The 134,041-nt window shown below is 43.9% G+C and overlaps 37 protein-coding genes across 37 annotated transcripts; 18 read left to right on the top strand and 19 right to left on the bottom strand.

Moving 5' to 3' along the window:
- Positions 1-17,472: 17,472 nt before the first annotated feature.
- Positions 17,473-18,686, bottom strand: K444DRAFT_651075 (uncharacterized protein; the record flags this gene model as incomplete). Its single annotated transcript, XM_024885679.1, has 3 exons — positions 17,473-18,046; positions 18,103-18,207; positions 18,272-18,686. The coding sequence occupies 3 exons, from the start codon at positions 18,684-18,686 to the stop codon at positions 17,682-17,684; spliced, it is 885 nt and encodes a 294-aa protein (XP_024740657.1). The 3' UTR covers positions 17,473-17,681.
- A 237-nt stretch (positions 18,687-18,923) lies between these two features.
- Positions 18,924-19,798, top strand: K444DRAFT_522141 (uncharacterized protein; the record flags this gene model as incomplete). Its single annotated transcript, XM_024874181.1, has 3 exons — positions 18,924-19,203; positions 19,255-19,526; positions 19,577-19,798. 3 exons carry the CDS (start codon positions 18,924-18,926, stop codon positions 19,796-19,798), a joined length of 774 nt encoding a protein of 257 aa, XP_024740658.1.
- Positions 19,799-19,819: 21 nt separating this feature from the next.
- K444DRAFT_522239 (uncharacterized protein) lies at positions 19,820-20,566 on the bottom strand (the record flags this gene model as incomplete). Its single annotated transcript, XM_024874195.1, has 1 exon — positions 19,820-20,566. The coding sequence occupies one exon, from the start codon at positions 20,564-20,566 to the stop codon at positions 19,820-19,822; it is 747 nt and encodes a 248-aa protein (XP_024740659.1).
- A 664-nt stretch (positions 20,567-21,230) lies between these two features.
- K444DRAFT_522210 (uncharacterized protein) lies at positions 21,231-21,721 on the top strand (the record flags this gene model as incomplete). Its single annotated transcript, XM_024874191.1, has 2 exons — positions 21,231-21,282; positions 21,333-21,721. 2 exons carry the CDS (start codon positions 21,231-21,233, stop codon positions 21,719-21,721), a joined length of 441 nt encoding a protein of 146 aa, XP_024740660.1.
- A 900-nt stretch (positions 21,722-22,621) lies between these two features.
- On the top strand, positions 22,622-23,732 carry K444DRAFT_626451 (uncharacterized protein; the record flags this gene model as incomplete). Its single annotated transcript, XM_024882649.1, has 4 exons — positions 22,622-22,730; positions 22,913-23,038; positions 23,089-23,316; positions 23,362-23,732. The coding sequence occupies 4 exons, from the start codon at positions 22,622-22,624 to the stop codon at positions 23,730-23,732; spliced, it is 834 nt and encodes a 277-aa protein (XP_024740661.1).
- Positions 23,733-23,970: 238 nt separating this feature from the next.
- On the bottom strand, positions 23,971-24,743 carry K444DRAFT_522185 (uncharacterized protein; the record flags this gene model as incomplete). The annotated part of the gene is made up of 2 exons (XM_024874188.1): positions 23,971-24,192; positions 24,243-24,743. 2 exons carry the CDS (start codon positions 24,741-24,743, stop codon positions 23,971-23,973), a joined length of 723 nt encoding a protein of 240 aa, XP_024740662.1.
- Positions 24,744-25,102: 359 nt separating this feature from the next.
- Positions 25,103-26,038, bottom strand: K444DRAFT_522224 (uncharacterized protein; the record flags this gene model as incomplete). Its single annotated transcript, XM_024874192.1, has 2 exons — positions 25,103-25,812; positions 25,861-26,038. The coding sequence occupies 2 exons, from the start codon at positions 26,036-26,038 to the stop codon at positions 25,103-25,105; spliced, it is 888 nt and encodes a 295-aa protein (XP_024740663.1).
- A 630-nt stretch (positions 26,039-26,668) lies between these two features.
- On the top strand, positions 26,669-27,157 carry K444DRAFT_506178 (uncharacterized protein; the record flags this gene model as incomplete). Its single annotated transcript, XM_024873393.1, has 1 exon — positions 26,669-27,157. A coding segment is annotated over one exon (489 nt), but the record flags the coding sequence as incomplete, so codon positions are not given.
- K444DRAFT_584078 (uncharacterized protein) lies at positions 27,053-28,801 on the bottom strand. The gene is made up of 2 exons (XM_024877848.1): positions 28,252-28,801; positions 27,053-28,198 (listed from the first exon to the last, which is right to left on the bottom strand). Exons 1-2 carry the CDS (start codon positions 28,334-28,336, stop codon positions 27,210-27,212), a joined length of 1,074 nt encoding a protein of 357 aa, XP_024740665.1. The 5' UTR covers positions 28,337-28,801; the 3' UTR covers positions 27,053-27,209.
- Positions 28,802-29,867: 1,066 nt separating this feature from the next.
- Positions 29,868-31,901, top strand: K444DRAFT_522289 (dihydroxyacetone kinase; the record flags this gene model as incomplete). The annotated part of the gene is made up of 6 exons (XM_024874198.1): positions 29,868-30,351; positions 30,402-30,595; positions 30,642-30,843; positions 30,895-31,173; positions 31,223-31,357; positions 31,411-31,901. The coding sequence occupies 6 exons, from the start codon at positions 29,868-29,870 to the stop codon at positions 31,899-31,901; spliced, it is 1,785 nt and encodes a 594-aa protein (XP_024740666.1).
- A 342-nt stretch (positions 31,902-32,243) lies between these two features.
- Positions 32,244-32,680, bottom strand: K444DRAFT_584091 (uncharacterized protein; the record flags this gene model as incomplete). The annotated part of the gene is made up of 2 exons (XM_024877849.1): positions 32,379-32,680; positions 32,244-32,324 (listed from the first exon to the last, which is right to left on the bottom strand). Exons 1-2 carry the CDS (start codon positions 32,643-32,645, stop codon positions 32,244-32,246), a joined length of 348 nt encoding a protein of 115 aa, XP_024740667.1. The 5' UTR covers positions 32,646-32,680.
- Positions 32,681-32,852: 172 nt separating this feature from the next.
- K444DRAFT_522142 (protein kinase-like protein rad3) lies at positions 32,853-40,764 on the top strand (the record flags this gene model as incomplete). Its single annotated transcript, XM_024874182.1, has 12 exons — positions 32,853-33,465; positions 33,518-34,179; positions 34,227-34,483; positions 34,533-34,940; positions 34,992-35,144; positions 35,197-35,293; positions 35,340-35,816; positions 35,864-36,103; positions 36,152-37,399; positions 37,450-37,933; positions 37,983-38,460; positions 38,508-40,764. 12 exons carry the CDS (start codon positions 32,853-32,855, stop codon positions 40,762-40,764), a joined length of 7,374 nt encoding a protein of 2,457 aa, XP_024740668.1.
- Positions 40,765-44,086: 3,322 nt separating this feature from the next.
- K444DRAFT_609568 (NUDIX family hydrolase-like protein) lies at positions 44,087-45,558 on the top strand. The gene is made up of 2 exons (XM_024879598.1): positions 44,087-44,517; positions 44,613-45,558. The coding sequence occupies exons 1-2, from the start codon at positions 44,425-44,427 to the stop codon at positions 45,333-45,335; spliced, it is 816 nt and encodes a 271-aa protein (XP_024740669.1). The 5' UTR covers positions 44,087-44,424; the 3' UTR covers positions 45,336-45,558.
- K444DRAFT_609569 (ADP-ribose pyrophosphatase) lies at positions 45,335-46,412 on the bottom strand. Its single transcript, XM_024879599.1, has 5 exons — positions 46,249-46,412; positions 46,128-46,162; positions 45,933-46,054; positions 45,699-45,875; positions 45,335-45,637 (listed from the first exon to the last, which is right to left on the bottom strand). Exons 1-5 carry the CDS (start codon positions 46,288-46,290, stop codon positions 45,399-45,401), a joined length of 615 nt encoding a protein of 204 aa, XP_024740670.1. The 5' UTR covers positions 46,291-46,412; the 3' UTR covers positions 45,335-45,398.
- A 2,647-nt stretch (positions 46,413-49,059) lies between these two features.
- On the bottom strand, positions 49,060-49,575 carry K444DRAFT_626460 (uncharacterized protein; the record flags this gene model as incomplete). The annotated part of the gene is made up of 1 exon (XM_024882650.1): positions 49,060-49,575. One exon carries the CDS (start codon positions 49,573-49,575, stop codon positions 49,060-49,062), a length of 516 nt encoding a protein of 171 aa, XP_024740671.1.
- A 1,583-nt stretch (positions 49,576-51,158) lies between these two features.
- On the bottom strand, positions 51,159-55,594 carry K444DRAFT_317811 (uncharacterized protein). Its single transcript, XM_024871861.1, has 4 exons — positions 54,234-55,594; positions 54,110-54,181; positions 53,845-54,063; positions 51,159-53,796 (listed from the first exon to the last, which is right to left on the bottom strand). The coding sequence occupies exons 1-4, from the start codon at positions 55,225-55,227 to the stop codon at positions 51,329-51,331; spliced, it is 3,753 nt and encodes a 1,250-aa protein (XP_024740672.1). The 5' UTR covers positions 55,228-55,594; the 3' UTR covers positions 51,159-51,328.
- Positions 55,595-60,501: 4,907 nt separating this feature from the next.
- Positions 60,502-61,366, bottom strand: K444DRAFT_317933 (uncharacterized protein). The gene has a single exon (XM_024871862.1). It carries the CDS (start codon positions 61,066-61,068, stop codon positions 60,598-60,600), a length of 471 nt encoding a protein of 156 aa, XP_024740673.1. The 5' UTR covers positions 61,069-61,366; the 3' UTR covers positions 60,502-60,597.
- A 3,949-nt stretch (positions 61,367-65,315) lies between these two features.
- K444DRAFT_714944 (uncharacterized protein) lies at positions 65,316-66,902 on the top strand (the record flags this gene model as incomplete). The annotated part of the gene is made up of 3 exons (XM_024888339.1): positions 65,316-65,788; positions 65,917-66,220; positions 66,397-66,902. Exons 1-3 carry the CDS (start codon positions 65,576-65,578, stop codon positions 66,900-66,902), a joined length of 1,023 nt encoding a protein of 340 aa, XP_024740674.1. The 5' UTR covers positions 65,316-65,575.
- Positions 66,903-66,982: 80 nt separating this feature from the next.
- K444DRAFT_660883 (uncharacterized protein) lies at positions 66,983-69,038 on the top strand. Its single transcript, XM_024886513.1, has 5 exons — positions 66,983-67,253; positions 67,311-67,367; positions 67,530-67,646; positions 67,697-67,921; positions 68,108-69,038. Exons 1-5 carry the CDS (start codon positions 67,175-67,177, stop codon positions 68,863-68,865), a joined length of 1,236 nt encoding a protein of 411 aa, XP_024740675.1. The 5' UTR covers positions 66,983-67,174; the 3' UTR covers positions 68,866-69,038.
- Positions 68,866-69,674, bottom strand: K444DRAFT_318082 (uncharacterized protein). Its single transcript, XM_024871863.1, has 2 exons — positions 69,501-69,674; positions 68,866-69,413 (listed from the first exon to the last, which is right to left on the bottom strand). The coding sequence occupies exon 2, from the start codon at positions 69,371-69,373 to the stop codon at positions 69,002-69,004; it is 372 nt and encodes a 123-aa protein (XP_024740676.1). The 5' UTR covers positions 69,374-69,413; positions 69,501-69,674; the 3' UTR covers positions 68,866-69,001.
- A 3,328-nt stretch (positions 69,675-73,002) lies between these two features.
- Positions 73,003-73,793, top strand: K444DRAFT_626465 (uncharacterized protein; the record flags this gene model as incomplete). The annotated part of the gene is made up of 2 exons (XM_024882651.1): positions 73,003-73,315; positions 73,378-73,793. 2 exons carry the CDS (start codon positions 73,003-73,005, stop codon positions 73,791-73,793), a joined length of 729 nt encoding a protein of 242 aa, XP_024740677.1.
- A 1,657-nt stretch (positions 73,794-75,450) lies between these two features.
- K444DRAFT_584118 (ankyrin) lies at positions 75,451-79,730 on the bottom strand. Its single transcript, XM_024877850.1, has 5 exons — positions 79,562-79,730; positions 79,242-79,513; positions 78,965-79,185; positions 78,359-78,910; positions 75,451-78,265 (listed from the first exon to the last, which is right to left on the bottom strand). The coding sequence occupies exons 2-5, from the start codon at positions 79,379-79,381 to the stop codon at positions 75,507-75,509; spliced, it is 3,672 nt and encodes a 1,223-aa protein (XP_024740678.1). The 5' UTR covers positions 79,382-79,513; positions 79,562-79,730; the 3' UTR covers positions 75,451-75,506.
- A 2,041-nt stretch (positions 79,731-81,771) lies between these two features.
- K444DRAFT_584121 (uncharacterized protein) lies at positions 81,772-82,932 on the top strand (the record flags this gene model as incomplete). Its single annotated transcript, XM_024877851.1, has 2 exons — positions 81,772-82,415; positions 82,473-82,932. The coding sequence occupies 2 exons, from the start codon at positions 81,772-81,774 to the stop codon at positions 82,930-82,932; spliced, it is 1,104 nt and encodes a 367-aa protein (XP_024740679.1).
- Positions 82,933-82,988: 56 nt separating this feature from the next.
- On the bottom strand, positions 82,989-85,569 carry K444DRAFT_522269 (general substrate transporter; the record flags this gene model as incomplete). Its single annotated transcript, XM_024874196.1, has 6 exons — positions 82,989-83,261; positions 83,325-83,390; positions 83,439-83,562; positions 84,328-84,562; positions 84,627-85,102; positions 85,181-85,569. 6 exons carry the CDS (start codon positions 85,567-85,569, stop codon positions 82,989-82,991), a joined length of 1,563 nt encoding a protein of 520 aa, XP_024740680.1.
- Positions 85,570-85,851: 282 nt separating this feature from the next.
- On the bottom strand, positions 85,852-88,153 carry K444DRAFT_555995 (uncharacterized protein). The gene is made up of 3 exons (XM_024876724.1): positions 88,079-88,153; positions 87,736-88,036; positions 85,852-87,688 (listed from the first exon to the last, which is right to left on the bottom strand). The coding sequence occupies exons 1-3, from the start codon at positions 88,115-88,117 to the stop codon at positions 86,028-86,030; spliced, it is 2,001 nt and encodes a 666-aa protein (XP_024740681.1). The 5' UTR covers positions 88,118-88,153; the 3' UTR covers positions 85,852-86,027.
- Positions 88,154-88,610: 457 nt separating this feature from the next.
- K444DRAFT_626470 (uncharacterized protein) lies at positions 88,611-90,896 on the top strand (the record flags this gene model as incomplete). The annotated part of the gene is made up of 2 exons (XM_024882652.1): positions 88,611-89,040; positions 89,089-90,896. 2 exons carry the CDS (start codon positions 88,611-88,613, stop codon positions 90,894-90,896), a joined length of 2,238 nt encoding a protein of 745 aa, XP_024740682.1.
- Positions 90,897-92,749: 1,853 nt separating this feature from the next.
- Positions 92,750-94,914, bottom strand: K444DRAFT_556001 (uncharacterized protein). The gene is made up of 3 exons (XM_024876725.1): positions 94,360-94,914; positions 93,866-94,297; positions 92,750-93,814 (listed from the first exon to the last, which is right to left on the bottom strand). The coding sequence occupies exons 1-3, from the start codon at positions 94,468-94,470 to the stop codon at positions 92,984-92,986; spliced, it is 1,374 nt and encodes a 457-aa protein (XP_024740683.1). The 5' UTR covers positions 94,471-94,914; the 3' UTR covers positions 92,750-92,983.
- A 277-nt stretch (positions 94,915-95,191) lies between these two features.
- Positions 95,192-95,776, top strand: K444DRAFT_522184 (uncharacterized protein; the record flags this gene model as incomplete). The annotated part of the gene is made up of 1 exon (XM_024874187.1): positions 95,192-95,776. A coding segment is annotated over one exon (585 nt), but the record flags the coding sequence as incomplete, so codon positions are not given.
- Positions 95,777-99,414: 3,638 nt separating this feature from the next.
- K444DRAFT_626474 (uncharacterized protein) lies at positions 99,415-101,394 on the top strand (the record flags this gene model as incomplete). Its single annotated transcript, XM_024882653.1, has 2 exons — positions 99,415-99,876; positions 99,979-101,394. 2 exons carry the CDS (start codon positions 99,415-99,417, stop codon positions 101,392-101,394), a joined length of 1,878 nt encoding a protein of 625 aa, XP_024740685.1.
- A 1,048-nt stretch (positions 101,395-102,442) lies between these two features.
- K444DRAFT_522137 (uncharacterized protein) lies at positions 102,443-103,495 on the top strand (the record flags this gene model as incomplete). Its single annotated transcript, XM_024874180.1, has 3 exons — positions 102,443-102,484; positions 102,650-102,777; positions 102,832-103,495. The coding sequence occupies 3 exons, from the start codon at positions 102,443-102,445 to the stop codon at positions 103,493-103,495; spliced, it is 834 nt and encodes a 277-aa protein (XP_024740686.1).
- A 3,169-nt stretch (positions 103,496-106,664) lies between these two features.
- Positions 106,665-108,441, bottom strand: K444DRAFT_660894 (uncharacterized protein). The gene is made up of 2 exons (XM_024886514.1): positions 107,979-108,441; positions 106,665-107,931 (listed from the first exon to the last, which is right to left on the bottom strand). Exons 1-2 carry the CDS (start codon positions 108,413-108,415, stop codon positions 106,761-106,763), a joined length of 1,608 nt encoding a protein of 535 aa, XP_024740687.1. The 5' UTR covers positions 108,416-108,441; the 3' UTR covers positions 106,665-106,760.
- A 106-nt stretch (positions 108,442-108,547) lies between these two features.
- K444DRAFT_609597 (uncharacterized protein) lies at positions 108,548-109,815 on the bottom strand. The gene is made up of 4 exons (XM_024879600.1): positions 109,688-109,815; positions 109,506-109,583; positions 109,230-109,445; positions 108,548-109,161 (listed from the first exon to the last, which is right to left on the bottom strand). The coding sequence occupies exons 1-4, from the start codon at positions 109,721-109,723 to the stop codon at positions 108,889-108,891; spliced, it is 603 nt and encodes a 200-aa protein (XP_024740688.1). The 5' UTR covers positions 109,724-109,815; the 3' UTR covers positions 108,548-108,888.
- Positions 109,816-109,968: 153 nt separating this feature from the next.
- On the top strand, positions 109,969-110,650 carry K444DRAFT_609599 (DUF427-domain-containing protein). Its single transcript, XM_024879601.1, has 2 exons — positions 109,969-110,202; positions 110,260-110,650. Exons 1-2 carry the CDS (start codon positions 110,052-110,054, stop codon positions 110,583-110,585), a joined length of 477 nt encoding a protein of 158 aa, XP_024740689.1. The 5' UTR covers positions 109,969-110,051; the 3' UTR covers positions 110,586-110,650.
- Positions 110,651-110,821: 171 nt separating this feature from the next.
- K444DRAFT_660896 (uncharacterized protein) lies at positions 110,822-113,348 on the bottom strand. The gene is made up of 3 exons (XM_024886515.1): positions 112,990-113,348; positions 112,736-112,939; positions 110,822-112,688 (listed from the first exon to the last, which is right to left on the bottom strand). Exons 1-3 carry the CDS (start codon positions 113,047-113,049, stop codon positions 111,150-111,152), a joined length of 1,803 nt encoding a protein of 600 aa, XP_024740690.1. The 5' UTR covers positions 113,050-113,348; the 3' UTR covers positions 110,822-111,149.
- Positions 113,349-115,697: 2,349 nt separating this feature from the next.
- K444DRAFT_319218 (uncharacterized protein) lies at positions 115,698-116,979 on the top strand. The gene is made up of 2 exons (XM_024871865.1): positions 115,698-115,808; positions 116,002-116,979. The coding sequence occupies exon 2, from the start codon at positions 116,178-116,180 to the stop codon at positions 116,871-116,873; it is 696 nt and encodes a 231-aa protein (XP_024740691.1). The 5' UTR covers positions 115,698-115,808; positions 116,002-116,177; the 3' UTR covers positions 116,874-116,979.
- A 106-nt stretch (positions 116,980-117,085) lies between these two features.
- Positions 117,086-117,769, bottom strand: K444DRAFT_522145 (class I glutamine amidotransferase-like protein; the record flags this gene model as incomplete). Its single annotated transcript, XM_024874183.1, has 1 exon — positions 117,086-117,769. The coding sequence occupies one exon, from the start codon at positions 117,767-117,769 to the stop codon at positions 117,086-117,088; it is 684 nt and encodes a 227-aa protein (XP_024740692.1).
- A 1,047-nt stretch (positions 117,770-118,816) lies between these two features.
- On the top strand, positions 118,817-120,276 carry K444DRAFT_609604 (uncharacterized protein). Its single transcript, XM_024879602.1, has one exon. It carries the CDS (start codon positions 118,942-118,944, stop codon positions 119,836-119,838), a length of 897 nt encoding a protein of 298 aa, XP_024740693.1. The 5' UTR covers positions 118,817-118,941; the 3' UTR covers positions 119,839-120,276.
- Positions 120,277-134,041: the final 13,765 nt, after the last annotated feature.

A 134,041-nucleotide genomic window follows, 5' to 3' on the forward strand; every position in this document is an offset into this window, starting at 1 on the left:
AACTATAATATCTAATTAAGAACTCTAGTTTATATTAGATTTCTAAAGCAAGCTCTATAAATATATTAGTATAAAATTCAAGTTATTAATTATTAATTATTTCTAAACTAATAGCTAAATAAAGATTATTAACTAGTATTTTAACTAATAGCTATATTCTTATATAAATTACTATTAGAATAATTAGAATAAATAAATAGTAATAATTAATTACTAGTAAATAGTTCTAGTTTATAAAACTATAGGCTAATTTCTATTTCTTATAGAAAAAGGCTATTAATTACGAATATTATTTAATTAGGAAACCTAAATATAATTAAATATTTCAAAAAAACCCCCAAATAAATAAGAAATAAAAGCCCTAATAATATAGCTTTATAAATTATAATAAAAGATATAAGAGAATATAATATAAATATAAGAATATTATATTATTTAAACTAATAAATACTATTAACTAATAGATTTTAAAATAGAAAAATAATATAAATTATTATTAAATATTAGAAAAATAATTATTTAAGCTATAAGCTAGCCTATTAAATAAAAAGACTATATATAAAATTCTAGAATAAATAGAGTATTTCTTTAGGCTCAAATTACTATAATTAATAAGAATATATCTAGTATTTTATATAAAAAAGCTATATAAAGATTTAGGTAATTTTTTCTCGAATAAATAAATCCGAAATCTCTATTATTAGAATTATAAAACAGGAAAATAAAAAATAAAATTCAAGAAATACTAGTAGTAAAACTATTTTATAAGAAGCTAAAATACTAAATCTAGTAAAAAGAATAAAATTTAAATCCGAAATAATATCTTATATTTTTATTAAATAATAGTATTTTAGCTTTTTAGAGTTTTTATAATAAGAATCCAGAATAGCTAGAATTATTTCAGAATCTTTTTTATTAATTAAATTATATTAAGAATAATATATTACTAGAATTATATAATATAAATAGAAATTCTTTAAATTATATATAAAAGACCTCTAGCTTTTAATATATAACCTATAACTTAAGAATTTAATAGGAATTTTCAAAGCTCGAAAATAAGCTTATTTTAAGAAAAGAAATAATATTATAGTTATTATAATATATAATACTAATAAGAGTTAGACTAGAACTAATAAAATATTTAATATCTAAATATAGTATTTATAATTACCTAATAGTTATATATAACCCTGAGCTTAAGCTAATATATAAGCCTATATATAGTTTATAATTATTTAGATTCGAAGCTTCTTTAAAATTCTTTTTTCTTTTTAGCTTTAAATTATTAAAATAAAAATAGTCTAATTATATTTTCTAAACCCTAAATCTTATATTTATAATACTTAATTTAATAGGGCTTAATATTCTAAATTTCCTAAAATATAACTATATTATATATAATTATTAAATAATTATAAATATTTAAATATTTAGATATTATATTAAATAAAATATAGAATTATAATATTTTTTTTTTAAAAAAAAAGCTTATTTTTAAATAAATAAATATTATAAAATTATTATTTAAATTATTATGGTTCTCTATTTTATTATTTTAAGCTTATATCTATTTAACTAGTTTCTTTAGTAAATCTAATTATTATTAATTAGCCAAATAATAGTTTTATAGCTTATAGAAAAAGTACTTTAAATTAAAAGCCAAATATTAATTAAAATCTTTATTATATCTAATCTAACTAATCTTATATAAAAGCTTATTTTACTTTATTTTTAATATTAGAATATTTTATATTTTATATTTATAGTTTATTATAACTTAAATTAATAAATAATAGTAATTTTTTTTTTAGCTAGATAGTAAATTATTAATAGCCTTATATAAATAGTTAGAAGAAAATATATTATAAATCTCAATATTTTCAAATAATTTAATTTTATAGAAATTACTAATTTAATATAAGATTAAATAAAGCCCGGCTATTTAGTAATCTAGCTTATAGCTAAAATATTATATCTTCTATTTCTTTATTAATATATATATTTTATTTCTTATTTTAAAGTCTATAAAATAATATTTAATATTAGTATATTTCTTTATTTTCTTATTTTTCTATATAATATTCTCTATTTATTTAGTAATTTATTAAGCCTTTATTATATTTAATTTATTTTAAAATATAGTTATTAGAATTAATTAGTTAAAGGAAATTTATAAAAGCTTATTATTAAGGAATTTATATAAAAATATATTAATAAAGCTATATAAGAAAATAAATTAAATATAATTAATTATTAATTAATATATTAGTTTATAATTTTTATTTATTATTAGTTTATAAATAATTATTAATATAATTATTTCTTTAGAAATTATATATATAATTATAAAATATAAAATATAAAATATAAGTAATAAAATATAGTTATATAATTTTATATCTTATAAATAACTCGACTAGTAAACTAGATTCTATTAGGCTTAATAGATTTAGGAATTATATATTAATATTATAATATTATATTTTCCATTTTTAAAAAATAATAACTTTACTAATCTTATATAAATAATATTTCTATATTTATATAATAATATTATATATTACTAGTAAACTAATACTAATTAGTAAATATATAAATTAAAAGAATCTAATAGCTTATTATTAAGATTTATTTATATATATAAATTAGAAAAGATTTTTAATTAGTTTTAAAAATATTTAATAGCCTAAAATAAATCTAGTCTATTTTATATTAAAGAAGAAAACTATTTATTAATTTTATAAAAGTATTTAATAGCTTATAAAAAGATATCTAGATTTTACTAATTAATAAATAGTTAGCTATTTAATTATCTATTTAATTAACTTTTATTATTTTTTAAAACTAATTTCTTTTAATTCTAAAACTACTTTTTTAGAAACTATTTTTTCTATTTATATAATACCTATATTTATAAAATCTTTTTTCTAGAATATATATCTTATATATATCTTTAAAGCTTTTTAATTACTACTTCGATTTTATTATTAAATCGAGTTCTTTAAGCTTTAGATTCTTCTGGAATTATAATATTTCACTTTCTAAATTTCTTATTATAAACGAAATATTTAAAAATGAAATATTTACTTTAATATCTTTAATATCTCTAAATATTTAAATATCTAATATCTAAATATCTAATATCTAAATATCTAATATCTAAATATCTAATATCTAAATATCTAATATCTAAATATCTAATATCTAAATATCTAATATCTAAATATCTAATATCTAAATATCTAATATCTAAATATCTAATATCTAAATATCTAATATCTAAATATCTTTACTATTAAATTCTTTCTATAAATCTACTATAAACTATCTTATTTTTAAATCTCTTTTACTATAAACTATATATATATATTAGAAAAAATCTGAATTCGGTTTAATATAAATACTAATAAAGGAAAGAAACTAATTAAGAAATAAGAAAATAATATTAATCTAGTAATTATAATAAAGGCTAATCTTTAGAAATATTTAATTACTAAAATATATTAATATATCTTATATAAGAATAATAATAATAATCTATAAAACCTATTCTAAAATAATTTTAAAAACTTTAATACTATAATATATAATTTAATTAATTATATATTTATATAAAATCTTTAAATCTAATTTTAATATAATAGTATTTATATTAAATAGAATTATAAAAACTTTACTATTATATTATTCTTTATTAATTTTATTTAAAAGAAAACAAAAAATATATAAAATAAAACTAATATTATTAATAATAGTTTAATTAAAATAAATCTTTTTTAGAAACCTATTATATTAGTTTATTTTATTTTAAATAAAACTAAATATAAAGAAATTAAAACTATTTATTACTTTTATTTTTATTATTACTAGTATTACTATTAAATCTAAACTTCTATTAATTAATATTTATTATTATTACTAGAAAGCTTATTAGAGAAATAATAAAAATATATTTCAAAATATAGAAATATAATAGAACTAATAGTAGTTTTAATTATAAATTTATTATTTTCCTTAATATTTATTAATATATAAAGCTTTTAAAAAAATACTAATAAAAGCTTTTTCTATTATATTAAAGGAACTAATATAAAACTACTTTTATAATAACTAGCTCTTAAGCTATATATATAAAAAGGCTTATATAAATATTTATAGCTTTTTTAAAAGCCTTAATTTCTATTATTAAAATTTAGATAAATAGAATACTATTACTTTAGTAATTATAATAATAAAAGATTCTAAAAAAACAATATTCGAATTTGTTTAAATACTAATTAATAATCTATATAAATTATAATATAGCCTTATTACTTTTTATTAAAGCTTACTAATATATTAATATATAATTTCGGACTTTTCTAATAAACTCGACTAGCTTATTAATAAACTCTAATTATTTATTACTACTTATAAAAAGAAGTAATAAATTATTACTAAAATAACTTATTTTACTAATTAATAATATTATTCTTAAAACTCTTTAAGTTATTATTTATTCGAAAATTATTAATATAAATCTAGTTATAATTTCGGAACCTATAATAATTATTTTAAGTTTTATAATTATAATAATTATATCCTAAAGTTATATTTTATATATAAGAGACTCGAATACTATTTATAAAAGTATATATTAAAAGAATAAAAGGCTAAAAAGGCTTAATTTAAGAACAGAAATATTTATTAGTTTAGATCCCGAAATATTTGTAATTTTAATAAATATTTTAATAGTATTTATATATAATATATTATTGAATTTAAAGAAAATAATAATAATAAGAATAGTAAAAACGAATTAGTAAATAATACTTTTAAAGCCTTATTAGTAAAAATAAATAAAGAAAAGAAATATTATTCTAATTTCTATTTTATTTCTATTAAGAGTTTTCTAGCTACTTTTATAGCTTCTATTTCTATTATTTCTATAATTAATATTCTTATAAATAACCTTATTTCTCTTTCTTTTATATATTAGATAATAAATAAAAACTATATTTTAGAATTTATTAAATAAATAAAAGATATCTAAATATTTATAATTAATAGTATATTAAGATATAATACTTATTACTTTTATAGAATTATAATTAATACTAGAGCCTTCAGATTTTTAATTACTAGTTATAACTAATTTCAAGCTTTATAATAAACTAATAATAATAATAAACTTAATAAAACTATTAAAGATTAAGTTAATATCTAGTTTAGTATTAAATCTATATCTTTTATTAGATTTATAATAGTAAAAATACTAATTAGGCAAGTATAATTCTATATTATATTTATAAAGACTTTATTTCTATTTAGTTTAGCTAATATAAATAAGCTAGGAATTTATTTTAATAATCTTATTAATTATTTCATTATTTTTACTAGATGCTTTATATTTATAATATAATATTTTAGATATTTTTTCCTGTTTTAAAATACTATTCTATAAAGCTTTATTTCCGAATTCTTTATTTATAATTCCTGCTTTTTTATAAAGATTAAATTATAATATTTATATTACTATTTTAATTATTTATTTATTAATAAGCTCCGAAATATACTAGAATAAGCAGGCTATAATATTAATATAAAACTCTTTAAATACTTTATAAAATACTATAAATAATACTAGAAATTCGAATAATTACCGGAATAATTTAAGTTTAATCTAAGAAATAATATTAGCTTTAATTACTTTATTATTATTAATATTTTCTATATTTCTAATAAGCTTATATTTTATATTATTAATAAAGGTACTCGATATTAAGCCGGCTAATAGCTTTAAAATATTAGTATATTATATATTTGAAATATCCTAAAATAGTATTAAATTAATACCTATTTAGGCTCTTTTAATTAGATTATAATAGATATTAGAAAGTAGTTTACTAATAAGAAGTTTATTTAATTTATAAATATTATAAAAACCAAAATTAAAATTATTTCTATAAAAGCTTATAATTTTATTAGAATTATAGAATATTATTATAGCCTAATTTAATATATTTACTTTATTATTATAGCTGAAATTAATAGAATTAATAATGATATTATATTTTAAATAGCTTTTAAGACTATTAATAATTCCGCTAAACCTAATAATATTATTTTAATTCTTTTAATTTATAGTATTTTACTTTAAATAATTAAATATAATATTTTATTATTAATTATATTATAGTAATTAATAGTATTTAAAAAAATAATAGTAGAAATTCAAAAGCTTTAAACTAAATACCAGATTATAAATGTCCTAAAATACCTGAAATAGTTCTAGTATTACTAATATCTATAAACTTTTCTTAAATTCGAATATTTTTATATAATATAAAAGAAATACTAGTTAATCTAGTAATTAAAATAGGCTATATAAGCTAGTAGCTATTAATAGAAAGAATTATATACTAGCTTTATTATATAGTAATATTACTTTCTATTTAACTTTTATAAAGTTCTTTTATATAAAGGATATTAAAGTTATTACTAATAGTTTCGAACCTAAAACTATTTTTGAATTTTATAATAAAGCTAAAAGTAATACAAATATAATTTCTTTTACTATTTCTATTATTTTATTAAAGTATAATAAAGGATATTCTTATAAGAATCCGGATATTATAGTATTTCTATAAGATAATAACCTATATAAGAATTTTCGTTAAATTAAAATTACTAGCCTTTTAGAAAAAAATATATTTGAAATTATTTCTAGATTTCAGATATTAAAAAAGATATATATTTTTAATTTCCGGTTTATTAGTAAGATCAAAAATAAGAATATAAAAAGAGAGTTTAAGAAATTAAAACTAGTTATTTAAGCTTATAATAATAGTAAGAAATATATAATATTAATATAATTACTTACTATTTAATATATTAGCCAGAGAATTATTCTTAGTATTACTATTATAATAATAAATACTATAGAATTATATTTATATAATATCTTATAAGCTTATATTTAATTAATAATTTTTATATTAATTTATTTTATAAACTTACTAAAAAGCTAAATCTAAAAAATAATTCTATTTTAAAGGTTATAAAACTATTATATAGTATATTAGAAACTAGAAACTATTAGTTTAAAACTTATTATTTCTATTATATTAATAAGCTTTTTATAGAATAATTAACTTATAATTCTTATTTTCTTTATAGTAAGTAATTCTTCGAAATTATTAGCTTTTAAACTAATAATACTTTATTTATTAGAACTAATAATTTTATAAAAGCAAAGTAATTAAAGCTTTAAAAGATTAAGTTTTTAACTAAAAAGTATAAATACTTTATTTCTAATTATAATCTTAAGTTTAATAGAAGTATTATTTATATAAATATTACTAGAATTACTTTTATATAAACATACTAATATAAAAACCTTTAAACTATTTCTATAAAAAATACTACTATTATAAATAATAAAGGTATTATTTATTAAAATCTTTTTATTAAAGACTAATATATTACCTAATATACTAGAGAAGTATATATTATATTAATCTATTAACTAGAAGCTTTATATAATTTATTAATTATTATTTAAGTTATTAAATCTTTAGAAACTAATATAAAAGTACTTAATAAATATATTTAATAATAAATTAAGAATATTATTAGAAAACTAAGATTTATAAAGCTAGTAAAGAAGATCTTATATTTAATTATTTTTATAAATGCTTTATTTATAAATAATAGAAATCTTTTTTTCTAAATCGAATATATTCTAGTTCTAGTAAATAGAACTAGATATACTAATATTATTTATTAGTTCTTTACTAAATATAAGAAAGTTACTAGAAATATTCTAGCTTTAGAACTTTATAATATAGCTTATAGCTTTAATATAGGCGCTTTAGTTAAATCTATAATTAATAAAATACTAGAAATAGAACTATTATTAGTAATTTATATAAATTCGAAGTTATTATATAAATGCCTTATTATATTAGAAACTATTTAAAAGAAGTATCTAATAATTAATATAATATATTTCTACTAAATATATAAATAATAAGAGATTATAGAAGTTAAATAAATTAAAAAGAATTCGAATTTTACTAATTCTATAACGAAATTAAAACTAATAAATACTTTTAAATATTTAATTAATATAAATACTATATAATTAGATATAGAGAAATAAATTAAATATAAATAAAGCAAGAAATAGATATATAGAATAAAAGAATATTATAAAAGGAAAAGTTATATATAAAAGGCTATAGTCTTTAATATATAACTAAAACCTTAAAAGTAATATAAATATATAAAATATTTGAGAAATCTAGTATTAGACTAAATTAGGGAATTTATATATAATTAGAGAAAAGTACTATTTTTCGCGTTTTTTAAAAAGGTTCTAATATTAATATAGTTATTCTTTTAGAAGTTATATATATAATTATAAAATACGAGATATAAGATATAAATAATAAGATATAAAATACGAAATATAATTATATAACTTTATATTTTATAAATAATTTAACTAGTAAACTAGATCTTATTAGACTTAGTAGATTTAGGAATTATATATTAATACTATAATATTATACTTTCTATTTCTGAAAAATAATAACTTTATTAACGTTATATAAATAGTATTTCTATATTTATATAATAGTACTATATATTACTAGTAAACTAATAGTAATATATTATTAATAACTTTAGTTTTATATTTAGAATTTTATTAAATTTCTTTTAAAATACTAATATAAATTACAGATTATAATTAGAAATAATAGAAACTAAAGAGCTATAATAATAATAAATAATTTAGAGATATATTTTTATTATATTTTCTATTATAATTATCTTATAATAAAATATAGAAATAGCTTATTTACTTAATTAATTAATTATAATATATATAATATTATAGCCAAATTTCGAACTAAATATTAATTTGAAATCTATTATAATATATTATTATAAATAATTCGAAACTAGTAAAAAATAAAATAAATTAAAGGTTTTATTTTTTAATATATTTATTTATTTATATAATTAGTAATTATAAATATATTAAATAATATTATATTATATATTCTTTTAGTAATACTATAGCTATAGTAGCTTATATATTTTATTTTTACTAGAATATATTATAGAGATTTAGTTATAAGCTTTATAAATTAAATTTATATATAACTATTTACTAGATATTATAAATTATTTATAATATAATAGTAATTTATTCTCTATTATAAAGTCGGTATTATTTTATTTGGCCTGCTTATAAAAGGCTTACAAAAAAGAACTTTATAATTATTTTATAAAATTTAATTAATTAATTTATTTATTTTATTAAAATTATTATTATTTTAGAGAAAAGAAAGGAAATTAACTTTAATATTAAGGTTCTGAAATATCTTTAAATTAACTTAGTTTTAAAAAAGAAAAGCTTTAATATAATATTTCTTTTTTACTTTCGGGATTTCCTTTAGTAATAAATCGGGCTTTAATAATATAATTAATGCCTTTAGAATTCCTAGAAACTATTATAAATTCGAATCTTTTAAAGCTATTCTTATTTTTAATATAGAAAATCTATTAATAGCTTAAAGCTTTATATAATACTTTTTATTTCTTTTTAGATTTAATTTCCTTATTTATCTCTATTACTTCCTTAGCCTTTATTTAAATCTAGCCTTTCTAAAATCGGTATCCGTAATATAAAATTAATAAAAAATCCTTCTAAAAAGACTTCATATAAACTAGCTTATAATTCAAGTAAATCTAATAGTTTAGAGTAACTATATAGGTCTTTAGTTCGGGCTATAAAGATTTATTAAATAATAATAATAATATTTTAATAATAGGCTCTGTTTAGGGATTAGCTCCGCTAGTACTAGTATTAGGAGAAGGCTCTTTTAGAGCCCTACTAGTACTCGTAAGCTTGATTTTAGGCTATTTGGAAGCTATTAGAGTAAAGGAAGCCTTAGCTATAGGTTTTCTGTATTATTTTTTATTTACTAAAGGCAGTGGGTTCTCGATTTTTTTGCTCTTTAAACGTGCCATGATAGGAACTTGCGAATAAAGTCGAAATTGCCTAATGGGAATAGTGCTAAAGGTGGTGGTGCAATTGTTGGGTGAGTTTTGTCAATTATCATTAATTTTTGGTGGGGTGTGCACCAAAAGTGCATGATGCGGCTAAAATTCTCGGAAACAGGGAGTTTTTGCATATTACTATAGTATTTCCCTCCTTTTATTCCCTCTCCTTCTCTCTCTCCTTCTTCTCTTTAGCTTAGTATTCTCAATACATGGGATTCTCTCGGATCTTTGAGCCTTGACCATTGCCTTGATCCCGCCGTCACAAATAAGAGCTAAAAGTTTAATTTGAGTCTAGTAAATCCATAACTTAAATAAGGGAGGGGCCTTGGAATGTAATTAAGGCACTTGTATAGGAGGGGGGATAATATTAGGGTCATATGATTATGCGCTAGTAGCGTGGGATAGGGGCTTAAGTAGTATTAAAGGAGGAGTCGCTCGCTATATATATCTCTCTCTCCCTTCTCTCTTTAGTTTTAGTTACTGCATAATACAGTTGGAACCCTCATACCTTCTGCCCTTGTTCCTCACTACCTTGACTCCATAACAGCAGGTGAATGTCCCAGATCCCTCTACTGTACTATGCGCCATACTTATGGCATACAGACTTGTTTTCGAGAGTGACATCAAGGATGATCTAATTTGGATGATGCAGAACCTCAGTAAGGCCAAGATCGCGAGTAAATTCAACTCCAGCTAACACCGTTATAGTCAAGCACCAAGCGTGCATTCCCGACCTCAGCCGCTTCATTCTGCTTCAAGGCCCCCCAGGAACAGGGAAGACATCGCTGTCCCAAGGACTGGCTCAGAAGATTTCAATACGTCTCAGCTCCACCTACGAGCGCACGCATCTAGTCCAGATAAACACCGCAGCCCTTCTTTTCAAGTATTACAGTGAAAGCACGAAGCAGGTAGACGAGATATTCAACAACGTCGCGTCAGTGTGCGAAGATGACCCAAAATGATTCACTTGCGTCCTGATTGACGAAGTTGAGAGTATCGCTGCTCTCGAGAATTCTCCATCTTGCACGGGGAATCTCAAGACTCCCTTCGAGCTATCAATACACTACTTACCGGACTGGAGCGGATGCAGAAATACCCAAACGTCATCTTCCTCTGCACCTCAAACCTCTTTGACGCCCTCGATTCTGCCTTTCTCGACAGATGCGGTCTCAAATGTGCTATCGATCCACCATCCGAGAAATCGCAGTGCGAGATCCTTAGACAAATGTATCCAGAAGATAGATGATCGACAACAAGATCATCAAGTCCAACGACACCCTGCTTTCATACGGCGATGCCATTCTCGACTCCTACAATAACCCGCGGGTGCGGCAAACAGCCTGATGTTGCTGGTGAAGCAGATCCGGACATTGAATTCAGGATGTCAGTCAGGTACAGTAGCGAGATTGTGGGAAGAACATTGATTCAGCTCCCGATGCAAGCGGTAATGCGATACAATCGATCAGAGAAATGCAGCTTGAATATGGCGTTCAAGCACATCGAGCGGCTTTTGGGAGAGTCAACTGCCAAGATTAAGAAGAAAAAGAGCAGGCTCGGCAAAAATTCCTTAATTTCCGGTATCGATGCCAGAATCATAAGGTATCGATACTATCGATTCCGGAATCGATTCTTAGTAAGTATTTGCCCTATTTCTAAGGCGCCAGCTAATTTTGATACCTTCGTCCGAACTATACCAAATAACTACGTGAATCACAGCTTCATATGACGCAATATAGCTTAATCTGAGTCATTTATGCTCCCATTTTAGTCATTAATAATTTCAGATACCTTTAAAATAAGCTCTCAGCTCCTAATTCTCTTTCTAACTTATATATACTTTCTATATATCCTCTATTTCACGTATATACACACATATATATATATATATATACTAGTCAAGCTCAATAAAATGGCAGCTTAATAGCAAGCTCAGCAAGATCTGGTAATCTGAACTCGCCTAGATAGCTATAATAATATTTATTACTTCCTTTATATAGAAGGTAATAAACTAGAGCCATCTATTATTACTAGTAGTCCTTAATAGCAAAATACCTTTAATATTACTAATCCTGCTCTCTCAGATATTATAATTAAGAGTCCTTATACTCCTGGTACCTTTAATATCCCACTACTTCCTGAGGTTCTTAATATAATCTTGACTTAATAAATATAAGTTACTTCTTTATACTTTATATAATCTATACTAAATAATATAGTAGATAAGTTAATATTTATATTTCTTATACTATTTACTAAAATAGTTAAGGTATTTTTAAGAAATACTTAAGGATTTCTGAAGAAGAATAGTATAAAGTATATAATAATTATCGCAAAATAGCAAGGAACAGTGATTTGCATAAGTGGTTGTCTGATTAAAAGAAGCTCTAAAGGGAGCCTCTGGATCTAGCTAAATAAAAGGGGCGCTGAGTAAGCGAAGCTAAGCTCCCTAGTACCCCGTACATACGACACACCCCCCAGAGGCTTCTAATTCTATATACAAAGGAAATAGCTAGTAAAGTACTCCCACGGAGCCCCCTAGCCAAAAGGAGTGTATATGTGGTCTATCTCCCCTAATTGAGAGCTAAGAAACCGTCATTCCCTAACGCCTCACATTAAGCTTAATAGAACCAAAAGGGGTAGGAAGCAGAGCGTCCCCAGACGTCTCCGGCAGTGCACTCAGTCCCAAAAAGCCTAGCCTCCAGCCCCGACGGCTCCGCAAGCCCAAAGCCAGGAAAACCACATCGTACGCACCATTAACACTCAAAGTCCCCTGGTAACTTCCCTCCATTCTTCATCCAACCCTTCTTCTCACAAGCTGCCCACGTAGCTTCTCGTATCCCTTTGCCAAGCGTTCTCGTACGGCCTTCAATTCCTCGTCCGTAGGCTGTGGATCAGTTTCCTGGTACAAGGAACCACCCATCCCAGATATTCTAATACCGAGAGCTTTGCATTGACCAATTCGATTGCTCTGACAGCGTACTCCTGAGCCTGAACGAGTAATTCTTCCTTGATATCGTAAAACGAGCTGGACGTGGAGCTCTTGGTCGTGCTCCCTTCTCTGCTTCTGGCCTCCCATCGCATCCCATATCGCCAATGGAGTGTTTTCGCTCAATATTCGATTGCTCAATCATTTGATCGATCGTGAGAGGTGGGGGGGGGCCTCTGCGGAGAGCAGGTGAGAAGCTTCTGGAGCATCGCACCATACGTTTCGAAAGGTGGAGTTGATTTTAAGCTCTGCGTACCACGCAGGGAAGCTTCTGCGATCAGTAAGGCGTATATCGGAGACTGGTGGAGCTGCCATTCTGAAGAGAGGAATAAAGGATGAGAAAACCAGGTGAAACGTGTCCTTCTGGCGGTCACGACCGTGGGAGAACAAACCGCAATTACTAGAACGCTTACTAATTGCTAATAGAGGTGTGCAGCTAGTGCGCCGGGCTCATAACTATCGCAAAATAGCAAAGGAACAGTGATTTGCATAAGTGGTTGTCTGATTAAAAGAAGCTCTAAAGGGAGCCTCTGGATCTAGCTAAATAAAAGGGGCCGCTGAGTAAGCGAAGCTAAGCTCCCTAGTACCCGTACATACGACAATAATTATATTTATTATAATTATGCGACTTAATATAATACTCGAGATATTAATAATAATAGAGGAGAGGGCAATAGTAGAGAATAGCCTAAACTTCCTTAAATTATATAAAGTAGCCGGGTTTTAAAGCCTGGATATTACCCTAGCTAAAGTATTTCTTCTATTATAAATAAATAAATAAAACTACTCTTATTATATTATATAATTACCTGGCTTTTATATAATACCTAATAGATTATATTAAGCTTTTAATATTTGCCCTTTTTTGATTTTTCTCTATCTAGTCTTAAGAAAAGTATTTAGAATTCCGCTTCTTTTCTAATACTTTAAGTACTTTTATATCTCAATTATCTTTATCTCTAACTATATTCTATCCCAGCTTATTATATAATACTTCCCTAAAAATACTCTTTCTAGCTTATTACTTATTAGTAGAATTAAGAGAATATTAATAGCTATAAAAAAGAGCCTTAGCTAGTATTACTTCTATATATTCTGGTACTATTATATAAGAGTTTCCTTTTTACTAGAATTATATAATTCTAGTAAGTTATAGTTTTCAAACTTGTTTTAATTTATAGACCGAGTTTGTAATAGCTAATATAAGGGCATGATTTACTAAGGATAGGATATTGGAAACAGGTATAAAATAAAGCTAAGCCGGAATTGCTTGGGCGGAATAATACTAAAGGTTAAGGTATCTTTTTTATTTTATTTTATAGCTTAGTATTTTCTAATATATAAGATTCTTTAAACTTTGAGCCCTCGACTATTATATTAATTCCGCTATTACAGAGCTCTTACTATAAGAAATAAAGTAATATAATTATATATATCTAGTTTTAGTTTCTTATAAAACAAGCTATTATATGAAAAAGCTAATAGAATAGGTATAATAATAGCCCTTTCCCTATATCTCTTCTAAAGCTTTTTAACCTTAGTATTACGAAACCGGGCTCTGGGCTTGGAAAGCAGGTAGAGTGGCTCTTAATCCGAGGATTCTAAACTAAGGAGGGAAGCTCTGAGTACAGGAGCTTTGGTGTTCTAAATACTAGCTACAGCCGCATACATCATCGCGTCACGTGACGCTAAATTTACTAGTAAAGCGGTGAAGCGTAATACTTAGCTAGAACTGGCTTTAACTATTTCTTTAGCTAGTATATCTTAATATATCTTATATAATTATAAGGATTTAAGATTAATATAATAGTATAAACTAGAAATATATTAGTTCTTATATAATAATTATCTAAAATATTATATATTACCTTAATCCGGTAAAGAAAGTCTCTTTTTTCTATATCTTTCCTTTTTTAATATTTAGCCTATTAGAATTAATATAGTTATATAAAAGAAAAAAAGAACTTATATTCTTTTCTTAAAAGTATTTAATTAAGATATCTATTATAAAGAGAGTAGAATTAAGGGTAGTTAAGTTCTTAGTAATAAGAGTAGCTTATATAAAGGATTTAAGAAACTCCTTAATTATATAAAGCTTTTTCTAATCTTTGAAAATTAAGATATCCTTTTTAAACTCCTTCTTATAGTTTTAAAAATATCTTTCTACTATAGGCCTTAAATCAAGTAATATATGAAATATCTAATATTAGTTATTTTATCTTATATAATTATTTATTAGAATTAGTTTTTTTGCAAATATATAAAACTTCTTTATTTTTCTAGCTAATCTATAAATATAAACTATAATATTATATATTTGGCTAAAGGAATCTATTAGCCTAAACTGAGCCCTTATTACCTCTATTATATTAAAGACTTTAGTTTGCTTCTGCTTATTATATAAATTAAGGCTTTTTAAGCTAATTTAATTCATAAATAAAAAGGCTTATATAACTAGATTAATAATATAGCCCAAATAGTAAATATGCTAATAATTTGCCTTTTAATTCAAGCTAAGCTTATTCTTAAACTTCTTTTAAACTAGTTAATAAAGAATATTATTTATAGAGGCATTATTACTTATAATAGCTCCAAGCTTATAAGTAATACTATAATCTTAAAGAACTAGCCAAAAGATTACTATTTGAGCCTCTAAGCTATAGCCAGAAACCTTCTTTAAAGCAAAAAGGGCCTTTTATTACTTTCTATTATATATAGTAAAATGGCTATAGATTATAAGTAAAAGTAATTAATTTAGAGAGGTCCAGATATTAAGAGAGATATAAATAAGTGAGAGTATAGCCTGGAGAACTCGTTATATGATATCCTGGTACCGCTCCCAAGCTTCTTTGACTAAGTTAGTAATTCCTGAATAAGAAGTCGTAATTTTGCCCTTAATAGCTCGATTAAGCACTTGGTAAAAGGTATAGAACTCTGGCCATTTAACAAGAGTATAGGACAGATTCCGTATGATAATAAGAGTAATTAAGGCTTCTGTAATAATTGAGGTATTCAGATGGGCTTCCAGGATCTCGGTATTAAGCTCTTCTTGCTCGCTTGATCTAGTAACTTGGTAATAATATTGCTTTAATTACGAATTGACTACTACTTGGTTCTTGCTCAAAGTACGCTTAATAGTAATTTTATAGGTGACTTTTATATGCTTCTTTATATTCTCTAAAAGAGAAGTGCTATATGGTAATCTCGTTGAATTGGTATAGTAAGTATAGTAAAGATTGGCTTGGTTCTCCTTCTCAGTGGGTTTACGATAGTGCTTCCAAATAGCGGCTCTCCATTTTCGGCTCTGGGAAGTTATAGTTGATTCTAGCTCTACTAAAGCAGCAGAAGCTATAAAGGAAAAGTCTAGCTCATGCGAAGAAGACATTTTGAGAGTGTGATCCAAATGGAATTCTGATGTGAGGTGAGAGAAGTGAAGAGAGTAAAAATTGAAGGGTGCGGGGTAGAAAGCGGTGAAGGAATGTAAGATTATCACCGCAAAAAAAACGCTGCCGCACCTTCGCCCCAGATACGGCTAGTGCATATATCCCTCACCGCCCGAGTGAAGCGTGCGCCCGGTCACAAGGCCCCTTCAATTAATTAGTACGATAATAACAAGCATTTTTCTTATAAATTAAATTAATAGAGTTATAGTATAATATACTAATAGAAGCTTCTCGTTCTTCGTTTAAAGAAATACCTTATTGCAGGCGAGTTATCTCAAATTATAATAAAAACTACTACTTACCCCGCAACTGAAAACGCTGCCGCTGGCGGCAGCGTTTTTTTTGCTCTGTGAAGACCGAGATTTTAATATTCGCGAGGTAAAATAAACGCTGCCGCAAGCGGCAGCGTTTTTAAGAAAATTACCCCTCGTTCAGAAAATTTGAGCAGTAGGGAAGGGCTAACTAATAAGAATCCCGTATGCTTAATTAATTACTTATTAAGTAGCTTCCTTGCTTCCGTTACTAGTAATCTTTATATAGCCTTTCTAAATATATTCTTTTATCTAGTAAAGAATATGGCTATTCGCATATGGCACCTCCCAGTGAGGAATATATGGCCATTCCCAAATGGCCTATACCAGTGAGGAATATGGCCATTCTTCAAATAAGCTATGCCAGTGGGGAATATATAGCCATTCCCAAATGGCCTATGCCAGTGAGGAATATAGCTATTCGCGTGTGGCACATGCTGGTCACGTGCACCGGCAGAAAAAAACGCTGCGGCCTGGCAGCGTTTATTTTCGGAATGAATGCAATTCTGTGACTTCTGTCATGTGGACTTTCAAGCCTGGATTGTCGTTCCGTGTGCACGGACCATCATAACAGATTCTTTCAGAACAGGAAGGTCATTGTCATCTGCAAAACACTGCTCACAGTTCCTCGCAGCAAGAATGACAGTCGGTACGCCAGAACCTCCATCGATGCGAGGTACATTGGATACGGAATCTCGGTCTGATGAGGAACGAGACGGACGATGATGGGCATACGACGAAGAAGATGGGAACGTGTAATAATCTGCGGCGGAGCTCCCCAGCATCCGGGACAAGGAGGAGATTGCACACAGAGGGAGGCAATGAACTATCCTGATACTGCTAGCTTCTTGGGTCTTTGATCTTGATATTTCAAGACTCGAGCTATCCAGGTCCATTCTCTCCCGCTTTCGCATGCACATGCGAAGTCATCTCCGACGCAAAGTCCTCCTCCACACAATTCGACCTACAAACTTTGTGTTCCCTCTCCCACTCCGCCAGCTGATCGAATTTCTTGCACCGATGCGGAGCGTCGCGCGTCTTCCACGTTCCCATCTCCGAATGATCTTTCTGGAAGAGCACAGGCGTTACATCTGCTTGGCACTTGATCATGGTCAGAAGTGTCAAGTAGCAGTGGTTCACATGGAGTTCGAAGATGAACTCTGTTGAGTTCATGAAGGTCTGGTAGTCCCAGTACTCTCGATACTCGAAGAGCCAGAGGAAAGCAACGCAGTGCATCTGATGGGTCACTGATTCAAGTGTCAGTCTGGGAGACGATCTGGGACTGGGAGCACGAGTAACCTACTTTCCGGAAACGCAATAACTTGGTCATCATTTGGCGCCGGGAGACGCCACCAGTCGAACGCTTCCGCCGACTTGTTTATCATAGCCAGCTTGTCATATGGAAACCCTATATTGCCCTCTACGAAGCACTTCTCAGCACTGGTCAAACTCTGGAAAGCAGGGGAAAATACGGTCATATATCAGTTCCCAAACCGCCCGACGTTCATCAGTCGGCTCTCCAAAATACTTTGGTGGGATGATGTCCGAATCATATTGTCGCCATTCGAACTCCATTACTTCCTGCATTGGGCTATACGCCCACATCTTTCGCTCGCATGCTGCATCTGAGGGAGCGATTGTGTATCGATATGCATAAAAGATGACGGAGCAGAGCAGGATTCCAAGATTGGCGAAAAATGCGATTCTAGCTGGCGATTTCTCTTTGGTCTCTACAATGTCTCTCCTCTCATACTGTTCGTCAGAGTCCAGTGGCTCGTCGAGGAGAGCTGCTTCTTCCTTCTCGTCTCCAGAGGTCGAGTTTCCCGAAGTTTCGGAGATGTCCAATGAGCAGCGGTCATTGTTGGAGAGTTTTTCGTACTTTGACATGATCACATACTGGACAAGTGCATCGATGCATTTTCAAACTGCTGCTATACAGAAGTTGGTCCAGAGTGAGCTTGTAAAGAGCCTTGGCGTTATGACCGTCATCACACATTGGGGGACGTCAGCACTGCTAGCCAATCAGCAAGCGAGAATACTGGCATCTCAACCATCCGAACATCAGAGACGGCGACCCTTTCAGTGGAAATTACGATAGCTTCGCGCTTTTCACTATTAACTGTCATGGCAGGGCGATATCCACACTCCTTGAAGTCACATCTACCATGGATTGGCTCCTCCGTAGCAACTCTGCTCGTCTCAGCGCTGATACTGGTTCTCGCGATCAGCCTCGAACCTATCGATGCTCGATGTGTACGCCAGAGCTTTTCGTGGTCTCCAGCGCTGGATGCCATCAAGTACCGCTACGAAACCTTCGCCAACATCGATTTCTTCACCGAATCGCCATATTTCGGTCTCGTACCTACCCAGGAGATTGAGGATGCTTGGGGCGGAATACTTCCAAGTGCGTATATCAAATCATGCTATTTCTGAATATATATTGACAGGCTTGAAGAGCATCCCATCTCCATTCCAACGTCCAAGCTAGAAGCGTTGGGCCAGTCTCTCGATTCTGACGACCCGGATTGGATTCGTGATCCCCACAACCCAGACGCGGTGCTCGCGATTCCAGAGTATGCTGCCCAACTAGGCTGCCTCAACTTTCTCCGGCAATGGTCCTACAGTCCCCAGAGGGATTTTAGATATCTCGCAAGCCATTTGGGCAGCAAAGATCTCATCTGGAGAAGAACGCACCAGTGTCTTGAGAGATTGCGTCAAGCTGTGATGGTGAGAACATCCCCCTTCAAGTGATGCGCCTGTCTGACAAGATTTCTCAGTGCTGGGCGGATACAGGTGTTCTGATCAAATACTTCCCCGAAAATCCAGAACCAGGCCAAGGGCTCATGTTTGATCTGGGAACATATCACTATTGCCGAGATTTCGACAGAATCCAGGACTGGACGGAGGAACATGCAGTCGAGCACGTCACAATGGACAATCTCTGGTGGAGTGGAGATGAAGACACTAACTGCAAGGTCTACGGTTTGTGTTTTGATTAGATATCCTCAAACCCCAGCTTCTCATTTCCCCATCCCTTCCTTATCCCACTTCTCCAAACTCTCTTTCATACTCTCAAAATACCCCCTCTCATCTCCTTGATACATCTCATACGTGCCACCCCTCATACCCTCAATCACCTCACTCATCTCACACATCAAACGCTCCGCATCCTTCCTCCTCCCAGCTCCCTGCTTCCAAACAGCCTGCACCATGATCCTCCACGCCCCAAAAGCCTGCGGACAGTCCTTCCCAAGTTTGCTTTCCAACCATCCCTTCACATCGAGTTCCATTTTCTCAGCCTCCTCATAGCTTCCTTTAGCCAGTAACATACCAGCCAGCGTATGGAAATGGCTTAAATTCCCCCTATCCCTACGTCGTTCACACAGCATCCTCATCGTTTTCTCTGCCTCCGGTCTTCCTAATTCCCGCTGGATATCAAACCTTCCCAGCCACAACCGATCCCACATCACATAATCCTCATCATAAAACGTCTTTGGTGCTGCGGCAGCATCTTTGGCCATGAGGCGATCGATGAGCAGTTCTTCTAGGATCCGGAGTTTCTTTTCCTTGGGTAAGGAACTCTCGGGATCAATGGGGAGGGAAGAGATCTCGGAGTCGGTGTAATTGCAGAGAAAATTCCGCGCTACGGTGAAGGGGAGATCGTTCCAGAAGGGCGTGTCCGGGACGGCGTATTCCCAGGGGAATTTGGCGCGCCCGTCGGAGGAGGGCTTGCCGTTGGAGTATTTCACGTCTTTCGAGGTGGCCATCGTATCTTCGAGATGTTGTTTGGTTTACATCACGAGCGAGTTGGTCTGATTTGGACGCGGAAGTGCGTATCCCTGAACCCGATTGCGGAGTACTGTAATGGTTTCGGTTCGGTCCGCAGACTTGCTGGATATGACACGATGCCACTTTGCTGACAGGTGTGATGACGCTCTGATGACAGGACAGCCAGCTTCGGCTAGGCTCGCTTAGGGGAGCACCCCCATTTTCGGTTCAGCCACACCCGTTTGAGCTCCTTGAGGAGCCACTCTCGAAAGCGTCTCGTTTGTGATATGAGCAACAATGGCACCAAAATGGCCGTTCAAACGGTGGGAGAGCTGGACATATTATTCTGTGTCCCAAGACTCGTTCAGGACAAATGCGGAAGAAAGCCCAATCCCGGATAAAGCAGATAAACTGCTGTACTTGCCAGAAGCTCCTAGCAAGAGATTTTTCATCTTTTACCAGGTTGGATTTTGGGTTCTCTTGTTTGTCTGTCTACTCGAAAGCCTGCCTCTTTTGTTGCATTCGCACCTTTTCGAGGACAGCGACTCTCTGATCAAGTCGCCAGTCCCATCCGGTGCGTATCTCGAATCTCGAAGCGAAGGGACGAAATACTAAGAAACCATAGTTCCATGGACCATCAAAACCTTTGAACATGACCCGTCAATGGTCGCACTCGAAACAGTCGAGGATGTGGAGAGAGCGTGGAGCAAATACGGTACATCAACCCTTAGTCCTCGTTATTACTCGTGGCTAAGCATCAAACAGAAACCACAGCATTCATTTACCTCGAGAACCCAGAGGACTACTCCCTTTACCCCAACCGCGATGTGATTCTAGGCGCGCAAAACATCTACATGATTAGTGCGCACCATCAACTGCACTGTCTGAAGAAGCTGCACATAGCTATGACGTTACTGGCACACCCACCGGATCATTCGACGACAGAGGAACTACTCGGTGGCGTGAAGCATGCGGAGCATTGCTTCAACTACCTCAGGCAGGGGATTCTGTGTGCTGCGGATTCGGCGTTGGAGGGACCGACGCCGGAGAATGATCTGTTGGGGTATGATGTCCAGCATCAGTGTCGGAAATGGGATGGCAAGGGAGGTTTGGATGAGTGGAGGAGGAAGCATGATGCGAATAATATGAGATGAAATAACAGAATAGACACTTGCAGTGTTGTATTTGTTTTCCAATCCTTACAAGCGTCTTGTCCCGCAAGTTCAGCGTTATGGTCTTCTCCCCTCCCAGAATTTCAACTGTCCACTTCTTCAAAGTCCGGGGAATCCTGTTCGCAAACTGCTTCAAATTTCTCGGTGTGAACAATGGGGTAAGGTGAAATCATGAGAATTCGGCACACGGGGATTTTTGCATTTCACCGAGTGGAAACAAGTAACGGAGGGCACAATTCACTTTGTTTATATTGGCTCTTCGAGAATTCTAGCAACATTGCCCGACATAAATAACCCTCCTATCTTCAATTCTGGTCTGCCATCAATCCTTCTAGCCCTCCAAAGTGACGTTCAACACATCTAAGGACCGACGACCAAGCCCCAAGAGAGGTACAACTGGCGAGAGATCTCCTTGAAGCTGTTGCTAGCTTTGGCGATGGGATTGGGGTTTGCCTCTGGCTTGGCTTTGAAGAAGTTAGTCACAAAGACCATATTTTTCACAAGGAGGTAACTCGCCAACAGGAGCAGCAATAGCGGCGGTAGCCGCAAGAATAGTGAGGATGGCGGCGAACTTCATAATGACGGTGATGCTTGGTGGGGCTGGGCTTGTTTGGGTTGGAAGTAGATGTTGGTTGGATGCAGATGTGTGCGATCTTCTAAGGAGTGATCCATAATAAAGGTATTGGAACTGAGTAGGGTCTGGGGCAGATGTGTGATGACATTCGACCGAAGTCATCGTGAGGTAGGATGACTTGTCAACAGTCCCTCCCCCTCCTACCATCCTTGGCCTAGTGCCAGCCCGCTCGCCCCTTCGAGCTCTGCTTGAAGGAGAACTCGCTCGTGAGCCCCCAGTTTCTTGAGGACGTCTCGAAATTAAACAGCATGGCTTCACGACTCTCATCATCGGATGTCTCCCGCGATGGGTCAGAAGAATGGGAAGAGGAAGGCCTCATACAAGCTGGCAAGAGCTTGAAGTTGAGAAAAGCTCAAAGTGAGGGATGGTTTTATTCCCGTGCTCACATTGTTTCTCTATATGCCTTAATATCTTCGTTGCTGCTGGTCAGCACAAGTCTCACATTCAGGCTGCATCGGAAGCCATTCGCAGATCCGACGCTTGGAGTATACTGTGAGATTCCCTACATCACTGAAGATCCATCCCTAATATTTCTCAAGCACCGGCGAATGAAGCTGTGGAATACATCCGAGAGCAAAAGTTCGAATCAGCGCTATTCAGCTATACACCATACATGGGCTTTCCCACCAATGAGACAGACAAGCTATGGGAGAATCTGTATGATTGTAAGATACTTCCAATACGATCCGAGCTGGCGGTAGCTGACACTTTGTAGCACTTGCCGTCTCCAAGATCTCGAAATCAGAAGCAAAGCTGCTTCATCATCCCACGTTGCGAATTCCTGGAACCGAGGACTACCTGGTTCAATTAGACGTCTTCCACCAACTACACTGTCTCGATGATCTTCGAATGCTGTTGTATCCCGAGCGATTTCCAGGATTGGAGGAGCTGAAAGATGAGAGCGGGGTGATAAACAGAGACGGTCACGAGTTCCGGCATTGGGGTACGTTCACTTAAGAAGACAGGGACAAGAAATCATTCCTGACAGTATCTCCAGACCACTGCATCGACGCCCTCCGGCAAACAATAATGTGCCACTCCGACGTCTCGCCCGTGTCCTGGCACCTCAACATGCCCAAGCGCAATGTCATCATCCCACAGCTCTCAACGACACACACTTGTCGCAATTTCACCAAGATCCAAGAATGGGCGATGGAGAATTCGGCGGGTGACTGGAATTATATGGTGGATAGTAAGGAGGCCGCGGATGAGATTCTGAGGACCGCCGGCTTTGATCAGGCGCCTGATGAGGATATGGGGAGTCAGTATGATAAGTTTCCGGGGGATCCGTTTTTCAAGTATTGGAGGGATCATCCTGAGGAGGCTGCTGAGGCGAGGAAGAAGGCAGGTTTGGATTGAGATAGAGACTTTGGTAGGTTTAATGGAGTTCCAAGTTTTCTCCCTTCGGATTTTGATGCGGTCGCTTTGTTGACATTGGCCCAAGCCATCTGATTCATCGTGGAAAATTTGATTTGACAACAAAACTTCGGACCCGACCGTTATTTTTGAGATTTCGACTGACCTCTTCCAGTGTCTGGCTTCGAAAAAGCGTCAGAAAGTGGGGTGGAGATGAAACCTCTGTTGAGAACTGGTAACTTCATTCAATATCCGCCAAACTCCTCAAAGTATCCCCCCTCCTCACCGGCCGTCTAGCCACCAGCGGCTCCTCTTGACTCCTCAACAAAATAGCATGAAACCCCTCCACCTTCCTACAATAGTGCCCCACACCCACACCGTCAATCACCGTCACCTCCTCCCCCGTCCTCAACTTTCCAGTAAAAGACGGCTCAATCGTGTCATCAGCTGAACACATAATGCCCTTTCCATTGTCAGTTTCTTGCCCACCTCAAGGAACATATCTATATTCACCTGGGTAATATAATCCAAACAATGCTCCAAATGCTCCTCCGCCGACATCTCACCCTCCTCAAGCTGATGGGGCGGGGCTTGCAATCCCCTCCTACCCTTAACCCCATGCTGGTAGCCCTTCCCTCTCAGCACAGCTCTCAGCATCTCCACACAATGCAGCTGATGGAACATCGACACCCCATAGCTTACTGCTTCCTCCTCTCCCTCCTCACGCATGCGGAGGAAGCCATTGCTTCCATCTATGGCGATTACCTGTCGTGCTTGGGAGAGGAGTGATTGATAGTCGGGATCTGAGGGGTTGAGGGCGTCGTGGAAGAAAGTCTGGAAGGAGGTCCCGAGGGAGGGTGTGTCGGTTGGTTTGGGAGCGTAGGAGAAGAGACGTGAGAGGTTTCGAGTGGAATGGCCGAAGAGGATATATGAGAGGGAGATGAAGGTGATTAGGATGAATACTATGAGGAAAATCGAGCGCGTAAAGGTTGGTGACTTGTGGTAATTGGCCATCGTGTAGAGGTATGAGGATTACTGGACGGATATGGCAAGCTCTGGCCCAAAATGCTCCAAGGTGATTTTCTCAGCTTAGTTCAACAGTTTGCTCGACCCAGGCTAGGGATTGAACATGGAGTCGGACCTCACGTGTCACTATGTGGATGAATGCTTCCCTAGTGAGCAGTCAGAAAGTGTAGGATGACCTGTCGTGACACAAGCGAGCCGAGTGCTGACTTTGGTGAACTCCGACCAATCAGAATAATTCACTGCTTCAGACATGCAGACTCGAGATTGAGTTCTAGTTGACCATAGAAACTCGAAGCACAAGACGTTGACAGGAAATTTAAGCGGCATTGCAGGATCTTAATTGCCACCTAAGCAATCTCCCCATCCGGATCCGCATTCTCAAGCAGCTCCTCCAACTCCTCCTTTTCCTCCTCACTCTCAAACTCCCACCCATTGACCTCCTTAAACTTCCTACTCATCTTCATGTACGGATACCCCTCCGGCCTCTTCAACGCCACGAAACTCTCCTCATCTAACCCATTCTTCTCCTGCCACTCCATAACCGCGCTAAAATCCTTACACTGATGATTGATATTGAAATCCGGAAAAGGGTGCACGAGGGTGTCAGTCCAGATATGCGTATAAACATCCGTATTCGCATTGCACATGATATTCTGCAGCAGCAGATACACACAATGACTCAAATGCAACCTATGGAATTCAGTAGTATCGTTCCAGACATTGGGGTACGATTCTCCGTAGTAGTATTCGAAATGCGCCTCTCGCCGTAGAGCGTCCAGACAATGGATTTGGTGGAATACGTCGATGCGTCCGAAGTAGGACTCGTTGCCGTGGCCCCATGATGGCGGGATTTGGACGCTACGAGAAGGGTCTTTGCCGATTGCTTCTACTTGGGAGCGGGAGAGGGGGACAGGGCGCGTGTCGACGAGCGCCTGCCAGGCCATGTCGACGGCGTCGGAGGGGGGCTCGCGGTAGATTACGGGCGGGTTGCGTTGGAGGAGGGTGGCGTCCATGCGTTTTGGGGAGATGCGGATGTCGGTTTCGTCGAGTATGGGTGCTAGAAGTGTTTAGATTTGTAGTATATAAGAGTGTACAAAGAGCTTACAAGGTATTGACATCTGTTTGAGAAGGTGATTCCTCGACTGAGCGGTGATTTTGTCGGTGTATCGCAGAGAAGGGGGCCGTAAAGACATGATGAACATCGTACTCGATATTAACAAAAGCAGAATATTGAGAATCACAAAGCAGCCCATTGACGGCCACGGCCTTCTAGACTCCCTCATCCGTGGTAACATCGTCTCCACCTTCTCCTCGCTCGATGACGAGAAGTTTGATTCTGAGTTTGTGCCTGTGAGACGAGCATATTTCGCTTTTCTGGAATTGAACATTCTGAATCAGGTTCCTGGCGTCCACTGCGCTGTCTCGGCAGAATGTGGTAGCTTCCAGATCAACTTTGGGGTGGAGGGTAATCTTTGGCCTCTCCCCTTTCCGAAGCGAGGTCAGTGTTGTGGTGGGGCGTCATCGCTCGCCTTGGCGCTGTCAGCCAACAATCGACTCTCGTCGGCCTAGAGACTTGGTTGTTAGCTAAGCATCATGACGGAAATACCCACTTACTATTATCACCATTATCATTTCGTTGGCGTATCTATCGTGGGATCTGTCAGTCAAATGCAATGTTCTACTACGAAAAACTCACGAACGGCTATTCCTCAGATTCAGATCATGAGGACCCAATCCCCCACCATGACCTCCCCGCCCGAGGAGGTAGGCTCTCCCGCCTCTTCCGTTGTCGCTGCACCTTCATAACCTTCTTCCTCCTCGCCATCATCTCCGCCACCGCAGCACTGACTTTGCATTTCGACCTCTCATCCCACCACATCTCCTCCTACATCCCCAAACTCCACTACGGGCCCAATGAACCCTCAACCCTCACATGCGGCTCAACGCGTCCCGAAGCCCTCGCAAAAAACTGTACACTCGACATCATGGCCGACGCCTGGCTACCGCCAGCATGCTACAACTCCACCTCCGCCTCCCTCTCCCTCGACCCCTCCACAATTCTCTCCAACCTAACTGGCGCGGGGATATTTGATTGGTACCGCGACGAAAACCACACTCTCCCTCTCCCACTCGCTCAGATCTCAGCAATCGATGAGTTGAGAGCGTATACGTGGCAAGTCTACCACCTAGCACACTGTATGTACTCCTGGACCACCACTGTGCGGGCAATGAACAGGGTTAGGGAGGGGGAGAGAGATGTTTGGATAGATCAAAGACTATTGAGTGAGGAGCATGTGCATCATTGCGCAATGGTGCTGGCGGGGAATGGGGGCGAGGAGGGGGTGCTGAGGGGGACGCAAGTGGAAGTTAGGTTTACGCTGGGGACGTGCGTTAGGTTGGATGAGGTGGGGAAGGGGATTTGGAAGCATGAGAGATAGAGATTTGGATTGAATGTCAACATACAATTCCCTGATTGTGAATGCTCTCCCCAATGCCAACCCCGAAATCAGCACCTTCTCTCATTAAAAGGAGAATCATCTCCTCGTTCTCCATCTCTGCAGCTATGTGCACAGGTCCTACACCCTTGTAGTCTACTATATCTGTATCCGCTCCCGCTTTCGAAAGCTTGGCTGCAACGGCTATGTGGCCGTTCAGGACTGCGAGGTGCAAGGCTGTGCGGCCGTAGAAGTCTGGGGCGTCGATGTCGATTGCGGATTCGAGGAGGAGGGAGACAGCCTTGAAGGAGCCGCGTTCGGCGAGGATATGGAGGGGGGTTTTGCCTTTGTTGTTGGTAGGCGAAGATGGCGAAGGGGAAGTCAGGGATGGGGCGAAAGTTGGTGTTGGTGCTGGGGTGTTGTGATTGTGCGTTGCGAGTGGCGAGACAGGTTTTAGGACTTGTGGGTGATTTGAAGAAGGCGTGGTGGAGCTCCATCTTCGCGTGGGATGCTGCCGAGGTCGCTCGGGAGTTTCCGAAGCAGTCCGTGGCCGTGGGGTTGGCAAAAGTTGTTTTCGGGGAGGCTCGGTCACTCCAGAGGCATTGGAATGAGATTCCGAGTATTGTTGTATTGCAAAGTCCAGATCCAAAGATATATCCTCATTATATAGCCCGTTTTCGTCGAAGTAATTGTGACTTAAGTCCATAGTAGGGCTCGACGGTGACAGAGGCAATGACAGAAACTCATCTTGTTTGTCTGCCATTGATTTCGACAATGCCTCTTGATCCTTGTCTGATGGTTCTGTTCGAGACGTGAGATTCGCAGTGTGATGTTGCTGAGTAGCCGAGGCCATCGTTTCGGCACTACCGGAATGTCGGAAATCGAAATTGTGCAATCGGCATTGGCGGCATCGCTGGTGAGGCGTTTCTTCACTAGTTGAGTCCTCTCGTCGTTCTTGATCCTGCTGCGCTTCTCTTTGTTTCCTCTCCATCTCAGCGCATCGTTGACCTATTGTAAACATTAGCCAGTGTAAACTGCGAGTCTAGCTTGAAATCACTTACGACGCTTTCGCTGAGCATTACGATTCTGAATCCGTCTTCGCTCCAAGATACTCTCTGCTGATTGACGACGTTCCTGCTCTTCCATTGTTCTCAACACTATTTTGAATACATCGACGGTGAGCACTTGACTCTCCAGTACTTGATATATCTGAGCTCATTGTTCCCTCGGGCTCCCGCTTGACTGTCCATTTCTGGAAGGTAGCTAAAATCTTGAATCTGCACCACTGAGGCACAACTGTAAGCTGTGCCTCGCTCAAAGCACCAATCCTTATCGTAAGCAGCTGTATGGAATGAGCAAGAAGAAACAGGTAAGTGGCGTGTTGGTGGCGTGTTGGTTACCACGGGTAGGATTGCAGATCTCTGACTTGCAGGTTACACAAGAGGTTTGACCGACTGCAAGACTCGTAGCATGGTTCAATCAGGTTTCACGAGAATGAAGCTATACGTGAAGAGCGAGACAATGGGGACTTGAATACGCTCCTCGGAGGTTTGAAGCGCTTGGATAGAGGGAGCAGATAAGAAATGGAAGGTGAGAATTGGTCAGATTTGATCCTTCGATAACCGAAGTCCCTACTTGGGACAAAGAAAAGAAAACTTGTGTTCAACTGCCAAAGAAGACGGTCAAAATATTCGAGAGCTTCAGTCATGCAATGTCTAGGATCTAGTGACTAGTACCCCTGAATACTTACATTGGGACCTTGGGTAACGCCACTCTGAAACCTCGTTTATATCCCTTAAGTAGGAATATCAGGTGCTTTCTAGAATCGCTATTCGCTGAAGACCCTTGAGTTAGCCAGTGTTATCCTTGGACCCCTGTAAGTATTCAATGGGGATACTATCCCACCCCTTGAATAATTACGAGTGGGTCCTTTGGTAACGCCACACTAAAACTTCGTCAGTATCCCTGAATTAGGAAATATCAGGTGCTTTCGAGAGCCGCTATTCGCTATAGACCCTCGATTACGTGCCTTTAGTGGTGTGAATCGTGGCATGAGAGTGAGGCGAATGTTGGACCCACTATAAGTGTTTAGGGGGGGATAGTAAGCTTACATCAGCGTAGCATTGAGGGTCCATCGTTTTTAGATACTCATCTTCTGCACCCCTGTCGTATAACCGACATAGACAATAAATAACTTATCGTGACTCGCGGAATTGCACGAATTGCGGGGTTAAGGTTCAGGGACACGAGGAAATTGATATTGAGACGCAGGAGGATAAGTGGTCGAAGTTGCCACGATGCAGGTGTGCCCCACTTCGCACCCCGGCTGAACGGGGTCTTGGTTCGGGTTGCCGCGTTGGGCCTGCCGAACTCGCGACTGCGGGGGTCAAGTGGGGTTGAGGGGTAAATGATTCTTTAAGAAAAGATTTCATAAAACAATCTCATCCCAACGCGTCTTTGTTTTTCTCTCGTCCGAAGCTTCTTGATCACTTTGATTCCTTTCGTCCTGTCAAGAATTGATGAGACGTTGAAGCTACGAGCAAGTTTTGAGGAGCTCCGCTGCTCCGATCACGTTGCACACCAGTAATATATCTCATATGATATCACAGAACTTGAGAATATATATTTCTGAGTCTTTGATTCCTTTTCTTCTGGGTATCTGTTAGCTTGATCAATCATGTCAGCCAAACACTACTTCCCCGAAACCGCAGTCAATACTCTCGTCCCTCGGGCCCTCAAAGCCCTCTGTGCCACGAACCCCTCGCTCTCCCTCATCGAAGACCAACGGGTCGTCCTCAACAATGCCCACAACCATTCCCAAGTCTCTCTCATCTCCGGCGGTGGTTCAGGTCACGAGCCAGCCTGGTCTGGTTACGTTGGAGATGGCCTCCTTTCCGCTGTTGCATGTGGCGATATCTTTGCTAGTCCAAGCATGAAGCAGGTCCTTGCGGCCATCGCCGCTGTGCCCAGTGAGAAGGGCACGATTCTGTTAATCACGAATTACACAGGGGATAAGTTGCATTTTGGTCTTGCAGCTGAGAGAGCGTTGGCTGGCGGGTTTGCGGGCAAGTGTGTTGTGCTGCCGGCGACGGATGATGTGAGTATCGGGAGAAGCAGATGTGAGAAGGTAGGGCGAAGAGGGCTGGCAGGGAATGTCATCAGTGAGTTAGTTAACTTCAGTACTTGAAGAAGACACTGAGTAGTAGTCCAGCCATGAAGATCCTAGGTGCAGCAGCAGCGAGAGACTATAGTTTTGAGAGATGTGTGGAGATTGGGAAGGCTGTGAATAAGCAGTTGGTTTCCATTGGATCTGCATTGGATCACTGCCATGTTCCAGGGAGACAGAATCATGAGAATATTGGGGATGACGTGTGTGTAATTGGTGCTGGTATTCATAATGAGCCTGTGAGACCTCCCTTGCTGGTGAGCTAGATGATGCTGACTGCTTCAGGGCGCTCAAAAAATATCGCCGTTTCCATCAGTCGAAGATCTCATATCACAGCTTCTGACACTTATCTGTGATCAAAATGATCCCGAGAGAGCATTTGTTAAGTTCAATAAGAACGACGATACAGCTCTTTTGATAAACAATTACGGTGGTCTTTCAAATCTCGAGCTCGGGGCACTGACTCAAGAGACTTTAGCCCAACTAGGTCAGTGCTAGAGGCCATGATCTCGAAAACAAAGTCCTGACGTGCGCACAGAAACGAAATGGGACATCAGACCAACAAAGATATACTCTGACGTGTTTGAAACATCGCTGAACGGGCCAGGATTCTCTATCACATTATGCAATCTAACAACCGTAGCGAAAGAAAGCAAGACATCTGTCTCGGAACTGCTTGAACTGCTTGGGGCCGAAACGAAGGCACCAGCCTGGCCAAATGTACTATCAAACACCTCGACGAAAGTGGCTCAAAAAGAGACGCCAGTTGTGGATATAGAAAAGCAGACCGATATCTCAGCAAGTGAGGATATCAAAGGTGAGACTTGATTTTGTGGTGGGGGAATAAATGCTAAATTTGGTTCTAGTTGATCCGAAGCTTTTGGACGCAACAATACGATTAGCTTGTGAGCGGGCCATCGCAGCGGAGCCAGATCTGACAAAATGGGACATGGTGATGGGAGATGGAGACTGTGGTGAAGCTGTCAAGGGTGTCAGTGAAGGTACTATCTTTCTTCAGATCCAAAGCAATATTGATACTAAGCCCATGATTCAGCAATTCTCAAAATCCTAGATAACGGAACAGCAAAATCTGGATCTGTCTTCACAGTATTACATGCAATCATCAATGCAGTGGATGATATGGGAGGCACTCTCGGAGCCATCTTCGGAATCCTCCTCGCTGCCTTCGCCACCTCACTTCGGACCCACATATCGAAAGCCACTTCTGACACAGAACTCATGAACATCTCCGCTCCATCGCTCACGCAAGCAGTTGAGTCCTTGAAACAGCACACTGGTGCGAGAGTCGGTGACAGGACGGTGATGGATGTATTACTACCATTTACGGAAACGTTGGAGAAGGAGAGGGATTTAGGGAAGGCTGTGAAGAGTGCAGAGACGGCAGCGGAGGGGACGCGGGATCTGAAGCCGAAATTTGGGAGAGCGAGCTATGTTGGTGCTGGTGGAGACGAGCAGAGATTGCCTGATCCTGGGGCTTGGGCGTTGATGGAGATGGTGAAGGGCATTTGTGATGCCAGCAATTAACGATCGAGTTGAAATTTTCCTTTTCTTCCAAGCAGAGGACTATATAATAGCCTTGTGCCCTTTAACACAGGAGTGATACGCCATAACGTATCTTTCTGTCTAAGAATCCCGTCATCCGGCCGAATTGGAGTAGAGTTGAGTTTCTAGCCACAGCTTACTCGCGCGTGTCAACTTGGTGCTGCCCACGCTTCGCTGTAGTCTCCCAATGAAACAGCTGTGTGCTCCCTTGACCACCTTGATTCTTCGCCGACGTGACATGCGCGCTGGGACAGCCCGACATATCGTCATTCGATCTTCGTCCGCTCTCGTCGCGAATCGACCAACCGACCAACCAGTTCCTCATTATATCACACCATCATGTTCCCCCGGAAGTCTCTTAACTCGCTTCTGTTCCCAATCATCCAGATCCTTTGCCGCGAGTCTCTGTACCAATTCATCAGCCTGTTTCCAATTCCATCGGTAGACTCTGCCACTCACATAATACTCTTCCTTCATGTCAACTCTTCGTCCCGCCTTCCCAATACCCAATTCCTCCTCCTTACTCATCCTCCGCACTCTCCTGTCGTGCTTCTCATACCGTATCGCAGTTGCGGGTGTTAGGAAGAAGGATCCTGCTACCATTGTAACGATGAAGGGCAGGCCGAAGAGAAGGAACGGGTGGCGGGCGAGGGAGGAACGGTAGCGGGATGCGATTGTATTGGCTTCCGCTGCAGAGCGGAACTTCTTGTTGGGGAAGACTGCCATGCTGAGCTTGGATTTGCAGATATCGTGCACGTAGGATGGTTGTGGGCAGGGTTTGTTGGCGGAAGAGAGGTTTGATGAAGCCAAGCCCCACTTTAATTTTCGATCACGTGCTACCGCGTAAACTTTCTCGAACGCGTTCTTCCCTTCCACCCCACTTCATGTCTTGATCTCACGAAAACACAACCATCCTACCATGGCAAACACATAATGGCCCCCATATCTCGCAGTGCCTCCGCCAAAACCCGGCTCAATGGCCCTGAAAACGCGGCCACGGGGGCCTACGACGCTCCTCCGTCAACTATGGCCGCACAGCTCATCAGCAACTTGTCAACAACGAACGAACCTTCACGGCCGGCCGAGCGAGATGACCTCAAGCGGCTCATGGCCGAGGTGCTTGAGCATGACGCGAATGAAACCGATGATATCGACTTGAAGCTGAGCCATAAGCACAAGCTGATATATGTATTTGCACGTGCTGTGTTGGAGAGACTGAGCACTGATGACCCGTTCATGAATCAGGCCCACCTGGTCGGTCAGGCTTCGGATGCGCTGGAAATCTTCATAGTAGCCGTCAGGGAGCTTCCGGGCGTATTGGATTATGTGTTGCCAGCAGGAGTCACCTTGCAAAACCGGGGCCAAGAACCTCTCTGGACGTGGCTGTTTCCTCGAGTTCTGACACTGCTCGGTCGACGGCATTGTGAAAACCTGACAGAAAAGGTCAAAGACTTTTTTTATGTCTCGTTTCAGGCTGCTGGTAGATCTCCAAAGCATTGGAATCTCACTTCGTTCATCTTCACTTACCTGAAGGAAAGCGTCACAAGTATGTTCATGCTTAACCCACTGATATTTTCACCACGACTTACCATAATTAGCCACCTTGGATCGCTTGCAAAACCCCAACATCCTGTCTCACACCCAGGTGGTAGACATCATGCTTCCTTCTGATGACATGAGCCGCTTTGTGTCCTTTATTGCAGGTAGTGAAGGTCCCCCGAGCTCCGCAGTCGACTGCACCTATGTCATTCGAGATGTTACGGAAAGTCTCGATCATGCTAGGAATGTATTGTCAACGCTGGTTGATGTGTCTATGGCCGCCGTAGCTTCCTACGATGCAACGCCAGCCTTTCAGGATTACGTAGGCTGGCTCCTCGACTCATTCCTGGTGACACACGAGTTGCACAAGAAGTGGCGAGGAAACCCTTCATTGCACCCATCGTGTTCCGATTTCTGTTTGCTTCCCTTCTGTTCCGTTCATGCCCTCCTGACTGCTCTTCGAGAAACCCTTTCCACCTCTCTATTGCGAAAGGGATATTATTTGCTGTCAATGTTCTGTGCAGACTTGTTTGGTGACCCCATACAACTATCGAAAAGCTCGATTCAACTCAATCTTTGTAGCAGCATCATGAACCTGGCCGCCGGCTGTCACAAATATGATTCTGTGCGCAGAGCAGTATCTTTACATCTGATGCCCATCGTTCACTCAGCCTTCACCAATGAAAATACAGCCATTGGCGGGATGGGTAATGATCTGAAGGTGGAGAAAATCATGCCCTCAGAGAGACACTGCTAATAATATGACAGATTCCCTGCGTAGCACTGTGCGGGGCGTGCGAAGTAGACGTTCCCACTGGACTTGATCTGAATGGAGTCCGAGAATGCGAAAACCAGAACCTCGTTTTGGAATTTCAGTGTTTGGATCTCAGCATCGAACATCCACAAAAGGACCCGTCTGAAAATGGACCACCGAGCAAACGACAGAAGTTAGACGAAGGGCCACATCTTTTTGAACGGATTACAAGTAGTCTTTACACGTTATTTGGTGGGGTACAAACCGCTGAGTGAGTTTTCTGTGCAGCCTTTCAATCATTCCTGATAACAAATATGTAGGGCGAGCTTCGCTGCTTTGAACGAGGAAGATCAGTGTAAAGCTATTGAACTTCTTGGCCTCGTACCCTGCGGGGCGTCCGGTTACCTGAGGGCCACTTGTACAACGTACGCGATCACTAACCCAAAATGTCCGCTATGCGAGGACATACCAAATCCAGAGCAAGTTGAGCGAGGTGAATCTATGTGCCAAGAGATCAGCGTTGAAGCAATCCAGATCTTTGGCAACTTGATCAAGTCCCCAGCCTTCGGAACGGCCAAGCGACCTCGAGTTCTAGCAATGTTGATGCTCAAGAAGTTCGCTTTGCATTATGAGGACCCCGAGTTTCTTGACTTGGAGAAGTCTCCGCTGGGTCAATGGTGTTTAGGCTCTCTGAAAAGCTCGGTCCGAGAGCTACGCATTGCTGCTGGGTAATATCTTCCTGTGCCTTATTTTACCAATTCTGACGAAATACTTCACAGTCGCACTCTGCCTGGATTCTTACGTGGCTCGCCATTGGAACCCTTGACAAAGAAGAACAGAGTCACCACGTTCATGTTCTTACGTTCATTTTCTGAGGAAAAGAGCAACCATTTGCATGAAACCTGCATTCTTGCTTGGGGGCAGCTGGGACGGTAAGTTTGCCTCCATGGTACACATGCTGAAAAGGTACTAAATCGGTGGCAGGAGCGCTGATGACGACGAACTCAATTTTGTACTTTTGAGTCTGGTTACTTACTTGGGCCATAGAAATCCACTTGTTTCTGGGGCGTCTTTCAATGAAGTAAGTTGCTGACCGAAGGCCGAGATGTACATACTGACTTGGATAGATTCTCAGGCTTGCTAAAGCAAGAAACGTCACTGTTGAGCGTCTGTTCAGCCCCTGTTGGGGCACTGTTGCTATTGAAGTAGTTAAAGACCTTCTCGTTAAGCCTCAGACTGCTCAGCTGATGGCTGATTTGCTGGGAATGTCTGTTTCAGAGTTCCTCGTTCTAACCCAGTCCCATACACTGCCCTGGCTAGTCTTAAACCAGCAGGCTGTGGTAGTCAAGCGGATCGCTGAAGCTCGGAGAGCGCCCGAAACGTCAGTGATGTGCATGGACCCAATAAATTGGTGTCCTATCTTGGCTCTTCTGCTTGTTCAGCCAGTACCTGATATGGAACTTTATGTGTTGGCTACCTTAAGAAGAGCTGTAATAGGTTTCAAAGAATGTGATCTCTCATTGTTGATCCGCGTTGAACCTGCCTCCACAGCCCTCTGCTTGCTAAAGGCTGCAGGAGAGGCTGATGAGGGCAAGAAATCTCGAGTAAGTGATCTTGTTGCCAATGGAAGGGGTCGCCTAACATTTGACAGATTCGAGTTGCTTTGCAGTTCCTTGCTTCCCGTGCTCCTTCTACTGATGGCAATCAAAAGAAGGGCAATCCTGTCGGCGCATTCCTTGAAATGCATGTTCTAGGCCTTGTTACCCGTATATCCGAGGTTGTAAACGATTCTCGCGATGCGCACTCGGCGAAGCAGAAGGAACGTTTCGTGAATGCTATGGAGGAGCTAGTGAAGGTTGCTAAATCGCACACAAGGGTTGCTCGACCACAGGTATGTCTTCCCTGATTCTAGTATGGAGTCGCTACTTACTTACATTAGATGTGTGCCTGCTTGCAATCAGCTTTCGCTCAGAGGGAGCTTCAAACATCTGCCTTTTCGGCTTGGGCTACGATGCTTACCAGCCTGGAAGATGATGACGTGGAAACTATGCTAGAAAGCACGTTTTCTACGATTATACAGAGGTGGGACACTTTCGACGAAACAGCGCGGAAATGTGTTGTAGATACTCTACAGTATCTGATCGACAAGCGGGCTCGCCTCTTGCGCAACATGCTTGTCAATCTACCGTCCTTATCGCAGTTTCCCCAGCTGGCTAAGGTTGAAAAGCAGCTCAGCAACATGAGAACACCCACAGATATTGGGAACACCTTCCAAATTTTCAGTCGCAGAGTGGGCCACGAAAATTCAGGTGTTGTTGCCCAAGCTTTGGTCGAACTAAAGGCCTATCTTCGACAGCATCAATCCTTCCTCCAGGCATCGGCAGTTAGTGAGCAGCCCGATGCCGTCGTCGGTCAGCTTGTTCGAGCAATACTGGATACTTGTGTCAAGTTCAACGATTTGCACGACGTTGCTCAATTATCTGCAGAGTGCATTGGACTCATCGGCTGCCTTGATTCGAATCGAGTCGAATCCGTCCGAGAGCAGCGTGAGATGGTGATGGTCAGCAATTTCTATGATTCTGGAGAAACTCTTGATTTTGTTCTCTTCGTCTTAGAGGAATGCCTTGTTCCTGCGTTTCTCTCAGCCACGGACACCGTCCTGCAGGGATTTCTCGCCTTCGTAATGCAGGACCTGCTTGAGAAGTGTAATTTCAAGGAGATTTGTGGGCAGATCATCAAGAATGGAGTGAAAGGCTCTACCGACCTACACTACATAAAATGGCTATCATTGCCGACAAGCGTGCAGGATACCTTAACGCCATTTCTCAGTTCAAAATACGCCGTGAAAGATCTCGACCCCGTGACATACGAGTATCCGATCTTTCGCCCCGAGACGATACCTCCCACCAAACTGTATAACTATTGGATTAGGACAATGGCACTGGATCTATTGCAGAAACCCGGCAGTCCTCTTAGTGACCTTATCTTTGTTCCGCTCCGTCGTGCGATCAAAATGAAGGATGTGTCAATTCCAGGGTTTCTCCTTCCTTACTTGGTCTTGAACAATATTGTTGAAGGCAGCGATCAAAATCGAGAGGATCTTGCGCAAGAACTGCTTGCGATCTTGCAGTATCAGCCTTCTGCGGAATCTCAAATACATACGGAAGATATTAAACTGTGTATTGAGGTAAGAAAATATTTATCTAGGATATAACGTCTTTTTGCTGATTTCTGCAGGCGGTATTTCGCGTCCTGGACTACCTCGCACGTTGGGTCCAAGAAAGACAGGCGAAGAACAGCAAATCTCGCGATCAATCACCGTCCTCGGACGGCATTGATAGAGTCAATGCTCTCATAAAAATGATTCCTCCCGAGGTCATATCACGTCGTGCCGTAGAGTGCAAATCGTACTCTCGCGCGTTGTTTTACTGGGAGCAACACATTCGTCATGCGAGAAAGAATGACAAAAGCTCTGAAACCAATACTACCTTGCTACAACGTCTGCAAGAAATTTACACCCAGATTGACGAGCCAGACGGAATCGAAGGAATTTCGGCTCATCTCCATGTGCTAGACATTGACCAACAAATCCTTGCACATAGAAAAGCAGGGCGATGGACAGCCGCCCAGAGTTGGTACGAGATCAAACTTGCGGAAAATCCTGATAATATTGACACTCAATTAAATTTGTTGACGTGTCTGAAGGAGTCTGGGCAACACGGTGAGTGGCCAGCGGTGGGTACTTTGAATTCTGCTAATTCTCTCTTTAGATGTTCTGCTGAACTATGTTGAAGGTATGCACACTGCAAAACAGACTGTCTCTAGTCTGCTCCCATTTGCAACGGAAGCTTCCTGGGCCACGGGTCGATGGGCTGCATTGGAGAAATACACGTCTTCAATACCGAAAACCCCTGGCGAGGACTTCAACGTTAGCATTGGTCGTTCTCTGCTGGCACTGCATACGAAGGACACCGATCTCTTTACTTCGACCATCCAGTCACTTCGAGAACAGATTGCCTGTTCTCTCTCAACGTCAACGACTTCTTCGATCGCAGCATGCCATGACTCTATGCTCAAGTTTCATGTGCTCACAGAGCTGGAAATGATCGCAGGCACGGCTAAAGATGCTTCCACAGAACGGACAGATATCCTTGAATCTTTAAGCCGCCGATTGGAAGTGATTGGAGCTTATCTCAACGACAAGCAATATTTGCTAGGTATTAGACGTGCTGCAATGCAGTTATCAAGGTATGACTACATTCTAGCAATGCATGGCATTGTTGCTAACTTTACAGCCTCAATTTTACTAAAGGTGACATTGCATCCGCATGGCTCACGAGTGCACGGCTCGCCAGAAAAGGGAACGCAATCCATCAGTCCTTCAACGCTGTGCTCCACGCTTCAGAACTTGGCGATAAATCGGCAACCATCGAGCATGCACGACTCTTGTGGAAAGAAGGCCATCACCGGAAAGCCATCCAAAGTCTACAAGGAGCCATCGACAATAACGCATTCATATCCCACAACATAACCGCCAATGCTACAAGCTTTCCAGGCACCGAAGCAGGAGAGCAACAACAAAACCTCCTCACAGCGAGGGCGCATTTGCTACTTGCTAAATGGCTAGATAGTGCAGGTCAAACTCATTCGAATGCTCTGCGGATTCAATATCAACTAGCGGCAAAGACACATACCAACTGGGAGAAAGGTCACTATTATCTGGGCCGCCATTACAACAAGATACTCGAATCAGAAAAAGCTCTTGCACCCGAGTTAAATAGCGAAGCGTACCTCTGCGGAGAAACTGCTAAGCTCGTGGTTGAGAACTATTTGAGGTCGCTGTCCTTTGGGACGAAGTACGTTTATCAAACACTGCCGCGACTCCTTACTCTCTGGCTCGATTTGGGCACGCAAGTCAATCAACCTCTAGATCCAAAGTACGGAAACAGTCGAGAATTGATCAAGAAGGTTAGCGATCTTCGAAAGACTCACCTGGAACATTTACACGGGCGATTCCAGAAATACATATCAAAAATGCCCGCATACATATTCTATACGGCTCTCCCTCAGATTGTCGCTAGAATTGCGCATCCAAACAACGATGTCTACAAATACCTCCAGAGCATTATTTTCAAGGTCGTACAAGCACACCCACAGCAGGCATTGTGGAGTCTCCTTGCCGTATGTGCATCCCCTCAGGTGGATAGGAGGACGAGAGGCGGAACCATTCTTCAAGCTCTTCGTGCCAGTAAAAACAAAGAACCTGGATCACTCGATATCAGAGCAATAATCAAGAGCGGCGATAAGCTTGCTGAGCAACTTCTTTTGGCCTGCAATGCTGGCGAATTCCAAGGCAATCGGACGATTTGGGCAAACTTGACCAGAGACCTTGGGTTTTCTCACAAGGCCTGCATGCCAAGTTCAATGGCCATGCCGGTCGAAAGCGTCTTGACCGCAACCCTTCCAACGCTCACCGATAATGTCAAAACCCACAAAGCATTCTCTCGGGACGTAGTTACCATATCATCATTCTTGGATGAAGTGATGGTTCTCAGCTCTCTACAAAAACCACGAAAGCTTACCGCACGTGGATCGGACGGCAAAACATACGGTCTCATGTGCAAGCCAAAAGATGATCTGCGTAAAGATCAAAGACTTATGGAATTTAATAGCATGATTAACAGGTCTCTGAAGCGAGATGCAGAATCGAGCAGACGGCAATTGTATATCAAGACCTACGCTGTGACGCCCCTTAACGAGGAATGCGGAATCATTGAGTGGGTTGATGGTCTGAAAACACTTCGAGATATTCTTCTCGGTCTGTACAGGGCGATAGGAGTCCAGATAAACTATCGGGAGATCGAGACGTTTTGCGATGAGGCGTCGAAATCAACGGAGAAGCTTCCATTCTTTACTGAAAGGGTACTTGGCACTTTCCCCCCTATATTCCATAAGTGGTTCGTGCAGCAATTTCCTGAGCCTTCGACCTGGTTCGCGGCTAGACTTCGCTACACCCGGTCTTGTGCAGTCATGTCTATGGTCGGCACAATTCTCGGTCTAGGAGACCGCCATGGTGAGAATATTCTTTTCGAAGAAGGCAACGGCGGGACTTTTCACGTCGATTTCAACTGTCTTTTCGACAAAGGTCTCACCTTCGTCAGGCCTGAACGAGTGCCTTTCCGCTTGACGCACAATATGGTTGATGCAATGGGGATTTATGGATACGAGGGACCATTCCGAAAGTCCTCGGAACTCACTCTGAAACTGCTTCGTCAACACGAAGAGACGTTGATGACGATTCTCGAGGCTTTCGTGTACGATCCTACGTTGGACCTGTTGAAGAAGCCGGAAAAGAAAAAGAAAGAGGGTGCCTTTGTGGTCCCTCAGACTGCTCAAGGCGTGCTCGACAGTATCCAGAGGAAGGTCAGAGGTTTGTTGGCTGGGGAAAGTGTGCCGCTCGGAGTGGAGGGACATGTGGACGAGCTGATCAAGCAGGCGACGAACCAGACTTATCTGGCCTCGATGTATATTGGTTGGTGTGCATTTTTATAGCTGTGGTGCCACGAAGACAATTTTGGCGGCGGAACGTGGCTGTATCTGTGTGCTGACGCTGATGACACCATGCAGACGTGGCAATTGTGTAACATTGCTGTATTTGCCATGTCTCAAACATATTGTATTTACAATCATATGGTATTACCAATATCCAGCCTCCGCATCCAAACGGACAAATCGTGGGCCGGTTGAATCTGGTAATGAAGTGGGCTCATTTCCCTCAGACCACATTCCATCGCGTAACTGAACCCCACCTCATCCTCCAAAATATCTCTCAGCCCTACACTTTCCAAAGCTCCTCATACCGCGGGAGGGAGGTTAAATTCCATGTATATCCCCTCAATAGCCACACAAATCCAAGTCAGTCAATTCGACGGAAAAGGAAGCGGCAAAAGGATCATGAACACGCCGCAAGGACGAAGGATTGGTGCGCTCGTTGGTCTGAGCGTGGTGGGCATGTCATTGTTAGCGGCCAGCAAGCTGATGCCAAGTAAGAATCAGACTGTTGTTTGGGAGATTGGGGCCGAGTTGGATAGGGTTAATGGGGAGGCTGATGTGATGAGGGGGCGGGAGGCGGTTTTTGGGTGAGATGCTTTTAAGCTTGTGCGAGGTGGAGGGAAGAGGGGTTTGATGGAAATGGGCTGGGCTGATGCGTGATAGAAAAGGAGCTGGTGGTGAAGAGTTGAAGAGGTGTGGACTTGAGGAGCGGAGTGATGTGTGATGTGTGAATGGGGGATGACTGCTGGCAGTTAATGGAGGCGGAATCGACTGATGATTTGGTATATTTGGTGGTTGACTCAAAGTTGAGATGGCCACTTGAAGCATGCTCGTTATTCAACATGAACAAACTTTTGTGCTACATCACAGTGTATTACTGCCTCTTCTTCTATTTCGCCGCAAACACTCTGTTCTCGTTTCCATACTTTACAACTCAACTTCAAGTCTCCGACAAACCGCTAGAACAGAACATTCAAGCCAATTTAAAGTTACAGGCTACGGTGCAGGCACATCTCAAAGAGAGAAAAATGCCCAGCAGGATACTTGGGGACGGCACCCGAATGCCTACCCGACCTTTCTCGAATTACAAAAACAGATTCTTCTGCATGAAGCATAACTGCAACGCTTTGTTCTTCACGGAAAACATGCTGAAGAATCATGAAACGTTTTGTCATTCGGAGCATCCGCTTGTAGGCGAGGATGCATCTGAGACGGAGCAAATGGACAACAGAAGAATTCGAGGGAGGCCTGAAGATGTAATTGTGGATGTGGAGATGGTGGGAAAGGAGCCAGCAGACGAGGGTAAGGTGTATCGGACGATGTTTAAGATGGCTTTCGAATTCTTTGACAACTTTTTGGGGAGGGGAAAGAGCGGTGAGACACCAGGTGGTGAGGTGGAGGGAAGGAATTTGGTGGAGTCAGTTTGAGTATTCATTGGATCAATCAAGGTATTTGCTAGGCAGACTCCTCTTTGCTTTGTGAATCATGTGCAAAACCCATTCCTTGGGTGTCGTTATGCTTTGAGAATATTTATACAAACTCATTCAATTTCGGTTTCCGATGCCTCAAACATTCTCTCGGGGCGTCAAAGAGAATCAAACATATTTACCTAGAGCCTCACTCGCTGCCAACAAACCCAGAAAAGGCAAATCAAGTACGCTCTCAACATGTCTGAATCAACGCTAATAGAGCTTTCCAATCGCTATCAAAACCACAATCCTAAAATCGTGGGCAAAACAGGGAAAAAAGCAGAGCAAGTGTCAAACTCGGAGTCGTCAAGAGAAACACCAGCGGAGAACAGCCGGAACCAGAACGCGAACATCAACTTGAAGACTTCTACCACTCATCCCACTCGACATAAGCTGGGAGAGAAAGCCAACAGTTTCTTCGAAGAAAGAAACAATCGACCTAGCACAAGGTGGATGTCACTCTTGCACAGGAATCTGGCTGCGAATCCAGGGTCGAGTCAGCATTCTGGGTAGGATAACTCAGGGTAGGGCGATATGAAGATCCAAGGCAGAAGCGAAGACAGCCAGCGAGTGAAGCATGCTCCACCATCTTAGCATCTCAGGTGGTTTCATGCATGGGGGGGGGGCTGGGACAACTGTGAACATGTGTTGGCTGGAGGGATGGGCTTGGTGAACAGCGATGAGAGTCAATACAATAAAGCATCAGTTGGGTACGCTTGAACGTAATTCATGCAGTTGTGGCCTCAATATCATGAAGTCTTTCCCAGACTCTCTGCTTGCTCCACAGCTCCCCCCCCCAGTATTTGTACAGCACGCTTCCGTTCTCAAAATATGAACATCCAATACCCAGCAGACTAATAATGAACCTCTCATGCAGTAGAAATCCCTAGAAGATAGGCCTCGAGGGTGTCACTTAACATTGCCAGTGAAAGGCCGGGGTCAGCACGGCTTGCGAAAATGCTGAAACGTATTTCGAATCGCGAAGGAAAATATAATACAAAGCTCAGTCTATGAGAGTCAGTGGCAAATAAATGGTGGAGATGGCAGTAGGTGTATTCTAGCATGCCTTTGAAGAGGGTTGTGGTGTTGCTTACAGCCTTATGTTGGGCTTGCAGAAAGAAGCTGGGGAGTGTGCCGATTCACAGCTGAACATGTTGCCGATTTCGAGCAGCATTTTGTGCTGGGGCTTTGTTGATTTTCTCATTTCCTGTTTAATATCATTATTGAACTCTCAAGTTATAAGATAGTGATCAAAGGGTGGGAAAGGGTATCATGTTGCATATTTTTCTTTGAAGTGTCGGAGGCGGTGAACAGGAGGAGAGAACAATCGTACCGAACTCGAATCCCGACCCCAAAGAACTCTTCTCTTGATGATCTCTGATCTCGCACACAATGCACTTGCTACACTGATTCAACTCGAGGATCTCGACCGACACCTCTCGACTCCTACACGTGCTGTAGTCCTTGGGGGCGTCTTTGCAGGGACCCCATCGACGAGAATGCTCCTGGCCACAAGCAAAGAAATAAATCGATAAATGGCACATCTCGAGACCCGCAAGCGCTGTTCAATTTTCACAATGAATATACAATGAATACTTCGAGAAATCTGTTGTGGGCCGGGGGGTAACCTTATCTTATTCCCGAGTGTGGCTGTGTAAGTCTTGGTTTTACGAGGCATTTCCCATGGCGAATGGATGTGTACCCGCTGTGCTGTACGTAAGTTTGCCAAGAAAGTCTGGGGCGAATATCCGCGTGGCATTCTGAGATCCTTTCCTTGCATGCCGGACACGAAACCAAATGGTGTCTCGATTTTATTTGAAGTTGGCAAGGGATCTTCCAACGAGTTACAGATCTGCGTCTCAGCCTTGCATGGAGGTCACGAGGCTGACAGTTCGCTAAATCGAAGCCGACGTCGTGAATGAGTCTACAACTTACTTACTCCACTCATGATCTCCACGATATCACTTTCCACTTCGGAATATGAGCTATAGTCAGTCTATTCAGAGAGCCTCACTGAATAAGAACTTACCCCTTATTCTCACCGGCCCCACCGAGCCTCGCTGCTCCCCATTCACCAAGGCTACGAGGTGAATATTTGACAAGGCTCCCGACATCTCCTCCCATGCTTCGGGGAACGAACCTCTTTGCTCCACAAATTTTTCGTCACTCATATACCACAAACACAATTAGGATGTCTACCTTCAACCTCGCGGGTGCAGATGTATCAATCAAATTAGTCGATGATCTCACCAAAGACGAGCTCCTCAAGTTTCCCGCCTTCAAGGTACCACTTTCCCACATGCTTCACAGCCTTATCCTGAATATAACATAGCCTCATCGTCTCCATTCATGTAAACTACAATATTAACAGAAACATAGAACTGGATCAAAACTCTGCAATCCAACCTCTCTCTCCAGTCCACCAACCAGAACCATGAATTCCACAAATCCCCCTACTCCCTCAAGCACATCCAAATCCAAGCTGTGGACCGATTCGGCCCCCGAATTGGCTTCATGAAGATCCACGCCACGGTCACGAATGCAGACGGCGATTTCCTCCCCGGCGCCATCTTCCTGCGCGGCGCAAGTGTAGGCATGCTCGTTCTGCTGCAGCCCGATGACCTACCTCCGAACAGTCAGGAGGAGAAGCACGTGCTGTTGACAGTGCAGCCTCGGATCGCGGCGGGGGGCTTGCAATTCGTGGAACTGCCGGCGGGGATGGTGGATGATGGAACGTTCAAGGGGAGCGCTTCGAAGGAGATTGAGGAGGAACTGGGACTGAAGATTCATGAGGATGATTTGGTTAATTTGACGGAGTTGGCGATCCCGGAGAAGGAGGAGATTTGTCCGAGAGCTATGTTCCCAAGTGCTGGGGGGTGTGATGAGTTTATTCCGATTTTTTTGCATGAGAAGAGGATTCCTCGGCAGCAGTTGGCGGAGTGGACTGGGAAGCTCACCGGACTGAGGGAGGAAGGGGAGAAAATCACTCTGAAGCTTGTTAAGTTAGAAGACTTGTGGCTTGAGGGAGCGAGGGATGCAAAGGCGTTGGCGGCTTGGGCTCTTTATGATGGGTTAAAGAGGAGTGGAAAGTTGGAGACGTAATGCAATGCGACGTGTTTTTAGTATTCGTGCCTGCCATGCCAGTCTATCTGGGTATCCTCAAGTCTATAACTTCCATTTTTTTGCAATCTCAATACCCTCTCCCAATGTAGCAACCCTAGCATCTATCGCGAAGCCTTCCTTCTCTAGCCTCTTGCACTCCGCATACAGATCCGTCAATGGAAGTGTGAACACCTCGATAAACTCGCTGTCCTCCAACTCCGGCTTCGGATTTTGATTCTCGGACTTAGACATATCGACCGTAACATGGATCATTCGAAGATTGGTGTTGCAAAATCCAGGATCTTTGTCAATTCCCCGTCAGCCTAACTCTTTCCCTCAAAATCGGAGCATGATGAGCCGTACCATTAAACATCACCGGACTCGTCTCGCTCACAACTCCAATATACCCGGTCTCCTCCTTCAACTCTCTCACCGCAGCCTCCTCAGCCGTCTCTCCCGCATCCACCAGTCCAGCAGGCACCTCGATCGTGACCTTCTCAACCGGGGGCCTGAATTGCTTCTGGAGAACGATTTCTGGTCCTGTTGCCTATTTCAGCCACTTCCACCAACGCAATTGCAATTGAATGTGAGCCGCACCTCCAGGCTTCTCTAGAATCGCAACTATTCCTACGCCATCGATATCAGAACCTTTGGGACGTGTAGGTCGCTCGGCATGCTCCCACGTTCGTGGCTTGCCGAGGGGATCTTGGTAGGTTGTTCTGGGGACGAGATGTCAGCGGAGAGCTTCTGGAGTGTGGTGGGAGGGAGAGGATATTGGGAGGCATTTCGTACAAGATGAGTCTTGTCCATTTCGCATTTTCGCCGGTCTGTAAAGGAGAAAATGGTCAGCTCTGTGGGCCTCGTCGATATGCATGACATGGCTGCAGTGCTCGGGCAAGGAGTGGACACGCACCAGAGGTTCAGTCTTCAGGATCTTAGAGTAGGTGGAAGACATTTTGAAGACTTTGGAGAGTAATATACTAAGAAAATTGAGGGAGGATGAGCTCAACGAGCTCGAAGCTCAAGGGACCGGTGAGGATTTGTGCATTATCTTGCGGGAAGTCGCGTGGCGCGGTTTTTTTGGTGGGTTTTGGAAGCGAGACATTCATAGAATGGAGGGGTCAAAATGCGGCTCCCCGCCATCTTGGTTTGAAAGGGACCAATTCAGGACCCTCCTTGTGCAATCAAACCCTTCGGCTGAGATTTGGAGGATCGCGGGTTCACATGCGGCTCCCTACCACTTTGGTTTAGAGGTCGATTCAGGCCCCTTATTGTGCAATCAAACCATGGCTCAAAATCGGCTCCTATGCCCCTGCGAGCCCTCCCCCTTCAAAATACATTCTTCAATCTCTCAAGGCAGATTCTTCTCGCAAGATGGCATTGTCTTGCGACAACTCCCTCGCAAATCTTTGCTCTTTCGTATACCTTTTTCCACCAGACTCTTCTCTATCTGCCTCGCAAATTTATTTGCGCATTGCAATTTCTTCTTTTGGCGGACTAATTGTTTCTTTCTATCGCCCCTTCCCAACGATCGTTCTCTTTGAAAAGATGGCTCAGACGAATGATCCCGAGAATTTTGTTGGAAGAGCTCGACAAAAAGGGTCCGAGAGGAATATATTTCGCATTAATGGCCCGAAGTTCAAATAAAAACCATCTCAAGCCCGAGACTCGAAATTCTCATCCGAGGCACGTGGACAATCTTCGTTAGTGAGTTACATCTTCTCATTCGCACGTAGCTCTTGATCGCAGTTCATGTGCCAGGAATTCCCGGTACTGGCCCTCATCTTCAGCCGATAATCAAGAAACTTTTTGGAAATATACCATCTCTCGCAAAGATGCCTCCTAAGATCGCAATACCAAACGTCATAATTACTGTTTCTGTTTTATGGAAGAGTTAGCCCTTTTGGGCAGATAATTGCTGAGATTTTTACGTTACTCGGCTCATAGGTGAAGCACCCTTAACGAAAGGAGACCGGCCAGCCCCTTTTCATTAGCGAAAGTAAGTTCGAACCGACCCCTAAGCCGACCTCCCCAAGGAATGAATCTCACCACCCACAACTGGATTAACTTTGAGTTAGATTAATTATTGACCACCTTTTTAATTATGTAGAAAACTGATGTCTTGTTTAGCTTTTCACTGCAAATACTTTTTCATCGAGAAGGGGGAAAGAACGGAAGGCAGTCAGTGCTTAGGTATGTCCACAATCCTCAGAGCTTCTAATACATGTCTACGTATAAGGATTCATACTGTTCACTATTTAATACGCTCAAACACATCTTGCGCATCTTCTATATAGCCTTTATCCTTTCTCGACGACCTACATTCAATTTATTCGTAATTTCGTAAATCTCAGGTGTTAAAGAATTTCACTTGAGACCACATCTGTATATCTTGGCTAGCACAGACTTCTCAGCAGAATAGAGCAGAATCCAGTACCAACATGCCTTCTTCTCCCCCATATCACTATTTCTTCTTCTTATACTACCGCATGTCCTATATCCATAGACTCACCTATAACATTTTTCCCAAACTCACTGTTTGCTCGACAACTTTTGTTCCACGCTCTAAGGGCACATAAAAACCTTCTCAATCGACTTTTAAGACCTTATTTCATCTTTCCCAGCGCTTCGCGCATTATTTTAGGAAATAATAGCGACTTCCACCCCAATCGCTCGAATTTATTGCATTCCGGCTTCCAAAACGCGGATTTTACACGCCCATAAGAACCTTAATCCCCCAGCAATCTCAATTATACTTCAAAGAGATATTAAAAGGATCTCGACGTCAATCCTCCTCCCCGTCTCGAATTAGATGGTAATGCACATACCTGCAATACCGCTTCCAAGGCCATTTCCGGCCAATTTGAAGCATTCGAATCGGGACGTGAAATCTAGGCTCAACACCTAAGGCAACCCCCACACTACTTGAAAGAGGCACCATTGAAGGCTCTCATGAAACTGTTTGACAGCTACAGCCTGCGGACGGCAGAGGCCATCTCAGGGCTACGGCTCCTGGACGGCTTCCAGTGCCTTACCTGCTCGGCCGTCCCCTGGCTCGACCGTCGAACGGGCATTGCGGAGTGTATACGGGGCCTCGGCAAGGACCAGAACCAAGCCGCGTTCGCCCTGCCGACGAAGGGTGGCGAGAGCGAGCCGGAGCTGGTCCGAATCCTAGAGGCCATGGACGAGGTGCTCGCGGAGGCTCACGGCTGGTGCGCGGACGGGCCGGTGTACATGCTCACCGCACTTCTCTTCCAGAGTAAATCTTACGACGGTGATCTTCTGTACCATTTATTAATTACTAAGAAGATTGGGAATTTAAGGAGGCACACCAAAGAGTTGGGACTATATCACTGGCAGGGCCGCAAGGCGATTTCGACAGGTTGCCTGAGGAGAGGCGAACCATTCGACTTGAATGACCACTGACTGCATCTGAATGTCCCTGAACGCAAAAAGCCCTTGCTTCCTATCTTGGGCGTACATACGAGTTTTCCTAGATTCAGGACGGAGATATAATCTTTTTCCAGCATCGTTTTTCCTTCTTTTCTTATTTTTCTGTGGCATGGTGCTCTCAAGACCATTTTCTGGAGGTTTACAGGCAAGGAGAACCGCTTCAAGGGCTCTGAAAGCTTTCATTAGTTTCAATGTGGGCAGATATCTACCAAATCAGCCTCTGTCCCAAAATGCTCTTGATTTTCCTGTTCAAAAAAGGGTTTCCCCTATTTCACCAAGGGGTTGCTCTCGGCCCCTGCACATCTCTCCACTGGCCATCAACTTTCACTCGCTCCCCGGCAACACTCCTCTCCCTTACAGCGCCCTCCTCCATACTTTCCCCAACCCCCATCTTCCTAAACCCCCACCTCCCCACCGCCCACCCAGTCCCCACAGCCACCGTTCCCAGGATCCCCGTCGGCGCCAGTACCCACCCCACACCACTCACCACTCCTCCAAACGCCGTGGCGCCCACCGCCGCAACGATACTTCCTACCAGCGCATACTTCGCATACCGTACAACCCGCCAGAAAATAAAGATTCCTATATATCGTAAAGAGCGGAGGAGAGCACGGGTGCGGAGATGTGCCGGACGGGGAGAATTGGGAGAGTTGGGCGCGAAGAGGAAGTGGATGTTTTGCTTTGCGGAGTGGAGGGCTGAGCTGGACCTTATATTTGCGCGTTGTTCTGTGGCTGCTTCTGAGGAAGAAGATAAACCGGTCTCTGAGGATCCTCTGGATGGAGACATTTTGCTTCGGAATACTTGCAATTGAGGCTTTGTGAGAATTTCGTGAGCTGAGAAGAGGCGAGGTTGAAATTGAGATGAAGTTGAGTTGAACTCAGGAACAAACTACGTCATCCCTCTCCTTCCTCCCCTTGCTTCCCCCTCCGAAATTCAGCCGCGCAACCGAAGCCCACCCCCTATTCCGCCCCCCTTTTAAATCTCACCAACACCGCTTCCAAATCATCCCCACACTCAACCCGACAAACACGACCTCCGCAACCGCAGAATTGCCACACATTCCTCTCCCCGTCCCCCTTCCTCTCCCACCCCTCCACCTCCGATCCCCAAATGCAACCGACAATCCTTGTAAATCGAGATCACCAGCGCACCAGCAGCCCACGCAAGCATGACATCAAATTGTCCCGGGACTCGTGGATGCGAGATCGCGATAAGTAACGGGATACCGAGGGCAAAGAGCCAGGGTGAGAGGAGGGAGAGGTGCGCTTGAATTGAGGCAGGTAGGGGAGGAAGGTCGAGGACATTTAGGCAGAGGGCGAAGCATGTTGCTGCTAGGGAGAGGCGGAGGCGTTTTTGCATTTTGAGTGGAGGAAGAGGAGGCACGGGAATGAGAGAGTGTGTGCGTGTTTGTGGGAGATTAATTAATTGTGGATGAGGAAAATAAAAGAGCGGAGGGAATTTAAAGATTGCTCGTGTGGCTGTCTGTCTGATCCTTCGAGGTGATTGGGTTGCCGCGCGCTTACACCGTTGTGTGAATGTGAATTTTGAAACGAAAGGAACTTCTCGACTTCGGAGACTGGGTGAACCTGGAATGTTGGAACATCCATAAATAGATGAAACAGTTTTCCTTGTGTAGATGCAGGTTGGCCTGCAAGGCCCCTAAATGTCAGCTTGAGTTCTAGTTCGCCAATAGTGACAAAACGCGAGCACACGCCCTCAGTCAAAAGGAAATTGGGTATCATTTTTAAAGATTTCCATTTTTTATCTTCCCTGGTCTAATTTTGAGACAGCTATCCCTGCCGTCTTGGTATCGATCGCTCATTCTCACCTCATGAGTTCACCATCTTTATAAACATACACAAGGATGTATACCATCCGTACTCTCACATCCGCCGTTTTCGCATCTCATCTGATCTCATCTCGTCTTAACCGTGCCATGTTCAGTGCCAAGCATTGTTTAAGCTCAACAAGTAGCACACTGTGTGTGTGCAGTAAACGAGAAGTTGTACGCCAGTCGAAGCCCCGTGAATGCAATGTATATCAAGACCAGCCAGCCAACCAAACGAGAATTCCCTGCGGAAAGAAGAGAAATCAGAAAACCAACCCACAACCAGACCGCTTGCAAATGCATGTAAAAACAAACAACATATTCATCTGTTTGGAAGAGACTTTTCAGATCTCTTCAATCTCTCGCGATTGACGAGAGCCCTGGTCATCAAAGCATTCAGATGAAGGAAATCTATGCAATCGTAGACACACCATGTCTATACCATTTCGCCATTTTTCTTCCCCGGATCAAACACTAGAGGACGAATATGCTACCGAAGCACATCAAATGAACGCCATTCAGATGCAAAACGATGGAATCTGGTTGGGACCAGATGCTGAGGGATTTCCCGTCCACAGAGGAGCTTGGAAACTGGTGTTTTCATGCTTGGGATTCGAGCACTGTACTCCTTCACTGGCTCCGGACACGACTTTGCTTTTCCCTCGCCTAGTCTCGAAGCCGGCGCTGTGTCCTCTGCACGACCGCGGTCGCTTACCCACCCTTTCGTTCGGAGTTATTGCTTGGAAGTTTTTCGCTGAAGGGTTGTCCGTTTCCATTACTCTTCGCATCTGTACCAGCACTCTTCTTTTTGCCCTTGGGAATCTTCTGCCAGCTACCGGTTGCAGCACTTTCACTCTTCGCTGATCTCGTGTGGCCGTTGGACTTCGACGTTGTTGGAGACTGGTTGGACTGGTTGCCAGCAGGAGTTCCTGATCTCTGGAGTGCCTTGAAATTTTGCTGCTTCTCATCTGTCGAATTGGAGGTAAACCCATTAGCTTTTCGGTCCATTCCTGGCTCAAACTTTCGGTTTGCTGTCGGCGATGGGGTCCGAGTTTCGTACACGGGAGACAAATGAGGCAAATCGTCTCGGATATGCTCATTTTGACCAGTACTGATATCCAGAGGAGACATACCCCCATTCTGAGCCTGACGTGCTAACCGATTTCGAGTATTTGGCGAAAGTCGAAGCGTTCCGTTCAGCTGCTCTGCTGGCAGCAAACCATTTGGTACAGAAGTTGAATGTGTAAGGATGCCATTTGGAGCAGATGGATTAGCCAAAATCGTCGAATCGCTCGTCACTGAGGTTGACCCATTCGCCACCACCAGCATATCATTTCGGCTTTCCATTCGAGAATCTCTTGGGGTTTGTTGAACCGTACCGACCTGCTCGCCATACAACTCGCTCCCCTGTGATGTTGAGTCCATAGACCCCCCGACTATATCGCTACCCTGGTCATCTGTAGGAGAGTTTTCACTAACAGCAGCTTGCCAATGAGCAATCGAAACCGGTGCTGGATTGGAACCATTGACCACCAATGGTGCTTGACTGTTCAATGCACGAAGGTTGGAGCTTGAGATTCCTTGCAGGGATTGAACCGCGGTAAGAGGTGCAGAGTGCGCGCCGGTAGAATACGATCGGTCGTGCCCAAGAGGCGAAGGTGATCTAGAAGGTCGCTTTAGCCTATCCAGAATGGACTGGGGTAGCTGATCTGTCGATAAACGGCGTCTAGACTGTCCAATATCACCGAAAGCCGGAATTGATGGGATTGTCATCGACATGGCCGGCTGCCTTCTCATAGGACTTGGCGCATGATCATTAACATAGTAGCCAACGTATTCCTTCGGTGTAGTATCTTCAGGCGGGGTTGTCACGACAGAACCAGGCCCGGACTCAAAACCCGATTCCAAATTTTCATCCGCAATGAAGTTAGGAATCGGAACCCCATGAGCCTGCCGTAGTGATTGGTAGATCCCAAGTCCCTGGTTTACCATGCCACCTCCCTGGAAGGCGAGTGGTGATGGAACTGATCGAGCAGCAGGTTGAGAATGCGACCGTAACGAACTGTTGGGCGGCCCTCCCCCATTGCCCGAACCGTTTGTGACGCTTGATCTGTGCATGCTTCGTCTCAACTCAGGAACAGCATTGCTCAGAGAAGGCGATGAGGGGTTCGTGCTCGGTGTTTGGTATCCATAAATCGGCTGTCCCTGGTAGTGCAAAGGGTAGAAGAACATGTCCGAACGAACGGGCGCTGTGAGAGGTGGCTGATCGAACGAATTGGTGCGATTGCGATCCGTGGCCTGCTGTTTGATTGGGCCGCCACTGCCCTGAGCCTGAACGTAAGCTTGACTCTGTTGCGCCTGGAGTGACTGAGTATATAATTGTAACCGCAAGCTATTCTCCTGCGCTTGTAAGACAGAGTAGGTCGCGTAAAGATCATTGTGTAGCTGTGCTTGAGCCTGTCGTTGGAGCCAAGCCTCTTGTGCGGACATGTTCTGAGGCAAACCACCTGAGACGTAAGAAGAGTTGTGGTCGAATGCTCCACTAGAAGCTCTACGATTGCTGTTTCCATTGCGGTTGTTGTTGTTGTGTCTCCCCCCGCGGTGTGTACCACCTCGCCCTCTATTTGACTGTGATGTACTTCTCAGAACCGGTTTAGGCCTCGACGGCGGCTTCTCCCACACTCGCTCCTCTTCTTTGGGGTAGGAATATTGCTCGCAGCACTCCTCAAGTTTAGCTTGTGACACCAAGTCAAAGGCTCTCCTCAGCTCCATATGCAGACCTCGGAAAGATATGTCGTCAGCAGTGTTTCCTAGATTCCTCTCAACGTTGAAAGGCTCTTCAACGCAAAGTCTGTTGTTGTTAGTAACATGCCATTTCTTGTCAACCTTTGAGATCTGTTTCCCGCTCCGAACTGAAATTACAAGCTTATCATAATCGAACTCGTGCCCGTAGAATCGAAAGAATTGGAACAGAAGTTCCCCAAGCGTTTCTTTATTCTTCTTGCCAAAGTTCTTCAATGCATCAATATCGTCTGCAAACGCGCTTTCGACTCCATCCTTGGTCGGGAGTTTCATGTGCGGTCGTTGGTGAAGGGCTGGAAGGACAGGAGGAGGTCGACTTTGTAGGAAGTTGATAATCATGCATATCCAAGTGTATGAGCTGAGAGTCCCGCCAAAAGCTACTCAAATGTTAGACAGGAAACTTAAGACCGCATTTATGAACTCGCCTGCATCATTCACTATCCTTTTCTTTGTCCAATGCTTGATGATCATAGCCAAAGGCCGTACGCGAGGATCGATCTGAACGTATGTCTTGATCATTCGAGTGTTCTCCAACGCAAGAGTATTATTGACGTTCATATCGCAGGCCAATCGCAGCTCTGGGTCCCAGATCTTAACAATTGGAACCTTTGCAGTAGAGACACATATCACTCTCTCCATCCCATCTGGCACGACATTAGTCTTGTAATCGGTTGCTTTGAGGTTGCTCACTCTTGGCTAAGAGGTCTGCAATGATACAGACGCCCTCCATCTCCTTCCAGTCCGTAGTTATGCATATGTCAACTACATGTATATTAGCAAAAGCGTTGGGTCTCATGCCTAATAGGCCACTGACCGTCTGATTCATCTGTGCAAAGTAGATTGCCAGAGGATCCAAATACATGAACCCGTATGTTGTGCCCCGGCCACTCGTCGTTGAATAACTTCTCGAGCTTCTGAACAAGTTTCTCCCTCCTTTCTTCACTTTCTGGAGTCGGTAATAACCGATCGTACAGCTCGCGCATATCTGTTGATAGTTTTCTTTCTTCATCCTCCGAAAGCTTGCTCTTGACATCTTTCGGGTTCAACTTTTCCAACTTCTCACTCCCCAGACTGTAAGGCATCCGCCTCTTTGTATGGGCCATGGCAGTCTCATAGCGGCAGCCTCCTCGGGGTATGTGGAGTGGTCTCGAAGAGGGAAGTGTGATGTTGGATTCGGAGTACGCAGAGCGAGGAGAATGGTTGTTGGTGGCATTCGGGGAGGGTTCTCGGGACTCGAACGAGAATTTCCTAGCGTGTTGATGTGGGGTAGAGGGTACTGAGCTTGATTGTTGAGTAGTGGTGGAATTTTGGTGTTGTGCACGGGGTCGACTCGGCAGCTGGTTCGACGACTCCAATTTCTTGGCTGGCATCGTAGCAGCTTTTTCCTTCTCTGTTATGAGCGCGCGCTCGCCTTTACTAGATTTACGTGACTCCTTATTCCCATGACCGCCCCGAGACGAAGCTTTGTTGTTCCTTGCCGTGTTGCCGCCACCAGAGCTAGATCGCGAGCCAGGCACAGCCTGGATATGTTGCGCAGACAGGAGAGGAGGAAGCGGTGGAGATTGAAGTCGAGTTGTTCTGCTAGACGTAATAAGTCTGTTGTACTGAGCGAGTTGTGCTTGGTGGTAGGACGAGTGTTGTGGCAGTAAGATTGGGAGGAGGTCCAGGGGTGCGGAGAGTTGTGATCCAGCGAGACTCGGCGAGATATTGGGGACAGCGTCTGCAAGCGTATTGCGCCGAACGAGTCGCGACCACTGTGCCGACTGATATTGATACTGAGAATTACCAGCAGAGGACTGGCCCTCCATCAACCCACGACTACTCAAAGTCGTGATTGTCGGTCAGGGCAACTCGGAGAATGGGTTGTGTTTCGTTGAACAGAAAGGCAGGATCGACGGCTGCCAGAGGCGACGCGGGATTGTAAGGCAGTCCGCCACTATCGAAACGAGTGAATCTGATGTGTTGGAGGCAGTTCAGAATCCGTGAGCAGCTGAAGAGCGTGATGGCTTGACTAGCAACCCCCTTCTAAATCGAACGGGCGTCTGGCGCTCGCGAGGGGCGGAGACCCAGGGCGGATGGAGAGACAGGTGCAAAGAGGGAATGTGTATATCTACAGACTCGCTGCTGAGCACGGAGATCTGCACATGGACGGCCGACGAGAATGGGCAGGGCGAAGAGAGAGTTAGTTACGTGGGTGAGGTGAGGTGGATTTGCTTTGTCGAAATGTACCTACTACTTGCGGAGCCTGCCAATACGAAGACGTAAATAATATGTGAGGAGGTTAGCGTACTTTTTTTCGGCAGTAGCACTTCAATGTCCGATCCTTTGGGCGGGCAGGGCAGGCGCAAGGGGCGACGTTGCAGCCAGTGGAGATCCAGAACTCGACACCACACATTTTCCAGCCTACAACTGCAAACCTACAAAAATGCATACAATATCTTGCAGGAGCTGGGGTCGCACTTCTATATCCACCGACAAAGGCCTGCCTCGAGCACGCCCACGGCTTTGCCCACAACCTCTGCACTCTGAGTTAGGAATTCGCCCGTCAGGGGAGGATCGCGAGTTCTTTGTGCCTGCCCAGCCAAACAACCTCTACGTTGATGATGAAGGGTGCTGCCCAAGACTACATGCCTGGTGAGTCCTTTGTGACGAGAATAACCGCCCGCCCACACCCAATGCTTGTTGGGGTCCACGACTCCAGCACCCAAGCACGACTCGGCCAGCATACACCCATCCATCAGCTCTGCTCAACCCCTCACAGTCCCCATTCTGGACGGAAACCCAGCTGTACCACACTTCTGCGCATACATCCGGTCTGACATGAGGCGTGCCTCCAGCTACCTACGTGCCAGCCGACGACGTGAGATCTGTTCAGACGCAAACAACGGCAAACACTCTATACTTAATCTCTCCTCCAGCCGGGCTGTGGCCGCCTCCTCCTGATCCGTAATTCCAAGTCAAATCCAAGTCTGAGACGAAACAGTTTCGAGCGCAGGCAAGCACCCGTGATTTCTGACAATTATATGAAGACATTAATCCATTGTACACGACTTGAACCGGATTCGGCATACCGAGATCTGCGAACACTTTGCGCGAACGCGAGCTGATTTCCTGGGCAATATCCCGCGTGGGCGTGTTCTCGCCCACACAGGTCGACGTTTGTTGACCCCGGCCGTGGGACTCGAGGAGGGCCCCTGATTCAAAGGTCATTCTCTCTTTGTGGCATGAATAAAAGAAATCGTGATGACCACCTCTCGGGGCTGCTGCATATCTGGGGGACGTGGACTGGGGAAGGCCAGGCCAGGTTGAAATGAGGGCCGCCTTCGGTGATGAGGCCCCGTCCACGCCACACCCGCCCTGATGAAAGGATAAGTAATGGATTCTAATCCTGGCTGCTCTCTGAACATTTGCATGGGCCCTCCAGGACAAACTCAACAAACACCCGTCTCCCTGGAATTGGGGTCTTCAGCGTTGGGGCTTGATCTGCCAAGCTGCGATCCGTGAATGCTGCAGGGCCATCCTGATCAGCTTTGGCCGTTCTTTTGACACTGACTGGCCTCGACGCACAGGATCTTCCAGCTTATCCTGCTCAGCGGGAGAAGCAAAGCATGTTGCACAGGAAAGACGGCACACCGATGGGCTTTTGAGAGTTTGTTGCCGGGGAATTGGTGATTAATCCTCCATCCTCCATCTGAGGACTTTGGTCGGTGATCACGTGACAGGTCTGAACGTTGACTCGGCAGGAAGCTCCACCAAAACGAAGTCCTTACGAAGACGGGCTTTTGGACATCGCCATCGTCATGGTCGTATCATACAGCCAGCAAAAGAACAGGTCTCGAGTCTCGACCCCGCTGGCACGAGATCGCGAAGAGCTCTGCCCGCTCCGGTCCCGCTTTCAGCCTCACCGGCACTCGAGCAAGGATCTGCACACCTCTCACCATCGGCACCAATGGATCGCGCTTCGCGCAAAGACCGGAGGACTTCCTCCAATGACTCTTTTCTTCCAGGCCAACCATCACCAAAACAGCAAGGAAAAATTCACTGGGCCTGGGCTCTTGGCGTAGCCTTGTGCTCGGCATGCTCGGATGCAATTATGCTGACAATCGTCGTTCGGACTCTAGCCTCGTCTGAGCCCCGAACGTCATCAGGCGCTCAATCAGATTTACAAATCAACAAACCCCCGTGTTCTTCTTAAACCCTCTCACCCCTCCTGCACCTTTTCAACGCGTTTGTGATTGAATATACGTGCAGGATTAAGTGATCCGTTTGTATTTAGACCTGGATTTTGCCGTACGTCTGTTTGGGGGGAGATATCTCGGGTCTCGCTGGAACGATACCGCCGCAGCCGGAAGCCTCGGATACCTTAACTCCATATCAGAGCACATCTATATAGCTTGGAAACTGCCACACTCCGTTCAGCCTCTTACTGTCCCACGCCTGCACAACCACAGAATGGGACTTTCTCGGTCACGGTTCGTTAGCCTTCTCCCTTGTCTGCCTTCCAATGGTTGTCTTTCTCGGCCAGAGCAGTAAGCTGATGCCGTATTCGAACAGAACAATCACTCTGGTGGTAGCAATTGCAACACTCACAAGCAACGCCCTGTCATCCATACTATTCGCCCAATTACCAGATGATACATACCACCTCGCCAGCAACTTCAGCTGGTACCTACACTTTGCAAATGTATTGAGCGTGTTTGGGTTTATTGGTGCACTGAGAGTACGTGCATCTGCTTTGAACGGTCACGCCTAGGGCAAGGTCATACTAACACAGCTTCTCACAGCAACATGCCCTCAGCATAGCCCTCTTCTCAAACTATCTCATCTTCGACACAATCCTCTGCGCCATCCCACGCTTCCTCCTCGTCACCCTCCTCCAAGACCTCTCCGCGACAATATGCACACCTCCACCCTCCTTGTCCTATGCCTCGCAGAACCCGCAATCGCTCTCCACACCCTCCCCTTTACCTCCACCGCAAACAGAGAGTCCGTTCTCCTGGGGCCTCGGCGAATCATGGTCAGAAGAAAGCTGCTACAAGATGGTGAGCTTGGCGGAGTTGGCAATGGCAGCAGGTGTGATTGCTGCCACGCTGCTGCAGTTTGTGGGGGCTCTCGCGGTGAGGGAGTATGCTAAAGCACTGTGGTTGAGAGAGGTTAGGCAGGAGCACAGGGCTGTTGCGGCCGTGGAACGGGTGAGTTTGTGTGAGAAGAGGGGGCTGCCTGTTGTTTTTGAGGAGGAGGAGATGGGTGAGAAGTGCTCGTAGTAAAGTCCACCGAAAACTCGGGGAAGGACGGCAATATTGTGAGGCTAGGACCAAAAGTGTGAAAATATGGTCGAGGGACGGCGTTTTGGGGCTATACCCTTTGCTTTGGGTTGTACATATGACGAGAGATGATATTATGGAGAGGAGAAAATGACAAGGCAACAAAAACTAACACCCCACTTTGAACGAGGAGAGTGCCGTGAAAAGAAGGAAAGTCCCCAAATTTCCAGCTTGGGTTGCAGTTTCTCGGGTGTGCCAAGTCATCCAAGCATTTCTCGTCTTTTTCCTTTTACACCCCTTCAGCTCCTTCCTTCGTCCAATATCATTCCTTTTCATCAGTAGTCCCGTTTTCTGTTAATGAGGCTAGTTCTTCTATGTATTCAGTCAAGTGGCCATGAGACCTAGCCTACGTGGCTCCTAGCTCGTCGATCCCCTTTCAGATGGAGTTGAAATTGTTCACAGAGGTTTCAATTCCACTCAGCAAGGGGCTTTGTTGCAGGAATCACTCTTCATGGTTAACCAGAGCATTGCGAAGTTCAACGAGATGCAATTCCAAGAGGATTTCTGCATGAGTGTTTCTCTACCAGAAACGTCCTCCCCCAGCCCTAACAACACAAAATAAGCCTTTGAAAGGCACTGCGCCAGGCGCAATTAGGAGAGCGCGCCGCTGTCACTTATTTGCATGCTTTGAAGCCTTTTAAAACCCCGTCGCGGCCCCTTGACTTCGATGCCGAGAATTTTTCTTGGCCAGCTTGACACCCCTTGGGCTCAGCAAGTTTATTATCCGCAACCTCTCAACTCAGGGGGTCCCTCCTCGTTCAAGTATCGTTGGTTCAGAGGCAGCGCCACAACTAGCTGCAGGAGACATGCACGGCATGATTTGGGGCAAACAAAAGTTCTCATCCAGTTTGCAATTCAAGGAATGCTTATGCCGAAGCCCTAGGACGTCGAGACCGCAACTCGTCCAAACATGAATATCGGCGCTAAAAGCTAGAAGAAATTTCGCGGTAGTCCGTTGACTGAATTTCATTGCCAGATGCAGAGCCATCTCTCCCTGTCCGTGGTGCCAATGCACGTCACTCCCGGCTTCGAGCAAACCGTGCAATGCCCGAGTCCTACATTCATCCGTCTGCGTTGCATGGTGGTGGATGATTGAACGCCATCATCAGTGCATTGCCGTCGTTATCGCAGTTCTTCGGGTCTGCTCCTACGTTCAAAAAAGAGACGTGATGAAACATGCTCGGTCGCTGTTTTTATCGCCGTCCCGCATATCCCGCAACCACTCGAGCTGGTTTAGAAGGGTTGAAGGAAGATGCGTTTCTAGGGTAACGAGAGATGCTTCTGCAAGGCGGTAAATACCATTCCTTCCCTTGGAGCCTCCGAACCAAGGCGAATCCTTGGCGGTAAGAATAGTCCCCTAGTAATCAGCAAGCTGCTCATACAGGAAGAGGTCGTTGACAGTCTCAATAGATGGATGGTTCTCGTAATCACAGGAGACTTGTTCATCACGGCTATATGGCTCCTTCTTCCTGCCTTGAGTTCCTCGATTTCGAAGACCATTTGAGTCCGGGATGGCATTTTCGGTCTCACGGGAGAGAGAAGATCGCGTGGCCCGAGGATGATGACAAAGTCAGTGCCGTGAAAGTTCAGCTGTCCTACGATAGTGTACACAAAGCAATCCCGGGCGGTCGAGATGTGTCTATGGATAGGGAGATCATCCATCTGGGTGACAATTTTGCGAAAGCGTGACTTGACCGATACAAGGTCGCATCAGTAGATGGAAAGGACTTTGGCCAAGATGATCGATCATGCTGGCGAAAGTTGAATCCTTGAACCCTCAGAAGCTCAAGCAAAATAGCAGAAGTCGTCACAATGGCTGAAAACCTCCGGTTTGCCCGGCATTATGGAGGCCGTTTACGTTTGCTCCCAATTTAATAAGTGAAATCCAGTAGCTTGGCGGTGCAGACATAGTCGCCGAAATGCGTACAGTAGAATTCCCACATGCATCCATTTCGTACAAATTCTCTTTTCAGACAGAGCACTGAGCACTTCTTGAACGTACATCCATATCAAGAGTTCGACTTGTCGGAGTAGCTTCTCACATAGCATTGCACGCTGTAATTCTGTGGCTCGTTTCCATTGAATACAGCGACGTAGTCGGTTCTGGTTGATGTGCAGCCTGCGGTACTCGGACAATACGCTGGGCAGTATTATCGGAGACGTAGCATCAAAGGTCTGCACCCCAGAACAATTGTCGGATATGCGAGAATTATCTGCATCGTGCGAAGTTGATGCTTGGCTAAGAGATATCTTGCTCATTAAAGTGCCGATGACGGAGCTTGAGGGTAGATGTTTGGATTGGCCTACACCCTTCGTGACAGACATACAATCCTGATTCGGGAGCGAGTGCTGAAGGGGAGAGGATGCAACTTGGCTTGAAGGACCCAGGGTATCTATCTGGTCTGGCGGCACTTCAAACTCTTTGAGATTCGGCGCATCGAAGTCGGACGAACAGTTTGTGTCGGCATTCCATCGCACATATGTTGGATTGACCTTGAGATATCGCCTTGCAGCTAATTGGTGGCAGACAGATGGTGTAGTGGGTTCGTTTGATTGGGGTACATTGCCATATTGGACACCTTCACATGCGGCGGTCAAAGAGACGGCCGAGCCAGTTGTTGATGGGACGAAGCCGAATTCTGGGAATGAAAGATCACTCCTTGGTCCAAAATTCGAATCGAACCCCAGATCGTGAAGAGGACTGCAGAAGCCATTGAAGCCAAACTCATCATAGATATCCGTTAATTCCTAAGAATTAAGCATCGAATAGGCAGCATCTTCCCCAGTGTTGCATTGTCAAGTCGTCCTGAATGTGATCCAGCATCTTGAACGACTCACTCGGGAATGACCGACGTTGTTGTTTGCATGGATACCGAGTCTTGCGAAAGAGCCCTGAATTCTAGAAGTAACCGTCGTAGTATCTTAGTGTCTCCTTTCAGCCGAATTTTGTTTGGGTTTGGTTGTAAAAGTAGAGTGAGTGAGTTTCTCTTGCACGTTACGCTTGCTGCAGGGTTCTTAGCTAAATCACTCACTCATTCAATGGGAACTAATGGGGAGTGATGTGGCTTACGATGGTTCAAAGTCTTCTGTACGGAGACGATCTATTCTGCTGTCCAGATCCAAGTGCGGAAATTTAAAGATTTGTGGTTCGTACCTGCGCAGAGCTGAGCTGGGCTTGGTGGCTGATAATCCCGTAGGTATTTCCAACACAAATGATATTTGGAGTATTTCAAGCCTCCTTTCTTTCTTGATAATTTTGGAGGGGATGGTTCGAAAGAATTGAGAGCTATTATCTAGTCAACCGCGTCTTGCAATATCTGATATTTTCGCCTACTAGAATGCGGTGGTCTCCATTCTTCGGACTGTGACACCTGCTAGATTATTTTCTGCACTACAAGGACATCAAGCCAACTTTGCAAGTTCAATGTAAGAAATAATGAGTTCACTTGTTCTCAACTATAAGAACTCGATGAGGCCATAGCGTACTCTGCTTTGCAATCAAATGTACTTCTTGCCTTTGCCTCAGTGCTCGGTCTCAAAATGATCAAGTTTCAGCACTTTCTATCCATATTTTCTTGATTAACAGGGAATATAATTCGTCTTCTCAAGACATCGAGTTCATGTTCTCCGGGCGGGCAGGTCTCGGTCGGTGAGTTGGTAAATTTTGATCCAACTCCTATCAACACACCATTCATGTATCGTTGTCTGACAGAAGACAGTAAACAATGAATGAAGATACCAATAGACAGATGCATGACCCATCAGAGCGAAAGTGACTATCGCAGGAATTGATAACGATGCTTGCGCTGATAGGAAGTCTGCTTGCAGGATTTGCTCGGACTCTCACAATCTCACTACTGAGAATCGATCGAAATTTCCTCCTGGACCAACAAACCTGCAAAATTACCTTCAACGTGACGAAATGGGCGAAAAAATTGTCATTGAAATGGAAACACAACATCAAAGCCCCCTGACTCTAGGTCTACAAAATTGCGAGGTTTCTTGGCGAGGTTTAGGTCGTATGGAGGCGAAAGCGGTGGAGAGCGAGAAGAACTAAAATGATATTTATGCTGTGCGTGTGACGTATGCTGGAGAGGATGCCCCGAGCAGGAAGGATTCATTGATTAAAGAAAGATCTGGGACGAATCAAATTTGTGAATCAGTTATGCAGTCTTTGACACGAAGTTTATGAGAAGGCCTTGGGTCAGCTGAGAACTTCTCGAGATTGCTGAAGGGGGGCCAGTGTTCGGCATTAAGTTGGACCTACCCAACCTACAACCCTTATAGGTAGGTAACCTAACCTAATTTGAGAGCTGTAGGTAGGTTAACCTACATACAAATTTTGATAGGCCGAATAGGTTCAACCTATGACCTATACCAAACCTAAACCGAAATAAATCCTTTAGGTAGGTTACCTAGGTTGGACCTATGAAACTCAACCTAATGCCGAACACTGAGGGGGACCGTATCCCAGTCCAACTCCTGGATTGAAGCTAACTCGACGATGAGATCGCTCCAGTGGTGAGTGGATGCGAGATAGCGACTACAGACCTACTTCGTAGACTGCAAGGTAAGTACGAAGGACTGGGAATATTTGCAGTTTTGCGAGGAAATTCTCAAGAAAAAGGGATGGCGAAAAGCAGAACTCATAAAAAAGAAGAATGAAAGGAGTTGAAGTTAAAGATAAACAACGAGTGAATCCTTGGGGCCATGAAAGGGAGAACGCGCTCGCATGTTCCTTGTCCAGTGACCTCGACCTGCCGCTGTACCTACAACACCTGCCCCATTCCACCCGGCATCTCATTCACGTGTGCGATACCCACCCATCCCGCTCTCTCTTCTCGCATTCCTTATTCCAGGTAGTAAACCGCCAAACTCTCTGACATCACCCTTTTCTCGATTTTTCCTGCCCCGCACGAGCTTCGATCTTTGCAACGCGGAACGCGGGCTGGGTAATGCATGACACAGCAGCGTTTTTTCTCATGCATGTCAGAGAATGGAAGGAGGGGGTTGAATTTACCCCGCCAAGGGGAGGCGAGCGGGAAGACCGATGGGTTTTTCCGGATCCGGGCGGTTTTTCCGGATTTGATTTTTTTGATTACTGGGAGCTTGGGGTTCGTGTAATATTTTCATTTGGCGATCGGATTCTTGATCTGGTGGGGCTGTGTGTGAGTAGTGTTCTGATCGCACTGAGGATCGTATGGTAGAGTTGATTTCCTTGTTTGCGAAGTGAGCTCGTGTGATAGGAGCGGATTGGCGGCCTCCTTCAAGCGACTCACCAGTAGTGACTGATGCTACCATAATCGCTGGCTGTTTCCTGCTCCGGGTCATATCTTCATCTGGTATGGGGAAAAGCTACATGTCATCCTTTTTTGCCTCTATCTTTGGGCTGACCCATCCTATCGGAGGGGAAGGTGGGGTGTGCAAATACACGAGCGCGAAGGATATGCACTGTTATGCAGAGAAGCACAACGCCATGCGTGTCATGGTGAGATGAGGGCCCACACTTGGTGACCTGTTTCCACTTTCTTCTCTTGGGCCGTTTTTCTTTTTCAAGATATCAGGATGGGCGTGTGAAGATGGTGGGCGCTTCTGTTACATATCGTGTGATGTGCTTCTTTGGCGCCTGTGCTGGTGTGACTGGAAAGTTGACTTGTGAATTCTCCGAGTGGGAGGAATATGATTTCTTAGCTTCAGATTGCGCTTTTCTTCCCCAGTAGTGGAAAAGGGGGGAAACAAAAATCACACTGTAAGACTAAGCAAGATGTTCCATCATCACGGACGCTTGATGTTTCTGGCGGGTTTGAAAGATGTTTCCGGCTCTCAGCAAAAAGTGACTTTCGTCGCGGCGGCGGTGGTCCTTGCAAACCCTGTCGGATGCAAGCGCGATAACGGTGGGTTGACATTTTAGAATTAGCACCGGTTTGATCAAATTGATCAAGAGAATTTTTCCAAATCATCTCCAATCATCTCCGTCAAGTGGAATGGGATGAGATGGGGTGAAATGGGGGTGTTAAGATGCGAGACATTCTGAGATTGGAGTTTGGGATAGCACTTCAAGAAGAGGGAGGTCTGGAGGATTTCCAGCACAGGACCATGTGATCTGCAATTCTCCGACAGAACGTTTTCCGTCCTTCTTCACCCGTGCGTTGTAATGTTCGGTCAAAGGTGTCAGTAAGAAGATGGGAAAGGCTTTTCCCAAGTACAGGGGTACTGAAGACTAGATGCCGCTTCTTGCGCTCGAATTCCAGCGACTCCAAAGACAATCTGCACGAGGAAGATTTGCTGGAATTCGACGACGCATGTCGGCGGGTCTTCGCTGTGCCTGCCGCGAACACCTTGAGGAGGACGGGAGGGTGGGGTGCATGCTGTACCGTACACGCGATAGACTTCGACAATAATGTCGGTCGTGCTGCAAATCAGCAGCAGCACCTGGAAAGAGGGGCCAGCTTTCGAAGGTTTTGATGGTGTGTCGTGGTTATTTAAAGGCCAGTAGGGCCGATGATGCAGGATGGGTCGCCGGGACGAGGGTGCGCTGGTAAAATGGCATCGGCAACATCCTCACAGAGTCGCAGGCAGCCGGATATGAGTGAAGCCTGCCACTTCCCCTCCCTCCCTTCCTTCCTACTCTTCCCTACTCTTCCGCAATCCCAGGTTGTTGTTGATGGCTGAACCCAGGAGCCGGGAAGACCAGCATGGGCACGTGGAGGCTGAGAATAGGCTTCATAACGCGGCCGTTATTCTTTACCCGGCTGTACATATGTCGTAGTACCTGATACAACGTTTGACGGGGCTTGATTGGCTGGGTGGGGGAGATTTATCAGCCTTACATATGCCTCGTGGGAGGCCGCACTGCGAGGCCGCGCTGCTTTCCCTGGATGCCAGTGGGTGTTCCTGGCCGCGGGACATGGACAAGTGCTGTCGCACCGGACTGGGGAGAGTGGGACAGAGGCTCGCAGGCTCGCAGCAGCGCTCATTTCTAGCCGGTTGTCCGCGGGGCGGCGTCGGGGTCGACGTCCGTGACGGGTGGTGCAGTGGTGCAATGGTGCATACATAGCCAGAAGTCGGGGGGGAGATTTGACTCGAGCAGGTTGAAGCAAGCGCAGCGTTGATTTGATGCTGGATGCGCTGTGTTGAATGAGAGCAAAAGGAAATGAAACAAGGGCATTCAAGGTCGAGCTAGAGAAAATCTCTTACGGAAGTGGTGTGGTCTGGCCTCGCGCTCAGGCTCGCTTGGGAGCAGCCTATTTTGTCTGGTTGGGCTGGGGGGTGTTGGGGTTGGGGGGGCCCACCGAGTTGGAGGCCGTGGACGAGGACGAGGGCGAGGCGAGGACGTGGATGTGGATGTGGGTGGATGTGGACGTGGACGTGAACCACCAGAACGCTGCTTTCTCCCACCAACCAGACGGACCACCAGGACCACCAGGCTCCTCAGCCAGGCCTGGCTGCCTCTGCCTGAGTCTCTATGCGTCTCTCTGTGAGTCTCTGTGAGTGAGTCTCTGTGTCCCCTCTGCCACCCCTCTGCCACTGCCACTGCCACCCCTCTGCCACCCCTCTGCCACCCCTCTGCCACTCCTCTGCCACTCCCTCACTCCCTCCTCCTCTGCCCACGGCCTCCCCTCCATCCGCTCCCAAGCCTGCCTGCTCCCAAAGCCTGCCCTGCTCCCAACGCGCTGCAGGCTCACCTCCCTTCCCTCGCCTGGGTGCGGCCCTGCTCCTCGCCTGCTCCTCGCCTGCTCCTCGCCTCTCCTGCTTCCTGCTCCTACTCCTACTCCTCCCCCTCTGGCTCCTCTTCTGGCCTCCTCCGCCTCCGGCCAATTTTCTTCCCCTTCTCGCTCTTTGCTGCCCTTCACGGTCCACCTTCACTCCACCCTCCCACCCAACTAGCCCACACCCCCCCAGTCGCCCTCTGTACCCTGTCCAATCTACACCACCACCATCAACGTGCTACGACCATCCGGCTAACAGTACCTCCTCCACGCTTCACTTCCACCGCGATCTTCTCTTCTTTTTTTCCCTTCCCGTCACTCCCATATTCCTACCCACCCCCCCGATCTATTGATCACACGTCGGCAACAGGACGCTCAGTCGTTGTCGTGCAGTCGAGGGCCGTTCCTTTCTCTCAAGCCACCTCTGTTCTCTGGATTTTTGTTTGGTGAGTGACTTGTGTTCTGCTCTGGTGCTGAGACAATTCTCCCCCCCAGTCCATGCCGCTTTCGCCGTCATGAGATTTTCTCCTCGGCTACATCCTTTCGCGCGCATCCCCCCAAAAAACATTTCTTGCACTTCGCGGCACAACTCTCGAAACTCAACTAACGCATGGCTACTATCTAGAACCCCCTTTGCGACCTTCTCGTCGTATACGTTCCTTATATCTCATCGAATCAGTACTGCAGGCTCCAGTTTTCGAACCATCTCTTGATCCGAAAATATGTCTTATTACGATAATCAACAATGGCCAGCCGCTGGCCAGCCGTCTTGGGAGCAGCAGACCCCGCCGGCTCGTTCTGGTACGTTGGCAAGGCCGATGGCAAAAGTTGGGACGCATCAATTGACGGATGTTGCAGGTGCCAGCTCCGCCGTTCCGCGCGAGGACTCGACCGCTTTCAGCATACAAATAGAGGGTACGTGAAGATGCATATCAGATGAGGGCTTAGGGGCGAATTTTTGGGTCGAGGGAATTTTTCCAGGGGCCCGCATGTTGATATTTGGGGAGGACCGAGATGTGGTCGCATGCCCGCCTTCGACAGGCCTTTGAGGACTACGAAGCTAATACATTCAATCAGAGGTCGACCGTGCGATCGATAACCTCGTCAAGAGTGGAAAGATGTTCAACGTGCCTGGCCGTCGAGACTCGATGCCCTTGGCCGGCGGTGCGCCCAGAGCGTTCCCCGAACAATTCGGTAAGTTCAATCATCAACACCAAACGTGTCAAGGCTCACTTTAAAATTAGATCCACGGATGGCCGGCGGTCCTCCCCGACACCACTCGGTCAGCGAATTCGGCGATGCGCGTTCCTTCTCGGGATCAAATCTGCAGAACTTTTATGCCAGTCAGCGACACCAACCCTCGCGTGGTGCTAATGAGGCCGAACAAGTGATGCAAGCAAAGAGGAGGATGGCAGCCCAGCGTGAGAGAGAGCTGCGTAACTACCACCAAGAACAGCAGTACAATCGAAGTAGGCCACCCTCTTCTGTATAACACAATTTTCACGCTTCGATACCCTGTACCCAGCGGTTCACATATCATTCAAAATCCTCTTCGTACCCTTCTTTCTCCCGCCTTTTGTGCTGTGTGTGATTGCATGGACTTCGTGGAATCGCTACGCTCCCACATTATATCAACACTTACTGACTAGAATAAGGCGTTGTAGCTGAAATCTCGACATTTGGAGGTAAACAAGATCGTACTATTAGCCCTGGCAGCGGAATGAGCGAAGAAGAGCGCCGTGAGCTGATTGCCCGTCAACGAAGTGCCCTCTACGGTGAAGGTGCAGCGTACCCTGAGAACAGTGGTTTTGATGACAACGGCACTCCACGCCCAGGAACCCAGGGGTCTGGATCCCAGTCCGCGACCGGTATTCGAGGCCACTCACCCCTGGCGTTCGACCATTTCAACGCCCAAGGTAGCCAAGGCGAGAACGCAACTCAACAAGCCGCGCCTGAACAACAGTCAGCAAGTGGCCAGGCTCCAGGACAGCAACGATCCCGTGCCAACAGCACTTCGTCGCCATCCTCCAACCCGACCAGCAGCTTCAGCCTCTTCGAGTCAGCTGCCCAGCAATCAAGCCGGACGTCAACTTCATCGCCAGGCGGATCACCTCCTCGTCAAGGAAAGGCGCCAACCAGCTCTGGCGTTGCACCAATCGGTACTCGTCCCAGTGCTCAAGCACCAAATCCAGCATTGAACAAGCGCTCCACCACTCCTCTACCATCACCACTAAGCTACGGCTTCGCTGCCAACAACAACGAGGAAAGTCAGGGTGAGAAGGATAACCGGGCTACGTCGGCGGCAGCGAACCCGAATGCGCAGGCTCAGCAAGATGTCGGACTTGGATGGGGATCCAAGAGCGGAGTGTGGGGCAAGAATTCTCTCGGTGTACAGGCTTCTGTTTGGGGCTAAACAAAGGAGGTCGACCTCATGGAACGGAAGGTACGAAAAATTGGCGGGAATCAAATTCGGTGTTTGGCAACTGCATATATTGCTGATTGATGGGATACGGGGGGTCGGCGTATGGACCTTTCGAAGTGGATCGTCGTCACGGTATCCTTCGTCTGGTTGATGGTTTTTTTTTTCCCTTTGGGTTAGGTAACATTGTCTGGGTGTTGTCGTTTGTGCTATTGTGGTGTCTTCCTGCATTGGTGGAGTGAGGGAGTGTTTCATCACCGGGATATCCTCTGCTCTTTTCTACGTCAGTCAAATCGGTCGGGGGGTTGTTCAATCGCTTCTTTTGTGGGAGTTGTAGTTTCCGGGGGGCGGAGCCGGGCGAGGTGTAGGCTGGGGGTTTGTGTGTGTGTGATAAAGAATTGAAGTTGTTGAATCCGTTGGAGCATGGGAAATTGTAAGGAGGGTTCGAGGTGATAAAAAGTGTTTCATGGGGATTCAAGATTGACAGGGAAAGGGTTAGCATATCTGGCAGGCGTGTGATTTTCTCTCTCTCTCTCTCTTCAGTCGGGGGTTTTTCTGGCATTAAGCGTTCGGGTGGGTTGGGTTTGGCTCGGGGCTGGGCTGGCCTCGGATGGATAGGGTTTGTGTCAATCGTTTGTACGGGGGTGCGAGGTGCGTGTAATTAGGGGATATGGATGTCATAGGATGCGCAACAATACGTTGGTAATAATGGACGAATGGGTGAATATGGAAAACCAACGGTGTCCAATGTGAGATGAGATGAGATGAGATGATCTTGTGAAGTGGTGGAGTCAGAGGAGTTGGATGAGGCCTTGTGGCAGAGAGGAGAGTTGTAAGTGAGTTGAGGGAGTGCGGTGTCCAGGGTGAAGCTTCCTCGGTACGTTTTCAAAACTCTCGCTCAAGCAACACTTTCCAAACATACGTTTCCAATAATGTTGCACACTCAGATTTTCAATGTCTTGACATAATCTAAAATGGTCGTCATTGCATTGAGGTCGCAAACTCATGTTGCACAGCGATGATTAGTCAGCAGTCTTGCTCCAAATCTCGGCTCGCGAGCTCATCCATCCCATCCCCTTATCTCTTCACACTCACTTACAGAAACCCACATTCCTTTCAATCCTGCTCCAATAGCACAAGAATATGGAACCGGCCACTCAAAAGTCGTATGGAAGGTCTCCGTTCGACCTCGGTTTGGTCTCCCACACAAGCCACCCAAGGTGAAACATACCGGGGAGGGGAGGGGGAGGGGGACAGATGCACATCTGCTCAGCCAATCGTACCGAACGTCTCCGTTCTGACCCGTAGACCCGTCTTTCCGCCCAGAACGGACGGTTCTGGCGAGTGGGCGGCAGCACCTTCACAAAACCGCCGCAAAGTCAGGAACCGCCAGCCGTAGGAGGTGGAGGTATAGACTCACATGCAGCGTCCCTCGTACGGCGAAGTCAAGGGCAGCCATTGAATGAACATACAGACTTATCTCCTGAACTTAACTATTTACGGCGCGTCACCACCATCCTACTACTAGGACCGTCCATCATACTGCCTCGCACCGATACATAAATCAATTGCTTTGGAATCGGCCTCTCGCGCTCCGCCTCTTAATGGAGCGAATCAATAACTTGCGCTATTGATGAGGTGTATGCTGCGGAGGGGACGGGGGCCAGGTTTGGTGGTGTGGGGAAGGGGAAGGAGATGAGGTATTTGAGGGAGAGGGAGCTTGATCCTTGGGTTGGGATTTGTGTTAGGGAGGAGGGAGAGGAGGAGGTCCTGATTGAGATTCTGGACGAGGTTAGGAGCGGTTTCCGGATGGGTTTGGGTTAAGAGCTACGGGGTTGAGGATGTATTGGAGTGGCAAAGGCGTCTTAGAGAAGCAGCCGACTGTGGAGACTCCTTTCTCCGGGAGTATGTATGAGGGAGAGAGAGTTTGAACGGTGTTGGAAGTGAGGGATCCTTGCTGCGAGGGAATGCTGATTCGTGACAGCAGCTCTTGAGATGGGTTGCACCTGAAGCTCCGCAATTCCCACACGTTCTGGAAGTCACGGCCATCCAGGGAAGATGAGGCTTTAGTCTAGTCACCGCTCACGGGCACTTCAAGTGCTTTGCAAGCGCCACATTCTTTCTCATATACTGGAGCCAAGACGGAGAAAAGCCCATCGGATGATAATAGAAAATGCCATCGCTCCCGAGAATCCAATTGCAGGAAACCTCGATTCCAGTTTTTAGCACTTTGACTGTCGTCGGAGAATGGACATGTCGATGTCTCGACTCTGCTTAGTCAAATTGTTACACAAGACCCACACCTACAAATTCTTTTCGCGACCTCACTTCAACCTCTCGTCTACACAACGACCTTCAGCATCATGACTCGGCATCTACCAATCTTATACGGCGTGTCGTCGTTGCTGGTTTCCCTCTTCGGTTTGACGCTGGCCTCATGATTGGAAGGTCGTTGACTCGCCTCCAGGTGTTGAGCTGCGAAGCTGGAAAAGTACCAGATTGTTCTACGGTATATGGGGAAATCACTTGGAGGACTACAAGTCAGCGTGAGTAAGTATGCATCTCGGTATTCACAATTTGCGCTAGAGATTAAATCTCTGTATCGATCGCACCGGTGACTGGTCGTCATATCATCAAAATGAGGATGTTTTCACCCGAAATGATGCAGCTTCGCATCAGATTATGAAAAGAACTTGGATCCGTACTTGGTGGAGCTTCTCGGTCTCCCACAGAATGCCCAGCGTCCCAGCAGATATCATTCACTTCAGCAAGGCTGTCTTCTACCCAACAACCGCTCTTTGCGCCCTGGGGTCGGAAGATGCTGCATCTTCCGACCGCATTTTTAACGGGATCAATTCGGAATTTCCAAATGGCCATGGGAACATACGAGTCGTCGGATTGCAGCTATGAGTGGGTTTCCCGGATAGACACCAGATGCTCTTTTGATTCAAATACTCACCCACAAATTATCGGTTTTCCTTTCACTGGCTCTCCATGATGCCTATTGTGCCAGGATTCTCACATCATATCAAGATATCTTGCCGATCAGGGGAAAAGCGATCCATTGCAAACTCTGGATCAGGCACTTTCTCGACCATTGGATCTGTTCGTCTCTTTCCCTGTCCTGGCTGAGTTCGACGGAATCAATTGCTCCAGCCTTCTCTGGATATCTCTGGGCATTGCCAGTCAGTCTCCAGATATTCTAAAGAGATCGGCCTCCTACTTCCGGAATTTAGGTCTGCGAGCTTTTGTTGGCTCCTCATGCTGTGTCGGCATACAAATTTTCTTCCATCTGGCAACTGTCCGCATAGCACTGCTCCCGCCCCGAATCAGTCCTATATAAACTCTGCTCCCACGAAGCACGGAAATGTCTTCCGGCATCATGGCTATCTGCTTTTCTCCCGACGCTCTACCTCTAACTTTCTTGAGCTTTGGTCCTAAACTTTGGAACATCAACATTTTCTCAATTTCGGCAAAGGAAGAATCTAAATCGGCGGGCGTCGACTTATCCAAGATGGCGGCCTGGTAGTGGGCTGAGATATGGGTCTTGCTAATTGGAAAATGATGATTCTGTGACGCGCTGGGGTTGTCCCTGATGAATGTTGAGGTGACCGGAAGAGAATTGGTTTGGCGGAATGGAACGGTGTTAAGGAATACGTCGATAGATTACAGGAGACTACTCAGCCCCTGTGCGATCCCCCTGCCTGGCTTGTGAGATGAAGGGGTTTATAGTTGTGAATGAAGGTTCTTGGGTCTCTCTCTGTTGATGTCCGGTTAAGCGAGGCAATTGCCCCTGAACTGCAGAAACCTCGAAATGTTCCAACGCACATGGTTCATCAACAGAAAGAGTTCATGTTGTGCAACTAGGCCTTTAGGTAGAGCCTTATAATGACTTTGTCGAATTCCCAAATCTTGAGACAATAGAAACTCGCAAAATAACCACGTGACCAACCCCTGTTCCAAGAGGTCTGTGCCTTGCAGAAATCCCAGCCTCGTGCTTTCCGCAACACCCCTCTGTTTCAAGCACGGCGAGCGTGAGCTGCTTAACCACTAACCAAGCTCAAAAGGTTAGCCCTCTCTTTCCACCTCCTTTCCTTTCCTTTCCTCCTTCATCTCATCATACGATCCAAAATGTTCGCCAAACTCACCACAAAGATAGCGCTCCGCAAAGCGGGCATTCCCTCAAATGCCCTCTCCATGCCCTCGTTCGAGGGCTCGAAAGATCCCAATGCGACCTCACCATTTGCGAACGTGTCGAACCCATTCGCAAACCTCACAGTCCCGAACGCGCTGAAATCGTGGGCCACTCCTCCACCGCCGCCGATCGAGATAGCTCCTGCACCCGAGCTCGGTACGAGAGCGCCGGAGAGCAATAAGCTTCGGCTGCCGGCTCTGGATGGAAGACCGAGTGTTGTGGTATTCCTGAGGCATTGCGGATGTCCTTGTACGCCTTGCTGAAAAAACTCGTAAATGGAAGAAGGGAAGCAGGCTAACGAAAGTTCTCAGTTGCAGAGAAAACCTTCCTCGAGCTCCGCCGCCTGGCAAACAAATTCCCGCGCCTGAACTTCATCGCCGTCTCGCACAGCTCGCAGAAAGCAACCGAGAAATGGCTCTCTCAGATCGGCGGGAAGTGGGCGGTTACCGTCGTCGTGGATGAGGAGAGAGAGGTGTATGCTAGCTGGGGCTTGGGCGTTAGCACAACGTATCACTTGCTGAATCCCTGGACGCAGATCGCTGCGAGGAAGCTGGGGAGGGAGGAGGGGTTGTGGGGCAGAGAGGTCGATCCGAGTGGGAACCGGTGGCAGGTTGGAGGGACTTGGGCGACTGATGAGACGGGCTTGATTCGATGGGGTGCGGTGAGCAAGACGGCGGATGAGATTCCAGATCTGGTCCAGGCGTGCCATATTCTAGGCGCGTATTGAGGGAGTGATGGCTGATCTTGACTGATTTGTGAGCCACCTTCTGCTTCCACCCCTTTCCTCCCGAATCAAGATCTGATGTAATAATAGAGTGAAGTGTAAGAATAACAAGTCGGCGGATGACGTTGATGGTTCTCTTGGGATACTAGCATGTACCGAAAGAGGCTCGCGGAAGCATCAGGTGAACGATCTCTGCTAGTGCTAGCCGCACTCCATTCTAAAACATTTTCGTCTCCACGGAGCCCACTTCCACGGATAATTCTATACTCGTTCCAGCCCGAAAAGTGGAAAGCACTTGCGGCATGATGCATCGGCACGGGCAAACTTTCATTACCCTGTCGGTCGGGAGCCAAGTGGTTCCTAAGATCCTGACTCTAGGCCATTTATTTTGCTTCGATGCTTCGCCGCCGCTTGTGAATGCCGGCGAGGCGTATCGAAGAGCCGTGCATCATCGTAAGCTGGTCGTCAAGACTGAGTATTTTCATCTTGAGGCCCGATTTTTCTTGAGCTCCTATCTGTGGTGCCCTAGCTCCTCCATATCTTCATTTACCTTCCCCATCGTTGATTTCTGGTCTGTTATGTTTGCGGTAACATCTTTCGAGCAGCTTACACTCCCCCCTGTCGTTTCTGATATGTGCTTTTCTACTTTATATTGAGTGCTTCTCAATGGCAGACGAGCAACCTGCAATGGAAAGCATTGCAGAAGGAGGTAACGGAGGGAATCCCAACCATAACACTAGCGGCAGCTCCCAGTCCGACTCGGCGAAACACGAGCATGCAACGTGAAGAAAGGGATTCTACTCCAGCCTCCGGACGAGGAGTGGAAGCAGATGCTCCTGCGGTGCCATCTCTCCAAAGAGCTGTAACATTGCCAATTCGAAGGCATGGAATGGAACGGGAGGAAAACGAACCCGGAACATGTCGACGAGGGCGGACGATCTCATCGAACCCTCGAAATCTCGATGTGCATCCGCTGTCGCCTCGATCGCAGATGTTTGGGAGGAAACCATCTATAAATAGAGGGGAAAACAATAGGGAAGGAAGTCTTGGCCCAATACCGGATATGGTTATGATTTTGCGTGAGCGTTTTGGAGCGTACAGATAGATATGAATTCGTACGCTGTTGGAATAAGCATATGGGGGGGTTGAGCCTCGCTTAGCAGAAGAGGTTATTCCTTGCTTCATCGCGGGGTGATTACGTTTTGTCGTCCTGCACACCTCCCTGTTTCCACTCGTTTACATCGACTCTGTATATAACTTTCCCAACATCTTGGCTCTTTGGTCCATCCTTCCTCAATCCCATTTCACAAAATCATCGGCGGATCTCCACTTCTCAATCACGATTATGAAGCGATGCGCACGGCAACTCGTCTGGCCCCCGCCATCACCCAACACCACGGTTCGACGTCGGATTGGCCTTTACGTACATGAGTTCTCTAACCCCGGCGCTCTAAAAGAGGTACCTAACGAGGTGATGGAGCGCCTCCTCGCAGCAGATCCAGACATTATAGACCTTGAGCGGCGATTTAACTCCTTATATACCGAGATCAAGTGGGAGTACAAGTTCATTAAGCGGGCCCGGAAGGAGAAGCGAAAGGAGCACGAAGACCTTTGCAAGTAGCTCACGAATGCGAAGAAAAACTTGAGATCCGAGATCGAAGACGCATACCGGAAGGATTACTTTTAGATCAAGAATCGAGTCTATATCCTTAAAGACTAGTATTGGTCAAGTGCAGGCAAAGTTGCCACCCTTTTCTGTGACAGCTCCGCAATCGCGCCCCTACACGCCATGAACCCGTTCCCTTCTGCCAATTCCATCGCCCTTCGACACACCTCAATGTCAAACCAACCTTTGTTCACCTCCCAAAGAAAGAAAATCATCTGAACACGACCATTCTCTGCTGCTCCCTCGAGTGGCCCTCGACCATTGATAGGTGCTGGTGGAGCATGCAGATTTGCCCCGTAATCGAGCAATTTGGCGGCAATGATACGATTTCCTCGGATTGCTGCAAGTTGAAAAGCTGTCGCTCCACCACGCTCCGCTGGTCTGGCGTTGACGTCGGCTCCCACCTCGAGAAGCAGCGTTACAATTTCGAGGCTATCTACCTCCACCGCTTTTTGCAGGGGTGTTCTCTTCAATCCCAAATTAGCCTCAAGATTGACTCTTGCCCCGCTATCGATCAGGAGTCTAACCAAGTCCGTGCTTCCTGTGTCGATGGCTTCCAGGAGGGCTGTTTGCCTGATGTTAGGTTTGGTATGAGTCACGTGCGTGACGGTGCTGTTGGGATCGCAGCCATAGTCAAGAAGTTTCCTTATCACTTCAAAGTCGGCGTGATGGCCCTTCCGACTGAGTTTGATTGCTAGTCCGAGCGGCGTTTCATCTTGAACATACAAGTCGCTGGAGAAGCTTTTCGCGTCGACGAGTCCAGTACCGAGAAGGAGTTTCACAGCTGCAAGTCCCGCCTGGCCACGTCGAATTGCAGCCTTCAGAGCGTCTGTTCCAAAGCCAGGTACAACGTGATGACTCTTTCGAGAGAATATATGTTCGCAGAGTAACGGTAGCATTGCAGGATATTTGTCTACACATGTGGCGAAGACATATGGGTCAGAGGGATCTGCACCCCTTTCCACAAGTTTCTGAACCAGTTCGGCATCGCCTCGACTCAATCCAATTTCAAGGCAACTTGTGAGAGCAGAAATGGAAGTTACTCCGCATCCGAGTAGAAACTCAAATCCTGCCATATCTCCCTCGTCCAGGACGGGACAAAGCCCTCTATACTTGAAAGTAGCACTAGGAAAAGCAGATAGAAGGTCCTGAATGATTACTCTATCTCCCCATTTGACTGCTTCTCCGAGAATGGTACTTTCTACACCCTTATATCGGTAAAGCCGCCATTGGTATTGGTCGCTTACATCTGCACTCAGAATAGCGCTGACCATGCCGGAGTTTCTGCGCAACACAGCAGCAAACAGTGGATCTGGAGGAGATGGCATTGGATTGCTGGGTGAGTTAACATCGGCACCAGCTGCAAGTAATGCCCGGAAAATCTCCTCGTGGTCCTTTTGAACAGCGTACAACACCGCACTGCTCATATGGGAAGGTGTGGGGGAAGGACAACATTTGAGAAGTTTCCGAACGTACACGATATCGCCAATTCTGGATGCGGCGGTGATCGCAGGTTCGAATCGTCTCCCCTCACTTAGGAGCTCAAGAGCACCTTTACCCTCCATCTCGAGAGCAAGCTTTTCATTTCCGGCTTCAATTGCCTCCGCGTATGATGTTGTGGTAGTCCCAAAGGATTCTCGGCCTTGCGATTTCCACTCTTCGTCGTCGATGCTGTGTGCAGGAGCATTGATATCTGGTTTTAAAGTGAGGATAGCGTCGATTACCTCGCTTCTGCCGGATCTAATTGCACCGCTCAGGGCTCTGTGTGGAGTTTTCGAGTGGAGGAGAAGCAGTCTAACAAGTTCCAAGTGGCCGCGTTTTGCACCTTGTATTAAAGCCCAGTCAAGCTTTCCTTTGTAATCGGTCCTACATGTTTGGCATTTGATCCGCTCGCAAGCCATAATAATATTCTTGGTAGCCTGCGTAGCTTGCCAGTCATCGAGATGTACTGCGATAAGACTCAGAAACCCACCACGAATAAGCTCCGAGTGGTCAGAGTCGGATACACTGGAAACAAGAGCATAAGCGAGCCCAGGCCAGTTGTGGGCTTGCAAGGCTCGTCTGACGATATCAAGATGCAGTTTGGCGCCAGCTCGCAGCAGTACTTTGCCGATTTCAATAACGTCGGGTGGAACTCTTACGTTCCAGCCAATGCTATTGATGAGTTTTCCAAGTATGCCTCTATCTAAGGGGTTCAGATCGCATGTCTTCTTCACATCGGCTCCAGCGTCGAGGAATATTTGGACTATCCCAAGATCCTGGAGACTTGCAGCTCTCTCAACGGGGGTATACTTTCGGCCATTGACAATGCAAACAATGGAATTAATGTCAATGGAAGGAATGGCTAGCAAGCACTTGAGGGCGCCCATGTCTTTGGCTTCAATCGCTGCTCGAAAAAGATTTTCTGCCAATGCCTTCCCAATGTGACTGTGGCTTGCTTTCAATAGCAGATCGATATCCACGCATCTTCTTAAGTATTTGAGCACGCTGTGGATAGGAATATCCTCGAGAGCGGCAAAGCCGTCGGCGGTTGAACACAACAAGATCGGAATGAGATTGGTTTGAAGCATCTCATCCTCCGTCATGAGACTCTCCCCGCTGTCGCAACCTCCTTGAAGAACTACGTTAGGCAGCAGGCTTCTGAGAAACGACCAAAGGTAGGTCGCATCTGATGACCGTTCGTCTCTCTGGTTTGCGTCGTTTTCTGACATAGACGAGATGATATCTGCCTGGAAGAGTGTGACAGGGCTCTGAATAGCAGAGAAGCGGGTACTGTCGAAGTTGAGAGATCGGTTCATGGGATTGTTTCCTGAAGAGAGATTAGACATAAGATTGGAATCAGGAGTGGGTTAATTCTTAGGAAGAATATGTGAAAGATCAAAGACCAGAATGAATTACGCACCTAGAAGGCCAAGATCTTTCATAAGCTGTTTAAACGGCAACGCTTCCAGATTGTCCCTCACACGGGTATAGAATTCTGGAGGGACTGGTGAAAACAGTGGACTGGGAGACTTGGCCCAATTTGTCAAATCCCAGGAGGGCGACTCAAAGGCAATGTCAACAAACATCGGTGGCTCGTGCTGTGGGAGCTGCTGACTTATTACCATCGACGGGCTAAGCTGCGGAACGTCGAAGAGCATTGGCCAAGGTTCTTCCCCGATAACACGTTCGTTGAGATCTTGAGAACCAGAGATGTGCGAGAGGTCTGAGGGTAGTGGGGTTCCCATACTGAAAACATCAACATTATCATACACTTGGCCATGTGGCCCTTGTTTAACGCTGAGACCAGTCTTGGTAGTCGCGTTGCCGACAACTGAAGCGATTGGCGAAGCAAAACCATTGCGGGCTTGGTTCTGCGCGTGGTTCACAACGTTGTCGGGATTCGCATAAGGGGTCCAATTTCCATCAATCCCTCTAATCTCAATAGAAGAGTTCTGTAGGCCGGCCGAGCGTCCTTTATCTCACCATATCAGCTACAATCCAGCACAGTCTATGGCTATGAAATCACCTTGCATCGTTCGATTCGGATTCTTGTGTTTCTCCTTGTTATATAGTCGTCTCGATTTCTGAATCCTAGCGGTGTCAACTGGTTCGCCCGAGATAAGTATCCTGGTGTCCTTGTGTTGGGATTTGAGTTTGTCGACAATTTCAAATGCATTTGCCCACTCATCCGGAGAGAGGTTCTTGCGAAATCCCCAGGCACGTAGCTGCGATTCGTATTGTGAAATGCTGAGATGAATGTTGTTAACTCGAACAGGTGAAAAGAGGCGGAGTTATGTAAGTACCTTGCGTTGAAACCATACTTATCCTTCATGATAGCCATTACTTTTTTACGTGTGTTGGCTTTTTGGCGAGTGAGATCCAAGATAGTAGCTTTCCAAATTTCCCACTCGTTTGGAGGAATCCGTCGCGTTTGTGAATCCATGTTCGAAGAATTGAGGTAGTAGGTTTGTACAAAGACGTCGTGAGTACAGCCTTCGTCAGATGTCCTGTTTGGTGAATGATAAAATCGGCAGATAATTGACAGACCCAAGGAGAAAATCAGCAACAGCAGGACCTAGCCAACATTATTATACAGTACGGGGGGGGCGCAGAGCCCACGAACCGTGACATGCCATTTCAGACAAGATGACCACTAATCTTCGAGATTGTGTCCCCAGGTTTTTGTCACCGACTTTTGTCGCGGGGTTCTGTCGTCAGGTTCTTGTCGTCAGGTTTTGTCGTCAGGTTTTGTCGTCAGGTTTTGTCGTCAGGTTTTGTCGTCAGGTTTTGTCAGGATATGTCAACTGTTCGGTCAGGCAGCAGGGCGTTTCCCAACCGAACCACATGTCCACGGGCCGTGTAACAAAATGCAGCATCGCGGTTGGCCATAAATTTGTGTGGCGTCTTGGATATTCACATGATGCAGATTCGTTATCAAGCGAAGGGCCTCGCTGGATGGTTCGTTATTTGGCTAAGCCTTGCCGTGCGCACCCACGATGTATGGAAGTATATCTTGACCCATGAAGCAGAGCTCAGCTTGACTGGCTATCTCGATGTGCCCCTGACGGAATGGTTCAACTACTTTACCAATTCTTTCAACCCTCGCTGAACATAACCGCAAGCTTGCTTCTGCCTCAAGACGAAACTTGGCGAAAACTAAACAAGTTCGTTTGTACAATTTCGGATGGGTTACAAGCAATCCGTGCGAAATACAAAGCGGGCGATGAAAAGCCAGACTCAATGAACGACCGAACACTGCTCTTCTCTAAGGTTTCCTCTTCCCACCGCTCCAGTTTCGGAAACTCATTAGCGAACTTCTCTTCTCAGTATTCGAAAATTCGAATTAGAGTTGAGCGAGCCCTCCAGAACCACCACTTCGACATATGGCGTCTACTGTGTCGCCTTCAAAATGTTTTCGCCCACTTAACAAGGCTTCGCGTCGAATCGTTAAAATATTTTTTAATTGAAAGTAACTTCCGCTACTCACGTGTCTCAAGATATCGATGATGGCATGACCATCGCCCCAGGAGTGGCTATCTTGACCCCAAGGATTGATATTGGTTCTCCCTTCTCCAAGTGCCAAGAAACCGACGGGGTTGCTGGGTTGAAGTCGACGTATCCAGACGGGCTTGGAACTATCACGACAATTGGCTTGCACTCACGGGAGTACCTTTCCAAGAAGAATCTTTCTAGGCTGAGCAAGGATCCGATCTTCACCGTCGAATATGTCAACTTTTCGTTCTCGAAAGTGTGAGTGCAGCACATTGACGTCTTGCGCCGATTGAATTGATGGCTCAGCAAGAATTAAGGGAAATCCGGTGTCATTGAGTGCTAAATATTTATTTTGGACATCGAATTAGTGGGATCGGATCAGAAACATTGTCGGGTCTTCCCATCAGAGACAAGAACGATCTAAACCATCGATCACGTGCAGCTAGGCTCCATCAAAAGGGGGAGTCGCTGTCCACTGTCCATCCGACGACCTCCTATTGTCAAGGACACGCATTCAAACACAACGCACAAGCTGCGGGTTTTGCTCGGCATTGCAACGTCTGAAACAACGACATCTAAATGGGGCTCTTTTTTGTTTCGCCACTATCGCCACTATCGCCTCCGGAAAACCCAAGGCTGACCCCTGTTTTGACTACGCTTCACGTTCCGTAGCCTTGCAGCAAAACTCCCATCCGCCACCTACTTCCTAATTCAACAACGTCGCATGAGATATTTTCCAGGAATATATCTTGGAGATCTAGCATTGTCTGCCCGGATCGGCCCTTTTCAGCTAAAACCGTCAACCTCCACCGGGTGACGCGCGGGAGCGGAATATCCACATCGTTTGGGAAGGTTGGGAAGGGACAACACTTCAATCCGGTAACACATCGTTGTGGAAGATACGAGAGCCTTGCCTAAGACGGACTTACAACAAGCACACATCACAGGGCTTGCCTGTAAGCCCCAATTGTTCACGGGTGTCTAACCCGTCTCTTCTAGAGCCAGCCTCTCTGATCTACGACTCGACAGTCCCGCTTCGATTCGCAAGGCCCCTTCCGGCGAATTCTCAGTTTCGGGAACCCCAAACCTGTACCTTGACTGTAATTTTTTCTCGTCAGCCCTGTGCAGCTCAAACCTCAGTCTAAGAACAGGATCACTCATGCGAGAGTCTTCAGAGATACGATAACAGTATCCAACCTAAGTGGTTGCTCGATTTCATTGCCAATAGCCCGAAGCAAAGCCTTGGTAATGAGCGGCCATATAAAGATGGCGGCCGCAACGTTTTCCAAGATGTTGAACTTCCGGCCTTGGAAGACTCGACACAAATATACAGAACTGGAAATGAATGAGCACGATCCTACTGCGACTCGATCCTCATTCGATGAATCCCTAAGACGGATAGGGGCGTCACGTTTGTCGGAATGGCCAAACTTTCCATTCGAAGAAGAGTTGAAGAATCAACAAGATGACCAACGACTCAAAACATCCACAACACCGACGACGAGGAGTAGATTCTCTCCATTTCGATCCCCAACACCACGAGGTTCCAGCTTCCTCAAACGACTAAAACGAATGTGGACATTGTTTCCCATTCGAGATATCAGCTGGATAGTGGCATTTAGCTTCACGATTGGTTCAGCTACTTTTGTCATCAATGGCTTCTTCTTGCTGCTCCCGTTGATTGATCCAGCGACTGACTTTGCAACCGAGACTCCTTACGCGACTCCAGCTTCAAGTGTGTTGGGCACACTGATATTTTTGATCGGTGGTTATGCAGGACTCTTGGAGGGGCTGAATCTAACGGGAAAGGAGATGACAGTGGCGGATGGTCTGAATGTAGAGGCCACCGAGATCACAGAGATCGGGACGAAGCAGGACGACGAAAGGTCCTCCCAAGAATCGGCTTCCAAAAGCGACAAGGATTCAGCCCAGGGCGAGAGAACCGTGCAAGTACAAACATTTAGAGTATCTAGCTCTACCACGCAGTCAAACGACGATGCGAATGAAGTCCACCCAACCTCCCTCGCGCCCCTGCTCGGAAGCCCCACCTTCATCTATCTTCCCACCATGCACCAACTCCTCACAACGTACGCACGCTCCCTACCCTTCCATGCAGGTTGGGTTCAATTCGTCGGCACCATAATCTTCTCCATGGCAACAATCACATCTCTCCCCGGGATCCTTACCTCTTCGCCTTCATTGGTCCCCTTGCTGAATCTCCTGCCCGCCACTCTAGGAGGACTTCTCTTCATAATCGCCTCTGTCCTCCAAATTCTCAATGCGCAAGAGAAATGGTGGGTGCCGCAGCCACTGAAGGGAGACTGGCAAGTTGGGTTCTGGAACGCAACAGGAAGTCTGGGCTTCACTCTGGCTGGAGCATTGCCAGCTTTTGGGACTGAGACGGCCACTTATTTCGGCACGCTGGCGGACTTTTGGGGAAGTTGGGCTTTCTTGTTTGGTAGCCTGGTGCAGTTTTATATCGTTATGGGGTATTATGCTTGACAATCAAGAACAGCTAAAACCACAATCTTCCAGTCTCATCCAATGTGGATCGCAAGTCAGGTATAAACGCCCAAACTCCCTCTCCTTTCTCTCTGTCCATGCTTCAATAGTAATGTCGTTTCACTCTCCTCTTCCATCTCCTCTTCTTCATCGATATCTTTTTTATCGTCGAACAAAGAATCCATTTCTCTTCCGAGAGGCACGTTCCGTGTCTCGGGAACGGAGAAGAATACGAAGAGTGTTGTTAGGAGACAGAAAAGAACGTAGATAAGGTAGGTGCCCCAACCGATAGTGGTGAGGAGTTGCGGTGTTATGTAGGCTATCACGATCTAGTTTCTTATTAGTGATCGTTGCTTTCATTTTCTCATATTGCGTACTGGGAATGAACATACCTGGAAAAGCCATTGCGTGCAAGTTGTCATCACGCAGCATTTAGCGTTGATGTGGAGTGGGAAGATCTGCTTGTGTCAGTCTTCCAAATTTGTAACAGAATGTGAATGACGAACTTCACTGCACACATTCCACGATATCGGGCCCAATGACACAGAGAACGAGAAAGCGAAGATATACACCGTCAACACGGAAACCACACCACCGAGCGTGAGTTTCGCTTCCCCGAGCCAGTGTGGGCTCCGATAAATTATCGATCGGGATTATCGATTAGTAATCGTTATCGGCTAATCGATCGATAAACGATCGATATCGATAATTATCGTTGATAAAAGTGGGCCCCAGCTATTAAGCGAGCCCTATTACATGAACATCTCGCTTTCTAGTTCAATTATAAACCGATTAGTATAAAGATTAATATAAAAGTAGACTATTATTACTATACTATTATATTTCTATTTAATAGTCTATTATATAATATAGATAATATAATTATTGCTAATACTATCGATGCAATGGGGCTCGCTTAATGGCTGGGCCCGCTTTTATCAATAATTCCATTGATAAAAGTGGGCCCGCCAGCCATTGAGCGAGCCTATCGATAATTCCATCGATAATAGTGGGTCCCAGGGCCTTGGCAATACTACAGGGCCACTACAGGGCCAATACGCTATATTTACAGGCCTTAGACCGCCTTTACAGTACTAAATCTATTAATAATAGTGGGTCCAGGGCCTTGGTAGTACTACAGGGCTACTACAGGGCTAATGCGCTATATTTATAGGCCTTATACCGCCTTTACTAAATCGGAATTCTGCTATAGTAAAGAAAAGGTGGTATGAGGCCTATAAATATAGTGCATTGGCCCTGTAGTGGCCCTGTAGTGGCCCTGTAGTATTGCCAAGGCCTTAGTTCGATAATTATCGTAATCGATGGTCGATTATCGATTATCGAAAAATTAGCGCGATTATCTAATCGGAGCTTATCGAGCTTATCGGAGCCCACACTGCCCCGAGCTGGTTCGCTGGTGGGATTTTATGAACAAAGTATGCTAGAAAGAGCATACAGACCCCACAGAGTGATGAGCCGAGCGGGAGCCAGAATCTATTACCCCTTATTTTGACGAAGACGAACATGAATGCAATTGCTGAGAGGAGTTTGACGACGCCGAATACGCCGGTTAAGAAGAGGGACGAGGAGACGGAGGTGAAACCTGCGGACATGAAGATTACTGGTGCATCTAACACATTGTCAGTACACCATTTCCCCTCATTTTCCTGATATTTGATGCGCAAAAAACTTACAGTAATTCAAAGCATTCAGCCCAACCATATTCTGTGCTATCATCAAACCAACACCGACTACCAATCTTTTGCGAATACCAGGCTTTAATAGTTCTTTCGAAAATGGTACGTTTTTATCTCTGACGAGAGAACTAACTCTCGCTGCATCTCTAATCTCCTGCATCTCGCCCTCCACCATCCACTCCTCCCCTCTCACACCCCTCAAGCTAACTAAACTCCTCTCCGCCTCCCTTTCCCTCCCTTTCCCTGCTAGGAAACTTGGAGTTTCGGGGATAGAGCACGCCCCGAGTAGGAGCAGAATACCAGGGATGAGTTGGATAGCGGTAGGGAGCCGCCATTGCAGGGATGAAGAGGAGGGGAAGGAAGAGTGGGAAAGAAAGGCCCCCCAGAACCCGGCGAGGGCGGAGAGCTGCAGGATGGTTTGGTAGCTGGACATGAGCATGCCTCTCTCCGAAGGAGGAGAAATCTCTGATATACTATTTTGTCCTGCTTAGCATTTCTCATTGCATGAAAGTAAAGGAGGTTCAGGGAAGGAAAGGGGAGAGGGAACGCACTACATCGGCCCCCCTAGTGTCCCAACTCCCACACCTAGTCCATTCAACGCCCTCCCCACTTTAAACCCTCCTATCCCGAAATCAAGCAACTGCATCCCCGCACCACAAACATACAACCCCCCGGCAAGAAACAAACATCCCTTCCGTCCAAATCTCGAGCAGAAAGGCATTCCGAGCGGGACGCCGAATAATGCGCCCACGAGCCAGGAAGTTATGATTTGTGCTTGTGTTGATGCTAGTGCGGAAGGGGGGAGAGTGGAGAGAGAGAAGTGGGAGAGGAAACTGGGCAGGACTATGATACCGCCGATGAAACCGACTGAGTAGCCGAATAGGGCGGCTGTGAGGCCGGCGATGAGGGCAGAGAGGTAGAGTGTTGTATATCTCGCCATTTTTTAAGGAAATGTTGTCTCGCTGAGGTCTGGGAGACAAGTAACAAGATAGACGGGAGCAGGAGAGATACAAAGAAGGGGGGGTAGATAAAGGATATACAGCGTTAAGCACCTACCTGGCAGTTGGCGGAACATATCTCGGGATCTGATGGCATTCTAACTTTGTGGTGGTTGCAAGATGCAATGCAGGGGCGTAAAAGGCTCGTGTTTAGGCGGGTCTAGGAATCTGGGGTACCCCGCGGAGAAAACCTTTGCCCCAAAATATACTTTGGTACTTGGGCGGATAAATACTAATGCGGGCTGGCGACCAAGAATTCAGTTACGGATCCGCGAACTTTCGGGGGCGCCGATGAAGAAGGTTTGATGGATAATGGATGTGGTACATGAAGGTAGGGGAGATGATTGGGCATAGATTAATCGCCGACAGAATCTCAGGGTTCATATTCAGATGGGAATATCTACGTACCACCACCCTGCATAGCTCTCATCCTAGCTTCCGCAGCCCTAGCTCTCCGTTCCCTCTCAAGCCTCGTCCTCATCTCGGGCGTCATTCCTCTCGCTTCCTCCTCTCGCTTCTCCTGAGCACTCTTCTGCACCTGCCCTAAAGCCAACGCTCGCCCTCTACCCGCCGCTTTTCCAAGAGGTCCATCAACGACTTTTGGGCCTTGCTCTGCTAATCGAGCTACTTCTGCCTTCCTCCTTTCTTCTTCCCTCTTCGCCTCTTCCTTCTTCTCCCTTGCCTCTCTTTGCTCCGCTTCAGCGCGCGAGAGAGCGGCGGGGATACGGGCGGCTTCCCAGTCCCATTTGCTTCCTCCTAGTTCTGACCTTGCGACTCGGAATGCGTCTCGTGTTGAGCGATCACCGGCGAGGTCGAAAGCCGTCTTACTGTCACCGTTTGGGAGAGTCGGATTTGCGCCGCCTTTGATGAGAAGACCGGATACGAGGGGTGCGGAGTTTTGGCTGGATGCTAGATGGAGAGGTGTAGGTGCATGAAAGTTTTGCTGGGAGTCTTGAGGTTGAAATAGAAAATCCGGAGGGAGATTATTGTTGTCGAGGTACGAAAGTAGGGCTGGGAGCTTAGACCGCCGGATCAAGGCTTGGATTTGTGTCGTGTGAAGAAGGGCTGTCTCTTCCTCTTCTGATCGCTTGGCAGTTGCAGGAGCAGGCTGTTTCGATGCTTTCGCAACAGTTGCCTGTTTTGCAGCCCCCTCGGCAGCTAATTTTGCTGCAGAAATGGCAGCTTCATCTATTTCCAGAACCTTGACTCGTGTGAGCTCAACGAAGGATCGCATGAGCTCATTTTGAGTCGCACGACGGGTACTGAATGGGAATCCTCGAATTCTTGGATCATTTTGCCGTAGAACCTGACCATCATAGGGGCCGAACAGCGTTCTTCTATTTGTGCTTCCCGTCGCTCGTATGAATATCAATTCCGAGGCATCAATCATTCCCTTCCAGTCCTGGAGAAGTAATCGGACCTCGTCAGTAAGGGCTTGCTCATTGTATCTTCTGAGACTGGATCCTGCAGAGTGGGCAGCCCCCTTTGCGGCATCGTTCGCAGATTGTGCACCACCTTGTTTTCGACGAGTTGTGTATCGATGGAACGTCTTGTGGACAAGCACTGTCGCCTCACGAGTCAAAGGGCCTGTCTGAGCTGACTTCGTCTGCTTCGGTGTTAAAGAGACAACCATGGCAGCAAAATGTCCGCCACCAATCATGCATAGGAACATATGAGGTCCTTTATACGCTTCCGGGAGTGGTACTGCATTATTCGAGTCGACAGGCACTTTCGCCTGTGGCTTCGGAGCTAATTGCTTGTTCTTGATAATATCAACGACTTTTGCCTCATTCTCCTGCTCTAAATTCGTGAAGATGGATCGGTATATGCCAAGATATGTGCTCGAGGGCAGTGACGGAGTCGTAAACCAAAATAAGGGAGGTTTTCCTGATCCACGTTTTTGTTTCCTTGGTACAAAATCTTCCGCATCTCCGTCATTCGCAGAAGAAATAGCCGCCTGTTTCTTCAATAATGCGCTCAGAGTTGTTTCTTTCCGTCCATCGCCTTCGTCGTCGTCTTCAAAATCCGATGAGTCAGAACCCGACAGGCTCTCATCAAGATCTGGGCATGGTTAGAAAATCATCTGAAGAGGTGTGGCAGAACCATACCTCCAACCAACTTCTCAAAATCTCCTTCTGACACTGGTTTCGCCCCTCTGATCCTCTGCTTCAGGTTGTAGCCATGTAAGTCAGACCTAATATGACTCCTTTGGTCCTCCACAGTGTGAAAAGTCACCCCGCAGAGAGAGCATGACTTGGATCCAACAGCGCTTTCTGTTCTTGACTCTGGAACTGGGTCCTTTGTGCTAGAATGAGTTGCAATATCGTCATGGGGGCCTTCCTCAGTGTCGTGTTTTCGCGTCAAAGTCGTTAAGATGTCTGCGGGAAGATCATACACTGCCCAAGTTAGTTCTCAGGTCGGAACAGAGCGGCCGGCTTCAAAGATACCATATAATGGCCGCCGCGTTACTTCCTCCTTTCGTTGATCCATTGCAAGGCAGATTGGTAGAAGGATGACGGATTTCCGTGGCAGCCACAACAAAATCAATGAGGCTGAGAGTTGACGATCGAAGTCTTATCGGTTTCGATAAGCTTTCTCGGAGCGGATCTTCTTTTCTCCTTAGCGAGCACTAACCCTGCCCCTGACGTAGTGCTTTTCTGGACAAACAGCTCCGTGAGCATACGAGCTTGACAAACAAGATATCTAGCAGAAAATGTGACACATAACTACTCTAGTCTGTCCGAGGCTACGAGCGTCTAGAATTCTATCCAAAATCTTAATTGGTTTACCATAGAGAGACCAAGAGACAGTGCGGGGTACAGAGCGGACAGGATCACCATTGCATGCGCAACCTTGAGCTCTAGGCAAAGGTAGTCCATGTCATCGGGTTTGAAGAATCCCATATCTCCTCACTCCGCCTCACGAAAAACAAGAAGAAACAATCCCGCGTCCTGGAATCGACACCCCCAAACTCTATCTCAAGATGTCTTCCTGCTTCGGATCGAGGAAGAAGTCCAAACAAAATGGAGACCGTCAACCTTTACTACCTCAATATGAGGATGATACGTCACTGCAGAGAATAGCCCACCAGAAGCTACACACATATCAAATGTTTAGAGCACTTTCCAAGGGGTTCATGCCATCAACTGAGCAGACCATCGTCAACCTGAGGACTCTTCTGGCATCCGATGTCCTGACTCCAGACACTCCAGGGCTGAGTGAAAGTGGACGAAAGCTCATGAAATACTCCAAACAGTGGCTGCAAGAATTCATCGACTTGTTGAGGAACAAGAATGAAGGGGACCAGATTCAAGATTTCATCTGGTTTCTGATCCATGCCAGAATATCTGTGGACACGAATGATTTGATTCGGACGGCGAGGTCAACGAGAACAAAAGCAGATGCTTCGGCTGGTATGTCGTTGTTTAGAATTAAGTCTGATATCTTGCTAATAGTCATAGCTTATGAAAGCATTAAGACTGTTGGAAGTCTTCTCCTGACAAACTCCGATTTCAGGATATTTCTCTCCGACCTCAACACCATTGGGCGGAAAGTATTCGCAGATACTGCCAACACGATTTCAGATGTCGCTGAAAATGCCGCAAATAAAATTGAGCCCTCGTCCGCAGAGAGTGAGGCGTTGAAGAAACCTGGCGGAGAGAGTAGCACTGCACCTACGGCGGCGGAGCTCGAAGCCGAAGCCCTTGAAGTTACGGACGTCGTTGCAAATGGAATCAAGAAGGCAGGAGAGGAAGCTCGTGACAGTTTGGCGGAGAACGTTTCTGATCAACAGAAAGAGACCTTGATCCACCGACTGAAGGCAGCCGTCACGAAATTGAGACAGAGGAATGATTACACAGATTCCGTTTCTACCATCGGTCTGTTGATCAAGAGATACGCCAAAGTCTACTCTAGAGCCGTGGACAAGACAATAAATACTGTTCAAGAGGACGTGGAATCCAATGAGGAACTCGACCGAGCTATGAAGAATGGATGGTCACTACTCAGTTCATTCGGTGACAAGAAGGCTTGGAAAGAATTGCAGGAGAGATTCAACAAGGTCATGGAGCATGCCCAGAAAGACCCCGAGTTCGAACAACTCATGGAGGAATTAGCAGCATCCATCCAGAAGATGCTCACGGAACCCGGCTTCTTCGATTCAGCCAACCACAAGATGGAAGAGCTGAAGGAAAAGTCGAAAGAAGTAGGAACGGATTCGCCGTTACGGAAAGATATCGATGCTCTGCTCCAGCAAGCCCGCAAGACGTTCGACTCGGTCATGAACGACCAAGACGTCTCAAAGCTTCTACAAACCTCTTTGCGGCTCTGGAACCTCCTCTCGCCAGCCAGGCAAGCCACAAACCCCGAGCTGCTCACAGACACTTACACAATCTTCATCCCTCTCTTCATCCAAGCAATCCAATACCTTCCCATCCCCCGCCTCGAAATCTCCGTCCCCGAAATCGACCTCCTGCTCGAGAATCTGATCCTCGAGCCTGGACGGACAATAAACAACACTTCGTTCCTCCCCTTCCGCCTCAAAGTTGAGACATATAACGATTTATCCATCAGAAAAGCTCGTTTTCGCACAGTAAGCACGATGAAGTCTATGGTAACCATCAAAGTCCAAGGCCTATCCATCCGTGCCGATGAAGTTGGCTTCTGGTTGCGCGCTCACAAAGGCCTCCTCCGCCTAGCCGACGAAGGAATCGCGTCCTTCGAGCTCGACGACCGCGGAATTGACGTTGAGCTTGACGTCGAAGTTGGCAAAGAGCGACTCGAGAAGATCCTCACTTTGCAGAACGTGAGAGTCAAGATCCACCATCTGAGCTACACTTTAAGAAAGAGCAAGTTTGCATGTTTAGCTTGGCTCTTCAAACCTTTACTACGTCCGATTTTGAGGAAGGTGCTGGAGAGACAGTTAGCGACTACTATCGGAGATTTCTTCCATGCTGCGAATCGCGAGTTGTTGTTTGCGAGGGAGCGGCTGAGGGCAACGCGGATTTCGGACCCGAAGGATCTTATGACGTTCGTTAAGGCAGTGCTGACAAGATTGACTCCCGCGGAAGATCCAGATTTGTATACAAATGTTGGGGTCAGGGGTGCTGCTGATCAGAGAGGCAATATCTTTGCGGGAGTTTATGCGCCGGGGAGTGTGGTGAAGCTGTGGGATGAGGAGGCGGCTAGGGCGGGTGAGGTGGTGGATGATAATGCGAGTCAAGGGTGGAGGAATGAGATCTTTGATGTGCAGGCTCGGTCTATGTTCTAAGACTGTGTGGGTGGGGTACGAAAAAGGAGCACACGAACATGGTGACAAAAGTGCCCTCGAGGTTTGAAGATTGAGCACAGTCACGGAGGGTGTATAATCTAGTTTAGGGACTCTACAGCACAATAACCAATACTTTTTTCTGAAGCATCCAAGCTATGCTTGAGGACACTCAAAGAGATCTGGGAACCCCACGCTCATCGTGTACCCCTCGTTTCGTCCCACTACCCCGCGGGTTCACCATCCCGACCTCTTTTCTTCTTTCCCGCAAGATCAACTCAGCCTCCCTCCCCATCCTTCTCTAGAGGAAAATCAGTTCACTCCATTTCCAATCTTTATTCTGCCTCCCGCATGAAAACCAGTCCGAAACGGCTCTCTGACTGTTTTTCCTGGGATACCCAGCAACATTGGGCGGGGTAGCTCACCGATACTTTCTTTGGTACCACTTCCACCTCACCACGTCACTCTCTTGTACACTCTTTTCCTTCGGCAAATTGTCACAAGGCACTACATCCAAGAAGCAAACACCCTAACCTCCTGCAAGTGCAGATACGAAGTATATCATCCGAAGTAACAACCCATGTCCCTATTTCTTGCCCGTGCCTCGGATCATTGCCTCGCCGAGAGGCATTGCCTCATGGCGTAGTACCCATCTAGGCACCCTCGTCGTCTTAACATCACCCGACACCGTCGATGGCATCAAAGGGTATCTTTATCTGAACTTTTCGGGCTTTTCGACATTCCGGCAAGGGCTGGAAGCTGACAAGATGAGACAGATCAGATGTGAGGATCTATTTTCCTTCGCCTCAGAGTTTCCTCGGTATTTTCTTCAGTCATCTGAGCGGAAACTCTTCAACCATCTTCTCCTTGCATCTTCTGGGTATTTATACCGGCTTGGCATCCCAAAGTATTTAATTCCAGAGTACCTTCCTATCAACTTTTCCAAGGAAGTTCGAAATAGCCCCTAGTGCATCATCGGTCCCAAACTCCAACTCGCACTTCATCCTCACGAAAACACACTTCACAGTCTCGTATCAATACATCGAAATGCACATCTCCGTCAAACCTCTCCTCACCCTCCTCTCTGTAGTGCTCTTCTCTTCCCCAATTTCCGCCCTTCCAACTGATCTCACTGCTGCCATCGCCGATGCTCCCGCTGCTCGCGCTGCCGCTGACGTCTGCATCAAAGGCGTCTATTGTGGGAGTTATGCAGGCCAGAATGCTCTTGTATGATTCCCCTCCTTCACGCATTGCCTCAATAACTTACTAACTCAACTTTCCTTCTAAAGCTGACCTGCGACGGCCACAATCTTTTCAGATATTGCTTCAAATCATGCTACATCGACCAAGGGTGCATACCGTATACGACTTGGGGCTCGTGAGCCATCTCTCGTCCAGACTTGGTGAGTCGAGGAAATCTGCGGAAGATCAATCTGGCTGTGGTTATGCTCCTGGTTCGTGATGGATTTGAGGGTTGGGTCGGGTCGGGTGGAGTTGGAGTTTTGATTCTCGGGGACTTTACAAAGTGGCGAAGACTTTAAGTATCATCCTCGATCCTAGATAACACATGGGACGTTGAATCTGTCAAATGACCCAGTAGGATATTCAAGACACTTTTCTCTCCCATCGGTCAGCATCTTGATCCATACTCTGCTTGGGAAAACTCAAATGATCACGTGTCCGTTATTCCCCTCGATTAGTGCGTTCCTGGCTCTGGTTCGCCGCGAATGGTTAGTCGATAATGGGACAATCCTCCTCTCGACGGCGACCCAAAAGCGGTGAAGAAAGAATTACAGTAAATAGCTAGAAAATATGCAGGATCCACTAGGATCTGAGTGTTTATAGCTACTTGATCAAGGCTTTTCAGTTTCGATGGTGGATATTAACGGCTTTCGGCCCACATTGCAAGGGTAGACGTTGAAAGACCCCAATTTTGCGTGTTCAGTTTGCCATCCTCACTATCAAAGTGATATCTATGCCTGAACGCCAGCCCGTTACCCTCCACTTATTTTTCCAAACCGTCATCAGTCATCACTTGCCTTCTAATTACCCGTACGCAGATCCCTACCCAGTTTTCCGTACATGTTCGCTCAATTAATCTTGCAATAATTCGCTGGAAAGCTCCCTCTAACGCCCCTGAGCTCACCCTCCCACCAATCATCAACGCTGTCTGTTTTCTTCACGACCTTAATCTGATCGCCTTCCTTAAAACTCAAATCGCCTTGATTTTGACCTTCGAAGGAGTAGAGCGCCATGGCGTACACGCCGGAGTTTTGAGAACCAATTCGTTTCGGGGGTGGGGGAGGTGGTTTCTTTTTGCCTGCAACGCCGCGCTGGAAGTAATCACCACTGGGCCCTGCGGGAGAATGGGCTACGTAGGATGATTGGGGTGTAAGTTGTGTCGAGTAGTCTGGCGATAGAAAAGCTGGACTAGGTTCGGGAGAAGGAGAGGGGGAAGGCGGCTTAGGTTGTTCGATGACGGCCAACGAATTCGAAGAAGGGATTCGCATGACTCGAGCTTCGGGATTGGGAGAGATAGGGTGGTTCGTGTTGTTTGAAGATGCACGGCGGTTTGCAATGCCATTTCGGACGCCCAAGCCAGTTATTGATTTGCGTCCAACGTCGCCTAAAGACATCGGTTGGTGAATAGCTTTCCCCCGGGCGACCATGTTGATGCTTTCTATTTGTTGCTGAACAGGCTTGAAGTCTTTGCTCCACATAGATATGACATCCTCCATCGGCGGGGGAGGTGATGGGAAGCCAGTTTCTTCACAGTAGTTATGTAGGATGGTGTAGTATTGGGCTAAGAGCGTATTTTGGATCATGATTTGGACCGCAAGTAGGTGAGGAAGAATGGAGAATGCGGACGCAATGATGGGAGGAAGAGTTTCCCTGAGGTGTTCGTCGGCGACTTTGAAGTCCTGTTTCAAGCATCAGTCATAAGTGAGATAAGGATGGACCGAGAAACCAACATCCGCAGCTTTTGCTAAGTCCTCCTCCGCCCTTGCCAACGCCGCATTATCCCGATCTGATCGTTTCAACTTTTTTGATAAGCTGTTGACCTTGTCAATGTAGCGTTCCCAATCTAGTCTCTTATTTTCTCGTTTCTTGATTGTTTTGCGTATGGGTTGCAAGTACTCCTTCGCATCGGTTGCTGGCCTGATCACGCGAGAGTCCATCATGCCAACTTCGTCCAGCAGATCCGTCTTCAGTTCTGCGTACGCTGCCCTCAACTTGGATGTCCGCTCGAGCTGCTCTGGGGTACTCATGACTGGCGGTTGTCCGTATCCATCACTTGAGCCAACAATCGGCTGGTAGAGCTCTTCGAATATTGTAGTCGCTGTCAATTGAATGCTGAGAATAGATACCCATGCATCTCTCCAACCTTTCGATGCCTCTATTATCTGCGAGTTCTGTCAGCGAGGTTCCATAGAGCGTCTGAACTAAGCAAAGGGGGAAGACAAACCTTGGTGAGCATCTTGTCAGCATCCTCATATTCGTTGAGGAGCATAGCAACATTGGCCTGGTCTCCCCCTCTCCTCTTCAACTTGCCAAACTGGCGATGCACTGTATTCATGTCGAGAAATGACGTCTGATCTGGGCGATGGTGGTAGTGACTGAATAATGCCAATTTGCCTGGCAAAGGCGCGCTCTCGTGTGTCGAAGGAACGAATCAGGCAGATGGCGAAAGGTGGAGAGAACAGACAGACGCTCAGGAGGGTTGGTTGTCAATTAATTGGCACAGCCGCACGCGACGAGATGACGATCACGTTCAAAACCGGCGGGTGTGCTGTGCTGCGGTCTCGTTGCGGCGCAAGGAACGGGTTTTGGGTGATTCACCATGGATCCAGCTTTCGCCTTCTCCCTGAAACGAAACAGGGTTAGCATTCGCCTCTGCGGGGTTTGGGGCTTTTTTGTCGTTCTGGAAGGAAGGCTGCCTGCGCCTAAAATAACATTCCCATCAACTGATGCTTGTGTGCGAGATAAATGCACTGCTGTGCGGATAACGCGTGGATAATTGACGACCACACACTGGGAACAGGGGAGAGTGTTCGAGAGGGAGAAAGCTTGAAAAGGGGGGCGAATGATTGGTTGCCAAGCTTAACACGTGATCTCGTAACCTTATTTTTGCTTGTGTGGGGAAAGCGCGTCGCGGCGCGTCGGGAAAGTCTCATCATTCGAACTTCCTGGTCATCTCAGCGATGCTTGCTTCTCCTCCTCAGCAAAGTTCAGGGCCATGACTCGCCCCGTAGCTTTTACACATAATGGTCTCTTCGTCCTTCACAGCGGGCACGTCCATGGATGTCCCCCAAACCCAGAATACTGCGCCGGTTCTCGAATTTAGATGCCTGTACACTCAAGACCTACGGCGAAAGCAGAAACGGTGGCAAGATGGCAGACTCAAGTTTCACACCTTCAACAAACGGGTGATGGTCTACGATGAGCGGTCCAATTTCGTGGGAGACACCCATTGGCGGGAGGATACGGCATTCGACGAGGGCGAAGAGTTGGAACTTGAACGAGGCGGCATAATGGTCGAGGTTGGTGAGTGTGTTGGGACGAGAGAGCAGGATCTTTCCGAGTTGGTGGACAAAAGGGTGAAAGACAGAGAAGGAAGGGCTGCTGCAAAGATTGCTGCCTCATCTCCATCTCGACCTCATGTTTCACTCATCCGGACCTCTCAAGCTACCCCGGGTCCTCTTCAACACAAACCCCTGAATGCTTTGCTCACCACAACTGGGCACTACGGAAGAGCTGTCATACCAATTACTTCTCCATACGAGGAGAAGGAACGCCTCATAAATGGGAACCAGGATGGAACGGAGAATGGGAGAGCATTAAAGAGACGGAAACCAAACGAAGGTGCACCAAGCCAGAGCGGTTATGCCCAAAGCCTGATGGGTGCTACGCTGTCCCTGGCATCTTCGAGACCCCTGAGTACTGCAACGATCCGCTACGAACCCGTGAGAGCAAAACCAAATGTCAGGGATCCTCCACCGCCCGCCATTGACCTTACTAGTGATAGAGATGAAGACGAGGAAAGATGCATTGGGACAAGCAGGGCTCGTGTGAAGGAGGGCCGGGTCTCGAACGATTTCAGAGGCAAAGGTCAAAGGAGACCCAAGAGATCACCATCAAGAAGTGGATACGCTAGCAATCTTACTGGAACCTCCTTGACGCTGTTCCGCCCGGAAGATCTTTCTACTCGAAGATGCGACAAGAATCTTCCTGTTGGTATACCTACTAAATCAATACGGCAGGAGAATAACGATTCCTCTTCAGATGCGGAGGAAGACAGTTTCATTGACACCGAGTCTGTTGCAACAGAACTGCCGGCTGTAATAAAGCCGTTTAAAGAGCGTCCTAGGAAGCTTGACAAGTCTCCGACGACGAGTTCGACCTCTGATCTTGGGTCCTCCTCTCCCACGTTACTTAATGATGCTACGCCTACAATGAAAACGCCCAAGACTTCGACTAGAAAGCAAGTCAAGCCCGGAAAGGGATTGGCTACCTCCTACGACCGGTCTTCTTCGCCCACAATGGTCGAATTGCAGCTACCCAAACCTACTAAAAATTTCCGGGAGCCTCCTGTTCAGAGGTCCTCTGCTCCAATATCAACACCGAAACCTATCGAAAACTTCCAAAAACCACCGCTTCAGAACTCCTCCGCCGTAGTACCGACACCTGAACAATTTGCATCCGTTCTGCGAATCAAAGCAAGACCTCCAAGAAAGATGATGATGCTTATGGACCGTCCTAGCTCTCGTTCATCTGGTACGATCGAGGCTTCTAGTGCAAGCCGACGTAAGCCAAAACTACCTCGGAATTTAAATCAAGCCTCAAATGAAGTCGTGCTTTCCCAAGCAACGATGCACTTGGATGAGTTTTGCCAGAGACAAGAAGATATTATCCAGGCCCGTCTGAATGGCAAACGCCCGGCTCCAGAAGCGGAGGATCTATTATCTTCCCCCGAAGATAGCGGCATCAATCATCAGACAATCGATCTTCTCTTGTCTCGCAAAAATGTGCCGTCTGTAAATAAAACAGCTGCTGAGCCAAGACCGTCGACTTCAACGAGTCGGGACACTAATCCAGGTGCACAAATTGAGCGGCCATGCTCTGAAAAAGAGCATAACGTGGAGGGTGTATTGAAATCCCAACCTAAGGATGCTTCTAACCTTAGGTCGAACAGACCTAATAATGGGTGGCGAATTGACGAATTGGATTGTCCAGGAGACCAGAATCTTTTACCAGAATTTTTTCCCAACAGTGGAGGAGAAACTTCAACTCCTTGCGACTCTGCTCTGCAAAATGCTCCAACAGCGGTTCCGATGAGCCTAGTTGCTATAGTTGTGGGGAAAGAAAAGGAGGAACGAACGTTTACCAAAGTCTCTCAAGCCCCGCCAACGATGTTGAAACTTCCTGAGCATTTCAGTAGCGCTATGCAAGCAGCAACCGATCATTTTCAGGAGATCATCAAATGCTCGGCGAGCTCAGAAATTCAATTGCCAGCTTCAACGACATCCGCACCCGAAGAAAAGGATGAGGCTGAGCAGACTCTATCAGTGCCTTTGTCTCATCAGAAAGAGCAAACAGCCTCTTTCGAAATCACCGTGAAGCCATCTCCCAGATCATCCCTGGTTGGAGGAGCCTCGAACTTCGGAACTGAGCTTTTACAGGCTGGATCAGATCTAGCAAAAGGCTCAGGTGAATCATCTGAAAAAGGAGTATCACCTGCAGCCAACGGGAAGGTAGACACACCGAAAGCGAGGCTGGTCAATCCAGCAACACGAGGCAAATCACTTCAGACGATTGCAGCCAACACGGTTGATTCACTGGCGCCGGCATTCAGTCTTATGCCTCCACCTGCGCCTCCGCCACCACAACGGATCACAACTCGACCCCAGAGGAATGTGGTTGCAGAAGAAAGGCCGCCACCTGGAGGATACGTCGGGGGTAGGACGATTGCTGGACCTTGGAGTCGGGAATCTTATGATTTGTTCGGGTCGTGGTTGCCGCCTGGAGGCCTTGCCAACGTTGCGCAGGCAAACACTGGCTAGTCAGTTCACAATCAATTGCCTTTCGCCGATTTTCGTTCTGTTGGGCCTTTTGTTTGCTCCGTGTGACGTTGCTCCTTGCAATTATGGCGCAGTGATTGGGTTTCAGCGCCCTCGGCGGCCAGGTTTTGCGGGGCAGAGCTGGCAAGGGAACAATCGCCCTGTATCCCGCCCTTCAGAAGGGCGACGTTCACAAAAGTACCAAGTTTTATGGCGCCTTTCAAGCTACCTCCGAAGTCGAACATCGGTGCCCGGTGGAATTGGGACACGATTCGATCCATCTAAGATTATCAGGGCGGTATGGTTTGACAGGCCCTAGCATTGAATCGCCGCCTACGGTGTGAGGCCTCCAGCAACCTCCATATTGAGCCGACAGGTTTGGTATCCTACTTCACCGTCGACTCGAACAATAACAATAGGCGTCATTCCGAGGCCTTTTGCCTCGTGTGCCTTCTGCCTCCATCTTTAATTGGCAGACCTTCATCTAACCCCTCGATTGACCCACCATCTGACCTCCTGGCAAGTCCACCTTGGATGGTTTAGCTGCGTTGCAAGCGAGTGTGACTGAAGGAAGTGAGGCTCACTGCGGGAAAACAAGGACGCCACCATTTCCGGGAGGCCTCGGAGGGCAAAAAGGGCATGCCCTCCGGCTCATTCTTAACAGAAAGCACAAATTGAATTGCACAGTTGCATGGCTCGGAGCACTCTCAAACACGCTTCTGGGGGTTTCATACGGAGGCTCGTAGATTACTCGCAGCTTCGCCACGCACTTTCGCGGTGCCCTCGAGCTTGAAGTTGTGTTTTTGCCACTGGGACAGTCGTCGCCTACCCTGGGGAGCCAAGGGTACTTTCGCAATTGACGATGTCCCACTTCTGAGTTCCTTCGCGCCCCAGCCACAGTTCAGGTGAGATTGGCGTTCGCTAGCGAGCAATCTCTTCACAATCTTCTTCCACCGCCTCTTCAGCTCCCTCTCTCTTCCGGATCAAAGGTGCAAATTGCAAAAGTCCCACGTTATTGCGATCAGATGCGACATGGCCACGAATTGTTGAAGCCAATTCATGGGCCTGCACCAGCCTCGTGTGGTTCGCACCAGTACCGTTCACCGAATTCCTTGCTTCAGAGTGGTCGTCACCCAGGTCAGGCTGGGCGTCCGCCCTTAACCTTACGGAAGAGGCTTATCTGCCTTCTACGAAGCCTGAGCTTGCCTCGACAATAAATAAGGCTGGGACTTTCGCTCCCTGTCGGAGTTGAGTGTGACTTTTTTCTCCATCTTTTTCTTATATCCTTGAGCATCTAATCGATCACTATAAGCCTGTGCAGTTCCCATCTACGCGCACCGCGCATTACTCTCTTTTTGGGTGTCTGTCACATCGCGCTTACTAGCAAGACTTCGTCGTCCAACATCGTGATCAAGCTTCAACTGAACACCCTATACGAGCGATACCCTCCTCTTATGCCAGACATGGCTCCGCCGACATCACCCCCTCATAACCTCTCGATCCGAACGGCGAAGCATGGCAAGCAATCAATCCAGCAAGCACCGTCTTCCTCCTCACCGCAACAACTTCACCAAGAATACCCTATAAAAGTACCTCCCGAGAAGCAGACAAAAGCTGTAGAGCTCTATAACACTTTCATCCTCGCAGAGATGCTGGCCGAGAATGACACGGTGACCCATAACGACGGTTATCTTCTTCCCACTGGGCCTCCCACCGCCCGCTCGGTCACATCACAGACGTCTTCAAAGCACCGCGGAGCACCTTCCACCTCGGCGTCGACGTATGATGCAGCTGACTACGGTTCTGTTGTGTCTTTTAACCAAAGTCCCACTTCCGCCACAGAATTAACCTCTTTCGATGGCAAGAAAGTCAGGACACGCACAAGAAAGCGGTTGAGTCCGAAAGCCAGAGCCAAGGCTGCATTAGTACGGTATCTTGGATCTTGCCAGCCTTGCAGAAGCAGACGCGTCCCTGTGAGGCTTCTCTTCCCTAGTAATGACTTTAAGCTTTGATCTGACTATGATCAGTGTCCTTTAGATCATCATGATATCAAATCCCTCGAAGCCCTCCGACTATCGATGCCGAAAGAAGAGATTCGGACCCAACTGCAATCTGTACCCCTCTCAGCCGCCTCGAGTTCCTCGCAGAGAACGGCACGGTCGATAACGAAACAAGAACCCGCCTCGAGCAGCGCGGTCTCCGACGACTTTCTTGGTATCGGAGCACAACTGCTCGAAGTGGACGCCATGGACTTCGACAAACAATTATTGGATGTGGATATCCTCTCTTCAGTAACAGGGCAAAATTATGACAATACTCAGACCGATAGACCGGCACCTGCCATGCTGAATCCTGTCGCACCCAATTTCCCCATTCTCAATGACCCAAATCCATATGCTACTTTCAAGCATGGCGCCCCCTTCCTTCTTGGCTGCCTTCGCAATGATCATTTTCACTGCCAGTATCTTCAAGTGTGCCAAGAGCGCCTCAACACGGCGGATGAGTTACAAGATCATTTTGCTTCAGCCCATTTCGAGTTTACGCGAATTGATCCTGCGCATCGGTTTATCTGTTCCGTGTGCAATGACACGAGCCTCGGCGCGACTGAACTTTGTCGTTGCGGAACACCAGCTAATATTGAGCTGTGGATATGTGGACACTTCATCAAAAGACAGCGGTTTCAACGTGATAGTTCTGATGGGACCGATTTTCAGGGATATCGACCTGGGCCAACCTCCTTTGATCCGCCATCGTTTGGAGGACCGAATGGCAGTCTACCCTGGGATCCAAATACGAACAACAGAGGAAACTTTGGTGGGGGTGTTAACAACCAGGGGCCGTCCAATTATCAGGGCGGATATGGCAGAACTGGTAATCCAAACCCAGGTTTTGGATGGAATAACTCCAATGGATCAGGATCGGGCAGTAACCCGTATCAGGGGAACCTCTTCGGAACTCGGCACATGGCATGGGACGGCCACTACGATTTCCAATTCTGGTGCTCGAAAGCACAGCCAAAGGGACTTCGCCTTCACTCGTTCCTCCTTCTCCTTCTTGTCTTATTTTCTATCGTCTTCGGTTTTACTCATGATTGGCTCATCACCAAAACACATCTGGCCGCTGCCAGCATTCGTTCTCATCTACCGGTCCTAGGATTTGCTATTCTCATGACGTCCATTGTGATACCCCTCCTGATGCAACACTTCAACCTTCGACGAGCACGATGTGTGAGTATCACCATTGTCCTGGACCACCAGGCCAAGAAGCACGCTGACGACCTTCAAAGGGACCTCGATGTCCTCTGCACGCTCTTACACACTCTCATTTGCCGTTTGCATCCCGACCAGTCGGATTTGAATATTCTTTGCGTAGTGTCGCTTGCTTATGACACGAAAGGGCGGAACGACTTCGCATTACTGCCGTCTACGAAGCATGAGTTGTAACGCCCGCCCTGACTTATGATTGACGGCCCACATTCTTTACGAAGGAGACGACGAAGTACAAGTATTGGATATATAGTAGGTAGAGCATGATCTACATTCAGAGCCGGAGTTGAGGTCTGGGTCACCGCAGGGCATGTAGATATACCCATTCAATTTTCAGCATCGTCACGAGCATTGTACCAACTCCCCTCAACAAAGAGGAAGGGATATGTTGGTTCACGGAGACTTTAGAATTCACTGCAAAGACTTGATGCTAGATGCATATAGAAACGTTACGTTGCAATGAATCCATAGTCAATGTCCAATGAGTGTTCCAGAGAAAATGACTCAGAAGCTGTGAAGCCACTGCAGGTGAGCCGTGTGGCTGAGTGAGGTGAAGGTTCCCGGCTCGGCCCACGACCTTGTCTGGGAGGAGAATATATAACTCCACCACTCCTCTCTGGGGGCCTCCCCAAGTTTCTGATCCAGAGAGGAGTCATGGGAGGCGGCGATTGATCAATCACGGCTGTGAATTCAAGTGCATGTCTGCAGAAGCGAGGGGTTTGGCGAGAGTTGGAGTCGGAGTCATCATCCTGTAACCTCTGCTCTTGTTCCCTCCTGGTGCTCCCTTCAATGCTGACCCTGGTCCCGGTCCTGGACCCTAGCAAAAATGTCTAACCTGAAGTTCTTCGCCGGCTCACCTGTGGCACATTGGCCCATGCAAATGCGAATACTGAACCCCGCCTACGCATTCAGAGCCAATGAGAGGGCGCGAGATGCGCGGGTGGGCTGCTCAGCCCTGCTTCCCTTTTGGGCTCGCCGTCTGCTGAATTCTGCCTCGCAGATGAGACGTGCGTTGCGAGTTTAAGAACCGTCATCTTGTCCTCGAGGCATCCAACTTCTTCTTTCCTCGTCAGCTCCCATATTGTACCATCGTCGCCGGTCGAATATCCTCGACGACCCTGGGCCATTCGGTTGAGAGTCCAGATCCTCAATACCGAGGACTATCCCATTGTACAGACACTCTTTGATCCACTATCGATAAGCCAGACCGCGAACCTCTATCGCAATGGCTTCCACTAACCCTTACACCTCCTTCACCATCACCCAGGTAAGCTATCGTAGTTTGTCTTTTCGCAACCACCTGGAAGTTCGAAGAGCGTGGGGAACATTCAGAAGGTTCGAAACTTGAATGTTCCCGCAGCTTCTTGAACATCCGCCTTTCAATTGTCCCATGTGAACGTTGAACAACGAGATGGACTAACTCGAGATCCAGGCCTTCCTGGGTGCTCCCCTCGAGTTCCAGCCTGCTCTCAACACCCTCGAGTTCCAGGAACTGATCGATGCCTATGTCACCGGTTCTGCATCCAGGCAGGACAAGATCTCTCAGGTTACTCTTGACTTGTATGTTTCCCATCCTCCCTAAGCTTGGGTTGCAGGAAACTGACGATATCTTAGCTACAAGAATGCGACCGTCGACCTTAACACTGGCGCCCTCGTCCGCATATACACTGTCCTCCCTTCTCCATGGACCGGCTATACCGTGTTTGAGCAAAGCCCTACTCAATCCACATCCTCCGGGTTCTCCCCAATCTACACTCCTTCTCCTGGCTCTTCTGCTACCTTCGGCGACTCGTCTTATGGCTCTATGAGCATGACTCCTCCTACTCGTACTCAAGGAGCTCGAGCCCGTGTGACGAAGAAGGCGAAGAAGGACACTCCAAAGGCCGCCGAAGCTAGGTTGCCTGGCTTCTCGATTATGACCAAGGACGGCATTGATGTTACGAACTCTGCTGGTCGGGGAACCAAGACTAAGGAACAGCGAGAGCATGCCCATTTGATGAGAATCATGAAGGCTTGCGATGCTTGCAAGAAGAAGAAGATCAGAGTAGGTATTCCATTTCCTCTTTTCGCAGAAATGGTGTTAATCATGGCTATAGTGCGATCCTTCTCATCGAAGATCACACAACGACATGTCACGCACTGCATCCACCTCTACACAACAGACTTCCTCCTCTGGCACAGCCTCGACCCCACCATTATCTCGCGCAACCACCCATGCCAGCAGCGCACCCTCCTTCAGTCCCTCGAATCCAATCGACGATTTTGTACTCTTCCCTGAAGACGACTCCTGGAACGCCGATATGGATCTTGGGCAATTCAACTTTGATATCAACGTCGACCTCAATGATCAATCTGTGAATGCCGATAGCCTGTTCGATTTCTCATTTGACCAACAACCATCCAGCTTCCAATCCAATCATCAATTCGGCTACATGCCAGTGATGAATGATCAATACGGATTAGATCAATGGGCGGAACCGCAAGGGTTCCAACCAGTTTCTCACTCCCAACCTCACCCCGCCTCCACGAGCAGCTCAGGGCAGCTAGATGCCAATTGGCCATCTGACTGGTTACAAGCTGATTCTCACGTTTCTCCCAGAACCACCACATTTGCTGACAATTACTGGCCCGATGATTCCGTCGGCCATCCGCAAATGCCCCAAAGTTCCTTCCCGAGTGTCAATTCATTACTCCCCCAGCCAGACACCCCGGATTGGTCACTACTCGCGACGACAATCATTAATGGATCATCTCCTGATTCGACTGGTGATGCCACGAACAATGAGTTTTCACTAGATTCCGAGCAACCACGCCGCAGCCGAAAGAGACGTGCTGCTGAGGAGCTACATTCTGGGAGAACCTCTGCCGAGACTCTCGACCAATCTGGTGTCGGTAGGATGACTCCAGATATCGAACTTCTTGATCCATCCGATCAACAATCCGAACGAGTCCGATACCAAGCTACCTCCAATTCGTCTGCTGCGTCTACCAGTGTCGCTGGAGACATTGCTCTACTACAGAACGCCGCCCAGCTTGTTTCGAAGTCTCTTAGGAGAATCAAGCGAGCTCCTGCCGAGTATATCGGCTTGGGCGAAGAACTGCAACAATTGGAAGGGACCCTTGCCAGGTTGCAATCCAGCCAGCACGCTGAAAGGATAGTACCAGCCTCTGAACTTGCCATCGCACGCTCCTTGAGCGCACAGCTACAAGTCTTATCGACCACATCTTTCCATTCCAATGGAAGACGCAACAACCTCCAAGCTCTGCGTCCAGATTTCGCTCGAGAACTCCAGGTCAACGCACGGCGCCTGGTACGATCGCTCTGTGCAACTATCAACAGCGTGGAGGCTAGAACCGACACATCGACGGAGGACCGTCCAGTGTTGACTTCTAGCCGCAACGTGCAGTCTCAGGTCTCGCCATCCTACTCTCATGATGTGAGAGACACGCTAGGTTCTAGCTCAGATGGGCACAGTACTAGTAGTCCACAGAACTGGAGAAGCTCCTCCGTGGTCTCAGGCACTGCAGAATCTGGAGAGGTGCTTCACCGTGGCATTAGCAACGTCGAGCCACTGGACATAGATCTAGATGTAGATGGTGCTTGTTCAGCGAGAAGCCACGAACACGGCTATGTCGCTCCAGGATTACTGATGTCGCGCGACATCCTAACCCAACTGGGACACACGATTCTTCTGAAATCTACACCGAGTGACCTTCAGGCTCGTAGCGTGGAAGATTCGGAGGCAGTTGAGAGAATTGAGCCACCAGAGCAATCTCTTATTGACAGGATGGATTCAAATAGACTGGCACCATTGCTGTCTCCAGTGCCGACCCTCAACGAAGCTTATCGCAGAGCTTCGCCGTCTGGACCTACTAATTCGTTGACGAATATTATGCCAGAGGAGCAGACAGGTGGCCTTACTACCTCGCAACATCGTTATGCGATTGTTGCGACTTCATTCCCCCATACTGACCGTGTTCTTCGTGCCGACGATGTCGAAACCATACCTGGTGCATCCAGCACAACTACTACTGCACACGATTCTGCGAGTTCGCAAGAGGTGTTGCTATCCCACCGCAGTGTGGAGAATTCTCACCCAGCTACAACCAGCCAGCAACCTCCTACTGTTCTTCAGGCAGTACCTCTGGGTGTATTGCACCTTCAATCCAGCTTTGCCAGAGCGCTCGCGGTCCTCGGATCCATGGCTCTTGCCTCCAGCGTATGGCGCCCCTCTTACCTAATCTGACCCTCTCCCCTTTCATTTTCTAACTGTTCCTAGATCACCTCAAGAATGAGTATCTCGGCCCATCTACCATACCTCATCCCGCTCCTCGCCCTCTCACTCCTGATCCCAGAACAACACCGCACCTCGCCCCTCACCACCGCCCTCATCGCAGGCACCTTCCTCCTCACCTCAGGCCTCACCCTCTCCGGCATCCAAGATCTGAGAGACACTTGCGCCCAATGGATCGGAGGCGATCCATTTTCCGCAGCTGCGAAACTCCTTTTAGTTGCCACGCTCATCTCTTCCGAGCTCCTCTCCTCGATTAACCTCTCGGTAATGGCTGTAGCGGCCATGGATTTCCTCTCTGGAACCCGGGATACTTGTTCCTCTGGAACTGCTGTAAGGGTAGGTGCTGCCAGATTTTGCCCCCACCTGCCCCCCGGAATTCCTTGAATAGAGCTTCTGCTGATAACATCAATAGGTTTCACGAGGACAGGCTTCGGAAGATAGATATGTACAGGGTATTTACGCTTCTTGGTTAGGAATGATGGATATGCTGAGCCCGGTGGTTGCTGTTTGATGTTGCTCCGATTGAACATGGTGATCTAAGTGAGGTGGATGATGGACGGATGATGGGTATGATTGATGTTGTATCCGAGATGTTCTCGTTGATAGATAATCCATCTTTCATCGGCCCTGGATATACTGTTTTTTCTTCTTCTTCAACTTCAAGGCGCCGTCACCGGCGGCGATGCACCACTCCTTGAGACTGTGTCCCTCGCCCAAGTGCCGGATAACCGGAACCCCAAACAACAATCCGTGTCCCTACTTAATGCCCAACTCCCCTCCGATGCCAAGAAATGGAATGAGATTGTCGCCCACCATTTTCGAGGAAGTCTCGCTTGTAAGCCTACAATAGCAGTTGCTGTCTGCAATGTGACGTGTTGTTCCGTCCTGAGAGCACCTGTTCCTGGTGTTGTGGTGTGGCCTGGTTGCATTTCAACTGCAATTTTAGAACTCCTTATCTACTTGTAGTCTCTGAAGTAGTCCTAATTCGGAGATTGGCAGAGGAAAGACAAAGGCGTGGAAAACCCCCGAGATAGATATCGACCTTGGAAGTTCTAAATAGATCTATCCCTCAAGCATTCCTCAAACCTATTGTGAATGGAGATTGACTGGACGTGGAAACCCAGGTTCTATTGGTATCTGATTTCGAAGTTTCTATTGTTCGCGTTGAAATAGAGTTTATTTATATATTTTCTTTGTATAGAGGCATATGTGTAATCGGATTTGGTTAGGAAAGATGTCTCGAACTATCTAACAGTCTTCGTTGAATGGGAGGGGAGAATAACCTGTTCGTTCCAACTGTTCAAAAAATGCTTCTATCTGGCTTGCAAGCCACCTTGCCAAATCTTCTCTGATTGCGTCCAAATAAATATTCAATCTACGAAGGCGGTCTTCAAGGACGCCTGTCTCCATAACAAAAACTCTGTGCACTAGTTCCTTGATATTTACTTGTCGTCTAGCATGCTTTAAACTTAAAGCGTATATACGATCAGAGCTAAGATCGCTTTGCCAAATACGAAGACCTATCAAGGTATGAAGGGAATTCTGGGTTTGAAGTTTGCTTCCGAGTTCGGAAGATTTACTGTCAAGCATTCTTTGCAAATACTCTAGACAGGCTCGATCTCTGCATCTGATATTTGCCTGACGACCAAAAGAAGCTATTTCAAAAGTCGTCCAGACGGTCCAAGATGAGACCAGCCGGGCCTCCGGTATAAGTTGTGATTGAGGAAGGCCGGTCAGCTGAAAAACCCTGTCACAAAAGTACTCTTTTCGACACAAAAGCCAAAGAAGAAGGCGCAGGCCTTGCAGATATTTGACCATGCGCAACTTGGTCTCAAAACTAGCTGCCTCGAATTCCGGATCAGGTAGCGCAAGAGGCTCGAAATGGGCTTTCCCACATCGGTATCTCACTGTGACCGCCAGGTCAACCAGTTTATTTACTTGAGCCGGAATGATTGAATGATCCGCGGTCTGCTGGACGAGTTCTGAAAATACTCCCGGTATAGAAGGTACCTCCTCGTGTGGGGATTTTGGCAAACCATGCTTTCGAGGTTGTGGTTTCAGTATTTTACGACGGGTCTTGGAGACTTGTCGGTTCTTGGTAGAGATGCCCAAGAGTGAGCGTTGGATTGCTGCGAGAGTAGCATCCAGCCTCTCAGCTTGGACGCAAGTCGTTTGATGAGAAGTTGCCTGTGATTTCTGGATATCGTGTAGCGTCTCATGGATCTTGCTAGTCGACCTCGAGATCTCCGCTGTCTCGGCGAGGCTGGTGCTTTGAAGACCAGCAGCAGTTTGAACTCTTTCTTTGATTTTCTCCAGATGGCCAAAAGTAATTTGCTGAGAGGACAATTGCTTTGCTGTGAAATCGTCGATCTTGGAATCTATACCCTTGATATCCAGGCCTGTCGACAACTCGAGATCCCTGTAGCCGTCAGTAATATGCTTTGGAAACGTCGAGGGAGTTTATACACAGTCAGTAGCTCCATCATAAGTACTAGCTGGTCTCGATGAGACGATATCTTCGACCTCGTCTCCGCAAACCGCCCCGCATCAGCAGCAAGCTTCAATTTCTTAACAGCATTCTTGGCCCATTTCCCATCCTCCACCTTCAGCGCAGCCATGCCGGTATTCCAAGCCTCCAGATCAGCGGTGCATCGTGCGACTCCCTCCTGCAACTTCGCAATTAATTCATATGTTCGCGCCGAATATTTCTGTGCTGATCGATCAGAGGTAATTTGCTGAATCGATTCAAGTGTCTGACTGAGTGCTCGAATCTCGCTGATGATAGCCTCGACCTCACCTGCAACTCGCGGAAGCTTGTGGCAGAAAGTGTACAAAGTGGACGCAGACTGGACGGCGAGACCTGCGAGGCTTATGAGGCGCGCGGCACCCGATGCTAAGTCCATGGCCGCGATGCGAATGAATCATCGCGATGTTGGGCAAGTGTGAAAATGAGGTTCAAGAGAAGGCTGCGTGAACACGGTTGGTGGCTTGCACAGCCTTCTGCGGGCGTCACATGCTGCCATTCGCTGAAGTGTGCTTTGTACCTTGTACTTGTACATTTTTTCCGAAGATATGGAAGACTTAGAGTATACGTTTATCTTCAAGAGTGTCAAGTGTTCATAAAATTCAATTATGAGTGGAAAGGAACACTGTCGATTTCGACACTTCAGAGGTTCTTCCTTTCCCGGCTGACAACGCAAGTTTGCTGGAAATACGCTCCTGGGCTGGCCTCACCGTAAAGCAGATAAGAGCCTCAAAAACACACTGTATATTAAATCAAAAAAGGAACCCGTTCGCCATTCTCACAATATCTTCTCTAAAACCCAAAACGCCGATGCTAGCCCTCTTCCCTTCTCCACCCCTCTGTATCACACACTCACGATCTCAGCGCCCTCAACCTCTCGCCCAAACCGTCCTCCTCCACTTCCGTCGGACCACTCTTAACCGGCGCCGCCTTAACAGCCTGCGCGCCCTCCATCTCCTGATGCAGCTCCACACCCGCCTCATCCGCAACCTGGTTCATAAGCCTATCGACATCTTCCTGCGGCGTACCGACTGCAGTAGCGGATGTCGTTGCGTTCTCGTAGTATCCGGTCGCGACATCGAGGTCTTCGAATTGTGTCTCGAAGCGGTCCATTACTGCTGAGATCTACACCTCCTGTCAGCACCAAAGCAATCCTGTCTATAGAGAGCAGTGAAAAGCGGGGGAGGGCACACCTTCTCCAAATCCATAGCCTTCATGGCCTGATCCATACCCTTCACCACATTCATCATGCTCCCCGTAACCTGACGCATCGTGACCGCCGTCTGCACTCGACTGGCAACCGCATCGATCCGGCTTCCCAGCCTCAGCAGATTCAGTCGTTCATTTTGCTTGCGGATCGCGTTCTGGGCGTAGATCTTTGCGATGTCGTTGTGGCCTTGTTGGATTGCCTGCATGTTCTCATGAGCCTTTCGCTCTGGGAGATGTGGGATTGAGGGAGGGGGGCACACCTTCTTGAGCTTGTCTTTCTCTGTCTTCTCGTCCTTGCTGGCTTTTGCTGCTTGGCGGTTCAGTTGCTTTGCTGTGAACTATTTCCACAACAATCAGCCTCTGTCCAGAGCTGGGGGGGTCTAGCGCAGAGAGAGGTGCGAGGCAGCGTGTCTGCCAACTTGCGATAAGCGCTGAGACGTACCTTCAGATTGAACAGCGCTTTCTCGAGTCCCGACATGATGACTAGATTGTGTGGAATATGCAGGTGGAAGTATGGAGTACTCGAAGTCGATATGTCGAGGTCGTTGAATGTTCAGTGCGATGCAGAAGTTGGTTGAGGCAGCCTTGTGGTTCTCGCCGGAGCCTGTGACGTTGCTCGGCTTTGCCTACTTGGTCGCTAGCGCCTCCCATAATATCAACTTTAGAGACCGGGTCCGCACAAGATATCTACCCCGCGATGACACCCCGCCAAGTGCTCTTCAAGCTCACTTAACTACTTTGTTACATTTGTTCTTACTTTCCTTTCACTCATTTTCCTTCTGCGCAGTAGGAAGCACACCACCAAAATGCCACCAAAACCAAAACTCAATGTCCAGAATTTCCCTCGCCCGCCATTACTGGAAAGAACACCCCGCCATCTGCAAGTCAAGTGGCACGGGCAGACGATCGCAGATACGAAAGATGCATACTGGGTGCTGGAAACGTATCATCCGCCCAGTAACCTCACCTTCAATTCCTCCAACAGTTTATTGTCATGATTCTGATACTGTCAAGCTTATTATATCCCAAAATCCTCCCTCTCCATCTCCTTGACACGCACCCAGAAATCAACATTCTGCGAGTGGAAAGGCTGGGCTACGTATTTCTCCGTCACCGGTGAAGAGGGGAAAGAGACAGTAAAAGATCGGATCTGGAGCTATGAGAGTCCGAATGAGGCGTATAAGGAGATTAAGGGGTATGTGAGTCTTTACGCGGGGCCGTGGGAGTGCTTTGTTGATGGGGAAGAGGTGAGGCCGCAGCCGGGAGACTTTTATGGTGGTTGGACGACGAGCGAATTGGTAGGGACTATTAAGGGGGATGCAGCAACGAGATGGTTATAGGCTTGTGGGAGGTAGAACAGGAGGTGTATGATATGACGACATGTTGTGTACGAGTATATGACGGCTTATTTCTGGTTCAGTTGGCGGAAAGAGGCGAGAGGTGAGAGATGAGAGGTGAACCTCGACTGGCCAGCGACCGAGTCGCACACTATCCTATTACATTCACGTTTGGTCAAGTGACCAAAAAGGATGCTGTCTTTCAATTCACGTTACAAAAGGTTGGGCAGACATTTTCGCTCACATGTCCGAAGATTCTGAGTATTTGAAGTTCAATCATGCTTCTTATTCTTGTTGCTTCACGCAGCTCGCATCTATATTACAGTGCTCTATGCACAAACCATTGTTCGTCTTCCCCACCCATTATACATGACATCAAGCCACGTTCATCTCTCATTTCATGCTGGCCGTCTGACCGTAAAGTCCCAAATCGGAACCAAGTGTTTCCCCCAATGTTATGCGAGCTGGTATCAGAAAGAGAAACGCCTCAAATGCATATATATCCTCCCAATGCTATGCTCTTCCCTCCCTGCATCTAGGGCAGGATAGGACAGAGTATGATCTTTTTTACAAGATCAAGACGGCGAAGAAGAGCGTGGCGAAGCTGGCTCCGATCGCGATGCTGTTCTTACCAGCTGAGCTGGTAGTTTGTTGTGTAGGTGTGCTGCTGGCTTGGATGGTGCTGTTCGAGATGCCGCTCGCGCCATAGGTGGTCTGTGCCGGTGTGGCGGTTGAAAGAGCGACACCAGCATTTCCAAGGGTCGGAGCACCTGTTACGAGGACTGCGTCGGCACTTGAGGTTCCTCCAACAGTCGTGAAGACGACTTGAGGAACGGTGACGACAGTGCTGATGGTGGTGGTGGTGTAGCTTGATGGAATGATGTATCCGGAGGAGACACCGGTGGTTTCTGTGCAAGGAACTGTCACAGTGGTCTGGACTGTGATTGTAGTCACTGGCACAGCGGTCTGGGAAACGGTCGCAATGACGCTGGAAGCGCATGTGACGATGGCTGGGTTGGAGGGAATATAGGGTGCGCAGATACCCTGGAAGTAGGTCTGGGCGAGGCTGATCTCGGTATCCGAGGCACCATACGCAGACAAGCAAGAGAAGACGTTGGTAACAAAGTCGGTTGATGGGCAGAAGCAGTTAGTATCAGTATTGGAACTGCAGCCTTCGATGAAAAGCCAGGTGTTCAAGCACTGAGGCAGGACATCTGGGCAGGTTGCTGTAGTTATTGGTCCGCTCGATGTCGTGATAGTTGTGGGCACGTAGACGCCTGAGTTGGTGGAAACGGCAGCTGGGGTTCCGACGGGAGATGATGTGGATTCGGCCTCGCATCGCGTGCAGATGGTCTTTGTTGTCGTCAAGAGGATGGTAGATGTCGATGTGGAAATCTCAATGCTGGTGCCATTTCCAGAGGTGTGGGTTTTTGTGACTGGGCAAAGAGTAGTCGTGGTGTCGACGACAACAGTGGTAATGACCTCAACGACGCTGGACGAGGTCGATGTTGTGGGCGGTGACGCTGCAGGAGATGACTCGGTAGCATAAACACTGGAGGTTGTCTCAACTTGGTTGGGTGTAGACGTGCTGGCAGCAGGCGACGGAGATGGAGTAGTCTCAACTTGCTTGGGTGTGGACGTACTGGCAGCAGGCGATGAACCTGGAGTAGTCTTAATCTCCTTGGTTGAGCTCGTGGTGAGAGTAGGAATAGATGATGTCGTGGCCTTGACTGGAGTTGACGTGGACGTGGTGTGATACTTTGTGCTTGAAGCAGAGCTGCAGTCAAAACCAATGCTGTGGACACCAATGCTGCAGCTGCTCTTTCCCTTTCCGCTTCCGGAAGATTGAGAAGGGTAGACAACCGTCACGTTCTTTGCACCTCCACACTGAGTGTTCTTCACAACGCTGCCTCCAGAGCTGCAAGAATGGGTCTGCTTGCATGTAGATCCGCCGGGCATGCTGTAGTGGAACTCAAGATCACAGTCAAACTCAACACTGATCTGAAGTTCATTGACCGAGAACGCGGAAACATCGGACGAGGAACCGCATCCAAAGCTGGGGCAGCTCGAGATATCAGATTGAGCTTTGCCGGTGATGCATGTGTTCTGGGCTATGTCAGAAAAGGGGGTCAAACTAAGCTGGTTGAACGTGCCTGGAATGTTCGTTTACTCAAGCTATCACGCTTGGAGCCGCTGCCGAAAGAGCTGGCGCAGGAGAAACCACCGAAATTAAGGCCGCCATATTGGGAGAAAGATCCAAAACTGAGACCGCTCCAGTCAAAACCAGAGGATTGCTGAGTATTGCATTGGTTGTTTGTGTTGGCAGGGCAAGAGAAGGAAGGGGCATTAGTCCATCCCTGTGTTATCGTCAGTCGAATAATTCTTGAAAGGTGTAATGTTTACATACAGCAGATGCCAGTTGAAGGCTTGAAGTCAGAGCAACGATAGTGGAGAGTGTAGACCTCATGGTGAAGTTGTGATAGAAACAAGTTGCTGTTCAACGAAGGTTTGGTGAGAATATATAGCTGGTAGTTCGATATGAGATAGCGAATGTACTTTGCGAGGGCTTATGAGATAACAAGAAAAAGAATGAGGCCAAAGAAGCGAATGACTTTGGAACTCAACAGGGCGAGAGCAAGTAATAATAGAGAGAACAAAAGACCTGGAAGGGATGAAGAGGAAAAAAGGGCATTACAAGAGGATCTCAGGATGTATTATATCTTTGGAAACTGTTGGTTCTCGTGGGCCACGGCCTTCACAGCCTCCCTCCTTGGACCCTCTGTCTGCCCCCCCATGTCAACCAGTCAAGACACCTCCTTCATGCGGGCAGGGGACGAGGATGCCTGCCTTGGACTGGACCCACGGTCAAAAGGCCCCGTACTTGGAGACCCATGCTTTGGCGCGCGTTTTCAGAGGGCGAGGGGGCAAAGGAGGCCGGCAAACGTGTGGCTCGCTCTGACGAGAAGAAGAACGTGGCGTGGAGTGAAGCTTGAGTTGAGGTCTACGAAAATGAAACAACAGGAGGTCTGCGCCAAGCAGCGGCGAACTAATGCAGGTACAGTGGGATGGGGGCAGCCAGCCACTTAGCGCCCTGGATATGGACATGGGATGAGCAAGAATGCCTGCAATTGTCCGATCTGGCTGCCGATGGAAGGTCTGAGCTTCCTCACCAGATCTTTCTCGGGACGGCGGATTCTCGGATGCGTCAAAATGATCTTGGGAGCGCCGGGTGAAGTTCTCAATTTGGGCCAGTCTGAGCGCTGAGCAAGAAACTGTCCTTTCTGACTGTTGCGTTTCCAGACACCGCCATTTCTTTGAGAGCAATTTGCGAGCCCAAAAGCTCGAATTCCTGGGAAGACTTGGTCAACTGTCCAAGGGTTGACCTCGAAACGATGGCTCATGGCTTTATGGCCCGAATAGGAGGGTCGATGCTGGATCTGTCCGAGAGTTGTTTTTAGAAGTTCCCCTGAGCCGCTGGCGGGCGCAAGCGAATGGTTGACGGGGGTCGCTGCTGATGGCGCGTTTGAAATATCCTCCAATCAAAGCATTGGTTGGATTTCCGTCACCAACATCGCGAAACGTTGCACAGTAGGGATGCGCTTACAGGAATTGCTTGCTAGTATTCTTGTATCTTGGTCAGACACAACTGCTATTCTGAGGGAACTGGACGAATGGACCGCATCGACAAGTTGCAATTTAACTGACGGTGGGACGGTGTTTAGCCCTTGTTTCTCCACAGAGGTCACAGTGAGAAAAGAGGTCCAAACGACTCGGATCCTCGGTCTGTCTTGCACTCTCGGTGTCACGGACTCAGAATTTGAGCTCTTTCATCGGAGGTAGAACTCACGGCAGGTCCAGCCGCAACTTCACCACCCAACCGCTCAAACTTCACATCTCTGCGAGCCTGCTAAGAAGAATCTGGGGGGTCGCTACGAGCGATCTGCCCAGTTGTCTGAGGGATCCAGAACAGGAAACACCTCCAAATGAAACGGTGCCCAAAATGGCAAGACTAGGTTCAGGATCTCCACCTTGCCCGGTTCGCGGCGGATCATCGAAACCCTGAACGACTCGGAGAGACGGAAATGCAGTCGGAACAAGACATAACTGCGGTGGGAAACTCCATTCACGGCACAACGTGCAGATACGGATTCATGTTGCTGCCAGGTACCCGCGAGCTAGGAAGACACGGAGAGTCAGTGCCTCTGAGTTTCTAACCTCGTAAGAAAGGTTCTTTCCTTCAGGCTTCACCCGGTGCCGGTCTCGCCACGAATTGCTGTTCCTCAAATTTACCCTTACGACGATCTGCTGGCTGACTCGAATCCTGATGGCCGAACATCAACCAGCCTCTACTTGGTATACCCGCCAGCCGCCAAAAGAACTTGAAGACCGCGATCGTGGCCCATTTTCGCTTCAAGTTCTGTCTGTGCACGCTGATCTTGATATCTTCTGTTTGTTGTCAAAAAATTCATCCCTGAAATGCATCCACATGAAACGAAGTCGAGAGCTCGGTTGGCTTGACAAAGAAAGTCTCGCCGTGTGGGGAAGCTGGCGGGTTTTGACGATGAAACGCTGGGCACACGAGTTTTGCGCACTGTGATTGGTTCACATCTAGGATAGGGGGAAGCCCAGTGAGGCTGTGCAAGCCCCATCGGTTCGGGCAATGCATTTTGAATTTTCGATCTGATCGAAAACATTTTCTTTTACGAGTTTTAAACTTCCTTGCTTCTGCGATCATGCTGGTGGTGATCGCGTTTTGCATTACTTTGCCATAAGTTGTGATGAACTGTTTATGCGGTTGCATAAAGTTGGGAGGCTGTGTTGGGCTTGATCAGGAAAGAGGGAAACATCAACGCCCCTCTTGGAGTCGAGAGCTTGGGTGTCCTTGGGAAGATCGGTGATCGGCTTAATGCCCTCAGTTCTCCGGATCTCTTCATGCTTTCCCTCGCGAAATTCTTTCCCCTTTAAAATTGGTTATGGGCTACAATGGAGTGTCAAGGTATTCCATGACGAGGGTTTGTTATTGTATGCGGCCGTCTGATGACGACGACAAGCCGAAAGAAGGTTTGGCATCGAGGCTGGTCTTAATAGAGCCGCGAAGCGGCGGAGATTAGGTTTGTCACCTCAAGCATCTTGCTCACTTCACAGCCCCTGTAACATTTCGGGATCGATATTTTTGGCCCTCTCAAGTGGAGGTCGACTTACATGGTTATCAGAAATATTTCCAAGGCAAGTGATGATAGCCTATGACATTCCCCAAATAATGTTCATTCCATGTTTCTTGCCCAATGGTGACGAGTTCGTCATCATGGCGATCTGCATCAGGCAACCACGTTTCAACAACATCTCAACTTCCTGTTCTATCCAAGTTCTCTTCACATTCAGAAGACAAAGTAGGAATTAATAGGGCGGAGATGAATAGCATACAGTTGAAATTCGACAATAAAATCCTCCACGAAAATATCTGATCACCGACTGCGGTTTCAAATTGAGTCCAGGCATCCAAATTCCTGCACATATACATCCCATCCAACACCTCTCTTTTCCTCGACACATCAATTTCTCACACACTTCCAATTGCCTCACCCAATCAAAATAATGACAACCCTCATCCTCTCCAACGAGGAATTCATCCTCTCCCCTCTCTCGCTCCCGGAAGAAGCCCCCAAGATCCTACACCTGCACTACCAAACCGTGCTCTCCACGCTCCAGCACGGCCAATCCGCGCCTATCGAAGCAGAGTTTAGGTCTCAAAATCTCCCATCTCTCATCAATCGCTTCAGCCACCCAAACTCAATATCCTACCAGTTTTCCCCAGCATCCGACCCAGAGAAACTTGTCGCTTATGTATATTTCAGACCTCCTTCTCCCCCGGACACCAGGACGGTGGAAGAAAGGGAAATGGAACTTAGGGAGGAGGTCGAGAAAAGCACTAGTAGGACGAGTAAGGAATTGTTGTTTGCTTTGAAAGCGGAGAATGGGGAGTTGAATGAGAGGTATTTTGGGAAGGGGTATGAGGAGAGGTTTTGGGAGTTGGAGGCGCTGGTTACGGATGAGGGATATCAGAGGAGGGGATTGGGGAGTAGGTTGGTGGAGGAGGGATGGAACGAGGTACAGAAGCGGGTGAGGGAGGAGGAGGGGAGCAAGGTAGAAGGTGTTTATTTGGTGGCTAATCCGGCGGGGAAGAGGACGTATGAAAAGGCTGGTTTCAAGTTGTTAGGTGGTAGGCCGGTAAGGCGTGAGGGAATGAGGGACGATCATATGCATCTTTGGTTTGTGAAAAGGTTTGAATGATAGAACGATAGACTCGTGATTGACCCAAAAAGAGAAGGAAATCCCTTTCGCGGGCTCAATTGAAAGTTAGACGCGTTGCAATGTTCAAAGATGCTTCGGCTTGCATTAATTCCTCACACAAGTTCGCATCCTTCCAACTGCTTTGAGTCATCACACAGATACCCAATATCTAACTGAGAGTGGGGAGTTCGTCGAATTTCCAGTTCCGTCCTTCACAGCACAACACCACTCCTATGCGCATGCTGCACAATCTCCGCAATCTTCTCCCTCACGTCCTCCCCAACCACATCCCCAACCAACCAAAGGGCAGCATCGATCCCCGAACTCACACCTCCCGCCGTGATAATCCTCAGACCCGCTCCCACATCCGTCCTATTAACCACAAACCTCTCCTCAACAACCTTCGTCTTTCCCTCTCCCTTAACTTTAACAATCTCCCTCAACTGCCCATAGTACCTCGGATGTGTCGTTGCCGTCATTCCATCCAATACCCCCGCCTCAGCAAGGAATAAGCTCCCCGTGCAGACACTCAACAGGACCCGCACACTCCCGTCCTCTTTCTTTGGCAAGGCGGCAAAAGCTTCAATTAGATCCAGCGGTTCGGTTTTCCCTTCCAGCACGCCGGGAGAGCCACCTCCGGGGATAACCAGGATATCGTAGGAGGCGAGTGTCGAGTGCGCGAGGGCCATGGGGATGTCCCGCTGGAAGGTGAGACCTTGGTGTGTGGTTGTGAGGGGCGTGATGGAGGTGATGGTGTGTGTGAAGGCTGGTGTTGGTGCGGAGGAGGAGGAGGGATGCGTTGCATGACTGAGGATCTCCAGGGGCCCGGTGAAGTCGAGGGTGTCGAGATCCGGATGTACGGCATAGAGGACTTTGAGGGGGGTGGGGGTGGACATATTGCGGTACCGTGGTTAGTGGGGATCGGGGTGTGGTTTAGGGCTTGAGCAAGAATTTGGAGAAGAGGAATAGGGGGGGAACAACAGCTTTTATACCCACGTTAGCTATATCGCACTACATGAAAGACTGAGACTGAGACGAAAGAAAAGTGATGGAGGGGCAAGAACAAGCAGAATAGAGCAGCCGTTCACCGACTTGTTGATATGACAAATCGAATACAATTATCAGTGAGCATGGGCATTCAGTGCAATCCGACGACGTCGGAGAGAATCATTGCAATGACGGATCTGTTGTCGAGTAAAAATTATCGAAGGTCCGGAACGGATGTAGGAGAAGTTGAAGATGGGGATGGGTCAAAAGGATTGGGGAGAAGAGTGGATTTATCATATCGATAAATTCGCACCACGGATGGGTGCGAAGTGACAAATATCTTTATCTACGCACTCTGTTCCCAACCTCCGCCAAAAAATCTCTGCAACCGGGGCAAAAACAAAAATTGCAAAAACATACAACAGCAGGTATTCGCTGGTGGTCACCCACCCAACTACTAATCTGCCGATCTGAGGCTTGTGTATGGCAGAGCGGACGGGATGCCCAATTCTCCTCAGTCTATGGTCGTATGTGATTATAATTGTCGTAATTGAGTACTTAAAGCACAACATTTAGGATTCACGAATCGAGCACGTGGACCTGCAAAAGCCCAATTCTCTTCGGTCTATAGGATCACAGTTCTAGGAATTGGGTTCTACAGATCTCGGAACCAAGATTTTGGACTGCCGCTTTTTGGAGGCATCTACCACTAAAAGCGCGAAACGAGCACAGACAGGGACCCGCAAAGCTGATGCCTAAATCTCGCGCATTCATCCGAGGGGATTTTGTCGTTGTGTGTCGGATAAGCGAGACAATGCCCCCCATGCCGCACGTTGGTTGGGCGCTACGCCCTGCTCTTGTGATCGAGCCTGGCGACACAGCTGCAGCTATCGGGCCCTGATAGGCACCCATCTAAAACCTTCCATAAGCGCCCTCTCCTCCCTTTACTAACAATGTATAATCCGCCTTACTCTTTACCTGCCCTACCCCAAGTGTTCCTACCCCCTCTAATTTAAGAGGCCGACAAGACTCTCAAGCCTACTCTTATCTCACTGCTGCTTCCTTTTTTTGATGAACAAGCATGGAACGCTTCCAATTCTGTGAAAAATGTATTGAAAAGCTAGAAACGGCGGCCGGATATGTTATTCCATGTCAAGAATGTGTGGACACCAGAACACGATATCGAGATCATATTCAAAAGGACAGAGCATACCGTTCGCATTTGGCAAGACAATCGGCAGGCTACCCATGCGATATTTCTAGTCACTGTCCCCACCATAAGCCTGGAGACCAGTTCTTTCAGCCGCCGACCGTTACCCGAAAATACTCACCGAATGAGCTTGACTCGTATCGTGGGCTTGTCCAGAAAGCTTTCCACCAATTCCGGAAATATGGCCCCTCTATCACAGCACTAGAGCTTTTGACAAGCCACAATAGCTCCATGGTCATATATTGCACGACGTGTCATACCAACGCAGTCAATGAGTTTGAGAACAATTCTCACATTGATCTGTGCGATGGGTGTGTAAAGAGAAGAGAAGAGTTTATCCAGCTTCATCACAGCCACCAAAATACTTTCTTGGAGCCCTGGGAGAATTTTCACAGCTTGAATCGGGATTACTTCGGCACTGGAATACCTTTTGCAGTCCTACGAAGCTTTGAATATGATGCCTACTTCGACGTTTTGATTGGACAAAGTGGTGGCGGCGGGGAATTTTCGGATATATCGCCCATGGCAATTATATTTGGAGCACTAGGGACAATAAGAACATTTGCAGGCGTTGCGGCAACTGTTCACTATGCTAGGAAGCAACCGAAAATGGCAAATTCGGTTAGTACGGATGAGGAGAGAGGCGCAACGGCTGGTGCTGTCGAGCTCACGGAACTCAGTTCTAGAAGCGTCACTGCAGATCAGACGCCGCCACTGGAAGACACAGAAAGCGCTTCGATTTCCTCATTCCATACAGCTCTTGAATAGGACGCTGGTGTGGAGGTGGATGATACGCAGGATGTTGTTGAGTAGTCCGATACACAGAATTATAGGTCGCATTCGGCAAGGGAATTCATGGCATAGGGGCGGGTACATACGTGGTGAATTTATTCGTAGACGCAGCTATTTACCAGCGGCAGCAAAACAATTTTTGGAAGAAATATCCGCAGAAGTCTCATCATTGCGGAGATTGTGCCTTTTTAAGGAGAAACCACGCGTAAGAAGGTGATATTGCACAGCTCGTCTCTTCCTGGGATTTTATAGAAGGTTTCCATAGTTGAACGCGATTTAGTCTGGGGGGAGTCTTCTATAAGGTCTAGGGGCAGATCTCTAGTTGCAACTCTTCGCGGACTCAATTATATCGTCATCTCAAGTTTTATGGCCACAATCTACTTATTCAATCGCCAAGATTCTCTTCAGTTCGGGCCATTGAGATTAAATTATAAGTTATGGAGTACTTATTCCACATCTGACTTCTATTAAGGCTCGTTTGAGAACTACAGGCGAATCATACAATGGGTCAAATAACGAATAATAAGTGCCGTGGCAATGTAGGGCCACCATATAGATTCTTCACAAATAATCTGTCCCTTCCCGTCGTTTCTTGGCGGTATTCAGGGCCACTTCGATGAAGTACGAGTGTGTATAACAGCGAAGTTGTACAGCCATGGTCATCTGCTGTCCAAGAAGTCTAGACGGATATCCCGAAGAGAACCCACGCCACGATATCTCTTACCATTCTTTACATAATGAAGGCCACATACCCACTTATTCTCACAATCCTGTCACTTGCCGTCTCCCTCACCTGCCTCGCCGACTTGGAACATAATCCGTATTTCAAATCTTACCCCATATAGACATTCACGATATCTTCTACCAGGACAATTTATACTAGTCAACACCTGCCCACATGGCCACTGCTAATGACCAGTGTCAAATGATTAGGTTTGATTTGATTAGACCCCCCTACTCAAATCAAATCAAGTCAAAATCAAGCTAATCAAATCATACTTAATTATAATCAAAGATAATCAAAGATAATTAATTAGATTTATCACGTGATTACGCACATGACTCTAGAGCTTCGGAAGCCGAGATAAGGCTAAAATAAGGTCTGGGCTAGCCGTATTCGGTATTGCTAAAGGCGCTCTTTACTAAACCAGGCCTAGCGCTAATTAGTAAGCGAAGCCAAAGGCGCTAGAACCTCCTTGATTTCCAGTGTTATCCCTTCGTCTGGCGAGACATAGTCCACGCTAGCAAGGGGGCCTGGCTCAGACTAGAAAGTCGTAGCTTCGGTTAGTCATCCATTGCCTTTTCGCCCTGTGGCAGGGCCCCTTACTAGCGTGGACTATGTCTCGCCAGACGAAGGGATAGTAGTAGTAAAGAGCTTGAATTAAGCTAAAGGCTATCTGCCAGGCTAAGGAAGCACTGGCCACATGCTAAGTCACGTGCAATAGCACCACGTGACTGGTACCACATAACAAAAACTAGTTTATTATTTTAGATTTAGACTAATTTTAAACTCTTATATATGCTTTATTGTAATGGGCACACGTGATGGCGCATAGACAGGTGTCAGATGTCGTGGATCTAGTTTCCTATTTTGAGTACAGCTTGCAATCGGAATCATATAGATCGCATGGGATTTCCTAATTAAGTAAAGGGCTTCGCATGCCTGGCTAAGTACTAGGGAATATATAGGGAGACGCTCCTAGCTTTAGAAGGGGCATTAATTAGTCTCTTGTTGGAATCAATTCTTGGAATTAGTTATACTTGCAAGCGTTACTCCGTAGCTTACTTACCTTAACTACTTATATATTACCCTGCTATTACGTGCCTTATATTCTAATTAACTTAACTTTCGGGGAGCAGTTCGTTACGAGGTAGTCAAGCCGTCGACAGACAAAACCACTAATAGCTAGAGTATTAACCAGAAGAAGCGCCTCTGCTATTACTAGGGCGACCTAGTCGGGTATCCAGGGAAGCGCCCAGTTAGCTACTCTAGCTGCCGCCTAATCAGGAGAAGGGAATGAAACTCAGATATCCCCAGAACTAGCTAGCAGGATAATAATAACGGAGAAGCTGGCGGCGGCTTATTATCGTATTACTAAGTTAGAAGCAGAGATATAATAGAGGGAGGATCTAGAGGATTTGGAAGCTCAGATTTGCCGTCTTAAGAATATTCGGGTACCTATTATAGAACCTATTATACTACTAGTAGTATATTTAGTTTATAGGACTCTAAAAACCCGAGAATTACTAACTTATAAGAAAAAGAGTATTAAGGAAGCCTAGGACTTCTTTTACTAGGCGGAGCTAAAATAGTATAAAGATAGCGGGATTATCTGGGTTACAGATATAGTAAAAGTCATATATTATGCTTCTTACTTTAAGAATATAGCCAGAGATATCTGAAAGTATAGGAAGTAATTAGTAGGAATTAATATTACGGATTAAGAGACCTTTATTAAGTTTATAAAGAATTCTATCTTGGATTCGGAGAACTATAATAATAATACCCTTACTAAGTTTAAGGATACAAAATAGTAGCTAGATTAGAGTATCTAAAGCTTTATATCTTACTTAGATAGCCTATTAGATAACTTAGGATATATGGATTTATTATAAAAGCAGGATAACTTATTTAGTAGCTTAAGATAAGAGATTCAGGATAAGATTAATTACTAAGGGAATACTTTATAAGAAAGAAAGAAGCTTATTTCTATAGCTATAAGAATTAAGAATAACTTAAACTAGTTTATTTAACGGGAATATAATAATAAGCTAATAGGTTAATAAAAAAAAGAAAATTAGAGAAAGAAAAAAGGGAATAATAAAAGGAAATAGAAGAGAAATATATTCCCGTTACAAGATTTATATAACCGGGATAATAAAAGTATAGTAACGGGATCTAATATAATACCCGTATCGGGATTTATAAGACCGGGTATAATTTGCTTTACTTGCTAGAAAAAGGGTTATTATATTATTACTTACCTAAATCGGGAAAAACCGACTTGCTATAACTATAATAAGTCTAGCCATAAGATATATAAATACCTAGAACTAAAAAAGCCGGGAAACAGGCACGCCCTATAATAGTTATACTTATTTATATTATAGAGGGCAAGGCCCCTAAAATAAGAATAATAATTAAGATTATTATTAAGATAAGAAAAAGTAAGTAAAAAATTAGAGTATTAATTAATTCGGGTATAAAAACTAATTATATAAAGAGGAAATTAGCTTTAGATATAAGTATTTTATTAATATTAAAAGTAATTTCCTTATTCTCGCTAAAGAAAAGAAGGATTTATTTATATAGAAATTATATTCTTAGAATTACTACTAAAAATATACTAGAGAACTAAAGAAAAGCTAATATATACTTTATATTATGTGATTTTAATTTGAACTATATTAATATAATACTTGAATTCCTATAGCTTTACTAGGTTAATTTCCTAATTTTCTTTAGGGAAATAATATAGAAATACTAGATTTAATTATAGAAAATTAAAGTTCTAAATACTAGAAAATTTACTAAAGTAATAAAATATAAAATATATATTTTTCTATTAATTACTTATTCTATAATAAATAGCTAAAAGATTATTACTATTACTATAAATAGAATAGCTATATTTCCTAGGAAATATTAGAATTTTTTTCAAGTATTCTTTATAGAGACTATAGACATATTACCCGACTATTATATAATAGAGTATTATATAGATCTGAAATCAGGATCCTAATTATTATATAATCCTATATATGCTTTATTAGAAAGAAAGCTTAAAGTTCTTCGGAAATATCTTAATACTAGCTTAGAAAAAGAATAAATCCGTTATTTTACTAGCCTAGCTAGTATCCTAATTATATTTATTTCAAAGAAAGAAGGCGGCCTATATTTATATATTAATTACTAGGGTCTAAATAAAATTATTATTAAGAACTAAATATTATTATTATTTATTAGTAAGATAATAAATAAGCTTTATAAAATAAAGATATATATAAAGCTAGACTTAAAAAATACTTATTATTAGTTATAAATATAAGAGAATAATAAATAAAAAATAATATTCCGAATATATTATAGATATTTTAAGTACTATATTATATCCTTTAAATTATCTAATACTCTAGTAATATTTCAGGCATATATTAACTATATACTAGTAGGCCTTATAGATATTATTTGTGTGATTTATCTAGATAATATTTTAATTTATTTAAAGAACCTAGAATAGTATATAATAGTAGTCTAATATATACTCGAGTAATTATAGTAATACTAGCTTTTTATAAACTTAGTAAAATGCGAGTTTAATATAGAGAGAATAAAGTTTCTAAGATTTATAATTAGCCTAGATAGTATAGAAATAAAAGCTAGCCGAGTTATAGCTATTAGGAAATAGCTAGCCCTAAAGAATAATATCCGAGAAGTTTAAGTATTTCTAGGTTTTACTAACTTTTACTAGAGGTTTATTTATAAATATTCTAGAGTAGTAAAAGAATTAACTAATTTACTAAAAACTAGCAGAAAACCACTATATTAGTTTAGCTAGATAAATAAGGCAAATAAGGCTTTTAGGAAGTTATAAATTATATTTATAATAGTACTAATTCTTTATTATTTTGACCTAGCCTTAAAAATTTATATGAAAATAAATATTTTAGGATTTATAATTATAGGTATAATTTCCTAGCTCTTTAGTAAGGGAATAGAAGCTAGGTAATACCCTATTACTTTCTATTTAAAAAAGATAATTATAATTAAGAGTAAATATAAGATATATAACTTTAAACTTTTAGCTATTATTCTAGTATTTTATATTTAGTAGTATTACCTAGTATATACCTAATATACTATTATTATTAAGATAAATTATAATAACTTAAAATACTTTATAACTAAGAGAAAACTAAATAATTAATAAATAAGATAGGTAAAGAAGCTAGCTATCTTTAATTTTATCTTAGAATACTAGCCGGGATATAATAATCTCACTAATAGGCTATTAAGAAGGCCAGACTTTATAATAGATATAAATAAAAATACTTTATTACTTATACTTTATAATAAACTATAGAATATAGAATAGAGAACTTTATAAGTAACGGTAATAGGATACTATACTATTCCTATAATACTATAATATAAGGCTTAGAAAAGAGAAAATAAGTATTTCTTAATTAGCGAGATACTAAGAAATTTTAAAAAGAAAGTTTATTTTAGTAATGAAATAATACCGGAAATATTACTACTTGAGCCTATTACTAGTATAGCTAGTTATAAATAGTACGTATTATAAATTCTAGCTATATAAATAGCTAAGTCCGAAATAGTATATAAAAAAAGCAGAGAAATATTACTTAAATTATTATTATAATACTAAAGGCTTAATCTATTAGTATAATACTAGTAATATAAATAGTTCTTAAAAAAAACCTTTATTAGAGCTATTAAGACTTGGGAACTTAATATATCTGGGTTATTAAGATATTAGGGCACTATTTATATACTAAATAAGCCGGCTTTTAAAGAAGAATTATTATAAGCTAGTTATAATAATTTTATAAGTGGGTATTTTAGTACTAGTAAAATACTAGAGATTTTCTAAAAAAAGTATTTCTAGTAAAGTATAAAAAAGAATATAAAAAACTATATTAGAACTTGTCTTATATATTAATAAACTAAAATAAAGAGATATTTGTTATATAGTATACTTAGTTTATTTTTTCTTTTCTCTAAGCTATAGTAAGAAATTATTATAAACTTTATTATAGGGCTGCCTCTTTTTAGGTTTCGTAATAAAGTATATAATTTTATACTTATTATTATTAATAAATATATGAAAATAATATAATATATTCTAATTATTAAGGAAGTCTTAGCTCCTGAGCTAGCAGAGCTATTTATATATTATATTATTAAAGACTTTAGTATACCTATAGGTATAATCTTTAATAGAAAATCTGTCTTTATAAGCAAGTTCTAATTAAGTTTATATTTTTACTTAAAGATTTAATAATAGCTAAATATAGTATTTTACTTATAAACTAATAGATAAATAGAGAATCTAAACTAAACTCTAGAATAATACTTGAAGTATTATACTAGCTACTAGTAGGATAACTAGGTAATAAAGCTTACTTTTATAGAATTCATATATAATAACTTTATATATTTAATAATAGAAATATTCCTATTTTATGCCTTATATGAATTTTATTTTAGTATTAAACTATATATTAAGGATAATATTCTAGAAAGAAAAGTACCGGTAATATAGGAAAAAGTATAAAGAATTTAAGTAAAATAGGAAATATTAGAGAAATAATAGCAAGAAGTAATAGATATATAGAAAAAGTATTATAATAAGAAATATATTAATAAAGAATTCAAGATATATAATAAAGTTATGCTTTATATAAAGAATATTTAATAGCTATAACCTAGTATAAAGCTAGTAAATAAATATCTTAGCCCTTTTAAAGTTCTAGAAGTTATAGAAATATATAAATAGATATATTATTTGAAATTATTATTATTATATTAGATTTATAATATTTTTTATATTTCTTTCTTAGAATTATAGTACTCGCGAGCTAGTACTATAGTAGAACTAGAGCTAGTCGAGATTAAAAGCAAAGAGAAATTTGAGGTAAAATCTATTATAGCCTATAAAGAAAATAAAAAAGAAAGAAAATATCTTATTTATTAGAAGAACTACTTACTAGTAGATAATATATAAGAATTACTAAGTAATCTAGAGAATATAGCTCAAGAATTATAAGAATACTTGGAAAAAAGTAATATTATAATATTATTAGCTAAATAAAGGTACAAAAAATAAATACTTTTATTAGGAAACTATTAAAAAACCATATATTTATTTTTGAAAAAATTATATAAAAATTATTAAAAACTCTAATTTCTATATTTTATAAATATCCTACTCTCGTAATTACTTTTTATTATTCTTATTATTATTTTTATTAGAATTTTCTCGAGAAATAAGTAGTAAATTAGCCTATAAAGCTATTAGCTATTAGTAAGAAATAAGAAAAAAGTAAGCTTACTTAATACTAAAGAATATTAATTATATTATTAAGAGTACTTTATACTTATACTAAGCTAATAAGAATTACTTAACCTATTTCTTGAATTATTAGGGGAATCCATTAGCCTTGAATAATAGCTTTAATATAAGAAGTATATATAATTTAATATAGAAGAAAAATAGTAATAGCCTTTTCCTTTTTAGGTAAAAAATAGGGAAAATACTTATATATATTAATAGCTTAAAAAAGGTAGTTTAATTATATTATATATACTTAAGGAACCTTAAATAGTATTAGAATAAGAAATAAAAGAAGAAATTTATAATTTATAAGATTATATTTCTTATTTTTAAAATAATAATAATTATATACTAAGTAATTATTACTCTTAATATAAGTAAGATTAGGAAACTTAATAATATTCTTGAAATATTAAAAATAGTAAGGGTAAATTAAGAATATAGAAGTATTAGCTAAACGGATAGTAATAGGCTAATAAGTACTAAGAGAAGTATTTATCTTAATAAATAAAGAAGTAAAAGAGGAAATTAGAAAAAGACTTAAATAAAGCTTAAATAAGGCTTAAAGAAGCTTAAAGAAGCTTAAAGAAAGCTTAAAAAAAAAGATAAGGAATAAGGAAAAGCTAGATATAGTATTATAGTTAAGGAAAAGAAAGATTAGTTAGTAGGAAAAGAAAGGCCTTTTTATAATACCCTTTTCCCAAATAGTAATTACGAATTCGGAACTAGCTTTATACCAGAAATATCTAGAAAATTCTAAAGAAGGAATTTATAAATAAACTAGAAAATTAGATTAACTTTTCTAAGCTCTTGGGCCTATAAAGTAATAATTTATTTACGAATAGAGACTAAGTTAGGATTTATAAACTAATTAGGAGATCGGATAAGCTTTATATCTAATAGTATATACTATATTTATATTATCTTTATAAGGAGAAATTACTAGAGGTAATTTGCAAACTAGCTAGGAAGAATTAGTAAACTATATTTTTAATTTTATTACCTAGTATAATAATAGGGTAATTATAGGGAATCTTTAGGGAAAGCCAGTAGTCAGGAAAGTTTTAGGGAGATATTTATAAAGCTATTTATAGTTTTCCCAGGCCTCTTGGGAATAAGGGCCTAGAAAGGGAATTAATATAATAGGTATATATAATGGCGTATAAATAGGTATTAGATATCGTGAATCTAGTTTCCTATTTTGGATATAGCTTATAATTAGAATTATATAGATTATATAGGATTTCCTAATTAAGTAAAGGGCTTTATATATCTGGCTAAGTACTAGGGAATATATAGGGAGATACTTCTAGCTTTAGAAGAGGCATTAATTAGTTTCTTATTAGAATTAATTCTTGGAATTAGTTATACTTATAAGTATTATTCCGTAGCTTACTTACCTTAACTACTTGTATATTATCTTACTATTATATACCTTATATTTATAGATTTTATTTATATTTTATTAATATAGCTATTAGTTATTTAATAATTTTTATAAAAAAATATACTTTTATATTATTATATAATAATTATAATTAATTAGCCTTAATTATTTTTTAATATATTATTAATAATAGTATTAACTTTAATATATCTAATATATTTATAAACTATATTTCTTATAGTAATAGACTTACTAATATTACTATATATTCTAATATTTTTTATAGTATTATTATATATTTATATATAGTACTATTTATTATAAGACTTAATATAAATATAAACTTTATATACTCGAAACATACTAATAAGAAGCTAAACTAGTACTATATTCCTGAATTTCACTTGTATATATTCTCGAAGTATCCTAATTTATATATTTTCCTTTAATTTTCCTTATTAGAATAAGTTATATTACTTACTATAAGCTAAAAAGAAAATATATTAGAGCTTAGTATTATAGTAATAATAGGATATAGCCTATTATATTATAGTTCCAAATATTATAATTATAAGAACTTACTTATATAATATTCTAAGATTAGAATACCTGTTTTCTAGGAAAATTCCTAGTTTATATTATAGTCTAAATAGTAAAGAAAACTTGAAATAAGAAATAATTTTAAGTAAGATTAATAATTAAGTAGTAAAATAATAAATGGCTTATTATTAAAAGCCATATTACTACCGCGGCTTGGAAATACTAGAGATCTTTTCTAAGTATTTGAATTAGTAAGAAATTAAAAACAGATCTAGAACGGGAATAATAATTATAAAAACCGAGATAATATTTCTTAGTTCTCGAAATATAGTAAAGTAATATAGTAAAAGTAAGATTTCAATCTCTAAAAACCTTTAATAATTTAAATATTTAATACTAGAATTACTCGAGAGTATTAATATAGCTTAATTGTTTTTAGTCTATAGTTATATATAATAATAAAAAGTATTATTAAACCTAATAAAGTCTATTTTCCTAGTTATTACTTTTTAGATAAACTTGAACTAATTATAAATCTGAGAAGCTATTACCTAAATTTATAGCTATATTTTAAATACTTTTAATAATCTTAAGTAATCTAGTAAAAATAAGTAGTATATTAAAAAAATAATTAAGGTAATTAATTATATTTAATTAAATTAATTTTCTAATTAATTATAATTTAATTATTAAGTTTCAAAAAAAAAATTATTAGACTAATTATAATTAAATATAATTAATTATTTCTAATTATTATATAAAAGTTATATAAAAGTTAAGTAAATAATAAAATCTCTTTATTTTCTCTAAATAATTATAAGGCTATTAAATGAAATATTAACTAGACTAATAAAAGAAAGATAATACTATAGAACTAAGCTTTTTCGGATAAGAAAAACTAATTCTCCGGCTCGAAATTCTTTTTTTCTTTTAATTCCTATTCTTTTTCTGCTTTTTTTATCTCTTTTTCCTTATTTATAAATATTCCCTAGCTTTTAAGATATATAATCTTTTCGAAAATACTTTTATTAAGTTAATTATATAGTTTAGTATTAATAAGAGCCTTTTATAAGAAGAAATGCTTACTAGTAGTAGACAAAACGAGTATTTCTAAGTACTTCCTTATTATAAGAAATAATACAGGAAACCTAATTTAATTAGCTTTCTAGTAATTAAGTGGCCGAATCTAGAGCTAAATTAGTATATATATATAAAAAAATTATAATAAAGGAATTAGTAGTTCTTAAGGGAATTTGAAGTAAAATAAGTAAATATTACTTACTTTTTTATCTATTTTCTTTTTTTCTAAATAGATTATTAATTCGTTTTCTATTTTATTCTCTTAATTATTTATATAAATATTAAGTTTATCCTTATTTAAATTATTTATAGATATATTAGAATTAGTATCTTAAGAATTAGCTATTAAATAGTTTCATTTATACTTATAAAAGAATTAGTAATTAAGTAATTTGAAATTTAAGTAAAAATATATACTTATATATTATAGTCTATTTTAAGTCTATTATAAATATTAGATATTATACTAGAATCTAAGCTAATTCCAGCTAGTTTTACTTTTTTAATTTAAAGATTAAGAATAAGAACTAAATATAAAGCTTTATTTTTATTATTTAAAATACTAATTTTAGAATAATATTTATAAAGCTTAGTAATACTTTTATTAATAGCGTTTTCGAAGTTTTTATTTTATTTATAATTAATATATTATTAATATAATAAGAACTAGAAAAAACTTATTTTAAATTTATATTTAAAACTCTCGAGTTTATTATATATCTTATATAACTCAGATATAATATAATATATAATAGGATAATTCTCGGCTTATAACTTAATAATAGCCTTAATAAATATTGAAATTATATTTAAAATATTATTTAAATAAGTAATTTTAATATTAGTTAATCCTAAACTTTTATTTTTAAAAGCCTTTAATTTTAAGCTATTAATAATTATTTTAATAGTTTTATATATATAGTAAAAACTCGCTATAATAATATTAATTTTAGTATCTTTTTCTAATAATATACCGAGGTATTATTATATTTAAGAGTTATATATATCTATATAAAAATAATAAAAATTAAAGATATATAAAGAATCTCTCTAGTAATAGCTCCTTAATACTTTTTAGGCTACTAAGGGCCTATAGAATTAGTAGTAAATACTACAGGCTATAAACTAGTAAGATTAATAGTTTATAATTCCAAATTACCGGGGTTTAGTAGGTAGAAAGTCTTATAAAAGAAAGGAATTAATTTATTAAGTTTAATAATTAGAATAATATTATACTAAAAAAATAATCTCCGGATCATAAATCCTTATAATAATTATTATAGGAGATATATTATAAGTATAGGGCCAAAAAATAGTAGAATTTTATAGCTGTATTATATTATTAAGAATATTACTATTAGTTTACTAGTAATATATAGTATTATTATATAGTTATAGAAGTATTATTTATATAAAGTTAGTAAAGTTATTATTTAGAAATAGAAATTATAGTATTATAGTATTAATATATAATTCCTAAATTTACTAAGCCTAAAGAGATCTAGTTTACTAATTGAGTTACTAATAAGATATAAAATTATATAACTATATCCCGTATCCCATATTTTATTACTTATATTTTATTACCTATTACCTATATCCCGTATCCCGTATCCCGTAACTATATATATAACTTCTAGAGAAATAGCTATACTAATACTAGAAATTTTCTAAAAACGCGAAAAATAGTATTTTTCTCTAATTATATATAAATTCCCTAATCTGGCCTAGTACTAGATTTCTTAAATACTTTATATATTTATATTACTTCTAAGGTTTTAGTTATATACTAAAGGCTATAGCCTTTTATATATAACTTTCCCTCCTATAATATTCTCCTATCTTATATATTTATTTTCTGCCCTATCTATACTTGACTTATTTCTCTATATCTAATTATATAATATTTATATTAATTAGATACTTGAGGGTATTTATTAGCTTTAATTTCGTTATAGAATTAGCAGGATTTAATTCTCTTTTAATTTACTTAACTTTCGTAATTTCTTATTATTTATATATCTAGTAAAGGCATATTACGTTAATTATTAGATATTTCTCTCGAATAGTACCTAATTTAATAAGGTATTTATATAATAACTTCGAATCTGTATAAATAACTAGTAGTAGTTCTATTTCTAGTACTTTATTAATTATAGATTTAACTAAAGTACCTATATTAAAACTATAAGCCATATTATAAAGTTCTAAAGCTAGAACGCTTCTAGTAACTCTCTTATATTTAGTAGAGGACTAGTAAATAATATTAGTATATCTAGTTCTATTTACTAGAACTAGAATATATCCGATTTAGGAGGAAAGATCTTTATTATTTATAAATAAAGTATTTATAAAAATAATTAAATATAAGAACTCCTTTACTAGTTTTATAAATCTTAGTTCTTTAGTAGTATTCTTAATTTGCTATTAAATGCGCTTATTAAGTACTTTTATATTGGTTTCCGAGAATTTAATAGCTTAAGCAGTAATTAATAGGTTATATAAAGCTTCTAGTTAATAAATTAATATAATATATATTCCTCTTATATATTAGGTAATATATTAGTCCTTAATAGAGAGATTTTAATAAATAATATCCCTATTACTTATAGTAGTAGTATTTTTTATAGAAATAGTTTAGAGGTTCTTATATTAGTATTCCTATATAAGAGTAATTCTAGTAATATCTATATAAATAATACTTTTATTAAATTTAAGATTATAATTAAAAGTAAGGGATTTATATTTCTTAGCTAAGAACTTAGCTTTATAAAGCTTTAGTTACTTTACTTTTATAAAATTATTAGTTCTAATAAATAGGATATTATTAGTTTAAAGGCTAATAATTTCGAAGGGTTATTTATTATAAAATAAATAAGGGTTATAAGTTAACTATTTTATAAAGAGCTTATTAATATAATAAAAATAGTAAGTTTTAAACTAGTAATTCCTAGCTTCTAGTATATTATATAGTAGTTTTATAATTTTTATCATCGAATTAGGGATTATATAAATAGATAATAATAATCGATTTCAATTATTTTAATTATTCTTATAAATTTATAAGGGTTTATCGAAAATCCGATAATCTATGTTAAAATATCCTGGATTTATCTAATAGGATTGAAAAAATCCAAATATTCCTGAAATAGCGAATTTATTTGATTTATATTATGAAATAAATGGATAATATATATCATTAATCATCATAAATTTTTCCAATTATTTCTTTAAGTCTTCGAAAATTCGATCTATAATTTAATATTTATAAAATTATGGGCTTTTTTTTTTTTTTTTTTTTTTTTTTTGGCTTTATCAGGTCATAATGAATATAAATATTTAATTGAAGATTTAATTTTATAAGAGTAATCATATTTTCTTTTGATCAATTAGTCATACTCTTATTATATATCTCAGATCATCGATAATTTATCCCTTTTGATATATGATCACGTGAGATAAATATATCATTATGATTGAAGATAAATTGAAAATTTTCGGGAAAATATATCCTTTATAATTCCAATAATGATTATCAAGGTTGGATTTTGGATAAGGGCTTGGATTTTATTCTGATTTCCATTATATCCATAATTAAAGAAGATAATAAAGTGATTTCATATCGTCTCTTATGGGAATATCTCTGGGCCTATAAATACCATAAGGATATCCTATTATTTGATATATTCTTAAAGATAATTCAATTTTAATGATCGAAGATTTTTTTCCTATATAAACTCCCAATAAAGATCTAGAGTCCATGATTTCCTTATATATAAAAATTTAAGGACCAAATAATTACTCTAATTCTTATTTCTATATCTTTTTCTCGAATTCTTTAATTCTGATCAATAAATTCAAATATTATTATCATTCTTTATATAATATAATTATATTAATAGATAATAATAGTTATATAATCGATCTCTTAATAAGAATCATAATGATAATATTATTATTTATGATGCCTTAATATAAATATATTATAGAATATTCGAATATAAAATTAATTTTGGAATAAATTAATATTAAAGATATAATTAAATAGAATATTCGAATGATCTTTCGATTTAGATTTTTTGCTAAGACAAGA

The sequence above is a fragment of the Hyaloscypha bicolor genome (assembly GCF_002865645.1).
Source record: "Hyaloscypha bicolor E unplaced genomic scaffold K444scaffold_49, whole genome shotgun sequence".
In the NCBI taxonomy this organism is placed as follows: domain Eukaryota; kingdom Fungi; phylum Ascomycota; class Leotiomycetes; order Helotiales; family Hyaloscyphaceae; genus Hyaloscypha; species Hyaloscypha bicolor.

Bases quoted from the DNA above. Each gene is read 5' to 3' on its own strand.
- K444DRAFT_584078 (XM_024877848.1), bottom strand. From the start codon at position 28,336: ATGGAAGAGCAGGAACGTCGTCAATCAGCAGAGAGTATCTTGGAGCGA. The intron at 28,199-28,251 runs GTAAGTGATTTC...TGTTTACAATAG, and splicing joins TAATGCTCAGCGAAAGCGTC to GTCAACGATGCGCTGAGATG.
- K444DRAFT_609568 (XM_024879598.1), top strand. From the start codon at position 44,425: ATGTCTACCTTCAACCTCGCGGGTGCAGATGTATCAATCAAATTAGTC. The intron at 44,518-44,612 runs GTACCACTTTCC...ACAGAAACATAG, and splicing joins TCAAGTTTCCCGCCTTCAAG to AACTGGATCAAAACTCTGCA.
- K444DRAFT_609569 (XM_024879599.1), bottom strand. From the start codon at position 46,290: ATGTCTTCCACCTACTCTAAGATCCTGAAGACTGAACCTCTG. The intron at 46,163-46,248 runs GTGCGTGTCCAC...TCTCCTTTACAG, and splicing joins TCCTGAAGACTGAACCTCTG to ACCGGCGAAAATGCGAAATG. The intron at 45,876-45,932 runs GTGCGGCTCACA...AATAGGCAACAG, and splicing joins GATTCTAGAGAAGCCTGGAG to GACCAGAAATCGTTCTCCAG.
- K444DRAFT_317811 (XM_024871861.1), bottom strand. From the start codon at position 55,227: ATGGAGGGCCAGTCCTCTGCTGGTAATTCTCAGTATCAATATCAGTCG. The intron at 54,182-54,233 runs GTCAGTGGCCTA...ATATACATGTAG, and splicing joins TTGCACAGATGAATCAGACG to TTGACATATGCATAACTACG. The intron at 53,797-53,844 runs GCGAGTTCATAA...ACATTTGAGTAG, and splicing joins AAGGATAGTGAATGATGCAG to CTTTTGGCGGGACTCTCAGC.
- K444DRAFT_317933 (XM_024871862.1), bottom strand. From the start codon at position 61,068: ATGTCTGTCACGAAGGGTGTAGGCCAATCCAAACATCTACCCTCAAGC.
- K444DRAFT_660883 (XM_024886513.1), top strand. From the start codon at position 67,175: ATGTCTTATTACGATAATCAACAATGGCCAGCCGCTGGCCAGCCGTCT. The intron at 67,254-67,310 runs GTACGTTGGCAA...CGGATGTTGCAG, and splicing joins GACCCCGCCGGCTCGTTCTG to GTGCCAGCTCCGCCGTTCCG. The intron at 67,647-67,696 runs GTAAGTTCAATC...CTTTAAAATTAG, and splicing joins AGCGTTCCCCGAACAATTCG to ATCCACGGATGGCCGGCGGT.
- K444DRAFT_318082 (XM_024871863.1), bottom strand. From the start codon at position 69,373: ATGCTAACCCTTTCCCTGTCAATCTTGAATCCCCATGAAACACTTTTT.
- K444DRAFT_584118 (XM_024877850.1), bottom strand. From the start codon at position 79,381: ATGGATTCACAAACGCGACGGATTCCTCCAAACGAGTGGGAAATTTGG. The intron at 79,186-79,241 runs GTACTTACATAA...CATTCATCTCAG, and splicing joins AAGTATGGTTTCAACGCAAG to CATTTCACAATACGAATCGC. The intron at 78,911-78,964 runs GTGATTTCATAG...GGTGAGATAAAG, and splicing joins TCCGAATCGAACGATGCAAG to GACGCTCGGCCGGCCTACAG.
- K444DRAFT_555995 (XM_024876724.1), bottom strand. From the start codon at position 88,117: ATGGATCAACGAAAGGAGGAAGTAACGCGGCGGCCATTA. The intron at 88,037-88,078 runs TATGGTATCTTT...CCGACCTGAGAA, and splicing joins AAGTAACGCGGCGGCCATTA to CTAACTTGGGCAGTGTATGA. The intron at 87,689-87,735 runs GTATGGTTCTGC...AACCATGCCCAG, and splicing joins TTTTGAGAAGTTGGTTGGAG to ATCTTGATGAGAGCCTGTCG.
- K444DRAFT_556001 (XM_024876725.1), bottom strand. From the start codon at position 94,470: ATGAATACAGTGCATCGCCAGTTTGGCAAGTTGAAGAGGAGAGGGGGA. The intron at 94,298-94,359 runs GTTTGTCTTCCC...CAGAACTCGCAG, and splicing joins CTGACAAGATGCTCACCAAG to ATAATAGAGGCATCGAAAGG. The intron at 93,815-93,865 runs GTTGGTTTCTCG...TGCTTGAAACAG, and splicing joins ACTTAGCAAAAGCTGCGGAT to GACTTCAAAGTCGCCGACGA.
- K444DRAFT_660894 (XM_024886514.1), bottom strand. From the start codon at position 108,415: ATGGACTTAGCATCGGGTGCCGCGCGCCTCATAAGCCTCGCAGGTCTC. The intron at 107,932-107,978 runs GTATAAACTCCC...TGACGGCTACAG, and splicing joins ATGATGGAGCTACTGACTGT to GGATCTCGAGTTGTCGACAG.
- K444DRAFT_609597 (XM_024879600.1), bottom strand. From the start codon at position 109,723: ATGTCGGGACTCGAGAAAGCGCTGTTCAATCTGAAG. The intron at 109,584-109,687 runs GTACGTCTCAGC...TTGTGGAAATAG, and splicing joins AAGCGCTGTTCAATCTGAAG to TTCACAGCAAAGCAACTGAA. The intron at 109,446-109,505 runs GTGTGCCCCCCT...GAGAACATGCAG, and splicing joins AGAAAGACAAGCTCAAGAAG to GCAATCCAACAAGGCCACAA.
- K444DRAFT_609599 (XM_024879601.1), top strand. From the start codon at position 110,052: ATGCCACCAAAACCAAAACTCAATGTCCAGAATTTCCCTCGCCCGCCA. The intron at 110,203-110,259 runs GTAACCTCACCT...GATACTGTCAAG, and splicing joins GGAAACGTATCATCCGCCCA to CTTATTATATCCCAAAATCC.
- K444DRAFT_660896 (XM_024886515.1), bottom strand. From the start codon at position 113,049: ATGAGGTCTACACTCTCCACTATCGTTGCTCTGACTTCAAGCCTTCAA. The intron at 112,940-112,989 runs GTATGTAAACAT...ACGATAACACAG, and splicing joins GCCTTCAACTGGCATCTGCT to GGATGGACTAATGCCCCTTC. The intron at 112,689-112,735 runs GCACGTTCAACC...GACATAGCCCAG, and splicing joins TGAGTAAACGAACATTCCAG to AACACATGCATCACCGGCAA.
- K444DRAFT_319218 (XM_024871865.1), top strand. From the start codon at position 116,178: ATGACAACCCTCATCCTCTCCAACGAGGAATTCATCCTCTCCCCTCTC.
- K444DRAFT_609604 (XM_024879602.1), top strand. From the start codon at position 118,942: ATGGAACGCTTCCAATTCTGTGAAAAATGTATTGAAAAGCTAGAAACG.